Below are 141641 nucleotides of genomic sequence, written 5' to 3'. Positions count from 1 at the left end.
TGTTTCACGTTTGTAACATACCAGTAGACAATAGAAACCAGCTCGAAACGCAATTGTCTCTTATAGCTGTATTCGGGTCTCAGCTATGGGAGGCTGTCGTCATGATCGGCCCACATTTGTAGACCGCTACCATCGGGATCTGCCCACGAAAGAGGCTAGAAACACATCCGATGCGGAAAAGTGGCGGGATAACTCGCTAAGAAGAAAAAAAAAAACAATGTTTTTTCCAAATGAATTCTTGTCTTTAGTGTTGCTTTGTGAAATGCCTGTTCCGTATTGCGTCTGATGGCGCGCTGCTCCTTGAAGAAACAGCAGCACGGCGGCGTTGGTGACCAACGCCGCGCTCCTTTTTCGTTCGCGCAGGGCTGGTGAAGATCGCCGAGTCCCTAGGCCAGACGCTACTTCCGCCGCGCAAGAAGATCGTCGTTCTACTCATCGGCAACCACTCGGCTGGCAAGAGCACCTTCATCAACTGGTATGCGTTTTCACACAAGTTTGGCAAATTTTGCGTTGGCCAAGATTTTTTTTTCTTGCTGCCATAATCGCGCTTTTGATTAAGTGCATCGGTGGGGCCAAATGGAACGCGGCGGCCAAATAAGCAAATAAACACCGAACGTATACAGCTTGCATTCTTTTTTTCTTTTATTGCGGCGCCAAGTTTTTTAAAGATTGCCTGTAACAAGTAGCATAATTCTAACACTTGATCTAAATTACTCGATAAGGCAGCCATTACTTCCGACAAAAATCAGAATGCTTAATTAAATTATTAACGTAATTACGGTAATGAAGTATTAAATTAATTACTTGGCGGCACATATTTAAATTTACGAATATGTAGCTAGTAAGTATGCATAGCATATCGCTTAGAACGAATTCTCGGGACTATGCATACGGCAGTTTCGAGGTAGTATTAATTTTCAGGCTGTCCGACGAAATGCATCGGAATTCCAGTTTCGTTTGTGCTTCATCGCATACAACAGCGTTTCCTTACAAAAGTGGAGCAACAGTGCATTTTTACCGCAACTTTGACGGCACATATATATCTCGAAACCTATCCTATATATCCTCTGAATTCGTTGTAAGTCTACATGCCTTGCCGCCTCACTCGCTACAATTCGTATATTAAAGTATGCACCGTTAAGTATATAGTTAACATGTAATTAGCGTAATTATTTGTTATTTAATTTGATTTGTCATAGATGTAATGGCCTCCCATTCGCGTAATTTGGATGAAGGGTTAATACTGTACTATTTCCCGCAGGCAGTTTATAAAAATGTGGTGCAGCAAAAAAAAAAAGAAAAGAAAGTCGCCGTATCGCCCGATAGGCGAAGCATCCACTGCGACAGCAAATTAGTAGACAGCCGTACGAAGTAAAGATAGTAGTTATATCGACCGTATAAACTTGTAAACACTTGCTTACTAACTAAATTGATAAGCATGCATGGTGTCAGCGCGCGCACAGGCAGACATGCAGTTCACACATCGCATTCGATGACCGCGGACACTCGCTGTCAAAACAATGGCGCGAGAGGAACCTCGGCAGCAGCAGCAGCGAGCGAAGTAACCTTCCTGCTCTCTGTCGCTTCAACGTAAACTGAGACGCGACAAGACAGCACTCGAAAAAGTAACACGGCGAAGATAATTGTTCGAAGCGTCGAACAGAGAAGAGCAGAAGCGTCAGTTTTGTCGTCTGCGTTTTTTCGTCGCAGTAAATGAGTCTCGGGAATCGCTGAAGTCTGCCTGTTTTTTTAGCATTCCGCTTTCGTAGGAATGCAGCAGCCGTGACCGGAAGTCGAACCCTAGGCCTCACGTTCAGAGCCTCTCCTCCTGGACTGTTTACAACAACTCCGGCGCCATCAAATTTAGCTAACGAGGAGCGATTGAAGCTGCTGACGTATTATAACTACCGTGCGTTGGCGTTCGGGGTTTCCTCTTCGGAGCGCATACACGTACTTATGCGAGCTCGGAGAAAACGATGAGTTAGGGTGCTTTCGGCCTCACGTACTGACGACAACCGCGTCGGGAGCTCGCGCTTACGACCTCAGCGTCGTTGGCCTTGCGGGAGGTCTGTGTACGCAACCAGGAAAAAAAAAAAAGGAAAAAAGAGTAAATTAACAGAAGCCGCGCTGAAGCGTTGCGTCGCGGAACGCGTGTGTGTGTGTGCGAGTGTACGGAAGAGGCTCAGCACACTTGACTGTGACAGCTGCGAAGGTTGATGGATCGAGCGAATGCGAAAGCCGAGAGAGAGAGAGGAGGTGGTCGCTGGGGGTGAAGCGGGCATCTCGTGTGTCTGTGTGCGTGCGTGCGCAGTTCGCCTCCCTGGAAGCGTTTACCGTATACAGGAACGGCGACCGTTGCCCGTTGTGTTGTCGTGCGTGTGATGTTGCGTTTGGACGTGGCAAAAAAAGGTTAGTCGCCCGCACGCTTGCTTGCCTTCGCCGCGTGATGATGTGCCAGAGAGGACGATGGCTTTCAGCGGACACGAACCGCGTCGTGCACTTTGTTGCCAGTAGAATAGCAGCGGGGCTTGCCGACGGTTTCTGCGAACTTATAATCGCGCGGTTTGGTTTTGCTTTATTAATTAAACTTCATCGATTTGGTTTTGATTTCGCTATTGGCGTGGGTGATGCGTGCTTTCTTTTTTAACTGACAATAATAGTTATCTTTTGCGTCGGCCGTTATCACTGACCATCGATATAGATATGTGGTATTGACTGACACCGCTAGTTTCGACCATGTCTATTGGCCACGAGATAAACGATGTGCTATTGAACATTAGTGTTCAGTTAGGGCAGACTGGTATTGACGTTGGGCATGAGCTACGATCTTCGGTATTGACTGTACCCGTATCGACCCGAAGCATTGGAGCTTGGATTGGCATTGACAATTGGTACTGTCAGGGCCTTCATTGTTGATTGTGCGTTATTGTTCATTGGTGTCAGCTGCTGACCGTCGGTATCGATATTCGAGCGGGCTTTCCTTCTCATTCCGTGCCCTGCTTGGCAGGCAAATGAAAGCTTGTGTGCATTTGATGCTGTACAAGAACGCGTAGACACAGATGTACGCGCTAGTGGGGCTCTTGCTAATGGAATTAGGTTTTACGTAGATTTTTCTTAACATTGCTTCTAACATTGCATCTTGACACTGCATTGGTGAGTCATCCTGGCATTAACGTACTTATATTAATCCTGTGGCTTAATATAATGGACAGAAAACCGGTGCAGGGTTCCGACGTTCGGGCGTCCCAAGACTTGGAGCTGGGCTTCTGCCTATGCCAGAATCGAGCATCCGACAAATCTATGCCTGTCTTTTAGGATTTACGTGCTGGTTGCTCACCTATTTCGGTTGTCGCGTTATGTACATAATGTATCGTTTGCTGAGACCTGGTCGCCGCGCGTTCATACTTGAAAGTTGCATGCGTGTTCATTTAAGGCATACTTGTCCAGTACGGTGTTCAAATTTTATGAGTACCACCTACAGCCACACGTTGGCACAGATATGCATTGTTAATTGGCAATGTGCAGGAGGGTAGTGAGACAACGACAGACGAGACTAAGTGCACTGGATGTTTCATAAACATTGACCGTGCTTTGCTTCGCATTTCGCGCGCATTCAAGGAATATGCTTTGTGGCACCCTAACGCGGTGTGATTTATCCATAAGCGTGATTTTCGTCTTTTTTTTGTTTTTATATCTACTTTTATGGTGGTAGTTGTGCGAACACGGTAAAGGAATGGTTTTGCCGTTCGATCGGAGCAGTTCGGAAAGTGGGCGACCGATCCTAAAACTCGACGCAGGACACGATACCGCGTCGCGCAGCCTTGGATTTCCTAGAGGCACGCGAAGCACGTGGACTACAGCTTCTCGATTTTTCATTGCTCGCAAAGCGGGCTCTCGTTGTGACGTGGCTGATCGTGACCCTCCGCGTTTGCATCGACGGCCGACCTCCAAGGCATGCTGTAAAATAGCCGCTCATCGCAGAACGCAGCAGCTGTATGCGCAGGCAACGCTCCGATTGGTCGCGCCGTTCCAGGCAGCCTCCATCGCCTCGTCCGACCGGCCAGTGAACCGGAGTTCTCAAATGACACCAGTTGCGAAGCTGCGCAACGAAATGCGGTCATCGACAAGTGACCAGCTTTTTTAAGAGGCGCTCGCCGACTTAGGCGCCTCCTTTGCGAGATTCGTTATTCGTTATATGCACCTGCGTTGCCTGTTGTGCCTTGCCCTAAAGAACGACATCTTTCAGTTCAGCTGTTTGTCCACAGGTGGCGCGAAAGCTAGTGAGCTGCGAAGTTCGGGGTCTATTTCTACGTCGTCTTTCGAAACGCTAGGTCCACCTCCAGTTTCCGCGACTGGCGTCATTGAAAAAGGCGCTCGCTGTGAATCGGCGACCTCCGTTGCGAACGGCGTCCGTCGCCAGGATCTGCGTGACCTACATTCGCGATCACCGCCTGCCCCGCTGCCTTCCTGCCTGCCTGCCTGCCTGTACCGCGGAGAGGTTTTCTTTTTGTTGCGGGTCCGCAAGGCGAGTTTGTGTGTGTGTGTGCGTATGTCTATGTGCCCGGCAAGAGGGCAGGTGGAGGAGATGGCGCGCGCCGCGCGGCTTCTTACGTTTCTTATCACGCAGCTTGACATTTCCCTGTGTGAGCGAGAGCGAAATCGCAGCAGAGGCAGGGTTGCTAGCAGTCACCGCTGTGCGGCAACAACAACAACAACAACGCCTACCGAAGGAAAAACAGTACCACCCCGTGCTACGGTTCTCACATATATGCACGCGCGCGCACACGAGCCGTCGTGGTCGTCTGCTCGGCTAAACGGGTGTCTTCGCAGCTGTGCTAGGGAGAGTTTCGCTCTTCGTTCGACCTCGATCGTTCGGTGTGCCTCTTGGCCGAACTTTACTCAAGTGGGCATCCCCGTCTTCAGTATAACTGCCAGCAGTCCCGAATTTTGTGTAAAAGCTTGCGAATTTTGTGGCCAGTCCTAGGATTTTTACGAGTGCTACGTCACGTTCTACGAAAAATGTTGCTCGCGAAAAGAAGTTTTGCTCGTCAGTCTCCAAACCTGTTGGAAGCCTAGCTTCTGATGGCGAATGTAGTTGCTTCGAGCAAGTTTGTGCTGACCAGTTCCCGAAGCAGGCGAAATCGGTAAATGCAAAATAGCCGAACCGGGTCACTGTAATATAAACGCGTTGGCTTGCTTTTCGGTCTGTGCTGTTCCAAGTTTGTTGCTGCGAGTGGGCTGCGTCTAAAGTTAGGTAATCGTTAATAACGTGCCTATGTATCCTACAAAGGAAGTGTGCTCAGGACAGGCATTCAAAACAAGTGTGCTACCTCCCTTCCCCCCTCACTTTCTCCTCAGTGTTGCATTTACGGGATTTTCACAAAATTAAAAGTTTGCAGGTGGGCAAATACGCTTGAGAAACTCGACGCGATTTTCTTTCTTATTCTCTTCTTTTTTTTTTCTTCGCCTCGGTTCTGTTCATCGACCGGACATGTACAGTGCGCGTCACACTTCGCTGCAACGGCTAGTAAAGGTTTTCAACTCTAATTGCAGCTCAGACCAGTCTAGAGGGCCTTTAAAAGAGTCTCTTCAGTACGCAGCTGGGGCTTACGTAACGACATCCGCTGCTTCTTTATCCGTTAGAACAAGGCAGACGCATAATACGGAGGTCGCGTTCTCGATCGGCCAGTCACCGGACATACCTTCCACTTTGGCCAGCGTGGCGCCTCGTGGCGCCTCGTGGGGCTTTAGTGGCGACTTATAACCGTTTAAAGCACTGCGAAAACGGTATTGTCGCCAAATATGATCCATGGGGAGTGGCACTTCCTGTTAGTGCCCGAGGGCACTGTCGACTTCCGAACGCTGTCAACAGCTGCGAACGCGCGTTTTCCCCTTTTGCGGCTGGCCAACGTTCCGCGCACCAGTGGGCGTTAAACTTTGTCGGTTCCTTACGGCATGTACTTGTGACATTTAGAATGGATGAAAGCAAAAGAGCTCTCGCGTGAAGTCTGCGGACGACTTGAGTCAGTTTCCGCTTCACGAAACCTTTAAGGACGCTTTTTTTTTGCGTTACCATTGAGAGTGTCAAAGTGGGAAAAGGTGTGTGTGGGAAAGTCACTTGGTAGAGCTGCGCGCGCACGCACGCACGCACGCACGCACGCACGCACGCACGCACGCACGCACGCACGCACGCACGCACGCAACACACACACACACACACACACACACACACACACACACACACACACACACACACACACACACACACACACACACACACACACACACACACACACACACACACACACACACACACACACACACAAACAAACAAACAAACAAACACACACACACACACGCACACGCACACACACGCACACGCACAACTGGTTCTGAAAACAGCTGAGACACAGACGGCGCGTGAATCTAGAGAGAGCGCGCTGCTGTCCTAGGTGCGTCTGGGAAACGGGCGCATTTTATTTCTTTTTGCGGATCCCCGAGCGATTGACACTGAAGGCAGCACGCGGCGCGAGCGCTCGCTGAATCTTCGCGTGCGCTGCCAGTGGCGGCTCTTTTTTTTTTCCCTACCTGTCGAAACGGTCTCGTGTGCCGGCAAGCAAAAGCAGGAAGAAGAGAATCGGTGCTGCTCTTCCCTCGTGAGCTTGTCCATCTTCTCTCTCTCCTACTTTGCGGTCTCGTCGGCGTCTATGTTGTTGCGCTGTCCATCTTGCGAAGACAGCGGAGCGAAGAAGAGGCCAGCCGGACAGTTTTTCTTGCGCCGGTGTCCAGACGACTGCGGCCCCACGGACGATGTGCACTTGCGTCTGTTTGTTTGTTTCCGTCTGCTCGGGCACCCAGTCGCCTTGTGGTCGCCGCTCGTCTTCGCTGCAGTCCGCTTCCTCGCTTCGCAAGGAAGAGACCCAGTGGCGGCGGCCGCCTTTTCGCAAAAAGTGTGCTGCGCGCGCAGCGTATTGCCGACACGCGCCAGCTAACGGTGTAATTTCGTTTTTTCGTGCGGTTTCGTCGGACCGACAACGCGGCGTGTGAAATGTGAGCGCTGTCCTTCCTGTGTATGCGTACTGCCGTCTCTCCGCTCTTCCCCGTTCCGTTCCGCTCCGCCCCCCCACCCTCTCTCTCTCTCTCTCCGGCTGTTGCAAGCTAGCGTCTAGCGCTGGGTCTCCGGCGGGTGGTGTTACTACTGCAGCCGTCTTCGATCCGGTGAGAGTGACATTGTTCCATTCCACGAGAAGCATTATTCTCTTTCTATCACGGTTTGTGATTGCCGCGTTTTTTTTTCCTTCTCATATGCTAGTTCATCCACGGGCTAGAGTTACGTTGCAGTATTCGCGTAGCTCGAGGAGCTAGCGTATCAACTCGCATTTTGCGGAAGTTTAGGTTTGATTTTAGTTAGCTTAATATCTGCGTTCTGGCGTCCGGCAAGCGGTTATTTCCTCATGACGAACCCAAGGGCCGGAATATTATTATTGTGATGCATGCTGCAGGGAACAGTCGAGACGCCTTGGACAGCCGACGGATGTGACGATTTCAAGCCCTGATGAGCGCGTTAGCAGACGATGCATTCAGCAGACGTGCCGCGACGTCGCTTTGCTGAGCTGTCATCGAACTCTAGTAAAGTTGTTGCTAGATTTTTACTTTTGATGAGGCGCGTCAACGTTACTCGTCGGGTGCTAGACGAAGCATTGTGCGACGCACTCGATCCCGCGAGCCTGACGGGCGCTGACGTTTGTTGGTGGGAGGAGAGGAACTTCCGTGCGCAGCGCACTGAGGCCGCGCTGGCGGCGCGGATCCGTTACAACGTCCGCGCATGAAAGCCGCCTGCCCGACGAGCCTGCTCGCTCGCGCAAGTAGAGCGCTAAGACAGCGGCAGCAGCGCGAGCTCTCCCCGTGCATTGCATGCATGCGCCTAACCTAGAAACGGGAATGCCCTCTCTTTCTTTCCCCCCACCTTCTACCTTTCTTCATTTTTCTTGCCCAGCTGCGGGCAGGAGCTGCAGGAGCACAGCCCTTGTTTGCGCTGCTGCGCTCGGTTGTCGGCCGTCCGTTGTCGTCTGCTAGGCGCTCCTGCGCGCGCGTCCAGCGTCGTCCGCGTTCACGGCGTTTTGTGGCAGCAGACGTGAATCTCGTGATATTCCTGTCCTCGCGCTGGTAGCGAAGCAGCAGCCCAGGCAACTACGCGTCGTGCAGCCTGCCGTCGTTGCAACCTGTAATCGCATTGTGCCGTTCGAAGGACCTTGCGGGCGAACGGACGAGCGTGTTACGAAGCGAAGCCGCGCCGTAGCCCTGACTTTTCCCCCGCTCTCTTCTCTTCGCCTTTTCTTTTTTTTCTTTTTTTTTTTTTTGTCTTTCGTCAACCGACGACGACGAGTGCCGGGATTTTGTGCGCGAGCGGTAGTCGGCTGTTGCGCGGCGCCCCCCAGCTACCGCTGCTGTGATTGTGCGCGTTCGTTCCGTCGTAGTCGTCGCCGCGGTACCCCTTTGACGCTCGCGCTCTACTTTTCGGCGCGGCATTGCGCTCACCTAACGCGCTCTTGTGCAGGTACATCGAGGAACATGTGCAGAAGACCGGGGTCGCCATCGAAACCCAAGGCTTCGCGCTCGTCACGAGCGGGAAGAAGCGGGAGTCGCTCACGGTAAGTGCATGCGCATCGATTCATTTCTTCATTTCTTTCTTTATTTTTTGTTTCAGTGACGCGTGATGGAACTTTTTCGCCTAGAGGTGCTGTGTTCTTGTAGTGAAGCTTTGGGTGTAAGGTTGTGTCGGAAAGGTGGGGTTAAGTAGACGTGTGTTTGAGATTCGCTCTCAGAGAACTCGCAAGGAAGGCGTCAAGTCTGCCTGCTAGGCTGCGCAATTGGTCATTGGTGCATAACTCGGTTAACAGCGTGGCGCTCGCCGACACGTTATTGCGCACAAGCGCGCGCACATGCTTGGATCACGTGATCGCAAACTAATTGCGCGCGCTTTTTGTGCAACCATCTGTGCAACCGACATTTGGCTGCTCGTACGAGCTGTAAGGTAACCTTCGAAAGAGCCAACAGTGAGCGAAACCTGAGCCCCTCACCTCCCCCTTACTTCCTGCCTTTCTAGTGAATGTACTCTCTTTGTCAGCTGTGAGCGATTGCAGCTATATTGGTTTGATAGCTGCATGCCAGAATGCTGCACAGATTGCTGGCATGGCATTGTCAGCTAGACCTTATCTTGTTGTGTAATAAGTGATCGAATGGCTATTTATCATTGGCTGGATGGAATTTCAAGATAAGGCTGACTAATGAAATGATATTTAGCAGCAAAATAATAAAGGGCACTGCACAGCAGAGGTTATATCCAAAGATCTCCGGTCCCTTCGTCACATGAGCCCACACTGTAAACTGCGAGTCTGGTTATCTCATCAGTTCATGTGATTTCGTGTAATGAAGTATTGCAGCACAACTTGTGTGCATTTCTATCTACAGAGAAAACCTTTATGCATAGCTGCCTGTAATTTAATAATGTTCGTTACATTATGAACAATCCACTTCACCACCTGTTGGTCACTAATAAACAACGAAGCATGATAGGAGTGTTGCATTGAGGCACACATTGCTTTTATCCAGGCGCCGCGTGACTAAGTAACGCTGATAAGACTATGTACACCCGATCGCAAAAAGTCAAGGCCAGCCACCGATAGGCAGTGACAACTGACTGGCCTTTAGGTCTTTACAATGGGCTGTAGTTGTGTTACATATTGATAATAGCAGTAATTCCCATTAATTTCACTCTTGATACCTTGTCATTTTTCTGTTCATGCAGTCTTTGTGAAGTTGGGGAACCTCTGAAGTACTTGGCTTTAATGTTGTTAGCATGGTGTTATCCAGGTATCTATATTGACATCTAGTTACAAGAAAGTGCAAAAAAAAAATAGTTGCAATTATGTTCAGGCCACATAAATAATTATATTGATAAAAGTTGAAGACACCGATGAATATAATTATTTCATGAAAATGATTAAATTGATAAATGTTCAAGGTATATACATAAAAATATACTAATGTTAGCTTTTGTTTTCTTTCTTGGCAACATATTTGCAACATATTTAACGGCCCATGTCCTGTCCTATCTTGACATTGTCAACATGCAGCCATTGAGAGACGGATATCACTGCATTTATTTGTCAAAGCTTGGCTTGCTCTGCATCACATAGCAAATTGAGCAACATTCTTGTATGACAAGCAGCTATTAAGGTTTCATCACATGGTTTTAATGTCCACCGTGCAGCATCTATAAATGCTATTGTTGCCTTCGGGACGGGCCTGGTGGACTGCTTGCAGAAGTGTACAAGACTGGACAATACCAAATAACAGGCAGATGCTGTCTGGGAAATTGTTTCTAAAATGGTGTCGCTCCCTCAGCTACTTACAAGTATCGGAAACATGTTTTGACAAAGGAAGGCAAATATGCAGTTGTGCTTCCATATGTCGTATCATGGTGAAGTGCTATGCCCTTATTTTCTCATAACTGGCCGTGGTACCTTAGTGGCAATTGCATCGCACTGCTGAACTTGAAGTCATGGGTTCAATCCCGGCTTTAGCAGCGGCACTTATAGGGGAGTGGAATGCAGAATTGCACTTGTACATATGTATAGGTGCACATCAAAGAACTCCAGGTGCTAAAAATTAATGTGAAGTTCCCCAGTACAGTGTACGTCATTATCATATTGTGGTTCTGGCACATAAAACCCAGTAATTTAGTTTTTCTTTAATTTTCCCATACACCATTGTACAGGAACAGAAGGTAACACAGCTATTTGCTGTGTTTAGCTCTGTATACGATGACATGTTGAGATGTGTGGTGTGCTGATTGTTTAGCTTCATGATTGTATAAATGATTGGTGCCATTAATACTTTCTTGTGTCGTTATCGATTTCAGGGGAATGCCACCTTACACCTTTACCCACACTTCAAGCCACTACAGAAGATTAAAGGTGAGGTTATGTTTTTTTGGGAATCGGGGGCTTTTCTACTTCATTTTGTTGCTGTATGTTTGTTCCTGCGAAGCATAGTTAAACATCATAAAACTGTTAAGCCTGCTAATCATCATTGCCTGGCTTTCTTCCTTTATATTGTGTATAGTTCAGAAAAGGTTGTCATGATAAAAAAGAAAGCAACTCTTGAATGAAAAAAAAAGGCATAAATTGCTGGTTGGGAAGTCGTATGAAGTGCTAGTCCGGATACTTGTCAAAGCATTGCTTTGGTTACTCGGTGCTTATTCTGTAACTATGGTGTTATGCTCTCGTAGTGCCAACTTCAAGCTTTCTTACTTTTGTTTTATATTTCACACATTGTGTCACAAACTGTCATGAAGATCGCAGGAGAGTCCTACAATAAAGAATAATCGGCTCTGCTTGCAGTGTTGTAACATAATGTAGATGTAGGTGTTAATGTAAACATATACTGGAAGTTTATAAGTATATCAGTGCCAATGTATTCATGCTAGCCAATAAGTGAAACATAGTTTTTCGTTGCTGTAAGATTAGAAAACATTGTCAGAATGCGTCCTCAGAAGGTGTCAATCAGCGGCACTTATGTTCCCTCGTGCATTGCCTTTTTGGATACATCTGTGCTGGCATGTTTGTGTTGCACTCAAACTCTGTTGTGTGCGGACCCTTGATCCTGTGTGTGTGCTTGAAGCTGTTCCTATCCATTCCTGGATGCAAGTACGTTCGCATGGGGATTAGCCCATCTTTGGGCTGCTGGCTTGTTGTCTCAATGGGGCAAGCTGCCCAATGAAGGGCTGGTTTCCTGCTGAACTCCCATCGAGAGCACCCCCTCTCCAAGACCCGCCCACGTTTGGTTTTTCTTTGTTTTGTTTTGTTTCGAGTAGCTGCTTGCATGGACTATGTATTGCATTTGCAACGTTGACTTTTTTTTTTTTTCCCCGACATTGCATGCATTGTTGCAATTGTCTGTCATGTGCATGTGGACATTCTAGGTTCAGCAATAAGAAACAATCCTACTCTCGGCATCGTTTTAACAATCCTGCATTTCCTTGATGAGAAACCAAAATTTTTATGCTGCCTAGTTGTGCAGTCCAGTTGTCTGGGCATTGTGAACAAAAATTCAGTTAGTTGCCCGACTGAACAAAACAGTACCATGAGACGTTATTGTGCTTCCCCTCATTGTTTATTTTCCTGCTCTTCTGACTGTTGACGTGCTTGGGCGCAGCAGCTCACTACACAGGCTTCACATTTCATATGAGCGCTTAACACAAAGTGCTCGGCTAGCCTAAGTGGGAAATGACAAATGTTTCAAAGACACAGTGCTATGCTTTTTTTCTTTGCAGGTCATGAAAAGAAGAATTGTTTTGTTTGTCAAGTCTCATCACTGAACTTCTTGTACACTTGCTGCACTCATACATTTGCATTTTAGTAAAGTAGAACATTATATTCTCGGGTTTCACATGCCAGAGCCATGATCTGATTATGAGTCACACCATAGCAGGATGCTCCGGAATAATTTGGCCACTTGGCGTTCTTTAACGTGCGCCCAATGTGCTGTGCATGAATGGACTTGCATTCCGTCCCCATCAGAATGTGGCCACTGCGGCCGATATCGAACCAACAACCTCGAGCTAGCAGTGTAATGCGATCGCCACTGAACTGCCGTGGCAGGTTTGCATTTACTAGTGGACAGAGATAAAAGGGACATGCAGCTTATAGTTGAGTGAGTTTGTGAAGTGCTTGGCTAAACTGTTAAATCTGCATTTTTTTCCCCGTTGTTTTGTACAAAACATGCTAAAGCTCCTATAAGCACTAGCGTTAACAATCTTGCATTATACTGTACCTAATTGAGCACCTAAAGGTCTAGTGGCTTGGCTGGATTTCTGAACGATCACTTCAAGTTTCTTTCCGTTTTCTTCGTCTTCCATTTCTCCAACTTTGTGATACCTCATTTTAGGTGTGGTGGATTACCTGACCACGGAGATTTCCACCTCGAGGCAGAAGAGGTTTAGCCTGGTAACATTTATTGACACACCGGGATTGGTCGATGGTGACATGAAGTACCCGTACGACGTCAACCACACGATCCTCTGGCTAGGTGAGTGTGCGAGCATTCTTTCTATTGTAACTTTTGATGACAGTACTTTAAGTTCAGTGTGGGGAAAAAAAAATTCTTACTTTCTGGAGTGACTCTCAAGAGTATAACTTACTCATTTAGGCCCTCAGAGGTTTTGCAAGAATGCAAGAAATTAATAGATTGAAGAAAAATGAAAGTGTGAAGTTTCACAACTTCTTAACTCTGTACTGGGAACAGGCATTTCAGTTTTGTAGGGAACATCAATTGAACCGCTTAGATGAGGCAAAAATAATAATAGTGTGCAGTTTACATAAAATCAGCACTTGATTTATGTGAGTTTTACAAATGTTGTATTCGCAACAATTGGCACCACTTCAGGGCGATATATAAATACCGTATTTGCCTGCTTTAGATGGATGCCTGATATGTGCAGCCTAGTAAGTCGTAATGTCTCTTTTGTTGTGGAATGAGAGAGCTGTTGACCTGATGCTTCTATTTTTATGGAAGATTTACAATTGTTTGCAATTAAATGGGCCCTGAAACACTTTTCTAACTAATCGTAGAATGACATCACTGTTGAACTACGTCGCCTCGCAAATCCCTTGCTGCAAAAGATTTTCGGATCCTTCACATGCAAGTGAAGTGATGTAGTTATCAAACCAATCAGAGGCTTTCTTTCTCCTTTCATTTGCACTAGTGGGCTGGAAGCTACACAGGGGAGACAGCAAGGGAGCTATGTCCCACTGGCCCCGCCCAAAGGTCGAATGCGAGACAGCTCGTGGCAACCTCGTTACAACCTCATTGCAGCCGCAGTATCTACGCTATGCTTTTCACCTTGAAGGCCATGTGCAGTTGTCGAGTTTAGACCGGCAGTGCAAAGATTAAATGGTCTTTCTCTCTTTTTGAGATTGTGGGCGTATATATTTTTCATTTCAGGTGAGTGCTTCACACAAAAGCAGTGCTCAGGTAGCCAGGGTGGGAAATGAGAAATGTTTCAAAGATACAGTGCCAAGCATTTTTCATGGCAGGTTATGGAAAGAATTGCTTCGTTTGTCAAGTCTCATCCCTGAACTACCTGTGGGCTTGCCCTCGTACATTTGCATTTAGTAAAATAAAGAGCAATAAATGGACAATAATTGTATTACTGAGAATGTTCTCTCGATTACGAAATCAGCCAATAGCTGTTGTAGGTCCAGCGCCTTGCAATGACACTGGCGTTGACAACATTGCGGGAAGCTAGGGCAAGCAAGCGATATCTCGCTGCTTTTGACACGAGATTGTAAATTCCCTGCTGCATGAAATGCAATAATAATGGGCTCACATGTTCACAGGAGCCTCGTTAGTAGATCGGCAACGTTTTCTTACTATGTTCAAAAAGTGTCAGGACCCTTAAAAAAAAAAAGGCTTAAATGAAAAATCTCCTTGCAGTCAGTAGGATTTAACTTCCTCTTTCACATGCAACCAATTTTAATCAAAGCAGTTTAGCTGTTGCATAAAGAGGATATTTCTGCACTCCACGTGTTCCGAGATGGATGACGGAAAAGGTTTACTTTAAAAAAATGTACCCCATAAATTGAAGCACTTTTCTGCTCCAGTGATTGGATAAATGAATTTTTATAGATGGCGCTCTGAACTTTTACACATCGCAATGAAAGCTGGTTTGGTGCCAAAAGTTGTAAGAACTCCTGCAGGCCCCCTAAGCAGGCCCACTACTGCAGGCCCACTACTCTGGGAGTTTCTTGTTCTCTGAAACTCGATATCTGTTTCTTTCTGCAGGTCAGATGGCCGATCTCATCTTTGTGTTCTTTGACCCCATTGGTCAAGCCCTGTGCAAGCGCACCCTCAACATTGTCGAAGAGCTTAACGACAGATTCGTTGACAAGATGCGGTTCTACTTGAGCAAAGCAGACGAGGCGGGCCACGAAGCCGACAGGCAGGCGAGTACATTACCTTTCTGTCGGGGCCCTCTTCCTGACCCAGTTGTTGGCAAGACACTAAATTACAGTTGCACATATAATGTACATATAATGTGCATATAATGGCAGCTGTAGTGAGCACTCATACAGGAAAAAGTTTGTGACAGGTGGAGGAAATGTGGCCCAAAATCAATTGCGTAGCTTGTTACCACTATTGCTGAGTCGGCACTTGACATTGCGCTGTTACTGCACACTTCCTGAATTATATGGGGTGTTCCAGCCAACATGGATCAAATGTTTAAAAGACAAAGAAAAAAAAAGCAAAGTTTTCTATGTGAATGAAACAAGTCTGTGGTGTTTTTTGTGTTCTTTTTCACAATACAGTTTGTATAGATGAACCCTTTAAGTGCCATAGACAAGTCCTACTCGGTTACAATTTTTTTTTTTTTTTGCATAAAGCGCCAAGGATGAGTTTCTGTCCACATGGTTTGGCACTTTTTTCAAGGTTCGAATAACGAACGGGGCCTGTCCATTCCATTTTGGAAAGTTCCCTCTTTAGCCACTAAGGCACCTACGAAGTCCGTTCATCCAGCAGAGATATTAAAAGAGGTGGCTGCCAGTCGCATGTTGCTACCCCCTGAAGCAAACACGTTCCTTGGAAGCAGGCCTTACTTGTTTGACAGCGCGGCTCTTTGTGGACCTCATCCCATTCACAGCAGGCATACAGCATCCATCATGGTGTTGCATTGTCTGTTTCAAAAGTCGAAGCAATGCTGACAATAGTCTGTAAAAGTAACATGCGTCTCGTGTAAGGCATATGGTGTGGGACATTGCCTTGTAATATGTTATGAAATCTAGCATACGAAAGCAATGCTCTAATCGTTAACAGCCACTCTTCGAGAACTTTGACTTTTTGCATTTGCAACTCATGTTTCTTCCAAAATGTAATGCATCAAGCAGTTACGACAGAACTAAAGCCCTATCAACTCTGTCATTTATAATCAACGTACATGGTTCATGCTATTTTGTATTGTTAGACACAAGTTGTAAATTGACAGGCCCCTTGGTTTATTATTATTATTTTTTATTTTTGCTATGCAAAGAATTTGCTCTGCAGATGAGCAATTTAGAAAAATTTCATTTTCTGAATGCTTTTTTGGATTTCTTGCCGGCACCTAAAGGGTTCATTATATATATAGGCATATCAAGGGTAATTTGGCAGTGTCACAGAGAAGCTTGTTAGCTATAAGTTGGGCATTGTTATCTTGGTGTTTAGCCAGTCATTGGTCCTGCCACTGTCCATTGTGCATGAGCTTTAGATCTGATAAAGAACATTCTGTCTGTTTTTTTTTTCTAGAAAGTCATGATGCAGATTGTCCAGGAGCTGTGCAAGCGGCCAGGCCTAAACAGATGTGGGTTCGACATGCCAGCCATCTACATTCCAGATGCAAGCAAGGTAAGATGACAGATACAAATACTGACTTCGCTTTAATTTAATACAAACTGCAGCCACAGATTCTGTGTGTGCCAGGTTTGAATTATATGAAGATGTGAATAAGTTACCTCAGATCTGAGAGAAAATTATGATTTGAATTACATATACCAGTAGATGCATGCAAGGCCTGTTTCCATGCTTTCTCTTATTTGTGGAACCCTTAATAAAGTAAAGCATATATACCATTAAAAAAACATTGCAAAATGGGTTTGCTTGTAAATTGATTATAAGTCTTGGTTGTAAATTTTGTGCTCCCAGATAGTGATGTTTTGGTGAGCGGTTTATCTCGGCATGAGAGATTCGAAAATGGCTTTCTCTATGAGCCACATTTTGGTTAGTCACTGGATTATCTGACTCATTGTCTTAGCAGAACTATATTGGTTCTTAATTGGCTATTGTGATGTGTCCAGAAATCTGTGTTCACTAATTCGCCTTTCATAAATATCTGTGTTGTGGAGCTTTTTTAATATATAACCGGTCTTTGCGCAAATGCCTGTGCACGTGTGTGTTTGTAGGGCGGGAGCCTTCTAAAATAATGTTGAAATTGATGTTGCTGGCCCAGAGGAATTTGTTGGCATGTTACAAAAGATCCAAGGCAGGCCTTAAAAGCAACAAAATGTTGTTCTATCCTCACCTTATCACATTGTATGTGTTTTTGTTTGGGAAGTCCCAGATAGTTGTAGAAGTCATTATTGCCAGGGTGAGTTGTAAACATTGTGCATCGAAATTAAAGCAACCACTCAAATTTTTTTTGCAGTGTTCAGCCTAATTGGAAACTTCATAAGTAGAACTTAGGCTGTTGATGCACCAATGTATGTGACAGTTGATGCACCTTGTATATGTTGTTATCAGATTGCTGAACATGGATAGTTGAGTGCAGTTTTCTTTAACCAGTATGCTTATTGTCAATTTAGGAGCTTTCATTTGGATTGCCATGAAAATGTCACAGCTAGCCAGGTGGTGGGGGTAATGTGTTCCACCGACTTTTATGCCAGCCAGCATAGTTTTTACACTTATCAGTGCTACATCAGCGAAGTGTTAAATCGATATCATGATGGAATGCTGTATGGTTGATGTAGATAATAATACTGGTCAGTGAAAATAATAGTACATGACAGGCACACTGTCCTTTATGAATTAAATTTTACCTCCATTGCCAATGTGTTTATCTTGTACCACATATTTATAAAATTTGTTTAGAATTAGTGCTTTTACTAGTGCAAATTGTATAAATTATAGTGAATTCCTACCACCACGTTTGGAACTTTGAATGCTTCTTGGAACTGGTTATGTTGGCTGAACCTTTTGCTCAAAGCCAATTTATTGTCTGTGCAGCAGAAGTTAATGCTATGGTGTGCAAAATTGTTTTGTTGGTAGATTTGTATAGTAGTGAGAATCATCAAAATATTTTGGGCACATCATTGTCATGGCACTTAATGACATTAAATTTTGATATGTATAGATAGTACCAATCCAAAAATAATGCCATAAGCAGCTCAAGGCATAGACACCTATTGTCATTTATTGTGCCTGTGTGGCAAGGGTACTATTCGCTTAGCTGTTTCATACTGTGTGATCAAAAATATTTTGCTTCCTGCTGTTGATTGTTTTGTGGTGGAGGAGAAGATGCTGCCACATCGAGATGCAAAAACCAACCAACTATTTATTTTTACTGCTTACGTGCTTACACGCTTCTTCGTCATCAGCGCATCGCCGCCGCAATAGTTTTATTAACTGCTCATCCGCCTAACATGCTAATTTGGATTTCAGACTGAAAGAGGCCAAATGTATCGTAAATGGGTGTCAGCTCGTAGCTAATCATTCACAACTTCTTTTTTTAATTTTTGTTTTTTCTTCAACCAACCAGCAAGCAGTGCGCTGCGTCAACCAAATTGAAGCGGTGTGCAAGGACATTGAGAAGACCATCAACCAGACTGTGCAGAATGCACTCAACTCTCTCGAGCATGACTGCGAACGACTCTGCAATGAAGTGTCACTCAGAATTAACCAGGACAAGTAAGTTCAAGGTCGTATGAAGAAAGTGCTCTTGTGTAAATGCTTTGAAATTTAATGGCATTGGTGGATGTGGTGTCTGAATGAAGAATATAATTGCCCAAGACTGTATGAGTCATTCAAAATTTCTGAAGTGGTTTTATACATGCATAACTTGGTAGACGAGCCAGATGTAATGTTTCAAAGTGATGTAGAAAAGAAAAAAAATCTACTACAGCCATGAAGCCAGTAAAGTGCATAACTGTAGGCCCATTCCTGAACTCTCTATGTAGCTTTCTTGTAAAGCAGTCTTGTGAACATGAAATTATGCAACGAAAATCACAGCCTCAGTGACTTGGTGGTCATGGTGTTTTACTGCTGAGCACAATGTTGCGGGTCTGATTCCCTGCCATCGGGACTGGATTCTCATGAGGGTGAAATGCAAAAAGTGCTTTTATACTTGGACTTTGGTCACATTAAAAAATTTTTGGTGGTCAAAGTTAATCCAGTGCTCCCTGTACTGAATGTAAAATGAGCTGAAGAGTGGGGTTCGTTTCTTGCAAGCAGAGATGAAAGACAGTGGCCTAGACAAGTAGAACTTGACTTTGGCGACATAGGTGCAAGCTAATGAGTTAGTAGTGCAGTCTAGTGACGTTCGTGTGCTCCAAGTACGGAGAAAAAAATTACTCCAATTCCTCCACTAACTGACTAGCGCCAAGGTAGCCCTTGACCCTTCATCGTATGTTGTGCCACTTGTAACCAGGGTTTACTCATTAGCGTTGGTACCTTAGTGAGGAAGAAGATAAATTTGGCAAGTTTTCAGTACATTACCTATAAATTTGCCATTTCGGGGTCCTAGTGACTGTTTGAGTGATTATAAGGTTACTTAACGGACTTACGCTGAATTTAGTGCTTCACCCCCATTTTATAGCAAGAGCCATATATGTGCCTTTGCTTGTCACTGCTTCTAATGACATAATGAAAAGCTTATTAGGGGCCCATCTGAATACATCAAAGTTACTTTTGTAGGCAAAGCACAATCTTAAGATATGATGTCTTTCTTTATTGCGAATAAGACTTGCCTTCCCGTAATGTTGTGTATGTATTTGCATGTGCATGGGGCCTGTGCTGTGTATGAATTCAAGCAGTGTTTTGCAGGGTCTGTTGTCATGTACACGGTGATCACATTAAATAATTGGTAGTTGCTTTCTCCTCTGTCGGATTGCAAATGTTGACTTATCATTAGAGGAGGTAAATTAAAGCTACAGTTTAAAAATTATTATGGAAGACATCTATGTAAGAAGACGGAATTACGTGCAAGTTATCATCATCATCACTTGGTTACTTTTTGTTAACTGGGCCGTGACCTGCTGATCTTGTCGAAAAAGAAAAAAGAAAAACACCGCTGTTGGCATATCCAAACTCCATATTTTGACAGAATAGGCACATTCAAATACTATTTTTTTTTTTAACACAGAATGAACAATTGTAAGTGCTTAGATCACACGTTATCATGCACTGTGCTTTGTTTGTATGCATTTCTAGCATTTTCTTAATCACATCTCGTTAGTGCATTATGATATTTTATGCCCTTACTGCTTTGACACCAAACTCTGCAGTAATAAATAAATAAATAAATAAATAAATAAATAAATGAGCCGTAATGGTTGTGTTTGTTTGATTTCAGCACTTCTCATGACGCATCTATACTTAAAATGTGAAATTTTGCAGGGAAGATGCTGTATATATCTCTGTCTAAAACTAGGTTTACGGAGTCCAAATAATAGTTGCAGTTGGCCTTTAATGGTCTCGATCACTGCAATGCCAAGCCTAGCAGTTGGGGTTTGTTCTTGCCCGAGCATTCAACGTTTGGAGTGGCACGAAATCGCCAAAACGCTGGGCCGTTCACTTTGCTTGTCCTTCGCACTGTTGAAGCTGCTGCCAGCTCTCGAAATACCGCAAAAGCAAAAAAGAGTGCGCAGTATTTCACTATTAAGGTGGTTTGCCGAGTACACAATCACTTAGGTGCACGCCCCCACTCAGAGTTTGTCCTCTGCACTTTCTCTTTCTCAGTTTTTCTGGTTCGTGTTGAGGTTGCACTCTTTTATTTTTTGCTTTATTTTGACCCTCACAACGTGATACTTGTGCTTGATGTGGCACTTGTTGTACGGAACCTGGTAACATCTCACAGCCCCTGTTAACATCTCTGCTATTGCGATAGTCGTCTGCAAGATGCTGGGCTTGAACGCAGTTGCACTGTGCCGCGAGAGAGGACTGACTAGCTGACTTGCATTCCGATTGATGCGCGGCGAGGGATTACGGCGGCAGCGGCGGCAGAAATCGGTTTGGAACCGGCGTGTTTACGGGAGCTATTCAGAGACTGTGAAAAAGACTTTTTCGGCAGAATTTGCCGCCACCGAATCCTATTCCATGCCACGCTAGACACCGAATGGCTCGGCCTGAACAAGCCTTTCTTGTCCCTCTTTCTGAAGATTGCTCTGTCACATTATTTTTTCAAGTTCCGCTTCTCTCGAGAGTTCTGTACCCCATACGCGCTTTCCCCTTTGCTGCAGCAAGGCGAGGTCAGACAACTTCAGCACTGGGGGCAGGGGCCTGTGCCTCGGACTGTTTGGCCTTGCGCTGCCGTCCCTGCTTCTGCTCAACCTGGCCCTCCGCAGTGCACCCGAGGAGCAACTCTTCTCATACCTAGGGACAGGCACCGTCGAGTTCCTCTTCCTCTTTACTGTGAGTGATGACATCAGCTCGATTGATTTATTGATCTATAGACCAACCTTAGAGCGAGTTTCAATACACCGCCGTTGCCTCAAAGCGTGCCGCTAGCATTCGTCCTTAGTGGCCTCGGGGAAAAATGGTAAGAAAACGTGTTGCATCATTTTACACCGTGACAACCTCGCATAGGGCTCAAGATCAAAAGACAGGCAGTCGAGAATAAGACATTTCTACAATAGAAGTGGAATTGAGGAGATGCCCTCCCCCTCCCGGCTTCTGCCTAAGACTCGCAGGAAAAATCTACTACGGTTTTGTTCTCGGTAATCCCTTCAATGTTGCCTTGAGCCCAAGTTTCAGTTGGAAAGTAGTGCGGACAACTGCTTTATGTTGCTGGCAATGCCAATGCACATTCTCCAAGCATGGTCGTCGCTATGCTGCTGCATCAGCCCTCACAACGAAGTAGCAGCATACGAGGTGACTGAACGAGCCAGAGAGAGTGTCAAAACGTCATACTGTGTTGTTTCTACACAGTAGAAACAAAACTGAAACTCACTGCAGGAAAGCTATTAGCATATATTAAATTATTTATGGTGCTCTGAGGCTTGAGAGTGTCTTTTCTGGGGTTTAGAAGTCTAGGAATTTCATTCAAACAAATTAATAGCGGGAAGATATGTCAGTACCCCTTTAATGAAGGCAAGTGGAGCGAGTTGGTGCATTGAATTAGAATGCATAGTGGATTGAGCATTAAGACAAAACAAGTGCTGGCTAAATGCCAGTACCTGTTGTACCCTTTCTTCTTGTTCCTTATGGGCAATATAATTATCACTTATGCATAGATTTCCCATAGATGAGTCCTTTGTGAATCAAATTCTTGTGGATGAATGCATTGCTAAAGCGAACACTTGCTGGCTAAATTAAGCCAGCAGTCGTGTTCGCCTGTTTTGTCACTTGTGCCTTAGTGATGTATACATTCTTAAGCCATTGAGCCACTGCAATTCCACTCTACTAGCGTATACCTACATGACACAAGCTTGAGCAGATGTGATGACTCTCAATTTTTTATTACATTCCTTTTCTGGTGTGCAGCTTCCCCTGCAGATATTATCAGGCCTGCTACCAGACTCCATTCGGCTGGGCGTGATGGTTGCCCTTTTTGCTGTGTCCATCATCTTTTTAGTTCTCGCCAAGTGGCAGTCAAGGTGAGCCTCTAGCGCGTCCTTACTTGCAGAGTTTAGCTCTTGTTGCGCACAACTCTACAAGTGTTTGATTGCTGCTGTGTACACTGGTGCATTTGTAAAGTGCATGCAGCTTGTGCTCCTGTGAGGAAAAAAAGAAAAGGAAGACTCCTTTATTGTGTTTCAGACTGCGCACATCATATGGCAGTGGTGTTCTCCAGAGTTTCAGCTGCTGTAGGCTCTTTCAATGGTAGATCGGTCTGATGTGTAACCACAAAAACAGAAAACCGTAAAAGGAAGCTCTGCTTTTCGACAGCAGTGGGAATCGAACCCATGCCGCAGGTGCAACTGGGAGTCCAGCATGCTAACTGCTGCACTCCCATGCAATTGAGCCAAACGAAAAATTACCGTATTTACTCAGAAATAGGTCGACCTCTGTATGCTGAGCTCACCAAGAAATAAAAGATATAATTCGAATATAGGTCGACCTACCCCTTTTTAGAAAACCTAGCACTGTGAACATGACACACCTTTCTTTACCCTCAGGTAGGCTACTAAACCTCATTAGTCGATGCCACAGGCTGCATCATTGTCTGAACTGCCAGAGAAGTCGTCGCCGTCGGATGCTTTGCAGGATTCCTCGGCACCACAAACAACGTCATGCTCGGTGCTGCCTAGTGCGTTGGATGTGCAGCATCTCTTAAAGCCAGTCTGGATAACCTGCAGACTGGCTTTACAGTGGGCACAATTGAGAAATTCCGTTAGCTCGGTACTTTTGCTACCTTTGCTTCCGAATATAGGCTGAGGTTCTTTGCTCATGAATGCAGGTCGATGGCTCATATTTACTAACATATTGGCAAAAGAAAAGGTCAGTAGCATGACATGAGATGTGTGCCAAAGCAAATAAAGATGAAAAAAGAAAGAAAAGAGATGGAAAACAAAGAAAATTTATTGGCAGCAGCAATGTGAATCGAATCTGCGCCTAGAATGCTGGTGACACTGGAGGCTCTGCCCGTCAACCACTGCACTTCTGCAGCTGCACTTTTACTTCTATTTGCATCCTTAGTAAGCCTTATTCAGGAGTTCCCAGAAATAACCTTGAAAGGAAGGTGGTGGTGGCACATGAGATTTAAGTTCTCAAAAGGGGCTATGCATTAAACCACGCTCCGAATTAATTTTGGCCACCTGGGGTCCTTAAAGCTGACGTGCTGACGCCACTAAAAAAATATTGATTTTGCTGTTGCTGATGCCGATGTGTGGCTTTGCCCTTTAGGATGGGTGGGCAGTAATACACTGTTAGAAAAAGAAGAAATAATGACAAAAGTGTTGCCATTCCTCACCGCTGTGTTGGAACATGCTTTTCACCATAGTGGCAACAGATGGTGCCGTTGTTTCATTGCACCAAAATAAAGTGTTTTTGTGAATGGCAATGCCACAGACAATGTGCACTTTGGCTGTATGGGAACAAAACGGGCAAGTAATGCTCGCAAGTGTGGTGTTAAACGAAACCCACTGCGTCATGCTGTCACTGTGCGACAGCTGAACAATAATAAGCCAGTAGTTCTGCTGATAGAATAACGTACACCTGGTGCTCCTGTTGATGCAACGACCAGTACATAAATGAGTACCAAAGGGCTGTTCTCGCATTCAGCTCTTGTTAGGCCTGATTCACAGTGCACATTAGTACTGGCTACTGTTTTCCCTGAGGATTACCACGGCTGAGTCAAGATGAACAAGTTCTTGACCGTTTTCTTTGTGCTTTTGTTAGGTTTGTTGGACCAGCTCAGTTGCTGGTGTTTACACAGTGGTTGAAGAGCTGTAGCGCAACAAGGAGAGGGTATTGTGGGGGCCATTAGGTAGGCATTTTTGTTCCGAATGGATATGCAAGGTGCTTGACAAAACATTTTTTGTAACAGTAGCAGAAGTTTTAATGCTGCTCTGACTTTTACAGGCTCAAGCCTATACTCACGAGGCAGCAGAAGCGTATGCTGTCGGAAGCCCAAAGCTACCTCACAACTTATGTGAAGCCTAAGAAGGTGAGGGCATTAACTGATGCTAGAGGCCGTTACAGTAATGCAGAATATAAGTTCCACTCTTTCAAACCATCAAGTGGGGTAGGCTTCAGTTGTTTAAATTTATGTTCTCATTGGAACAGCACATTGTTCTGGATTTTCAAAGTTTGAAGACAAACAAAAGAATGAAAATTTTTGTGTCTGAAGCTTTGTTGCACAGTGAACATGGTTTGTTGTTGTGTGGTTACAAATTTATTTAAGGTTATTTGCTTAAATTTCTGTGGTTTATGACGAGAACCTCAGGGGGACATCTGTGAAACTAAAAAAAATGTTTAGGAGAGGTAGCGCTACAGCAGAACGTAAAAAAGTTATGGCATATGGCTATACTGTTTTCATGCTTGTTTTTTCTTGCAGTAGTCATGTGCCTTTATGGTTAGAAAATTGAAAGAAAAAAAAATTATCAACTGCTCTTGTTATCACAGTGTTGGAGTTGAAAAAAATGATTGTTTGGTCTCTTTTCAGCAACGACTGTATGAAGAGTACCTCAGGCAAAGCGTGGCAGACTATGACTTGTGATACAGCCACTGTGGCTGTTGTCCATCATCGTCAACATCATAGAATACAATTGTTTCCTTCATGCAAAATGTGTGACATGTCTGTCAGAACATATAGGCTTCATCATAATAAATTAACAGGGATGTTACTGTCACCGGTTGTTGGAATTGATATTGAAATTACATATATGTATTTTTCAAATAAAGGCATGGTTTAAGTTTAAGGAAGTGTGAAAAGTTCAAGGAAGTGTGAAAAAATTTGGAACATCTCCAGAGGACAGCAGCACTATAATTGTATTAAATATAGTACAGGCCTTGTCAAGTTAACTTGCAAGGAAAGTTACTGATACTTATCGGAGTGTGTTTTAAAACAACATATGATGCTAAAAACAAAATAAATGTTCAACTGTGTGGAAAAAGAGTAGCTTGCAGAAAAGGCCAGAGTGGGTAAAACAATTTTGTTAGGATGATTTTGTTTGTTTTACCTCCAATTATATACAAATAAAAAAAGTTCACCGGCAATATAATACCATCCAATGTGAAATTTGAGCACAGCTGTAGACGTTTTCATTTCGCGATGTATTGGCCAGCGTGGACAATCTGTCCGCGCTGGCCAACCTAACCTCGCCAACCATTCTTTCTTTTGGTGCCACCTCACTGGGATCCAGCCACAGGGATGCTTTTCTTGCAATTTACAATTTTATTATAGATACAAAAACAGTACCTTGCTGACATTCTAAAATTATCAATATTTTCTATTTCATTTATTTACGTTAACTTATTTTATCAAAATTCACAATATTTTCATCACACGTCTAAATTACAGTTCTAGTCTCACGCTCCACAATTCAAATCTAGTTTGGCTTTACTTCTAAGCATACGAAAAACCGCCTGCTTCTTGGCCAATCCCCCATAGTGGGTTGTGCCATTGTCTGGGACACAAGACAAGACAAGACTTCTCCAACTACCCTGGTCATGTACTAATTCTGGCCATGTTGTCCCTGCAAACTTCTTGATCTCATCCGCCCACCTAACTTTCTGCTGCCCCCTGCTACATTTCCCTTCCCTTGGAATCCAGTCCGTAATCCTTAATGACCATCGGTTATCTTCCCTCCTCATTACTTGTCCGGCCCATGCCCATTTCTTTTTCTTGATTTCAACTAAGATGTCATTTACTTGCGTTTGTTCCCTCACCCAATTTGCTCTTTTCTTATCCCTTAACGTTATACCCATCATTCTTCTTTCCATAGCTCGTTGCATCGTCCTCAATTTCAGCAGAACTCTTTTCGTAAGCCTCCAGGTTTCTGCCCCATACGTAAGTACTGGTAAGACACAGCTGTTATACACTTTTCTCTTGAGGGATAGTGGCAACCTGCTGTTCATGATTTGAGAATGCCTGCCAAATGTCCCCCAGCCCATTCTTATTCTTCTGGTTATTTCAGTCTCATGATCTGGATCCGTGGTCACTACCTGCCCTAAGTAGCTGTATTCCCTTACCACTTCCAGTGCCTCGCTACCTAACGTAAACTGCTGTTCTTTTCCGAGACTGTTAAACATTACTTTAGTTTTCTGCAGATTAATTTTTAGACCCAGCCTTCTGCTTTGCCTCTCCAGGTCAGTGAGCATGCATTGCAATTGGTCTGCTGAGTTACTAAGCAAGGCAATATCATCAGCGAATCTCAACTTGCTAAGGTATTCTCCATCAACTTTTGTCCCCAATTCTTCCCACTCCAGGTCTCTGAATACCTCCTGTAAACATGCTGTGAATAGCATTGCAGAGATCGTATCTCCCTGTCTGGCGCCTTTCTTTATTAGGATTTTGCTGCTTTCTTTATGGAGAACCACGGTGGCTGTGGAGCCGCTATAGATATCTTCCAGTATATTTACATATGGCTCATCTACACCCCGATTCCGTAATGCCTCCATGACTGCTGAGGTTTCGACTGAATCAAACGCTTTTTCGTAATCAATGAAGGCTATATGTAAGGGTTGGTTATATTCTGCACATTTCTCTGTCACCTGATTGATAGTGTGAATATGGTCTATTGTTGAGTAGCCTTTACGGAATCCTGCCTGGTCCTTTGGTTGACAGAAGTCTAAGGTGTTCCTGATTCTATTTGCGATTACCTTAGTAAATACTTTGTAGGCAACGGACAGTAAACTGATCGGTCTATAATTTTCCAAGTCTTTGGCGTCCCCTTTCTTATGGATTAGGATTATGTTAGCGTTCTTCCAAGATTCCGGTACGTTCGAGGTCATGAGGCATTGTATATATAGGGTGGCCAGTCTTTCTAGGACAATGTTTCCACCATCCTTCAACAAATCTGCTGTTACCTGATCCTCCCCAGCTGCCTTCCCCCTCTGCATAGCTCCCAAGGCGTTCTTTACTTCTTCCGGTGTTACTTGTGGGATTTCAAGTTCCTCTAGACTATTCTCTCTCACATTATCGCCATGGGTGTTACTGGTACTGTATAAATCTCTATAGAACTCCTCAGCCACTTGAACTATCTCATCCATATTAGTAACGATATTGCCGGCTTTGTCTCTTAACGCATACATCTGATTCTTGCCTATTCCTAGTTTCTTCTTCACTGCTTTTAGGCTTCCTCCGTTCCTGAGACCATGTTCAATTCTATCCATATTATAGTTCCTTATGTCAGGTGTCTTACGCTTGTTAACTTCGAAAGTTCTGCCAGTTCTATTCTAGCTGTAGGGTTAGAGGCTTTCATACATTGGCGTTTCTTGATCAGATCTTTCGTCTCCTGCAATAGCTTACTGGTCTCCTGTCTAACGGAGTTACCACCAACTTCTGTTAGGCACTCCTTAATGATGCCCATAAGATTGTCGTTCATTGCTTCAACACTAAGGTCCTCTTCCCGAGTTAAAGCCGAATACCTGTACTGTAGCTTGATCCGGAATTCCTCTAGTTTCCCTCTTACCGCTAACTCATTTATTGGCTTCTTATGTACCAGTTTCTTCCGTTCCCTCCTCAAGTCTAGGCTAATTCGAGTTCTTACCATCCTATGGTCACTGCAGCGCACCTTGCCGAGCACGTCTACATCTTGTATGATGCCAGGGTTCGCGCAGAGTATGAAGTCGATTTCATGTTTAGTCTCACCATTCGGGCTCCTCCACGTCCAGTTTCGCCTAACCCACTTGCGGAAAAAGGTATTCATTATCCGCATATTATTCTGTTCTGCAAACTCTACTAATAACTCTCCCCTGCTATTGCTAGAGCCTATGCCATATTCTCCCACTGACTTATCTCCAGCCTGCTTGCCTACCCTGGCATTGAAGTTGCCCATCAGTATAGTGTATTTTGTTTTGACTTTACCCATCGCCGATTCCACTTCTTCATAAAAGCTTTCGACTTCCTGGTCATCATGACTGGATGTAGGGGCGTAGACCTGTACTACCTTCAATTTGTACCTCTTATTAAGGTTCACGACAAGACCTGCCACCCTCTCCTTAATGCTATAGAATTCCTGTATGTTACCAGCTATATCCTTATTAATCAGGAATCTGACTCCTAGTTCTCGTCTCTCCGCTAAGCCCCGGTAGCACAGTACATGCCCGCTTTTTAGCACTGTGTATGCTTCTTTTGTCCTCCTAACCTCACTGAGCCCTATTATATCTCATTTACTACTCTCTAGTTCCTCCAATAACACTGCTAGACTCGCCTCACTAGATAACGTTCTAACGTTAAACGTTGCCAGGTTCAGATTCCAATGGCGGCCTGTCCGGAGCCAGGTATTCTTAGCACCTTCTGCTGCGTCACAGATCTGACCGCCGCCATGGTCAGTTGCTTCGCGGCTGCTGGGGACTGGGGGCCGGGGTTTGACTGTTGTATTCATATAGGAGGTTGTGGCCAAGTACTGCACCAGGGTGGCCAATCCTGCTCTGGTGAGAGAGTGCGTTACCGGATCTGGTCACCGGGATCAGGCCGCACTCCAGGCCTGTTTGTGCAATTTTCTCAACACACGTTTTTTTTTTTTCCGGTGGAGAATTCTCCACCGCACGCTTTTAGTAGGCGATAATCCAAACCTGCCGCCGTTCCCTGCTGCAGGCGGCGCGACGCGAGCGTCACGTTTCGCTTCGGCGGTGTGCAGCATCACCTACCACCTCGATTTCTGTTCGGTTTCCCGTCGCTGTCTTTAAACACTGCGCAATAGGAAAACAAGAAAATGTCTCTCGGGCCGCCAAAGCTCCACCAGCTGGACGCGCGTCGGTGTCTCGTGCGCAACGATTCGCGCACCGCATCGCATTACGTAATGTCAACTACTGTTGAGTGTGTCCAATTTTTAGTTACTTCGGATCGTACGTTTCGCTGGTTATTACATTTCCCTCGCATTTCCCCCCCCTTCAAAACGTATGAACAAGGTTCCTCTGCATTCGGTAGCCAATGACTGAAGTTACTTATATAAACTGTTGAAACTGAACTTGAAGTAATGGAATATGTTAAAGTAAATGTTTGCAAAAGAAAGCAAGTTGGGGGGGGGGGGGGAAAGAATGCATGGCCCATGGTAATTGTGTTAGGATCATTTTATTGTTTTCAACTCATTCGTATACAATTAACAAAAAAGAATGGCACATTTAGTAAACAATGTCAACAAACAGTATAAACAATTCAAAAGTATACATAATGTTCTGTAAAAGTGAAAATACATGAGACACTGCTAAAAAAGCTACTCAACATTTCGACTGTCTGCAGACATCACAAATAACTGTGCAGAGCAGCTTTACCACAGCACACAGACTTAGACATTCTCTTTAACAACACAGTCGCAGAAAACTTGCAGCACACCAATCACTAGTGGTAAACAGCCGATGAAGGTAGTAACACCAGTGCTTTTCGTGTTCGATCACGTGGTACATTTCTCCATCTACAAAAGTGATTGTTCTCAAAAGAGAGGACGCTCTTGTGTTTGAATTAGGTCCCCATGTAAGACTGCTTTGCAATACGACAATAAAGGACTTTCAATCAGTCACCATGGAATGTTTCGTTGATGTGGCGACATTCTTGTGGTGAACTTTAATGCCATGCTTAAATGCGGCACTTGCAACGATTTGTTCAATTGGAATGAACGGAGAACACGCGTCTGTAGTGTTGCCGAATAAAAAATTCAGATTTTTTTGTCAGTAAAAACGGCAGCACTGCCCTCTGCTGCCTGGAGCAATGAAACTGCTGCACATTTTCTCATCTTGAATGGAATTTATTTAATTTGAAAAAAAAAAAAAATTGAGTGTACGCACTTGCAGTGTTGCTGAGTAAATTTTTTTTTTTTTTCACAGAAAGAGGGATGGTGGTGCAATCTGCTGCCCAGAGTGTGAAACTGCTTCGCATCCTCTCACACACGCGGCAGCTCTTTTTTTCCCCTAGGAACAGATGGCGCAACTGTTCCTTTAACTGTGAATAAATGCATTTCTTTTGTCTGGAATCGCCGCAGGCGATGTGTGCTGTCAATTTACCCTGTTGAAACAGGCAATTGATGCATTTAAACATGGCAGTAAACTAAAATCATGAAATGGCCACCTTTCCAAATGTTGAATGTGCAAGGACCAGCAGATCCGCCAAAACAGTTCATTATACTGGACCCTTTTTCCCCAGCGACGTAACCTACAGTAGACTGCAACTGCACATAACAAGCTGCACCTCAGTACAAGCTGTGATACTAACACTAACTAGATAGTAATGTGAGCCTCATGTTTTCATGAACAACGAAACACTGCTTAAAAATTTGAATGAGCTTTGTCCAGCATACAACCTCTCAACTACATCACCTATGGAACTAGTTGCAACAGTCCATGTTACTCAACGGAAAGGAGAGAATAGCCTCGAGTTAGTGGATCCATGTAGTATGCATGCATGGCATTGATTAAAGGCAATGTGATCGAACCTGAAGGAAAAGGTGGTTCTATTTGCATAAGCGCAAGATTATTTCTATCTGCAAAATCACAATTACAGATATAACACATAGTAGAGACAGTTGCATACTCGGCTGGGAAGTAAAAGAAGAGTGCAAGTCTAATGTAGGTTTGTTAACAATCGCATGTTGCACAGAAACTGCATTTTCCCACCTGTGTTTCTGCTGTACTCTTCCCTAGTTTGTCCAGTAGTAACAGTGGTTACCAGAAAACACAGTCTTCAAACAGCAATTTGTTTTAGCTGATTGGTTTAGTGCTTTCATGTGCCTTTGGGGCATATTTCTGCCACTATCGCCCTTTCACATGCACCATCACGCAGGCGTTAGATGGGAGAGCATGACTTCCCTGCAACGATTCACATGGAAACCACTGCCAACAAACGTAGCTCAAGGTGTTCCTGGCTTGGCCCAAGCATTAACGTGTCTCCCTGGTGGGTGTTACGCATTGACTGAACAGTGTAGGAAGTACCACAAGGTACCGCAAAGTGTCGTGGTGTACCATTTTAGCTAAGTGCTAGTACTAGTGGCTACTTAGCAAAGTACTATTTTACTGGGAAGACTTAAAGTGGCCTGTAATGCGCATTGTTGCAATGCCAAAAGAAGTATTATCTATTTGACAATGGAGCTTAATGCAGGTATGTTGGCTACAACAAAGCGCAGTGCAAAAAAAAAAAAGACTTTGCTACTGAAGTGCATGCATGCGTGCACAGTGGTGGCCATTCTTGACAAGCGCACAATTAGCAGCGCGCTAAATGAGCATGTTGCATGATTAACAGCATTCGATAACACGCATTCATAGAGCACAATCGCTGCAGAGAAAAATATTTCTTAAGACAAAAAAAAGAAAAGAAGAAAGGAACGAGTATATTGTCAGCATCTCATTTAAAATTCACAATACAGTAGCTTTCCTTTTTTTTCTGAGTTCCCCATGTTAAAAGTAAAACCTAATGTATATGCCAAAAACACTGTACATAAAGAGTTTTGCATAATATATGCACAAACTATAATACAAACGTGCAGAAAAAAAAAGTAAGCAAGAAACACCAAAAGATAACATGTCCTATAAATGGCAGCTATCACACAATGCTTGATCTCTACCCAAGTGTGGCATGCACATTATGCCCTTCATATCATGCATGTATGCTGGCAGAGTGAAATTATTGCTTTGTAAACTATCTAGTCGACAGGCACTCTGCGACTCTGTATATTCAAGCTATGATTAACCACTATGACAATGTAATTTTATTAGCCTTTAGCTGGCTACGTCTGGCAACACTAATATGGGATCGAGGAAACGGCTTCTATTTTCTAGCACAGATGAAGGCGAAAAAAGCACAAGCTGAATGAACACTTCCCCGACATCGCAATACAGTACATTACCCATCGCAGACAAATGAAACAAGGCCACTGAATAGGGTTGGCTGACATTAATTGCTGAAAGTGTACCAGTACGGCTTACTGAAAGTTAAAGCTACTTTCATTTTTTTTTGTTGACTGCAATAGTTCGCTGCCATCTTATACTTTGCTGTTTAAGTTCAAATTCTTCTGTTCATGCTTCATAAGTCCGTAAGAGTAATATCGCTAAGCTATCCGTCGGTTAGCTCTGATGGTAGCTCTAATTGATAACACTGTTGCAGGGTGCCTAGACGACTAGAAATAATGTTGATTTGTCGCCTGCACAAAGATTTCTAGTCGAGAAATGCAAGACAGCTGCCCTTTTTCTTTCACATTTCCTGCTACAGTATGAAGCGAGACAACTCTCTGCACTTAAAACGACGAGCAAATGCGAAGCGCATCTTAAGGACAAAAATTTGTATCGCGCCATTGACAGGTATAAACTATATCAAGAGTGACTAAAAGCAAAAAATGATGCTGGTATTTGTTCTACGTTCTGCACATTATATAGAAAGCTTCAGAAAATGAAAAAAAGAAAAAGTTTCCACAGTGGCTTCCACAGATAGCAAGCTTGATAGACACAATAGTGCCTATTTACCATTTGCATTTAAATACTTGTTTTTGCTTGCTTATCCCTATACCTTCGGCCGGCCCATTAATTAGGCAAAAGTATATCGTAAGTTCATTCGTGGCAATAGCAAACTTATTAATTCCAACAGCTTGGAGAAGAAGTGTTTAACTTCGCAAATACTGATGAGACCTATGCAAGTAAACCATAGTCAGCCTAGAACAAAACTCATTATATAAATAAAACATAGAGGGACACACACACGAAAGTAGGTGCCCATAGTGTAGCAAGAGTTTTTCATGACCAGAGCTTGCCAGAGCAGACTTGAGCTGACCTGAGCTGACCTGATCAGAGCTGACCTGTGCTGACTTGGTCAGAGCTGACCAAAGCTGACCAGAGCTGACCTGGTCGTGACCTGCGTTGTTACCTTCTCGCCAGAATAGCATATAAACATAGTAAAATTTTCCTTTCACTAAACAGGTGCCCTGCGCATTGATACCCGTGACCTTTTTTGAGCACTGGGAAAGCAAGAAAAAAAAAAAACGTAAGTGCGTTTCTTTTGGGCGAGTTGAGTAATTTTAGCTGCCACAGCCGATAGTAGTGATGCCAACTGGACCATCCCATAGGAGCTGAAGCTTCACAGGTGTAGAACTTTGGTAGTGCGCCGACTCAGTTGTTGTTCTTCCTTAAGTATCCCTTTGAATACACCTCTCCTCTGTCCTTTCACAACACAGCTTGTGAACTTTTGTTTCCTCTTACGGGATGTGGAACTCCCTGTACTGGTAGAACACGGCGACCTGCGAGAAAGATGCGAAACGGGTGTGCATTCTGCGGTACATGCTCACGTTCATGTCAACTCCAACTGCTGAGAACTTGCAGTTATAATGCGGAGAGGCCGGAATCTTGGGCAAGCACCTCTAACTACAACTGAAACTGTGCAAGGTGCAGATTGGGCCTAGTTGGTTGAACATGATTAAACTGGCAGCACGAAGTTAGGACTGGGGAAAAAAAAAAAAAAAAAGTCAGCGCTATGTATTGGTTCTTCTTTCTTCTGTCCAAGTTCTACCTCCGTGCTGTTAACTTAATCACGTTTAACCTCTAAAAATAGTTGCACTTTCACATTGTCGCATCTTTTCCGTCACAATCTTGCATGTCGAGCTTCCAAAAAAAAAAAAGAAACAAACAAAGCTCATGAAGTAATTACTGAGTCTCATGCAAGTGAGGGCTGAGTGCCATACTCAGCTGATGTGCTACAGAAATTGCACAGGCACACTTAAATGCGCAGCCCAAATTTGTTGGGACTGTGCGATTCCGTAGAAAACATACAAAGTGGCCTTCTGAAAGATTCTTCACAGAGTGGAAAGAGCACAGAAGCTCGACAGTCAATGAAAGAAAGAGTACGAACTCTTCCTGGACAATGAAATGGAAAGACGGCGTATTCTGGTCTGTCCATGTGCTCTTGTTCACTAAAAATTACAGTTAAACCTCGATATAATGAAGGAGGTAAAATTGTCAATTTGCTTCATTATATTGAAATTTCTTTGTATTCAAATTCGACCTTTTATGCAATAAGTACAGTCGCTGATCGATTTTTCTTACACGGAAAAAGGCCGCAGAATTTTCTGAATCATTGGACAATCGAAAAAAAGCAAACTTGAATGAGAAAAAAATTCATTTTCATGAACCTGGGAGTCTGCGATGAATAATGCGGTTTCGTGCCACGTTGACGATATCTTCACACAGGACAGGTGGCACGAATTAAGCGAAGCAAGCCACGCTTTCGCGTGCATTCTGCTCCCACGACTGCTAGCGTCACTCGCACTGGGACAACGCTATCATCAAAAGCGCTGGCAGCGGGGAGCGAATGCTTAATCTGACTCTCGTTCCAATGGGTCACCGCAACTCGAGATTACGCGACCTTCAATACTAAACGCACAGGAAGACAGCTTACATGATTCCATGCCGTGTCGGCACGCCCACTATTTGCACACGCAGCAGATTACCTCTAACGCAGGGTGCGTGGCTGCGTGTGCACTCAGCCGTGCTTACAGCTATGTGCAGCCACGGCCGAGATCCGCGCCAACTTACCCCTTCAACCACCCCCATCCTGTTCTTTGCGCACGCTTGATCGCGTTACTGCGAGCTCGCTCCCCTCCACCTCTCTCCGTTTGCTCGCGTGGGGAGGTGGCACTTGCGCGTGCAGCCATCTTTCTTTCTCACCCTCACACACTTTAACTCGCACCTAAGGCACAAAGTGCGTGGGCACGTTAGGTCCTTATCGCACTTGGAGTTTACATCAGTTGCTGTTGCAGCACCACGCGCGATTTGAGAGGTGCGTTTGCAAGCAGCCACGTGTAATTCAATCATTTGACTATCTGCATCCCAGGAAGTTACCATTTATTGTCTTGGCATTCCTTTGCTGCGGAAGCAAAATTTCATTATATTGAAATCGCATAGAAACACACTTCGTTATATTGAGGTTCTAATTACATGGTGTTCTATGGACATGTGGTTATGAAAAGTTAAATACTTCGTTACATTGAGAATTTCGTTATATTGAAGCTCGTTATAATCAAGGTTTAACTGTACTATTTTTGTGTTCCGATTGCTCTGTGCTATTTTCTGTGAATTTCCCACAACCCTACAACATCATCAATTATGGCTAATACAGCAAAACAGCGCCAAATATGCAACTTAACGAGCAAAATTCTTCACTGTTGATGGGCATTTATTGGTGTTACCACATTTCTACTCTAAATCTCCGGTAGTCTAAATATACCCCAAGTGACCGCAGCGTGAGGTCAAGATGGTCAAGGACACCATCCTGGCTTTCGTCAACCAAGCAGGGTTTCAGGATGCTATCTAACATGTAGCCGTCCTTACCATTCTGAACCCAACACTCCGACCCCTGCATCACAGGTGACTCCAGTCAAGTGAGCACCACTCGAACAATTGACAAAACACAAAGGGGAATATATAGTGTTAGAATACAATTGTTACGTTATACTGTCTCTGTTCTTTCCTCCAGATTTTACTATTCGGCCATGGCGTGCCAACCTGAGATGCATCTCTCTGTGGTGCACTTACATGTTCCCTTTCGAAAAGCTTACAAAAATAAATGCACTCATGTCACAGATTCCTTGCAGTGAAACAAAACATACACACACAAAAAAGAAAGAAAGAAAACTGATTAGTATTTGAACTTGTCCCTCTGCTCACTTTTATGACAAAATGAAATACTTGATGATCGTGCACATTTTAGGACCATGAAGCTCGTGTGCATAGGCAGCATGACGGCTCACCTTGTCCTTAAGCTGCTGGCAGAGCTGCAGGGCTATGGTGAACAGTACAAGGACTTCACTCAGCCAGGGCACAGACGTCTCTGCCTGAAATGTACAGGTGTTGCAAGTTGTGTAAGGTCAGAAACTGGGGAGAGAGAGAGAGACAAACTTTCATCATGTAATTAGCAATTATTTAGTAATTAAGCTCGATTCAATAATACTTTGACAAGCTCTTCGGAGTGAAAGTGATTTAGGATATTTCGGAGCACTAATCTGTCAGCTTATATTGGCTAGATGTGTGCCCACAGTGTCCCCATTAAAGGACCAGTCCCGTTATAAATTTTACCGAAGCACTGGCAGTTGTAAAGTGTTGTCCAGAGAGCGTACCACCATGAGAACTTTTCAAACGGGTTTAGTAGTAGTGGAGACCGAAACAACTCAAATGTTGTGAACCAATGGTGTGAGGAGGCAAACTGCTCTCCCCAAAGCAGAGCGTCTCTCTCCTTGCCTCGGCCAACGAAATTCAGAATTTCAAAGTTTATTGTTGAAGCGACACTAAAGCAAAATAATAAGCCAAGTTAGATGGAAGGATTATTTGTCTGGAGGTCTAGCATTGATTTCTGGGCGATTTTATGTAATCCCCACATGATTGCCCTCTCTCCTGCTCACTGTAGATAATCAGCCAATGCTGATGTCACATGAGAGGTGCCACAGTCCAAAATAGGTGGCACTACGCCAATTTTCAATTTTCCTCCTTTTTTTTTGCTCACAGAAGCTCTACTCTCGCTATGAATGACAAATTGGTTATTAAACAAGCCTAACTTTTCAATCAAGCTTGACTTAATATTATCTGTTAGCATCTCTTTTAATTAGGATAGCTTCCAAGTGTTTTCCAACCTTCATACTTGATAAGTCTCATTCTTCTTGGCACAAGAAGCTGGTGGTATGGTTTGTGCAACCTTAAATATGTATAACAGTCAGTATTTTCTTTTACATTTCATCTGTTTACTTGACATTCATAGATATAATATTCTGCCGATAAAATTGTCAGGCTTTCATCAGTGCACCAATGCTTAAGTATGGTTAGGAGATTTTTAAATGGTTGCAGAAAGACACTAACTGCATACACAAAATAAGAATTACGCCACTAGGGCTCATAGAAAGGTACTGCAGAAGAATTGACATTTGGGCAAGTTGATACTGGATGAACCTCTTGATGGGGCAGTGCAAATGACGAATACATAAGGAAGGAAAAATAAAGGACAGTGCTGCCCTGTATTCATCGTCCTGTATACAGGACAGCGCTGTCCTTGCATCTTCGTCATTTGCACAGAACTATAAAAAGGGCTCGTAGCTCTTTTGTGTGCCTTTTGTGCCAACAGCCTGTGGTTTTAACAGCACAGGTGCAAGTCTTACCCGTCTGCAAGTGCCCGTCTTACCTGAAAGACATCAAACTTCGGCTGGCCGTGCGAGTCCTTATGGACGTAATACACAGCAAAGATGAGCTTGTGGGACTGCACATAGAAGCTGGCACCTAGATCTTGAGGCAGTGGTGGCTGCAAGGATTTCTGCACAAACATAGCAGAATCGAGCTGTCTAATTAAGCTCCTCCGGCCACTTGCGGCAAAACTTCAAAATGCCAACAGGCGAATTTTATGACAAGCTTTGCTACATCACGTCTACTACTAGAGCTGCCAGAGTATAGCAGTATTCTTTAAGGAACTGAATGACAACAATGGTTCCAATGTCGTTTTACAATTACTTTTTGACGTTCCCTTGCCATTACAAATCAGCTTAAACCATGCAATTGTACAATAAGATAGAAAACTAGATAGAGGGCACGTTGGTGCCGATGCATGTCTGTGAATGGCAGAATGGAATTAAAGGTGTCCTTTGTCTTTATCTCTGTGTCTGTCCTGTATTTTGTGCCATTCACGAATATAAACCATGCAGTTCAGGAGCTCGTGGTGTGGATCAAATTATGAGAGCACGAGATAATTCTACAATAGACGCAGAGTCAAGCGGATGCACCTCTACCAGAAGCAGCTGTCATGCATTACGCTTAACCAACTCCGCCTTTTCGATGTTGCAGACAGCTAAACTGACATCAGACCAAAGCATATGTCTGGAAGGTCCTCTGACGGAGAGCACAAAGTAAAAAAAAATGCTGCTGAGCACGCACCATGTTCCGGCTTCCAAGAATCTCGTCGATGGTGCGTTTCTTTGGAATGATGAGGCTCGCCCGACCCCTCTGCAGGCAACCCATTACGGTGGTCATGAGCTGCACAAGAAAGTTCCAAGAAGGTGAGCAGCTTACAACGACAGTCTTGAGGGCATTGGATGTGATCAAAGTAATGAAAAAAAGAGTGAATTGTAGCACATGGACATGTAAAAACGATAGCACAAACACTCACTCGCAAGCAATTTCTATTATGGAAACATCTTGCTGCCTGGCATATTGGGTGGCTCGCGTAAAAGGGCAGCTGAGACAGAAGAGGAAGAAGTGGACATGCTCCTGCTCAAGACTTGGAGCCAACCAACTTTTCTCCGCAAGCACTGAGCCAGCTGCTCCTAGAAAACGCCGCCAGTTCTTTGCAACGTACACGACAATATACATAAATTGATGTTGCAAAAAGCAATATTTAAAGAATCTTTCAGCGGAAACAGAGAAAGAAAGGGCAGGTGGAGTCATAAGTGATGACTTCAATGCAAATTGAGATATTGTGAGCAAAGGCTGCAGAGGCCTGGCTAATACAGGAAGCACTCGTTTTAGCAATTCTGTATGCTTCATCACTTTTGTGGCCTCTTGCTTATTGACAAGAAGTACATTCATGTCATCAATGCGGGCTTTACATTCACACGCATAAAAGTGCTTAACTCTAAAGAGTTTTTCAAGCATGAGGTTGATCATCTATATATATATATATTGTCATGCGTCCTGAGAGAGGACTGGCAATGTTTAATGAGGACAAATGGCTCCTGAAAAATGATGGCAGTGGCTGTTCTATGTGCTTGGTTCATCAAAAACTCTGCCAGCACCTTTAAAATATACTCGATCCAGGTTTGTCAAAAGCCAAAAACACGCATTTGTTCAGATACACTCTGATCTATTCTAAACGATAAAATGTTTTAGACCTGGCTAGCCAAAAAAGTGGCCCAAATATCTTTTCGCATTCCTTCGCTCCAGCTTGGTGTAGAGCATCTATTTTTGCTTGATTGCAGTCCTGCGACATCCTTGGATTGAATTAGCCTTTGATTAAGCCTTCGCCATAATCACCATGAATAAAGTAAAGGTACTGGAGCGCAAGAGCACGAAAGGAATACGGGAAAGACTGAGCGTCCTGTTTTTCCTGTAATCTTCTCACGTTCTTTCGCTATTCTGTCTTTCCCGTAAAATTCCTGTGCTCTTTCACTATTCTGTCTTTCCCGTAATCTTCTCGTGCTGTTGTGCTATTCAGAACCTTTACTATGGCATACCAACAGGTCCGAATCGCCACGATGGTGCACATCATGGACAACACAAGAAATGTTTTTTTTTTTATTAAACAGCATTTCTGATGGTGCCAGTCTTAAAGTGATGACACCTCTGGTTCTACTTATTCTAATGCAACAATTATTTTTGTCGAAAAAATAGACAAAGAGTGCAGCAGGCCTAAGACATGAACAAATATTGTTACAGAAATTTTCAAAAAGTAGTAATTTGTCATGGGTGTTATTATGTCTTCATAATTTAAAAAGCTTGGCAGGCTTTCACTTGATATAAAATTGGCTTAGAGCACTGTCCTTGTTGTTTTGCGCACTTTGTTGGTTCCATATTAATTTTGTATGTCAAGCTTTATTACACTATATATAACTCAGTAAATAGCTCACCTCCAAGCAAGTTGTGCAAAAAAACTGAACTTTTTGGATTTCTAAACAGTTATTTACCCTGCAAAAAAAGTATATCTTAATTAACACATTGAAATACATAAACTCAACAAGTTTCATCAATATTACCGAGAAATAATAGTAATACTAATAATAAAAAAAAAACATTTCTAAGTACGGGGTCCTGCACATTAAAATACATAAGCTCTGCAAGTTTTATCAAACTCTACCTCGAAATTAAAGAACATTTTAGAACGCAGGGTTCCCCTTAAAGTGTCATCTTACAGAGACCTGATTAGGAGTGGGGCTTGCAACTTTTGTTGGCTCTTTCGCATTCAAATAACTGGTGCTGCACGTAAGCCTTGCACTGGACAGAAAAGAATACAGACTGTTGCTAGTTTCTTGTGAAGAACGAAGATGTAAGCAAAAAATCTTTTTAGGGGCCGCATTGTGTAAGGATTTTTTTCCATCAATTCCATGTTTTTCGTATCGCCCCTCAGAGTAAGTGGCCGATACTGGCAATAACATAGGCCTGACATCCTGCCAATGAGCAACAAAGTGCAAAAAGAATAGGAAATGAGAGGAATCACTACATAATACGGCCTCAGATACCAATGGTTGGTTTCTTCATAGCCAAGGCAGGCAGTCTGTGTTTGGGCAAGTGAATTTGTTCAACAGTTGCACCTCGAGCGGCGAGCTCTCGCGAGAAAATGCAGCTTCACTTGCTTTAGAGTCCGTGTGGTCTGAAAACTTTTCCGCCTGCTTGGACGTACCCCTTCACTGCTGCAGTCTGATGCCAAACGATGCCACAGTTAAATGAAGGGGCCTTGTCACTGTACACTTGCCTGGGTTACTTCTTCTGCAGACTTGAATTCAAACTTGGTTTTCGGTGGCGGCGGCGTGAGTAGTTGCAAAGCAGTCATTAGGTTGTTGCCCGCGTCTTGCACCTTTGACAAAGAGCAGACAACCACAAACAAAGAAACTGATAAGCCTTATTCCATTGATAGTGCTTTTTTACTTTGTCAACACTGTTTTCAGCAGCAAGGCAGAGCAGGGTAACAGAAGACAGTCCGCCATACCTGCTGCAGCTTCCACTGGCAGTCATTCTGCACTATTGTCCTCAAGGTGGTGCCGGGATGCTTGGGAATGCGCAGTGCAATGTCCTGAAATATAATCAAGATGTGCATTGCAATACTACAGCTGTCCTTTCTTTTCTTTGTTTTATCATAGTCTCACTGTCATCAAGAAGTTTAGAAGGCTATCATTCACAAATCTCTCTCGTGAAATTCGGTGCTAATTTGCATAACACTCAAGAACTGTAAGTACATTCAGCTGAACAGCCTTCATCAAAGCTATCTAGAAGCACTGTAGTCTTATCCTATAAATCTGATCTCTCAGCGTTGCCTATATTCAAGGTGCAGTACTACGGATTCATGTTGCTTTCCTTGAGCCCTCGAACGACCTTTGAAACCTTGTATGTGCTTTCAAATATGAATTCATTTGTTCGGCAGCACAGCGTTCCATTTCTGTACATAGAAATGATGAAGCTGTATGTTATCTCAGTTTAATGGCCCGCTGTGTATGTATATGTGAGAGATGGTATGCAAGTGAACAATTGAACTACTACATTGAACTATCCATTGAACTGCATTACCCTACATTTCCTACTTTTGGTAATAAAGACTGAATGTGTCCACTCTACACACATCTTTCGTATGTACTAAAGGCTACAACACAATAATAAAGAGCTTTTGCCTGTGCATGAATTATTATCGTTTACTGGAATACCACAGATGCAGAGTGCTGGTGATGTCATCTTGTGATGCCGAGTTGAATGAAAGCACGAAAAAGTAAGATTGCAATGACCATGTCCTACATAGATGCTGATGTCAAGGTATCAGCAGTAACATACATTGACCTAGAGTGGCTTTTTTATATTTTGTTGTTATGATGAGGGCATCCACGCAACACAAATCAATTCCTAACACATATTCTACTTGAACAAAATGTGGCCAACAGTGCTACCACCATTCAATATTCTGGTATTTTGTAAACGAGAATAGTTCATGGACATGCTAAAGTTCTCTAATATCTACACTTGAGATAAACAAAGAAAATGCATCAGTGTAACATCACAGTTGGGGACTGTGGCCGTTTGGACTGTGGTAACGTTAACACAAGGAGATAAGACCGAATGGGTTTGCTCGTTTCAGGACAAATGCAAACTTTTCTGCTGTCTTTCCTGTACGAGGGCTTCATTTTTACGACAAACAACAGAAGAGTGGACTTGAAATATTAAATCTGGTGCACATGATTCTATAAAGCCTCAGTATGTCCCATTTGAACAGGTCTTTAGTGCAGACCTTTGTTAATTTCAACTATGAATGTATTCATGCACCATAATTTTTGTGCATCATCAACACATGAAGGCAAGAAAAATCTGAAAGTAATCAACGTGAAAATTTCCACTTACTGCGTGGCTGATGCTATCCCCTGACATTGTTGCCAGAACTTTAATTTGCTCAGGGGCAGCTGTGGAGCTTTACCAAAGCACAAGGAAAAAGAAAGGCAACGTCAGCATAAAATAAAATAGCAATGCTTTGCAGTTAACAGACACTGCAATTAACTACTGTGAGCTCATTCAGTGTAAGTGAAATCACACATTGCATGTGAGAGATGTTGTCTACAGGAAAACTATGTATTTATGTTGTGCAAGATGTTCCTGTAACTCTGAAGGTGGGCTATAAGATATAGGTTACATTATGTCAGTGCATATTACCGAGTTATGGCTAATGTGGTAAGGTTACTGATTCCTGAAACATGGTTACCATGGCTGGGCTAGAATGCTGAGTTATGATTAGGTTAAGTCAGTTTGGCTAGACTACTAGGCAGACAGTAAGTTAGTAGAAATTACTGAGTTCTTGTTATAATATTAAATATATTACTAAGTTAGGTTAGATTGCTAGGTTCAGAATCCTGTTATGGTTTGGTAAGTGAAGATTGCAGAGTTATGGTTAACATGTCATGGAGACAAGCACATCTGTGATCTACTGTGTCGGATAACATTGGCAGTACCATGCATGTATGCATATGTACTATCATGGGCGAATGAAACATGTATAAGTTTGAGTTAACTAGAGCACATTATTTCATTTTTGCCTTCACCACAACACATGTTGTTATGACTTTAGTTTACACACCGAGTTTGAAGTCTGCATTGTTTTCAGCAATAGGATAGTAGCTGGACAAACTCTCACTCACATGTTATATTACTTCTAAAATGTGTTCTACTTTGTAATTTTTTATTTGTGTGTTTAGTTTGTCCGTGGTCATAAAACAGCACACAGTGAATTTTCAAAACAATATTTCGTATAAAATCTCTTCAGCTTAGTACAAATCTTTATCTGTGCATTCTGTTCACTAAAAAAAAAAGCAGGAAGAACTAGGGAAAACATTTGTTAATACAAAATCAAGAGAGATATAAAGCACAATGTTACAAGGGCACCTTGTAATTACAAAAACTCCCTATAAAACAAACATCAAAGGACCTCGGAAATGTCCTTGTCCTACCACATCTTCATTAACAGGTCACTCAACCTATGGAAAACTAAACAAAGGGCTTCCCACATAGCTCAGCTTTAACTTATGCAGATTACCACATGCTGAATACTGTGAATAATGGTCAAAATGGCAATATATCAGCACTCAATAGGATGATTTTTGAAATGATACATATCATTGCGCACATGTCTAGCTCTGATAAGCACTCATACCTTGTGCTGTTCAGGATCAGCTTGTCAGTCTTGACTAGGTTTTCTTGGTCGGAGAATGAGTGCGGGAAACGCTTGGAGCATTCCTGAAAATTTTACGAGATATAGCCTAACATAATGTAATGTAGCACAAGGCTGAAATCGGGGCCACTTGGCTGTACGTTGTGTTGGAGGAGTGCGATGTTTTGCTCGAAACCAAGAACAACTTCGAAATGGGACGGAACACACACACACACACACACACACTGCACATGTGTTCCTTCCCTTTTTTGAAGTCGTTCGATTATGTGCAAGACAGCGCACTTATCTAATATATGGCGACATATGCCCACATTCTGACATACCATTACAGACCTTTCCAAGACTTTAATGGAATTCGCATTCTTTGAAAACTTTAGCTACAATTCCAGTTTGTACCTAGCTCTCTTCCATGCCAACTTGGTCTCTGGGTGTGTGCCCTAACAGAAAACCTTGGTAGTACGTATGCGATATTGGCATGTGCCCATTTTCAGCCATTTCTCCAGAATGTATGTGCCAGTGTAATGCAAGGCATTAAATATATTAAAGTGACAACGCCCCATCTGCAATTACAGACGCGGATCCGCGTTGAGTGTGGCTCCATGATGGAGGGCCACTGTAATAAAATTGCAGCAAGGATACTATAGGGACTCCACGGAGTTTCAACTGGGGTGCAACGATTACAACAAGATATACTGTGTTGAGGTATCGCTTGGTGTCATGGTTAGCAACGAGACTGCCACTTCGTGTGTCTGCGCAGGCAATACAGTGTGTCATACTGCATTGCTTTAATTTACGTCGCATTAATGTTGACATTCATCGCGAGATGGGCTCTGCCGGAATGTTTTATCTTTTGTTTGTATTTATTCGTTACAGCAAAACAGTGTAGTCATAACTTAGGCTAAAGTTTTCAATCAGCAAACCTGCAGTCAGTGGAACTGTGACAGAACGAGCACCAGAAAATGAATATCAGACATGCATATATGTATATTTTCACAAAATGCTCTACTGCAGCTACGTTAGCTCCAGTTAAGATTTCAAAGACTTGCACGACACACGTCCTTTAGCAATTACAGAAACAGCCAAAAAGAAGAAAATACAGCCATATATATAGTGTATGCTGCAGAGATTATATACAACATAAGGTATATGTGTTTGGCATACGTATGTACATAAACAAAAAGGCACCTCGTTTGTCAATCGCTGATAATCTGGTTTCCAGAAGGCCTCAACAGCTATAGCGGCGGTTAATTTAGTGTCGACAGAAAAAGAATAATAGCACCGTTCACTTATCTCATTCGGAGCAACATGCTTTTGCTGAAAACGTGCCAGCGTGTAACGTAATATATCAAGGGCGGCGTTTCAGCAGCAATATGCAGAATGAAATAAATGTGATAAAAACAGACATGCTGTAGATATACCAGCATGATGTCTTGCAGCTGCTGCAACACAATGTTTACTTCTTCTTGCAAAATCCATTCGAATTCTGATTTCTGAAATAAAAAGAGAAATCAACTGCGGCGGGTAATTTACAGTGTCCAAAACGTGCAACGATGGCCACGTTCTTGCATTCTGCGCAAACAAGCATCAACGTGACGAGGCGGAGCGGCGTAAGCTGGCGAAAAAAAAAAAAACATGACGATCTCCTAGTTCCTCTTCTTCATTCGTCATTTTTCATGCTCTGAGAGCGAAATTGATTTATTGCGATCCACGCAAATTTGCTCAATTTTACCACTAGAAAGCAAGAAAAAAGAAATTCATCTTTTGGCGACTGCCCATTTCTTGTTCGCATTCTGTAGCGAGCGCTTCGCGGTGATCACAACGAATGAAAATTAAGCAATGTGAAACTTGGTTAAGCATTGCACACGATAAAGGTAATCACGGCGCAAAAACTTGCAACACTCAGCAATAACAAACATCTAACAGCGATAGCTTAAAGGAGGCAGTAAATAGCACTTTTTTCACGCAAGCACGACTTCCGTGATTTGCAAAATCAGTGGCCAAAAGCATGCTTAAAAATTTACTCACTAGCGCTTCAATCTCCTCGACGTCTGCTTCCGCCATTGCAAGATGGTTTCTGAAAGCATCAGCTGTTTTTGGTTAGTTTCGTAGACGCCGAAGGCATAGCCATGTATAGCGCCTAGCGATAGCATGAATGGGTGCGCCAAAATTTACGTAAATATTTTTGCAAAAATGGCTTGAGTACTCTCCCGCTCCGTGCTGCGCCATGATTCGCTTATTAGCGCAGAAATTTGCTCAAAACGGTTTACAAGCCAGCAGCCCACCCTCCTTCACAGGGGTCCTCTCGGCGACCGCGGTCGCGGTTGTGTGTGCGCCAACTGGCCTGCGGTTTAAACGTGCATTGAAAGGTCGAGTTATGTCTTGAAAGTGCGGTGCGTTTGAGTGCGTCGGTTCCTGCGCGTCGCGGTGTGATGACCCTGCGATGACTGCGAATTAGCTCGTTTCAATGGCTGTCAACTCGCCGGCGACTTCGCAACGCCAGGACGAATCTGCCGACAATGTGTCTTTCGAGGATTACGTCGGTGTGCTGTGCTACCATAGTGATACGCGATGTGGCTTGGTGGACTACCCAAACAAGGGCCTGTGGTTGCCCCACAAGGAAATCGTGCCCGGCGAAAGCTGGGATTCTGCGATGGAGACCTTGCTGCGAGACGTGAGCTTCCTTTCGTAACACGCTCGCGCGCCGCGCGCTCGTTGAACACACCCTCATGAGATCGCCGCACCTTTTGACGTCGAAGTACGCTTACTTCCTTAGCGGCAGTGTACATGTTGCTTTCGCTTTAGAAGTTGTTAATAAACGCGCGACGCCTTCGTCGCGAGCTTGGTCGCTCAGGAACGTCGACGCGTGTCTCCTTTTTGTCGGCAGGAAGTTTAGTTACTTGTGCCAAGCTTCGCCCTGAAGGAAGCAGTCTTCGAAAATGAGGTGCAGCATTCATGAAAGTTTGTTTCATGTACGAAATGCGCGAGCAAAATAGTCACGCTGCCTGAATACAAGGTCGCACACACGAGTGCGGACCTAATAACGTACTGCTCGACTTAGGACGCGGTTTCCACGCCCTGACCACTTATATGTCAGTTGCTGCACTACATTGAGCGATTTCTCAAGCCCCAGAAGTAAGCACATGCGCCCGTTTGGTAGGTTCGTGACGAAACGTCTTGAGTGTAGAACGCACGCCTTCCAATGTGTACTAGAAGCCCCACGCGCGCGCGCGATTTAAAGCGACGTAGAGCGTCGCGTTTGAATGAGCGCGGAATGCCAAGTCGTTTCTCACTTATATGAACTTGGCTTTCGCAGTTGTCGATCAGGTCGTTCACCAATCAGGGCATCATTCAAGTGTTACGGATACAACCAGCTCTTCACCGGCCATTCTTCACGAGAGTCATCTTCGCAGTACGGGTCAACGAGCAGACAGAACAGCCCTCCGACGAAGCGGTACGGTTGGTCAAGGCGTTACTTTTTATTTGTGATGCATTTTTTGTTGGGCTGCGAAGTTCTGACGCGCTAAACATTAATCTGGGACTCGTCTTGATGCACATGAGAAACCTTGGTTTGTTTTTGTGCCATACAACTTTGTAATATATATGTTGCCAATTTATGCAGCATCTTGTAGGTGAAACAAAGGGGTCGTAGGAAGATGGATACTTGTAGTGATCAATGGCGGGCGAAGGAGCGACGCAGCATGGGACAAATGTTTTGACAAAGACTTTTTGAAACTCCCTGACAAAGACAATGCCCGTTGTCTTGTCGAAGCGCTCGCTCCAATCTAAGGCTTCGCAATTGTTTGTCTATACCGTGCACTTTGCAGATGAGCCACTTGTATGACACTTCTGTGAGCTGTGATAGTTACGACTTGTGTAGTACTTCCACTGTTTTAACTGAACACACGACTGGGTGAGAGAAGAAAAGAAAATGTGCATACCACTTTCGGTGTACTTTTTATTTGCTCTTGTCTAACTGCAGTGTTATGAATGAAATTGATGGATTGTCACATGCTGTTCTGCTGCAGTTATGTACTTGAAGCTTTTGTGTTTAACCATATATGTTATCATCTTTGTTTTAAAGTACACGAACTCAGTTGACCAAACTTTGGTTTTAACCGAACAAGAAAGTTGCCATCCAATGTCAGCAAGACACAGAAAATGCGCAGTTCACTTCTTCTCGTGGATCATAACTCAGAACAATGTTTATTTAGCAGTAATCTGTACATGGGGGGGGGGGTTCTCACTCGACTTCAGTAGCACTGCATGCTTTGAATACAACAATCACGACTTAATAGAAACAAAACAAGGTATTGTACACCAAGGCTTTCTTAATCAATGTTCATGATTTAGCTCGATCGTCTTTTTCTATAACATATACTATAACGAACTGGCTCGTACAGTGTTTATCGCACAGACATATTGACTGTTTCATTAATTAGGAATAAATGACAAAAACAATTATGACTGTGATTGTTGACATAAAGAAAAAGTGTGAACTTAGGCTCCTTTCTTCTTATATCTTGTGCTAAAATTGAGCATTCAGCAGAATTTATGTCCGTCTGTGGAGTCATCCCTCCTAAAACTCATGGCATGCTCACTTTAGAATAAACATAGTATTGGCATTTCCAGATTCATAAGGTAGGTGCACCCTGCTTATTAAGGCCATGTTAGGTTGTTATTACCTTAATTTTTTTCAGAAATTTGTTGCCTATAGGCTGATCATTTCTGAATTCTCCAGAATTTTAAAAAATACCCTGTGGCAGATCGTGTAATTCTTGTCATTGAGCTGGATTATTCGAAGAGGTGAACATTACAGGCGTCAGAGATCGAAACAGATAGTCAACTAATTAACTTCTTGATTGATTACTTTATGGCACATATTGCAATTTACTATTTGTAGCCGGTGACATTGCAAACATGTCCATTCGAAGTGAATCTCCAGGATGACACCAGTTTCGCGATATTATTTCCCACAATGTGGGATGAAATACATGGGTGTTCCAGTTATTTTCGTGCTTCAGTGCATAGCAATTCTTTTGTTCCAGAATAAGTGGAACAACAGTGCATTTCTACGCTCAGTTTGATGGCAGATAACTCCAAACTCGTGTCATTCTGGAAAATAATTCCATGTGAAAACTGACCAGCTACAATTTGTAAATTGCAATATGTGCTGCAAAGTAATTAACTAAAGTTAATTAGTGAATTTTCAACATTAGTTTAATGTGTGTTTTGATTTCTTGGGGAAGTAATGTCCACCTCTCTGAATAACTCAACTCAAGGACTAGAACTATGTTATCTCCAACAGGCGATATTTAAGAATTCCAGAAAACTTAAAAAGGATCACCCTATATATGATTGCATACCTGCCGACTTTTATGGTATTATCATCAAATTCCTTATTTCTGGAGCTTTGCTTACGATTATCGTATTGATTCCAATATTTTATACAATATTACAAATATTACAAATACAATGTAAGATTTTTCATTTGTGTACTATTTAGAGTTGAACTGATGTCAACATAATGCAAACAATGGTGTTTTTTACTTTATTGTTAACAGAATTTTTAAATGTTGCTTGTGACATGTAGCGGAATCCTACTTGAGTTAGATTGCTCTCAGATTCAGTCAATATTTGCACAAGAAATGAAAGCGAGTATTTTACTAATTAACAAAATTAGGATAATCATATATTAAACTAATTACTTAATGCTGCATATTGCAGGTTGACTAATTGCAGCCAGTCACTTTAATGTCATATTAAAATGAATTACGAGGATGACATCAGTTTCAATACGTGCATTCCCAAAGTCTGGGATGAAATTATTGTGTTCCAGTAACTCTTAAGCTTCGATTCATGAAAAGGCATTTTGTTAAAAGGGAAGTTGAAAGTGCATTTTCACAGCAACTTCAACTGCACTTATCTCAAAACTGGTGCTAGTTTCAAAATTTGTTCTAAGTGGAATCATTGGCTTCAATTCATGTGCACTACAGTAATTAGTTGAAATGCTAATTATTGAAAATTTGTTAATTTGTCAATTAATTATGCATAGTGATCTCCAGTATATGTAATGTATACCTCTTTAAGTATTCTAGCTCAATAAGTAGATTTCTGTCAAATGCCACGAGTACTTTTTAAAAATTATGTTAACCTTAAACAAGCACCTGCTATAGTTGTCGAGTGATTTCTTGGAGGCTTACTTTTTGGACCCGCATGATTATTCTGACCTATCGGCAGCAGCGCCACCACTAAAATACCAAGTGAAATTTTGACTGACATTACATGGATATTTCACAAATAAACATCATGAACGTTTCCCTTTTTCTGCACTGCATTTTTTTTTTTTTGCCATGAATGTAGAGAAACATCCCTACAGAACAAAGGCAGGTAATTAAAAATAAATAAAATAAACCGTGTGTGTTTTCACTAATGAAAGAACATTTAATATTTTTAACAAAATTCTGGCATTTATTGACTCTGGTGGTAGTAATCTTTAGATTTTCAGTTTGCCAGGTCTGTAATTGCTTCTCAGTAAAGTTCCATACTGTGAATGGTACGAAAATGTGCTTTCAAGCTGATTCATACCTTTTGGTGTGTTGTAATGTGGATTATCTTATAGTCTAGAAAACCATCGCAGTATTGAATATCCTCCCAGAATATGTTATTTTGCAGAACAAAATTCCTTGAATTATTCTAAGATGACCACACATGTTCTTTATTGTTATATAATTGTTTTTATAGACAAAATGCTATAGTACTGGCTTGATTTCTTTCTGTAGATTGGGGCAACACCACAATTGTATGCCATACCTCCTTTCAGGTGAACACAATGTCATACATAAAACTACAGCACACATGTCTTACCTTTGTAAATAAACATAGTTTTTGACATTCTAAAATATGCTGTGCTGAAATCATTGAACTTGGCATTTTATGGGGCCCTAAATATAACATATTTCTGCCCTTGATGACACCTTTGACATCTAGGATGCATTGACCTTGCATCAAAGTCGTCTGTGCGATTTTTTTTTAATGCAGTTGTTGCTGTAATCCTATAGTGCACACTATTATCCTCTTCTCTAACAGGATTTCGTATCAAAACTAACCCAAGCTTTTAATTAATCTTAGTTCATCTTGAAGATCTAGGATATTTGGGATAGGGGTTCTTGAGGTAAAGCTTCCTTGTAAGATGGCCTTGTACCACTTTTTGAACATGGTAAGTAACCTATATTAGATGCATGGCTGTGCTGTCATTAACACCTGAGACTACTTGCACGCATCTGAGAATGTACAATAGAACAAGATAAAGCAAAAGAAACACTACATCACTGTGACGTGTAGTGTGTTAAGTGTTTGCGGCAGCCTTCACTGTGTGTGGCGTACAAGAAGTGGAAGCATCACAGAGGGTTTGAAAGGCAATCTTTGATTGCCAGTCACTCCGCTTATATGCAATGCATTCAAATCGCCTTGCTGGTGAGTATTCTTAAACTGGTGCCATTTAATGCCAGATTCATTCCACAATTTTGTTAAAGGAGTGCTGTAGGGGGCCCCCTTTGAAGGGGTGAAAATAAATGCCTACGTGCCCTTCTGTTTCCTTCTGGCGTGAAGCTGGCAAAACAGGTGCACATGCAATGGGTGTCAGCCGAGGAGATCCAACGCATGGTGAAGCTGCGGCCGTTGCCATTCCTAGGGGTGGAGCCCGCCGAGCTTTGCAAGCTGCTACTGCAGAACCGGCAGCCACCTGTGCCATGCGAGTTTCTCGAGATGAACGCCAGCACGCCGCTGACGGCACAGGGCACGCCTACACGCCCCAATGTGCCCGCCCGAGAGTCCCAAATCGAGCAGATGCTGGAGTCAGCAAAGTTTGGTCAACAAGGTTAGTTCAATCAAAACAGCTCCCAGCTGCTGGGAAGTTGTGCATTGCATTGTTCTTGAGAGTGCTACATTGTGAGTGGTACACCTGCCTTAAAATGTGTTGTAAATAAATGTACAAGAGATATAAAAAGTGAAGCGTAACACGAAATGGTGCTGTGGTCTAGCTGTCATTTATGAGTTAGGAAGTTGAAGTCTACTTTAATAGAGCATCTATATCCAGCGGTTTGCATCTGTAAATTTAACAAGTTGATATGTAAATGTATTTAGACCGCAACACACCGCTTTCTGTACCAGTAGAATTTTTTTTGTTGTGCTGGTGGTGGTGGTGTCAGCAATTGTGTAAGTAAAGCTTCATTGGTATTCTGTGGTATGATTAGCATACTCCAGAAGGCACATAAACTGTTGTCGAGTTCTTTTGCTTGCCCGCACAGTGTCTTCTCTTTCTGATTCTTCTCACAGAGCAAGATGCCGTGCGCTTCGACTTCTTCAAGTTTACAAAGCCCGGCACATACATGAATGAAGCAATATTCCACAAGTACGTCACTGGCCTAGGTTGGGAAACGTCAACACAGCTGTCTGACCTGTTCAGGTGAGTTTTGTCCCAGACGGGTCAAGCTTTTGTCAAATTAACTGAAGGCATTAAAAAACGTGAATATTGCGAAAAACAGATGTAGATGCCAGTGACTGTGTCGAAGTAAAACTGTGTTACAGAACCCTTACGTTCTGCTTGATCATACCTGTACCATTTGGAATCAGAGAACCCAAAATGGTTCAAAAACTTTGTTTTATTTTGACGTGATCGTAAGTCACAGTTTCATCTGAGTAACATGTCTGAATTCTCTTGAACACTTGGCTTAGAACGTAAGTGTTTCTTGGTCCTGACGGTGTTTTTCCACTCCCATAGAAAAGGTGCTGCAAACCTACGGAAGGTGTGGACAAGGGTGTTGTCGGTATATTCACAGGTTTCGAGTAATATAGACGCAACAGGAGACAGGACGGGACAGTGTCATTTGACATTGATGACAGTGTCAGTGGGCAAATCAGTCGGCTCATTATTTACAGAATACGTGCATCGCCATAAAGGCATTACGTAGGAGGGAACAAAACATAATCAGTAAAAACAAAAAACAAAAATGTTTTGCACAAATATACTCCTAAACAAAGCACTGCGATATCATTTAGAGAAAGACATACAAGTAAGATGAAAACAAACGGGTTTTCAGGAAATAGAGCATGTATAATTGTTTTACAGGAGCGACATCACAGCCTAGAATACAAGAATTCGTTGTGACACATTTACTATATCAGTTTGATAAACTGTTTCATTGTCTTATTTATTTAGGGAAAAAAAACAGTGAGAAGTTTTAGGCAGTATTTGCAAATTACCATTAAATTAACATCTTATGTATGCCATCAGCTGTACACACACCTTTGCCAGGGTTATTACATAAGGGGTGGGTACAGTTGATAACGTACATAAGATGTTACCCTACATACATAAGAGCACACCCTTATGTAATACCCCTAACCAAGGAGTCTTTAAGGAAATAAAAAACTGACCATGATTGACTGTAATGATCTAAGACAAGACGCCATTGCTTCCCTTACCTGAGCAACAATGTGTGCATTTGAAAGTGAAGAGAGGGGCTTTTGCTGGCATGGTTTCCATGGCAATGGGAACGGGGAAGTCTATAATATTTGAACTAACAGAAAAGTTATTTTGGAATTAGTGCTGACCCTGCACTGAGTATTATTTGTTTTTTGAAGCACTGCTGTCGAGGCCGCACAGTTTGATGCAGTAAAGTGAATTCGCTGGACACATTTGCTGGCAAGTGCGTTCTGCAGTGAGTCTCCCTAAACCTTTCCAAGCGAAATCCTGTGAATTACGCTAATGGCGAAGTCCATTCCCTGAAAGTGACACCAGATTTGCCCGTACAACAGGAGTGTAGTACCTTGTGGCCTGAGACGGCAAAAAGGTTTTCATCTTGAGGATTTGGTTGGGTGTGAGAGCAGAGCAGTCCAATTGTTCGTTTTGTGTGCTCAGAGCGATGGATGTGCACAACCGTGGTGCGCTGACCTTCAAGGAGCTGGTACTTGGGCTGGCGGCCATGGAACCGGGAACACAGCATGGCGGCAACCCTGGCGAGCAGCGCTGTCGTCACATCTTTCGCCTCTACGACACCAACTGTGATGGCATCATGGAGTATTCAGAGTTCAGGCAAGCTTCCCCTTCTGACAGCGTACTACGAAAAGTAGGCTGCTTATGCCTTTGCTAAATCTGGCCTTCAGCAAGTGTACAGTCAATATCTTCTCTCAAATTTTATATAGATTTGCGAGTAGTACATGGCCACTGATGACTTGCTGTGGTGGGCCAACCTTTCCTACGAGTGTCTTGTTGTTAACACCTTTGCCTTTGTAAATACCTTAAAATGTGAAAGCGCCCTTGGGTATACTGCTTCTATATCATTCAGGCCGCCTGAATGTTTGAACCTACTTGTTGGTCAGATTCAAAAAGTATGGTTATCCAGAATTGCGTGTGGTTGACCAAGTACTAATTTACAAGGATCCAAGTACTAAACGACCGAGTACTCAGTATGAGGTAGAATAAGCACCAAACGAATTTGTGTTGGTATTTAATGATGCTAAAAGAAGTGCTGTCTGTCCCTCTGTCTTTGGTTAGTAAGTTTTCTTTACTCATGTGAAGAGCAGTGGAATAAACTTGCGGTTACATTTCTCTTGTGCTGCTGTTTAGTTTTTAAAATGCAACATTATGTGGAAGGAAGATCCTCTAAAATATTAGTTTTGGGGCAGTACAATTCTTTTTGCACTCACTCATTAAAATTTCCTTCTCACCTGTTTTCCTTGGTGGTCTGCAGGAAGATGGTCAAGGACATCCAAATCATGAGAGGGATCACCATGGATGAGGCTGCCCTGGACAAGTTCACCGCTACAAGTGCAGTGTGAGTGCTTTCTCAAAATTGTTTGATGGCATTTAAAAGATTTTACATTTATCAGGACCTTGCAGCTGCATTCGTGGCAACACTGCAGATAGTAATTTCTTTGTAATGACTATCATCATGCTATCATATGGCAAGTCTAGCTTAAAACATAAGCAAGAGCTTAATCTGCAGAAAGAACCTTTACCAAAACGTGATGCCTTCTCTTCTAAAAGTGATGTTGATGAAGTGCGCACTCTGAAATCAATACTGCGTTGCGTTGTTGGTTGCAGCTTTGAATGTCTAGCAGGGATTGACTTTGGGCCTTGTTGGTTTCTCGTGACATCATTGGTATAGTGTTTTAGCATGAAAACTTTTTCACAGAGACAGGTGTATGTGTGTCCCTTCTTGTGTATTCAGAATCTCGTATTCTACAATACCGGGCAAATGCCTACCCCAAATTTGTAGATACAGTAGAACCATGTTCCTACTTTTGTGAAAAAAAAAAGAACATACAAACCGTACTAACTGAAAAAAAAAATGTAACCGGAAGTAATTAAAAAAAATTTACAGACTCAACTGTAGTTGACATCTACATAAGGCGAAGCGTTACTGCACGGGACGCCGATGCGAGCCGAGCTGGTAGGGCTTGAACGGCTTGAGCAGCTGTTGTTATTTTTAGGGCTCCGGCAAGATTCTGCCAGGTTCTGCCTGGGCCAAATTCTGCCTGGGTCGGCAGCTTCTTCAAGCAGGGCATTTTGGCGGGAAGTTGGTAGGGTCCAAGCCACTAGAGAAGCGCTTTGTCTTTTCATATTGCATAGCGTTTTAAGACTGCGACGGGAAATATAAACGAAATTGGGCTGGTAAGCAACAGCTCCAAACGATGCCTATGATGCTGCCAGAGCGATACATGACAGTCCCTTTAAGCCACTTACAGCAGGGAATGGCCGTGCTTTTAGGTTATCGCCTATTAAAAGCGTGCAGTATGCTTCTGATGGAACTGCACTCCACGTGCTGTGAAACAGACAAGTGGAGGTGCTTATCGCAATAGGGCTGCCGGCGATAGCTGCGAATGGGGTGTGCGACGACCCTGGAGGACGTTTCCTGGTATCGAAGTAAGCAACATGGTGCACACCAACATTTTCACATGAGACAGGCGGGTGAGTATTGCGGGGAAGCTGCTGCAGTGGGCGGCTGCTGTTCTCGATCGCGCATGCCTCACGCCTTTTCTTGTTTACACGGGATCTAGCGGCCAGGAAATGTATCATACAATTGCAGTTTGGCGACCTACTGAACACTGGTGCCGAAAGATTGTGTTTTCTGGGAACCTATGAACCAATAAAAAATAAGCGTAACTCCATTGGGTCATTTTTTTGCATTCTCGATCGCTAATGTTGGCACCGGGAAATCGTATGTAATTGGATCGTATCGAAGAGGTTCTACTGTAGTTGCGAAAGGAAGCTACACGAACTCATGCATTGTTTAAGAAAATTGGTGTATTTTTCTTGCAGAAACCCATGTCATTTATGTCGGGAGTGGGCAGTGCCTACAAACATGTTTTGTTGTACATGTCGTGGGCAGGAGCTTTAACTTGCCGAACGGTGGACAGCTGCCGTTGAATGAGTTCCTTCTGGCCGTTGGGCAGCTCAAGTTCAGGGGGACCTCGCTGCTGTTCCGGTCATCGTCTTCGGTGTTGCCCACGCTCAAGAAGAAGTAGTGAGTGCTCAGCTTCTTTCCCTAAAAGGCCCCTCACCAGGTCCCAGAGCAAATTTTGGTTGGACCCTGGAAGTTGTAGAACGTTCTGGGGAGCAGTCTGCTGCAAGAATTTCTAAAATTGATTCATTAATAGCAGAGACAGAAACATTTCAAAATGTTGTGAACCCGTGATTTCAGGAGGCAAGCTTTACTGCCAACATAGGCACCCTCTTCCCTCGCCCTGGCTAGCCTCCACAAGCGAAATTCCTTCCCTGTGTTCTCCCAAACCAGAGCCGGAGGATTGTATCACATATGTGTCACGGGTCGCTCCGTTTTCCCTTTTGTTTCTCTTGTGTTTTTGCTTCGCGGTGCACTTCTGGTGACGATCTCACGCCCGAGCTGTTGTGTTTGTCCCGTTTTGCGCTGTGCATGATTTTGTGTGATGTGCATGTGAACACCTGCATTGTTGTCTGGCTGCTGCGCTACATTGAAATGGATCCCTCAGTGCACGTATGCTTGGAGATAGTATAGTTTTCTGCAATAACGACTGCACGATGTGGGAATGCGGCATACGATTGAGAGGGCTTTTGAGACTCTTGAGAGTGCTTACGGCAGCTCAGGATATTGTATAATATCTGTCACAACCAAGTAGAGTTTCTGAGTCATTCCGAAACAGATTGCATTGCACTGACTTGATACCTTTAGGCCAGGACTTCTCCAAAATTCATATCAAATTGAAATGCAGATAAGCCTCAACTGTATTAATAAAGGCTGGACCGTAATGCCAGGCATGACTTAGACTACTGGGTGTGGGAGAGGCAAATAACTTTGGAGGTTCTCTAATATAGATAATGGTGCTTAAAAAATATGGGTGGGCAATATTTCAGATGTGGGCAAGCATTCGAAGCTTTAAGGCAATTAATAGCCTCTTTCCTCCCTTCAAAAAGAATGCTTATATTCTTTTTCTCTCTCTCTCTCTTTTCCTTCTTCTATCAATGAAGTTTTCTTTGTCATCATTACAGTGTGAAAAATTGCTCAACATGTGTATTTGCTGCACTTGGTTGCCTGTCATCAATTAGGCATGAAATTGCGTTGCCTTCCTGCACGTTGAGTTCCCTCGCATTTGTTTTCCTTGTTGCTTTGTTGCAGCACGCAGGAATCGCTCATCGAGCCCACCACTAAGAGGTCCAAAATGTTCCATCCAACCATCGGCAACGACAACATGGATCAAAGTGCTGTGTGTGAGTGCGGTTTGTGCACTTCTTTGTGACAAGTAATTGTGTTGTACAGTTGCCAAAATAATGGGCCTCTTTTATTTATGGCACTTGGGTAACTTGTTGGCTCCTAGATGCCAGCCAGTACTGAGTCGATAATCATCACAGTCATGCAGGCTGGGAATCCTATGCAACTGGATCTGTTTTGATGGGGTAAGAGAGGGGGCTGTATGGCTCGAACCAGGGTTGTTTGCCGAGATGCACATTCCTCCCAGCTGACCACATGTGCTGACCACATGTGCTGACGTCGTGTCATTCTTTTCCTTACTTCCTGAGCACTGTTCATTTGATGCCATTGACGACTGCATCAGTGAAAAGAGCCACTTGAGCACCTCCGGCAGAGGTACTGTGACTCCACGGTTACGGCAACCATCGTTATAGCAGTGCGAAAAACGGACACAGACAAGAAGGAAAAGGATGGCACAGGCTCTCTTCCAACTGAATATTTGGAAACACCTGAAGGAATAATGTAAAAAGTGGGATGTGCCAAAACGAAAACATGAGAAAAATACTAAACTTGTTACGAAAGCACATATAGTACGCTCGGTCCTGTGTGTTAAAGTATGATTCCAATGCGAGCACTCCTGTTTTGATAGTCAAAGTAAGTGAAATGTGAAAGAAATTCGAAACTTGTTCAGTTCTTTGTATTCTTGGGCAGCTATGGCATTCCACCACTGAGAACAAGGCTGCAGGTTTAGTACCCTGTCGTCACATCCACATTCTGATGGGATGTGGAATGCAGAAATTGTTGAATTCTTGTAGATTCAGGTGCATGTTAAGGAATCCCAAGTGGTTGGAAGTTAGTTTAAAACTGTTTAGTGTAACACCTCTGGTAGTCTGCTGTTTATATATGCATGAAAAGTGAAGAGGCATCAACTGACTAACATCTTCCCGTACCTTGCGTGTCCCCCTTGCAGCAGCCGTAGAAGACTCGGCATCAGCCGAAGCTACCAGCCGGTTCCCTTCCCAGGTCGGTCACTACGAGTTGGCGACTCACTCGGTCAAGGTGCGTCGTACCGGCACCCTTGTGGACGTTCTCTCACTTTGGCAACTTGAGGGTGAGTACTGGCAGCATTGTTTGGAAGCTTATAATAAGTGTACCAATTACGAGTAGACAGTAGGATGGATAGAAAGAGATGTTTACAAATACAAGGCACGAAAGAGCCTGTCTGTGAAAGAAAGGACCTTAAAAGTGACATGCATCCCCGTAAGCAATAGGGGATGGGACACCCAATTTTGCACTCAAGTATGTGCAGCTGCTAGAAATTTGTGCCAAGCATGAAAGTTGTCGAAAAGGCGAAATGATCAGCAGAAAAAGCTACTCTGTACATAGGTATTCTCTTGTTGGCTTTAAATCTACCCTTTGTGACTAACTGTTCGTAGTGAATAAACTTTCATATTGCCCACTGGTGTATATATGCAAGTTAGTGCATGGCATCTTGGTAAAGAAAGCACTGATGACGGATGACAGCAAAAGAGATTGGATAAATTGGCAAATAGAAGACCTTTAGAAAAGGGGCCCTGAGCCAGAGTAAGAAACTTAATGTAAATAGCACTTTATCGTCCCTGCTCTTTCTTTTCTTAGTGCTCTAATGGTTTCATAATTTTAAGCAGATTAAGGATTTCAGAACTGTCAAAGAGACAGATGATGGAAGACGTGGCTGACACATGTAGCTAGCAGGGCTGGTAGCTATAATCATTGAAAAAAAAAGTGCTTGGGAAATGATGCGTAGGACAAACATTAGGACAAGAACTAGGCTGCTTTGTGCATTAATGTTTTTCTTTTGTTTTGCTACCATACTGTACACTAGCAACTACTTTTAAAAAGGGCACCTGTAAACTTTTTTTATAACATCTAGTCACCTGGCCTGACATAGCTAGTTGACAATGCGTGATATCTCTCAGAGCAGACGTAAAACAGCTCTAATTCTGCTGCTTCAGTGGCGAAGGTTGAACAGATAGTGCACCTAACTGATTCTATTTCATGGAGCAACGGGCTCATTTCACATTATTTGTTCTGCCATGAGCAGTGCAGACTGTGAACTTTGTGTTAGTATTTATGTATGCTCTTTGTGCTGAAGTTTAGATCTATTGCTGGAAGCTAGACGAGTTGCTCCAGGTTACTAGCTGGAGGTTATGGGTGGCTGTGAAACATGTTTACAACACTAAGGAAGACAACACATAAGCAATAAGGTTCATAGGACCAGCACTCATGCCACAGTGCACTGTGGACCTATCCTGTATTGCGCACTATAGGTTGTGTACCCATTCTTTTCTGTACACTGTGTACTGGGAACCCATTTTGTACACTTGCAGTCCTGTGTTTTTGTTTCATCTTGCTCAGCAGCATAAACATTTTTCAAAGCGTACATCTTCCTGATGGTTTAACTATCACTCGTAACATGTGTGACTGTAACTGTGTAACATGGTTTGATTGTAACTGTAGCTTGCTTTGCGTGTGGCTAGTACGGAAAGTGAGCCTCCATTTTACGCATTCTTGTTGCGGTCATATGTCCTTGGCTTCTGGCACATGAATCATTACAGCAGCAGGTTTAGGAAATGAGGCAAGCAACACTGTTTGTCTGTGATAGTGTCCATTTGTCTCAACAGCAGTGTCGCTGCAACTGCTAGTGTTGAAATATATTCTGTTTGTAAAGAAAAAAGAAATGTAGGTCTCTTCCATATTTGCAAAAATGTGGAAGCACGAAATGCATTTTTAATTGAGGTTGACTATCATTAGCGCACATGTTCTATTCCACATCTCGAAAAATATATTGCTAATTGCACACCTCTGTGCCTCATAGGGGGGTTTCAACGCAGTGGTTACGACCCACCAAAACGGCTTTATGGCTGTGTTTTCTGCTGCCAAGCCTAAGGTCATGGGTTCGATTCCCGGCCAGTTGAGGGCAAAAGGCAAAAAATGCTTGTGTACTTAGATTTAGATGCATGTTAAAGAATTATAGGTCGTCAAAATTGATGTGAAGTGACTGCAGTGTATCTCACTGCCAGTGCGTTGCTTCTGAAGGGGAAAACCAACAATCAAATTCCCTTTTCCTTAACTGTAGTTACACGGTAACCAGCGAGAACCACAGTTCAAGCACCCTGCATACTGTGGCAGGCTACAAGGCTTTGACAGCAAATACTATTTCAGTAGCAGCAACAAATAGAACACTCAAGCAGGCACCGCTTGCACTGTCGAAAGCACTTAACCTTTGACCCTGTGTTCAGTGGCTGAACAATGTCATTGTGCCTTGGAAGTGGCAGCTTTCATATCAACACCCCTTTTCAAGCTTTGTTTGATCAGAAATTGCTGTTTGGCGACTACTCAACCTCTCATAATTGATTACTTTTCCTGTATCAAACTGATGCGAAATTTCTGGATTTGCCTTCATTGACTGAACGCGTTTGCCGGTGGAGTAGTGGCATTGCTTACTGTGTGAAAGCAAATGTGCTTCGCCGCCCGATGGCAGCAATCCTTTACTTACTTTTGCAGGCACGGCTGCCCTCACAAAAAGTTCTCGACTGGGTGAGAAGACGCGCTTTGAGAGGCTGCCCTCAATGGATTCGTTCAACCAAGTAAGATGTTGCACCTCCCATCTCTGCCAAGAGATGACATAAACGTGTGAAATATTGGCCTGCATTGAAGAAAAATATTTTTTTATACTCTAGTCTTGATGTAATGAACTCTAATATAATAAACTGTTTGGACACATTGAAGCAATACTAAAATTCAGTTGTTCACACATGTACTATACAAAGGGGCCCAGAACCACCCCTCGGGCTTGGTGAAATAACATAGTCCGCAGCAGATAACATAGTCCACAGCAGATGTTCACAGCAGCGTATCATCTCAGCCAAGTTTTGCTGTTGTACGTGGTGCGTGGAGCTTGCAAGTGGATCGCGAAGTCACCTTTCTCCCAAAGGCTCTCTTTTCAACAGAAGGCCCTGTCCTCACTCCCTTCTGGATGCACTATTTCGTCATCAGACGCACTATTTTGTGATTCCCTTAGACAGCTGCTATTGGCCGATAGCTGACATCAAGCTGTGGTTGGCTACATGGCGTAGATACTATGGCTGCCGCGGGGTGCTGCCATGAGTCCACTGGTTAAGCGCACTGAGGATTGCCAAGGACAGCCATGTTTGGCTTATTTTTAGCACGTCGTAGGCAACGAAAGTGGAAGTCGTGGCATCTACGTTAACATCCAAAATGAAATTTGAACTGCGTGCCACAGTGAAATCTAGAAGGTGAAGCATTGTGGGCATGCCCCACTGTGCAGTAGCATTTGCAGTGCAAAGCGTTGAAGAAGTAACGGGAGCACAGTGGAGGTTGTGTTTGATTGCCAATAATTCCGCTTCTACTGAACGCACTGAAGTACATTTTGCGGCAAAGTATTTCTGAAATAGGCTATTTTCACTTCAAATACCTTTCTCCCCTTAGATAAAAAGTGGTTCAGGGCCCCTTTAGATGCTGCTATTGCTTTAATGGAATTGAGAGAGCAGGCTTTGATGCTGTTTTGGATGTAGCAAAGCAAGCTTTGTTTGCATGCTGCTCAGTGTTTGTAAGCCATCTGCAGAAAATCTAAATACTGAGTAAATCACAGATGCACTCTTTCGTACATTTGAGTAGTCTTATGTACACACGCAGAACTTTGTTATTTCATTTTATGACAAGTTTTACACAGAAGGATTAGTATTGGTTCAATTTGTCTCTAACAATTGCTCACTGCTCAGTGGGTATGGGGTGGACTTGGTAGGGTGGAGGCATTCCACCTCTGCTTCATCTGGTCAGCTTCACCCTTTCTAGTTCTGTTGATTTCCCTACATAGCATTGGTGATATGCCGCCTCTTCATTCCATATTTGACATTGTGGCATGTTTAGCCCCATACATATTAAAAGGAGACACTCCTGCAGAGCGTTCGCTGGCATGCCCCGTAGCTAACAGCCTGTATGTAGCTTTCAGCCTGTACCTAACGCTGTCCTCACCTTCCTTCACTATAGAAGTGGGTAATGTTTTACTAAAGTGGCTTATCACTATGTGGGGCAGAGGTAGAAAAGGTGTGCACTGTGTAACAAGCATACGATGTTCAATCTCGTCTTTGCCAGAGCCTGATGAAGACAAGATCACTTTTTGAAACGTTGGCTCCAAGCAGGGGCGTTGATCACTTCAAGTTGCCATCTTCCTACGAACCTTGACCGCGTTCCTTGACCTTGGCAGTTGTTTAAACTAGGGACCCTGGAGCTAAATCTGTGTCGTTGGTTGGGGGGCTGACCTGTCAGCGCAGAAGTCCCATGCCAATGAGATGCTGGCGGGGCTGCGCTACTTTGAGCGGGCCATCCGCAAGGACAACTCGGAGGGACGTCCTGGAGGGGGTCGCATGTCCAAGGACGCCTTCAGCTGGGGTGAGGTGGACCGGCAGGCCCTTGCACGCTGTCTGCTTGCCATGTGCCGGCAGACGCGCGACATCATGTTCACTGAGCCGCGGCTGCTGAAGCTTAGTGTGCCGACCTACATTCTGGGTGAGCCTTGAACGAGAGTTCCAAGATGGGCTGTTTTGTTTATTTTCAAGAAGGCGAACAGTGAAGACAATGAGACAAGTAATGTGAACAGGACAGATGCGTTGGCTTTGAACAGCGCATTTGTCCTATTCACATCACTTATCTCATTGTCTTCACTGTTTGCCATGTTAGTTATATGTAGTCTTGCTTTCTTGTTGTAGGATGTAACCCTACACAAGCGAAAAAAAGTAGCTAAAACACCGACCTGTTTTGAAAAATAGATGTGCTTGCTACCATGTGCAACAACCATTGGAAAAGCCTTTGTTTCAGCTTCAGTTGCTTTCTCATTTGTCATCGCTGTCACGAACTCTTGAAACTCCTGCTGTGTGCAGTGAAAAATCCATTGACCCAACTCTTGCATAACCAGGTTTTTTCACTTCTGCCCTTGTCAGGTGACATCCATGGCAATTACCGGGACCTGGTGTGCTTTGAGAAGGCGCTCTGGCGAATGGGGCCTGTGCTGACGCCAGCCAACTTCCTCTTCCTCGGTGATTACGTTGACCGAGGAGAGCACGGCGTAGAGGTGTGTCCTCGTGTGGTTTTATTTGTTTATTTTTCCTACCTTTCACACATCATTTAGGGCCTGTAGCCTCATAAGTAAGGAGGAGTAGAGTACAAAAAGCCAACAAAGGCCAGCTTGAAATTGAGATCATTTGCTGCATGGTTTGATCATTGCTACATCGAAGTTTCTTCACTGGCTCTTCATTTAATAAAAATAGGTAAGTGTTCATGCTGACATCAAACGCCATGTTAAAGTTGTTATTGCTCAGGTCACTGTAAGTTTAATTATGACTCCGCAGAATTGCAATAGTTGTGCGCATTTAAAGACAAAAAGTTTTCAGCCACGTTTTCTTTCGCATGTCAATAGAAAAACTGCAGCAAAGTTTGAATGTGATAATTTCTTCATGAATGAAAGATGTGTGTTCACATGAACTTTTCTATATTGCAGGGTGACAACAGGCATTCTATGGTTTGTTTCAAACATATAAAGAGAGATTTTTGGAGGTGTGAACATGAATTTCATGCTCTGATACCAGCCATCTTGTGTTCAAGACTACGTCACACCATAATTTCTATTTTAGTACGAACAGAAGGACAAATAATGGATTGGAACATGAAACTTCTTGCTAGGGGTGCATGAATGAGTGCTCTTATATTGCTGTATGGAATTGAATAGTGAATGGTCAAACAATTTGATTTGCGAATCAAATATCTACTATTCGATTTTTTGAATATTCGGTATATTCAATCAGTGAAAAGACCCACACTGTGCTACATGTCATATGCTCCGCGAAGCCTCCCATTCCCGATGTCACACAAGTGAGCACTTGCTTTTGCTGAGTGCTCTGCGTACGGGCCGCCTTGGCTGACGCAGTTGCATACTTTGTCTTTATGAGTGCTTTTGCCCTACCCAATGTCAGTCTGATGTGGGGATTGCATGGCGCCACATTAGCCAGGGCCGCCTATGCCGGCACAGTGTTCGTCCAGGTCAATAGGACCAATCGTAACTATAATGCAACGTGTACAAAGGTAATGGCAACAAAAGCAGCATGTATTTTGGAAAGTGTGAAAGCACATGCGAAGTCATGTAGATCGTACTGTATTAGATATGCGGTGACAAACTTTTTTATTTATTTTTATTTTATTTACAGCATACTGCAGGCCGTGTGGCCCAAGCAGGAGGGGCATGGTAACAAATAAAAGTACATGTATAAAAGGCAGAATTGCAAAAGTATGAAATTCAAGAAATGAAACAATATAACACGAAACAGCAATGTTAGTTAGGAAATACTAATAATATGAGTTTGAATTGATTCAGGTGAGTTCAGATGATGGAAAGGGATGAGGTTCCATTCTTCTATGGTTCGAGGAAAGAATGAAAATTTAAAGAGGTTTGTCCTGGCAACGTAAGGGGAGAGAGCGAGGGGGTGGGAATGACGAATATACCTGGATGCGGAAAGTGTTATGTATGGACTAGGATCTAAAGAAAATTTACGGTTTATCAAGGAGTAGAGGAACTGCAGGCGTATTATTTTTCTCCTCGTTTGAAGGGTGTGAAAGCCATTTGTCCGCAGTAATTCAGAAACAGACTCTTCTCGGCCGTATTTGGAAAAAATAAAACGTATGGCTCTTCTCTGTATCCTTTCAAGGGCGTAAATGTTGATATTGGTAAACGGGTCCCAAATAACGCACGAGTATTCCAATTTGGGTCGAATAAATGTGGTATAGGCTAAGGATTTTACTTCATGGGATGCATGTTTAAGCTTATGGCGAAGTAGACATAGCTTTCGGAAAGCAGCGGAGGCGGTAGCAGCAATATGGCTTTTCCAATTTAGGTTGTTAGTAATTGTAATTCCAAGATACTTGTACTAGCTCACTTCGGCCAAGGGATCTTGGCCAATAGAATAAGAAAATTTTAGGGGTCGTTTTTTGTTTGTTATACGTAGAAGCACAGATTTATCTGAGTTAAGTTTCATTCCCCACTTGTTGCTCCACTCTAGAATGTTGTTTAAGGCTAAATGAAGAGATAGTTGATCATGAACTGTATTAATATCGTTAAAAATGATACGGTCGTCTGTGCACAGATGAATATTGACAGGAGCCTCTATTACATCAACTATGTCGTTACAATAAATAAGAAATAGTAGCGGGCCAAGGACGCTGCCTTGAGGCACGCCAGAGGTTACCGAAAGAGAATCAGACTGCTGCCCATCAATCACTACGTACTGTTTGCGATGCGTCAAGTAAGCTTCAATGCCACTTCAACAGCTGTCAATATAACTCATGCATATGATCTCGGGACCCATCACTGATGAGCCACCCGTACGAGCATACTATAGTGGCAAGCAGCCCGTTATCAGCCAGAGCAAATTTTTGTAATGGCCACACTCCCTAGGCCTTTAGGCTTAATCGGCGCTGCTAGCTTCGTTGGGTGTTGATGACTAAAGTTATGATTTGGTGCCAAATTGACACAGATCTATTTGTAGCAGCTGCGCTATGCTCTGAAAGCCGACAAACCATCTTGCAAACAAAAGAGAGTGTAAGGATGGCAACAAAGTTGCTCTCGGCCGCCATCTCTGTGATACACCGTATACGGTAGCCTCGTTCCTGACATTGTTTGTGGACACACATTGATCTCTTTTTGTAGCTTCGAGCAGCTTGTCACAACACTAGCTTGGGATTTACATGGTGAGTGCGAAAGTCTCATGTGACTATAGTGCGCTGACCGCGTGGCTGCATACACTTGCGCGGACGAAGGATACACAACGAGGGGGAGGGGGGCGGTGTTGCACATTACTTGCTGTGACCCACCCGATTTCAGAATCTTTGACAGGTGGCAAATCATGCTGCACCTGACAATGAAAAAAATGCCTCTTTATCACTGGCGCCAACCACAGTGGACCCGCACAATGGCAACGATGGCTACGCGCGGAGATCGTGTCACCAGATCCGTGGCCCGCGTGTTCGTTTGTCGCACAGATTGACCTTCCGATAACCCACCTGCTGCAAAGATGTGAAAGCCCTTCTGCATTTTGGAGCAAAACTTGAAAGGAACACTCTCAGTGCAATATGATAGTATCGCAGGGGTAATTGGAGATCTCGGGGAGAGGCCTCTGTACTGCAGTGGACATAAAATATGATGCTGCTGCTGCTGCTGCTCCTGATGATGATGAAAACACAGGCCTACTATTGAATTGAGAACCTCATCAGTATTCAGTACGACATAACGTCACTATCTCTTTAGCTTCAGAGGGAAAAAAAGCATCTGATTCTATTCAACACAAGTTCTATTGATAAAAAATATTTCCCAGACTATCATATACTAGAACTGAGCTGTAATAACATCTGGCATACTAATTTGCAGTTCCCTTTAATGAAAGTAAACCACATGGTATATCTTGATTTCTGTGCACCGAAGTGATTAATAGCTTGCTTATACTTGTTATGCATGTGCAGCTCTGTGTTTTATTATTGGACAAAATTTGTAAGCATTAAATTTTGTGATAAATTTTGTGATAATTGATATTTGATTTGGTATTCCGTTTCTTTTTCTTGATTCGATTTCATATTCAATTCTACATATACTATTCGGTATTTGCACACACCCATACTTCTTGCACTGCTTACTGATCTGCCCTGTGCTTGCTGTTTTGCTCACAGTAGTCAAGTGTACCCTCAACTGAAAATGTTCTTGAACCGTGGCACCCAAAAATTTGTCACTGATAAAGTATCCTCTCAGAAAGTGTAATGTTTAACGTACACTTCCTGATGTGACCATCATACTGTACTTTAGATACCTAGCTATGAGAGGAATTTACTCCTATATTCTTGTGTTAAGTTGTTAACAATAGATCACATTGTGCTTCACGTGTCCTAGTTGCACTTAAAAGTAGTACTTGCATTTACTTTTCTCAATTCTTTTATGATGCTTTCTCCTGTTTCTACAACAGGTCATTGCACACCTGTTTGCCCAGAAGATACTGGCGCCCGACAAATTTTTTCTCCTCAGAGGCAACCATGAGGTGCGAAGCGTGCAGAAGATGTTCACCTTCTACACGTAAGCTCGACTGAAATGTGCACACTCTTCTGTCAGGTTATTTGATGTCTAGTTCACAAATCTGGAAGCACCTGCATAGGCTTTTGGAAAATGGATGCTTTAAAAAAAAAAGAGAGGAACAAGAAGAAGAAGATATAGTTGCGTCGTAGCTGGTGCATGACGTATTCTTCTGCTTCACTCTCTGGCATACATTATCTCGTTGATACCTGCTGCACAAGTGCTGGGTGGGTATTCTATAAGTGTCCCCCTAGTGGACATGTCCATTTTGTCTGCTGCTGAAGTGCTGATTGGCTGGGGGTGCCTGTCTGTTTCTCACGCATGCCCCAGCCCAGCCAATCAGAACTTCAGCAGCAAACAAAATGGACATGTCCACTAGGGGGACACTTACAGAATACCCCCCTGGACCATTATTCTTAGATGGCTTGCTGTGGTAACTCGGTGGTTGTGACATTCCGCTGCTGAGCGCAAGGTGTTGTGGGTTCGATTCGTGGCTGGTGAGTGCCCGTGTGTGCGCTGCGGAGGGGGGGGGGGAGGAGGGAGGAAGGAGACCCCTTCCTGCTCCTTCTAAGCCAGACGGTAAATGTCTTGGCTCCCCATGTGTCTTTCCTTGTCATTCTTTATGGCACGTAACATTACGGTAGCTAGCCACGCATTGAACTTTCACCTTTGGCTCGGGCTTGCTTGAAAAACGGTGCTTGGGAGTGAGAGATTTTATTTAAAGATAGCTGTTGCGTGGTTTTTGGAGTTTGAATTCGTAGGAGTTTTTCTCTATTCAAATGCGATAGGACTTTTCCAGGACCAACCGAGCAGTTCGAATTATCCATCACCTTGAATTGTAAGAGATTTCAAATTATTGGGATTTCACATTGCCGGCACCAAGGATCTCTGGTTGTTCAAGGCAGCCGTCGCCTAACGTGTCCTGAATTTTCACTTTAGGAACATATTGTCATGTTGTGGTTTGCAATGTGACATAGAGCATTGCTGAGTTTTGTGCCCAGTGGCTGAATTAGCATGTGATGTCTTGTGGTTGGCTCTGAAGTCTTTGTCAGCTTTGCCAACGACTGGTATTGAACACGTATCCTGATTGAAGCTGTACCACTGGGACACAACGGCAACATACTAGCACACACCAGGATAGTGCTTCAGCTGGCAGGAGTTAGCGTGACTGATTTCTGCCAATATGCCAATACACCGCCAGTATGCAAGAACTTTGCTAGGCAAAGAAGCCGGCAAAGTTATGCTGGCATCTGTCTTGTGCTCAAACTTGTATCAGTCTGACTGCAGTCTTATACTGCTACACATTCTCCCAGTAAACACACTCATATACACTTCAAGTTCATTATAACGAAACAGGATATGATGAAATACAGTCGAAACCTGCTATAATGAAATCCTGGGACTACGAAATTCTCGCGACAAGGGAATATTTTTGCATCCCCAGGTAACGCCCACAGGATTCAGTACCTTTGGTACCTCGCAACAATGAAATGTCGCTGTACTGCAATCCCGCATCAATGAAATTCGCCAGAACGTAACCCTGCATATTACCTACTTGCGCAAGACCAGCAGGCTTCAAAATGTGTTCGAACGCAGTTGCTTTGCTCTAAAATTGCATAAAATACCACCACGTTACACTTGCATGGGTGCTGCCATTTCTGCTTACAAAAACCGAGTGCCAAAAGCGATCGTGCCAGAAACACTTCGTGGCCGCCATCTTGTTTGTTGATTGCCCGTTTGAAGTGGCAAACATGCGGCTACTGACATGTGATGACAGTTTTTACATGCCTAGTGCAGTGCAAAGCGAGAAAAATGCAGCAGAAACAGGAAATCCACATCCAACCAACGTGGAATTGTTTAAGGTGCTTGAGACGGTGGTTGCAGCATGGAGTGCCACGCATTGGGCCGTGATTGAGCGTTCGTTCAGGAATACGCATTCCTTGCTTCAAGAACGCTAAATTTGGTGCCACCTGACAGGCATCACTTGCGGATTCGGCGCTGGATGTAGATTTGCACAAAGGAGCCGTAATTTTGGTCGACTTCCTTCGGCTATACGAGATATGATCACTTTCACGCTAGGCACCGGACACGTCAGCACCTACAGGTGACAGCGTGCTGTTGCACGCATGAAGCGCTGTTGCTCTGCGTCTAGTGCCGAGTTATGCAAAATCTCAAAAAAGTGATTGCATCTCTGAAAGCAATTGACCGAGACTACTGCTCCACGGCCGTGCTGCCACTGCTGATTGATGCATTCAGCACACTTTCTACTGTTGGCAGTGTGGTTTTATATCCCTGAGCAAGCTTGCTAAAGTAAGCTAATGAAATTTTGACAGTGAAGTTTCATTCTGCGATGCGTTACCTATCTGTGCCGTCTCATTTCACAACAGCGAAATCTCGCGAAAGCTAATTTGTTCGCGTTCCCTGTCGATTTCGTTATGGCGAGGTTCAACTGTAATGGATATAACAAAGTACTAAATGTAATTCCCCTTGAAATCCCCATAGAGGTCCATGTACATTAGACCTGCATTTTAAAGAAGTGAAATTCTGAGTAAATAACACAAAATAAATTCTGTAAATATCTGAGTAAATAAACAGACTAACGTATGGAGGTGAAATTGTACTACATAGATTACTTGCTAACACGGCAAGGAAGTTCAGATTTCCTGAAGCTTCTATTTTTCAAGAAAATGTTATTTTTTTGCTAAACATTCTGCAGGAATGGTGGAAATATTGTGTGGAAGTTCTCCAAGAACTTATGCAAATGATGCGTGCCACAGAATATCGGTGTTTACTTCCTTTTCTCTCTTTCGTTTTGTGCAGTGAGTGTGTGAACAAGTTTGGAGACCGTGTCGGCGTGGAAGTCTGGGAGCAGATAAATGCCTGCTTTGACGTCATGCCGATAGCTGCTGTGGTGGACACAAAGGTAGACCTGTAGACGTTATGAGTATCTGCCACACCTGTCCTGGTTAAGACAAACGTGTTTAAGGAGTTGCAAGAAAGAGGAAAATAGGGCTATTTGGTTTTTAAATCAAATTGCATCACCGCAGAAACTGAGGGCAGTGAGTGTTGTAGGAACAATGAAAGTAATAACTAATAACCAAGGCGTGCGCAAGTTGCACTTGGTTGACAGACACTCCAACTTCGTTGCGTATTTCAAAAGCTGTAGCAAAACATTGCAGCAAAACATGGCTGCTTGTGACCTTAATGTTATTTGCCCCTTTTGGATTGGTTTTTCTTCCATCTAGAAAATTGTGGTCTCGTTTCAGAAAATGGCAGATGCACAAATTCATGAAAACACTCTGCCTAGGCAACAACTAGTCCAATATAATGCAACTAAACCTTGATGTAATGAACTTCTATATAACGGAATTCTTAATGTAACGAGGTATTTAACTTTTCATAACCTCTTGTCCATAGCACACCATGTATTTAGAATCTGAATATAACGAAGGCTGATTGCATGCGATTTCGTTATAATGAAATTAAGAGACAATAAATGGAAACCACTGTGGATGCAGATGGTTGAATGATTGAACTACAAGCAGCTGCTTGCAAACGCACGTCTCAAATCGCGCGCCGTGTGACAATAGCGACCGCCGAAGTGGAACTTCATCATGTCCCGTGTAAAGTCCAAGTGCGACAAGATCCTATCACATCCCGCGCACTGTGGGCTTTAGGTGCAAGTGAAAGTGTGTGAGGGCGAAGCAAGAAAGATGGTGACTTCCACGTGAACAAAGGGAAAGAGGGTGAGGTGAGCTCGCTCGCGGTAACGCTATCAAGTGAGAGCGAGGGGGCGGGGGTAAGTTTGTGCGCTCGCCTTCTGCTCTCCAGGGTTGCCTTCGTGTTGCAATGTGCCAACATGCTGCACCCATGTATAGTGAGAACACCATCCGAGATGTTCCACTGCAATGCTAAGCCTAACTATTAGCGCTTTGCCCTTCAAATGAAGCTGCCAAGCTTCTTTTTTCAAAAATTTTACAAGCTGCAGGCAAGGTATCCACACTTATGTGAGTGGTGCTTACTGGATGGAACATTTGTTTTCGAACTTCCACTCTTTGAAGGGATGTGCGGTCTTTAGACAAACATAAATACACTACTATAGCATGCATGGAGATTATCTTGACAGGTAGCGGCTGGCCTAGTAGCCTGTCACGAACTTACAAGCAGACAAACGGACGATTTATAATTCCACACAAAGTTCAAGCGTGACAAATTCCTATCGTGCCCTATGCAACGGGTGCAAGGGAAAGCTATTTTGTTGCACTTTATACGAAACGTGATGGCGAGAGGATCTTGCGTTTAGTACTCTCACAGGTGCCAAGAAGGATGATAGCTTGATGCATATGTCTTCCCACATGCAAAATGGTGGGGGGGCAGGGAAGCAACTGCGAGGTAACGTGATCAGTAACATGATCAAGCACACGCTGGAGGGGGCGCTGGGCGCACCGAGAGAAGCGCATCTCTTCTCCTTTAGACCGACTGGTCATCACTGCGCGTGGCCGCCACAGCGCAGCTGGGCAAATATGCGGCCTGTGCACCCCATCTTGGAAGTAATACAGTCGACTCTCGTTGCAGTGGACCCTGATAACCTGACAAAAAATGTCCATTTTATCTTAAGTCTGTAATATCTGAAACGCCTCACTTTCGGAACTTTGGTCGCGATGTCTAACAACGATAGTGCAAAGAGTGAGTGACGAACTTCGGAAGTAAAAGTAATAAAAATTAAAAATAAATTAAAGAAAGAAGTTGCAGTTCTTGCGGCTTTTAAACTGCAACTAATACTAGAGACAATGTATAATGGTTACTGAAACTTCAGACGCCATATCAGATCTTGCTTGATTTCTTGGGCATGACACATCTGCCCAATGTCGCAAATTTAAGTAAGTAAGGGTTGTCACCTGCTGCCTCAATTTCATGCGATTTTGAAACAAAACTTTCTTTGGAGGGTTCGACGAGTTTTGATCCTGCATTGTTGTGGAGATCAGTCCACTGATAGTGTTGTTTTACTGCAGGCAGCACTATCAATCGGACATGAAAGCTTCGTAGACTTCGCTTCCTGCCGCCGATATGAATCTATTGTCGACAGCATGAAACCACATCTTTGCTCCCCGACTCTGAAATTCAACAAAATGAATTCTTTTTGTCATTAAAGGGACCCTAAAGGCAAATGCTAACTTAAGCTAAAGTGATAGGTTAGTGCTCGAGGATCTCTAAGGCGTCAATGTTATCGCGAACAGAGCCTTAATAATCGAGAAATCAAGGTAAATGCAAGACATGATTGAAGACTCCCCCGGGACTTGCCCGATGACGAAAGCACTCCTCAGTTAAATTCTGTCACTAGTATTCAACTACTCGTTGCAAAAGACATCCTCGTATTCTACTATAAGATCAAATAAAATGCTACTTGTCCAGTTCCATTTCATGTTTAGAAAAAAGAACTCATTGAAATTACCGTTGACAATGACGCGGGAAGTCGAAAGGTTTCGTTTTCACTCAACTCTGCGCCGCTCACGCTTTCGCGTTTCAGCACTTTCCTGATCGCGTAGTGCTGCAGTGTTTATGCTGGCTTGCAAAACTTGCACAAACTGCAAGTAGCAGAGAATCCAACTTCCACGTCATGTCGCGGGATGCCTGATTGGTCTACGTCACTTGACTGAAAAGCAGCTGCAGCGGCAAATGCGCTGCTCTCTCTTGGCTCGGTGCCGCCGTCTGTCAGGCGCCGTTTTACTCACCGACGGCAGCAAAGGGTGGTGATGGCATATGCAACGTCACTCACCACTCCTCTGGTTGGGTGGCGGGAGATTTGAATGACGAAAAAGGTATTCACACCCTTCAGATGCAATTTTCTTGTAAACTAAGTCTTTTCTTGGCACGAAACAAGCGTTGCGAGGTTTCTGGAAAGGTATTTAAACAGTCCACGTCGACTTAGTATTTGCCTTTAGTGTCCCTTTAAACTCCAATAATCCGCAAGCTTTTACGCCCCCTTCCATCCAAGAAAAATCGGTTGGTGACTGTACTTATTTGTATAAAAGGTTGAATCTTATTATAACGAAATTTCGACATAACGACATAATGTTCCAATGTTGCCAACTTCGTTATATCAATGTTTAGCTTTGTATTGTCTAAGTATCTAGGAAGGTAATTTTTGTTATGCTAGCTTCAAAATTAGTCTGGGATGTTACTTTATATTTGGTTTATCTTTTCATGCCTGAGGTTGCAACGAGTCAATTTAATACTGTTGTGAACCTGTCCTTGTGAAATGTCTCTTTGGTGAGTGGTGGAAATGGAATGCATCAACATTATAGCATCAGATTTAACACAAGTGCTACAGCGCTACAGCAGCAATGGCTAGGTTGTTGGATAGTGAATTTTCCTGTCAACTTCGTTGCTTTGTTATTGCCTTAAAAAGATGGGAATAAATGTCCTGCTTTCAAGACAAAGTAGAGTGCAGTTTTCCAAAGCAGGAAGTCTTGCCTCAATGTGTTCCAGAAAACTGCTTACGGTTGACAGCAGGTTTGTTACTGGCAATCAGAGATCGAAATCTTTTATGTGCTTCTGTGTAGGTATTCTGCGTGCATGGAGGCATCCCTCCTCCATGGCTTGGCGGTGGCTACCTAGCTGCGATAAACCAGATACCAAAGCCACTGAACGATCCCGAAAGCCAGTCTTCACTTGCCTGGGAACTCATGTGGAGTGACCCCATTTCGTAAGGACACTTCATTTGCTTTCCGTGCGACATCTACTAGTGTAGTTATACAGTGATCACGTAGACCACGTAGTTATGCGTGTATGCCACATTAAGTTATACAGAAGACTTCCATTAATTTGACTCTTCGATTAGTTTGATCCCGACCGAAGGTCCCAGCCGGCGCCCTTGCATTCCTATTGGCCGAAACTTTCATTATTCTGATCCTAAAATTGGCCTTCGCCGGATAATTAGAACTTAACCCATCAACATGCACGTGCCTGACCCCTATGGTGACCGCATAGCAATGCCTTTTCTGGCAGCGTCTGTCTCGGCAGAGCTTAAGGGACAGGGAATGCATTGAACACGTCATCCCACGTCGAAAGTAGCTGTGCTTGCCAAAAGAACATTTCAAGCAGTAACGGTAGCTCGCAACGTTTGATTGTTGTATTTACCCTAATGTAATGCACACCTTTTTTTGCCCATAAAAATCAAGCCGAAAAACCATCTTTGTATGCTTTGCCGCATAACACGACTGTATTGCTGCAAAGCTGACTTGAAGATACCTCGAGTCAAGCTGATTTTAAGAAATCAGCCACCACTGTGCAACACATATTAGAGCTTTGCCCATTTTTCTGGCGAAAATTGTGTGCGCGTTAGATTTATGCTTTGTTTAGGAGCTTTAATGTTATCAGTACGTTAGTTTTCTACTTTGGACACATAGGAAGCAGGCGCACATTTGATACAGGGGTGTGTTAGAATAAGGCAAATACTGCCAAATGAATCAACTCTTTGTCTTGACGTTTCTTCTGCATCTTGTTGAATTCGAGACAGAATATAATTCGATCAAGTTTGTCGGTCCTGTCAGGGTCGAATTAACAGTTGTCTGTATATGTGGTGAGTCAAACAGACAGTCAGCCGTCCGTCAGAGCACCTGCTATACTCTAACTTTCTCTTCCTCCTCCTCGGATTTTCTGCTTCAGCTTTCTTACATGCAAGCACACTGTGCTCGCTCAGAAGGGATAACCCGTGGCTTTTTTTGCAGTGGAGCTGTCTTAAGCTAGTTTCCAGTGTTTTGTGACGTGCGTAGGAAAGAACTATCATCATGTGGGCCAATCATTATGATAGTGCAGAAAGGGTCCCAGCTCAATGGCACATACCCCTGTGGGCTCGGGGTCTTGTAAAGGGCCCTTGAACTACCCTTGTCACACCTAGGACCCAAAGAGGTCCCAGGCAGAAGGGGATAAGGACAGATGTGTTTGAAAAAGTATTTTGCACAACTTTTTCAAAATGGACTGTTAAAAAATTCTCGGCGCCAACCACGCAAACATACTCGCGCCGCTGATCGCACATTTGTCGTCGTCATCTTCTACAGCTGGCTCTGTTATGCAAAAAACTATTATCATGAACAACGGCTCGAGCATCGTTGTATTCCACAGCTGGCTCATTGGCGCCCCTCGGCGTAACCGCACTCGTACCACTGCTCACGTATTTGTCGTCTTCGTCAACTTCCAGAGCCGGCTCCCTTGCTGCTCCACATTGCATTGTAAAATTTCACTTCTCTTCTGTTGTAATGGGGAGGCCGTATTTATGGGGGTATGAGTCATTGCTTAAGGGGGTATGAGCCATTCATTGTCTTAAGTGACGGACACATTTAATAACAGAGGTGATACGTAAATGTGTGTGCATACCTACCGTATTTACTCGCATAACGATCGCACTTTTTTGTCAAAAAAATTGGCGCAAATTATTCAGGGGTGCGATTATTACGCCGGTTAAACTTCCCATGAAAAGAAACATTTTCTTTTTTCATCCCGCATTTGCTGCGAAATGACAAGCAGGCGGCTGCCGCTGTCAGTGCGGGACACCAAAACAAAAATGGCAGTCGGGGGAGCAAGCTGAACGCGCCGAACGCGATTATTTTTCTTCTCGTGAGTACATTATGCTCATTGAAACAGTTCCTTCCGTATCAGTAATGAATACTATCATTAATATCGTCAAGTTTGCAACAATAACATAGCCATGTCCTCTTTGAGGGGACAGAAACAGAGCAGCCAGTGACAGAAACACATGGCGGGCATGCTGTGGAAACTGCGGCATTCGTCTTCACTGATACCCTAATACGGCATGTTTCCGCTAAGGGTGGGCGAATATCTTAGCTGCGTTACAAGCGTCGGCGTATGAATAGGGTACACATTTAACGTATCAGTGGTAACGTGGCCACTATCGTTTCCGCTCGCGATTTTTTGCATGCCCACGAGTGCTGACGAGAAGAATTGAAACGCGCCCTTTATGTTGTTGTTGTTGACCAAAACCATTGTGAAGCCTACAAATAATCAAGCCGAGGCAAGTTTGGTTGTAGCTTTCTTTTCTTGGAAGTGCGGAAAGTGATGAAAGGAATGAAATGGGGCATCTGGTTAAGAATGTTGGGTGCATGCAGACTGCTTGGTATGTCCTCCAAGAGTCGTTCGCGTAGCATTCAACAGATGGTAAGTGCAATCATCATTAGCTAGACTTGGCACACGACATGTCGCTGTGACAAGTTCAGGGTGCGATCATTACAAGGGAAAGAAAAAAAATCATTACGCGATCATTATGCGAGTAAATTATATCGTCACCCCACTCCACCAAATCGCAGGGCACTGAATAAAGTTATTTGAATGAATGAATGACCATAGACCAGCGCAATAAATGTGTTCGTACCTTTGTTCAAAATTCAATGTCACCTCTGTGTTGTGCGCTAAACAGCTTCGCTGGTCATCTCTCTTCACAAAATAGAATGGCTCGTGCTTTTTTTTTTCACTGCCTGCATTCACGAACAAATGATAGTGCATTATATGCAAAAGATAGAAATAGGTGTGCATTATGTAATTCACTGTAACATTAACTTCATATAGTCGCGTTGTAGTGACAATAAACACTCCAAAAACCGTGAATCGGGAAACTAACTCTCTATTGGGCAAACCTGTGCCGAGAAGAAAACATGTTACACTCAAAGCACAACGGTAGCGGTGAGCACAGTTGGCAGTCGGTGAAAATCTGATCTGCCGTTCAGATGCGCAGGATATTTATACATGACTCATTGAACCTTCCAGCTCAATCTCTGGTGCTCACGTAAGTTTTAGAATGTACAACGCTAACCGCATTGCACATGCAATCTGATTACAAAAGGCTTGGCAAAAACATAGACAACAGCTAAAACCAGCGATGACTTTTGAGAAACTTCCTATGCAGAGAGGTGCGTCTTGCACCTAGCAATAGCTTTCAACATTTGTTAGCTGGTGAAATGCGGTCACAAGATAGAGCTGAACTAGTACGCATATCAATATGCTAGTGACAATACATGAACAAGTTATTACGTGGAAGAAGTTGCAAATCCGAACATAATCGGCACAAAACGAACGCAGTGACACATTTGTATGAGCACACCATTTTCGCACTCACAATCAAAACATAATGGAACCCTAAAGATACATTAGCTCCACAGGTTATAACTTTAGCATTAACATATGAAGAAATTGCTCTGTAAGAGATATTGTAGACCAAGAACTTCACCATGAAGCAGGTGAAGTGGCAAATTTATATGACCACATTAGCTTCCGCAGAACTTACGCTAAGTGTTGTAGAGCCCTACTCACAGCACGGCTGGCGCTGTCACACCTGTCATGAAGACGTTGTTGGCCTCATAGAAAGTGCACAAAGCAGAAAGCGCCGGTGCAGTCAGGCAGCCCGAAGGCAGTGTTTGGCTGGAATCGCCTTGGGACCATGGCTTCCGGACGCTGGAAATAGGAAATGGGTACTTAATTTCTTTTACTAAAGAGGCATAGGTTTGTTCTGACGCTATGCTATGTATATATTTGTTCTGCAACTACTTTCCTTACTGTTTCTTTTCCACTTTATATTTTGAATTGCCAGTGCAATATTATTGCAGCCTTTTGCCTAGCTGTGTGCAGCCCCGCGTTATTGTAAAATGTACTGTTGACTGCTATAAAATGAAGGCGCTCTTTTTTTAATGCAGCTTCCATGCCCATCAATTGGGTTAGAAGCTCTTGGACCTTCTTTCTTGATACAGTGTCCTCAGCGTGAAATTAATGAAATAAACATCTGCTTCACGCAGGCATCCAGCCTGCCCAAACTGTTTATATATTGGCAGCATGGTATGAGGATGACACAGAGCGAGGATTGTGCACCCAGTGAAACTGTCCCGCTGTGTGTCACTGTCCACATTTCAGCACTGAAGCAGACCAGCAGAGAGACTTTGTGCCCAACATGAAGCGAGGCACAGCACACATGTTCAGCGCAGAGGCCCTCGAGGAGTTCCTCACCCGCAACGAGCTCTCACACGTCGTCCGGGCACACGAGGTCCAGCAGGCTGGATTTCAGGTGGGGGAACTTCTCCTTTGTGCTGCAGATGTGTGCTAGAAAATAAATTGATCAAGTGAATGTGGAGCTCATTACCTCAGTCTTGCATGGCAGCAAGTTTTAATTGCTGTCCTTTTGATTAGAAGTTCAGACCATTTCTCTTCCTGTGTCAAACGAGCAAATAGGATGAACTGATCGAGTTTTGGATGTGACACTATAGTTTTTGTAGTATGAAACTGCCATTAATGCTGGTGGCCATTCTTGTGGTATAGAACATGAGGCTGGAAGGAACCTTTCCACTATATAGCATCGCCTGTTATTGTCGTTATGTTGGTCTATAAGAAAGACTTAAGCGGAACTTGTGTCGTGTTTCTGCTTACAACATTGAACTGCAGTAGCAGCACATAGTGTTGTATGTAGATTGGCTTTGGCAGACTTTAACCATGAATGGTCACACACATTGTGGGATATATTTAAAATGGGCCACTTAGAAAGTGTTGAGCAACGTTTTTGTCCACCGCACTTGTTTTCAGCTACCAACAGTAGCACTGTGATGAATATTTGGCCATGGTAGTGTGCCCAGATGCCATGTGTTATGTCTCCTCTTTTCAGATTTTATGTTTGAGAGATGTGTTTCTTTTACATTAGGTGCTTAAATGTAATGAGCACCGCAGAAAAACGTCTCCAGCTTATGTACGCTCTGTACATATTTTGTGTAATTAGCAGCCAACTCAGTTACATGTAATCAATGATTTGCTTGAAAGTATTTGACTGCTACCGCGCTGTGCCTTGCTTGGTCAAATGTCCAGCAGTCTGCACACCTAGCTTTTGGCACAGACTCCTTTTCACTGCACCTGCCTGTGGTGACAGATGCAGCTCCCGCAATTTCTCCTGAGTTCACACCTAAATCAGCACTAGTACAACAACGCAGATGTGGTAGATACACTCTAGGCCAAACTCTGCTGTGCCGAGCACCTTAAGGAGTGTTTACAAAGGCACAGGGATGCCTGTTAGTGGGCAACCCCGTGCATATGTAGCCCATTTATCACCCACCCCGCACAAAGGGAGGAAATGAAATGTAAAAAGGTGCATTGAAGTTGACCGAAGCTACATGCCTTCAGTGCTTACTACCAGACGCACTACATCTGTAATAGAAAGGTAGTTGGGGAAGCTAGTGTTTCCATTGAAAAAAAAAAGAACTTTCCAGGGCGGCCTACTTTACGAATTTTGCATGTGGTCTTCTTGTGTGCCCCTCCCTGCCCCGTTGTGCGCTTATGCCTAAGAGCGTTTCTGCAATAAAGCTAATACTGTGACATAACCGACCAGTGAAACTTTTTGTCGTGCCCTTCTGCTGCAGGTGCAGCAGAAAGGCAAGTTGCTGACCGTCTTCTCGTCGTCGCACTACTGCGGCGGGTCCAACGAGGCGGCCTGCATCTTAGCAGACCGGCAGAAATTGAGGACGATTCGACTGGACACTACCTGAGCGCCACCCGTGCACCTCTGCTCTCATAATTTGCCTCCATTCCCTTCTCTGACTGCTCGTTGTGTACGGAAGTGCAATGGACAAGTTCAGTGTACAGGGCTTGAGCCGTTATTTTCATACTACATGCACTGCGTTGCTGGCATATGCGTGTGATATTCAAACTGTATAAATGAGATAAAGCTGCTTTGCTTGTTTTTTTATATATACATCTTTTCTTGCTCAAAGCCTCTCATTTTGCATCACTTGCTAGGTTTCTTTATTTCTAATGCTCCTGGCAGAACATGTCTATGTAAGGGCACTAAAGGTGTGTGCACTTCACTACACCTCGTTTTATTTGTCTCATTTCTCTGATTTTCTGATTAGCAATACATATATAAATATATGTAGGGCATTAAGCATTGATTTACCGAACTGCTGTTAGACATGTGAATTTTCTGTCACTGGCATGTCTGCTAGCATGATACAATCAGCTGTAGGTGTGTTTTGCTTACAGGGATTCGAGGTTTGTGTAAACGTGGGTGCTTATAAACCAAATTCTTTGTTCGCGACGTGCTTAAGTTGACTTGAAGCACTTCACTACATCTTGTTTTAAGTGGCTTGTGGGTTTTGAAGCAGTAGTCGCTGGTTTGCTGACTAGTGATATAGGGTGTTAGTAAGTGCTTTAAACGCCTTGTTTTAATCAGCTTGTGGCTTTTGCAGTGTGTGGTTACTTCTTTGCTGATTAGTGATATATAGGGCATTAGGAGTTGATTGACATAACAGCTGTTGGGCATGTGAAATGTTTTTCACTATCACATCAAGCAGTGTGTTAGTTGAGTGGGAGTGTTTTGTTTACCATAGTTGGAAGTTACTGCATATGCTTATGAGCACGTAGATAATTCTTTTTCTACTGCACGCATAAGTTGGTATGAATCTGAAAAGTTCACTACAATATGGCCTTGTATTCTGACTATTGATTTATCTATGTGTAACGGGAAGCACTTCACAAATGGAGCTGGATCTTTATTGATCTGATAGTTGATGTCATCTCCCGCACAGTGCATTCAATGAAAAGAGCTGAATCTTTACTCTGTACAGATGCTTGCGGGTGAATGAGTACTTTCAAAGAAAGTCTGTCAGCCAGTGCTAAGTAGAAAGGTAGAAAGGAACTTGTGATTTATTAAAGGTCTTCACAAGCATGTGCACCTTCCGACATACATATTCAGTGACGCATCTTCATTTTTATTGGCAGAGAACTATCTGCCATTTCAGCACTCGTTTGTAAGCATCGACTTGTTGGTTTCATGTGATATCTCTTCAAACCTTTACGATTCAAAGCGTACAGATTATGAGGAGGGAACTTTATAGTATTTTAGCTGTAATTAAACGTTTGTGTAGTTCATCTGGAGAGTATGATGTTAAAATCAACGACAATGTCACGCATAGTGCACTTGCAACCACGCTTTATTCCCTACTGCCTGCCAGGATGGCTTCCCTCTCTAATGTGCCACTGTGATCTTACCTAACGCCAGCCTGTTTGGTGTGAAAACTACAGCACTATCTATAGACTGTCCACATAACTGCTGTTCACTGGCGCTGCTTCACTCTCATAACATTTCACAAAATTAACATAGAACACTAATAAATGGTCTATACCATCAAGCTAACTTCTGTATTTTACACAGCTTTGGCAAGATACTACCTTTCTAAAAAAAGTTAAAAAAAATCTCAGTCTGTCTGGAATCTACCGGCACTAAAAGGGCTAACTTAAAACTCTTATCCTTGCAATCAGTTTTCAATGAATGGCGAGCTCATTTTCTGATACTGTTTAAGCCCAAATTCATTCCACCATTTATCTCCTCTCCATTTTCACCACCAGAAAAGTTACCCTTTGCGGTGTGGTAAAACATATGCTAGCTGCAGTTTTGCAGTGAAACTATATGGTGTTTCATGGCATGTTACAGTGATGGCTAAGTACATTTTTTACACTTATGATAGCACAGATATTTGTTGGTTTGGTGTCGTTACACTTATGATAGCACAGAAATTTGCAAGTTTAATGTTCTTATAAAAGTTACTCTTATAAAAAAAAGCAGCACTTGTTACTGGTTCTTGTTACTCTGTGTATTGCATATAATGCGACTGCTTACATGTTGTGTCATACAGAACATAATGCCGATAATCCCAGCCCAGGGAGCCTCATCTGATATGTGGAAATTAATCATGAAACAGGCTTAGCCGGGTGCCAGCTCAGATTGGCCTGTTCAAGTACATGTAAAGTGGAGATATAGCTTATGTTATCCCATATATGAACTGATTTGAATGACATTTGTTTCGTTTGGAAAAGAAACCTACTCTAATTGCTGTCGAGAGCAGATTTTTAATTTAGACCTGACATTTAATTTAGGGTGTTAAAAAAAGAGAGAGAACTACAGTACCAGGCTACTACTTTAAATCACTGCTACAAAAACACACTACTGCATACCTGTGAACTGCATCATGTTAAGAGCAAATCGAATATGTTTCTAGTTTGCATGCAAATATGAAATGTGCTTCAGAGAAAAGAAAGAAGAGTTTTCATTAGTGTTCCTATGCTTTACAGAATACATGTTTTAACAAGTAAGTGAATCATCCACATTTGGTCGCTGCATACTCCAGTAGAATTATTACTGTGCACTTGCCAAACTTAACAATTACATGCCAAAGTAGCCTACACGGTATATTAGGTGCCAGCTGACATACTTGGCGCGGGAACTACCAGTGAGCTCTCCTTATATGAATGGAGAGCTTCACACATTGTGCTCATTTGTTTGTGACCATTACTTAAGAATCATAATTGGTGCTTTCATTGCAGCTTTGCATCAACTGATCAAGCCAAGTGAAATGTGGTCAGCTTAGTAGTTAAACTTGTCTATAAAAGCAGTTCATAAAAGTACATTGCTGTTACGATTTGTCAAATTTACATGGCAAAGCTGTTAAGGAGTCTTCGACAACAGTTTCTGTGTGGTGATAGCGTGCGATGGCTTGCTCAGTATCAAATGTCAAATCAAATAGCCAACAACGAAACCTGCATTAGAGTATCGAATTTACGCTTTGAAACATTATCAATCATGAAATAAAAGTTACCTCGTCTATACCTCATTCGAATACACAAAAAGATTTTCACATGCTTCTTTAGCTAATAATTTGCTACTTTTGTTTCTTATGTCACATTTCAATGGCTCCGTATTGGAGGTCAGCTTGAAGTTACAGATGCAGCCGTGAAAGCCGACGGTGTGTAGCAATGCATGGACAGCCTGTAGCGGCCGTATGACCTGGTATTTTTGGTGATGAATCATCACCAAGAACAGCCAGCAAACAGACTTCTAGTGCTACCGACAGTGTGCGAGAACTTGCTTACACACCTTTACTGTCTTTGATGTAATTGTTGCTCAGATTGGCATAGATCTGCAGAACCGTTTTTTTAGATATACCAATATGGAAAGGAACACTTAAAAGGCCAACTGCAACAAAATTTTGGACAGCATAAAAAGCCTAGTCTAATATCATGTTGTAGAGGTGCCTCTGTGCAAAACATGAAGTTTGAAATACGAGCAGAAGTGTCATGAAACTGAACAACAGAAACAAGAAAAGATCGCCATTACTGCTCACCAGAAGCGGCGCATGACCTAGCACGCGTTTCCTCAGCATGACCTCCAACATTGCGACGGCTCAGCCCTGTAATCCAGAGACCACGCTGCCATGTAGCGTCGAAACTGTGGCTGCCGCAGGTTGTGGCGATGAGCCCTCTTGCTGTTGAGGTTCTTGGAACTACCGCGTGCTCCCATTGGTCTCTCTGGTTCTTCATGCATGGCAAAACAACTCCCTCCAAGCGCCCGCGGTGCGCACTAAATAATTTTGGATGCAGCATGCTGTGACTGGCACCATAGCGACACCAACAGGTGCCCACACTGTCTGCTTAGGTGCAATTGAAAGGCTAGTGATAAGAAAGCTGTACGATGAAATGCGCTGCGGCTTTGCAAAAATTGGTTTAGCGGTACATATTACTCATTTTCTAACAAATTTAGCCAATGTGAAATTTATTTTGCAGTCAGCCTTTAATCAGTGTTCGAAATAGCATTTCGTATAAAGGTGTGAATCGGAACATATTTGCACTACTATTTCGTGCACCATTTTCGTGTTGGATGCGACCTGCCAAATGGAACATTTTTTTATCTGAGCATAGGGACAAGAAAATTATCTGGCTGTAAATGAAAGTCTGGTGTTACCTTTCGTATTGGTGGTTCTTTTGCATAAAATGACAAAATGGGGGGTGGGGGGGGGGATATGTCTGTGTAGTACTGTCGAGCAGATATACTGCTGCTTTTGAGTTCATGTGCCCAATTTTAATGTTAAGCAAACTTATTCAATGAACAGCCTTTCCTGCTGAGTAATACTCGGCGTGCCTGTCCCGGTGTACAGTTTGAACTGAATTTTCTAATATGTTGCCTTAACAAGAGAAAATAAAGGATTTGAAATGTGGCCCACCGTAGTGCATTTCTACGCGATGTGAATGGCAGGCTTTCAAGAAGCAGTTCTCCTACATCTAAAGATCATTTTCTTTGAGCAGCCTAGATGCAAGAATGATGTTGCCATATCAAAGTGCAAGGTGCAGGACCTAGCAGATTAGAAAATACAAATGTGGGAGTGCTTAACAGACCTTGAAGATAATCGAAACTGCCTTGCGATTGATTTCTGTGAATTAGGCATGAAAACTTTTGCTTTTTAAATTTGTTGCATATAGATGCTGGCGGGAATAAGTTTCAGCAACAAAATACCCTGTGAATATAGTGGCCATTGCCCGATAGTTCTGAAATGTTTTACTGTGTATATTGTCAAAAAAGTTTGTGGGGCGTGGACAGCAATGGCACCATTTCTTGGATCCCTTCACCCCATTAACTTTCTATGCCGGTAGGACAATTTAAGCAGAATTTTTCCCATTTGACATATTCACTTTATACAGGTGGCTTTCACTGTTTAGTGCCATGAAAGAATCTGCCAGTCGCCAGGGTACCCCAGTGGCAGTAGTATTCTGCTGCCGAGTGGAATGTAGGTTGCAGGTTTGATTCCCACCCAGAGTGGATGCATTTCAGCGAGCGTGGAGTGCGAAAACACTGATTTAAATTTCGGGGGTTTAACATCCAGAACCTGCACAGTGGATTACGAGGGATGCCATAGTAGACCACCTGGGGTTCTTTAATGTGTGAAGAAAGTATAAGTACTCGGGATTTTTTTTGCATCTCACACCCCATTGAAATGCAACCATCCGTGTACCATGCTTTGGGTGGACAAGAACCACAGGCAGTTAAATTAATCTGAAGCCCCACTCCCCCTCAATGCTCTCATAGCCCTTGAGTTGCTTTTGGGTGGCTAAGCCCAATTTAATTGATGCTTCTGCCATGCTCATGCAATCAAAATGCTTGTAACGTGTAATAGGCAAGTTGGCATCTTTTCCCATTGACTCATGGTCCTGTATTTCAGCTGTCAAGTGATGCCTCCATCTATATGGCGAGAGCATTGAAATGCATAAATCCATGCACTTGATCTAATTTGCACTCATCTAGCTGTGCTCACACTTTATGATTAGTCTTTTTTTTAGAGTGGGTGCTCTCAATGCCTTATGCAACACACAATAAAAAGATTATGCAGATACAATGCACATTTTGGAATTTGCGTGAAGTGATTACTGAAATGCTGTAAATTTGCTGCCTATTTCATTCCTGCATCTTTGGCGTAATGGAAACTGCCGCATGCGCATGTGTTCTCGTGCACCAGTACTATGCAATTTTACACCTCCTATAATGTTTGTATTTCTTCATTTTTTTTATTATTTTAAATGATCTTTGCCGATCCCCTGTTGTGGGTACGTGTCACAGTATGGAGATCATCATCATCAACACGCAGTGATCATCTCAAAGAGGCTAGTTGGAGTATGCACGATAGAAGTATTCATGTAATTGTGGCCTAATGGTTAGAGCATAGGGCTGCTGTACTTCCCGGGAGAACCAAGGCTTGATCCCAACATCAAGCGCATGATTAAACTTTTTTTGTAGCAGCGGCACCCAGCCAGCAGGCAGCAACAGTCGGAAAGTCCGGGAGGGTTTGGAAAGAAAGCTTCACTTTAAAGCCTGTGTTGTTATGAACCCTTTTATTGTGAACAGGTTCATTTTTTTTCAGCACCATGGAAAGAACATTACAAGATAACTTAAATAAGTATGCAAGTGTGTTTGCACGTTCTAAGTCATATTAGCAGATCGCTTAGGTTACCACAAGCTGCTCAAGATTCCACAAGCACTGCAGTGATTTAAAACTGATTTAAGCTATCCCATTGAGGACAGACACAATACCCTAACACAATACCCTAACAAAGAGCTAACAAAATTTACAAATGAACTGAATTGCACATTTCTTAACTGTTTTGAGACAACTATGTGTAGTTCTATCTGCAAAATAAGTTGCTGTTTTTAATTAAATTTCTCAGTTCGCTGCAGTGCATTTCAAGCGCACTGTCTCCAGTGCTGCTTCTGCATAATAGCTGACATAAGTCTTGCGCACTGACTGGCCACGTAACCACGGCATCCTTTCCCCCGACTGTAGCTTGCTATTGCAGAGCAACACGGAATGAAAGAAAAAGAAAATCCATGTAGTGTAGAGGTATGTTTAGAACAACACATTGCAATGTGACAAGAAATAAAAGTATACAAACAATGCGATCCAGCGAATGCTCACACTTATATGCGCGTACTTTGTACGCCTCACACTGTTGCAATGGCAAAAGGTGCCATGATCTTATTTTTTTAAATTTACGTTCACTCACCAGCCCAAGCACCGTTCACATATCAGACCCCTTTGGAGCCACTGTAGCTCAACTATCAAACTACTACCAGTAAATTGTAGAAAAAAAAAAAAACATTCACACACAAAGGAGCACGGTGTAAAAACAATAGCATTTTGTGCAACCATTTCAAAATAAACCTCAAATATCAACCCAAAACATCATCAAAGTCATATTTACGCATAATGCACACAAAAAGCCCAATTTAGAAACATATCTGTACGTCTTTTAAATTGGCCTACTTGCGTAACAAGCAAATTTCTTGCAGTCCTTGCAACCGAAACCTCGCACATGGCCCAATACGTACCAAGTAAACAGCCACACAGAAAACCAGCAGCAGCGTCATTCTGTCCTGTCCCATTAAACAACACCTCAAGCATCGGAAATGAACACACCAGCTGAAAGGAACATTCACATAAAAAACAAAACAAAAAAATACAAAAGTATTGCAATCACATTCTGTCCAGTCCGTTCAGCAAAGAAACATTCACACACCAAAGTAGCCCTACATAAGCGAATAAACAGTCACATTCTGTCCAGCCCTTTCAAGCCGAACCTGTTCAGTACACCAAGCACCGTCTTCTGAACAGCCTTGATAAGCCAGATTCGTGCAAACACAGTGGCGTTCAAGTGTGGCTCTGGATGAACGAGAACACGGATCTTGCTGTAGTAGGCACTGAACTCTGTGCAGAGTGCCTCCAGGGCTCTGAGGAGACCGTGCGTGTTGACTTCGACTTTGATGCTGCCGGATAGCACCCGGGGCATGGGTTCTTCGAGCACCTGGCAGCACAGCAACAGTCTGTGCCAGAGCAGCCATTCTGACTCTTCGGAGAGCAGGTCAAAGTCGACGTCTTCCAGACTGCACAGTGCTGGGTAAGTGCCTGGAAGTCCAAGGAAAAAAAAAAAAAAAAGCAGTGGCATTTTGATCAAAGTGCACGGTTTTTGCGGTCTTTGGCCGAGTGGACAATGTGCAAAAAAGCGTTGGCAGCCTGCGAATTTTGCAAGAGAAAGCTATCATTCACAGACTACGTATCTACCGCGAAGTGGATTAACCTAACCTGACCTAAGCTCCCTTGGAGAATGGAAATGTGTGAAAGATTGTCACATGCTTAGAATATGTACCACTCTTTTGCATCTTCCACTTCTAGGCACTATAATATGCTGATTTGGTTTTGCGACTTTCTGATTCTTGTGCACCAGTTCTCTACAATGAGCTGGAGAGTATTATTCGTGTTCAGGAGTCCATGCTCTGATAAGCAGAGAACCTTCCGAGCTCTAACAAGTGAAAAGATGAAACGAGCTTATAGGTGCTAGATGGCATTCATTTTTTTTTAGATTTTAGGGAACTTGGCAGATTTTTTTATTAGACTGACCGTGTTTAACCCTCAACAGCTGCGCTGTGGGCGACAAAGGATGCTGTTGTGGAGTTCTGCCAATTTGACTGCCTAGCATTCTTTAAGTATGCACCTAAGCTTACATAAACCAGTATAAAATTTCAAGAAACTGTCATAGTATTAATGGAATGATAGGAGGTCGTCAGCATAGACTTCCAATAAACCTTCTGACTATACGGAAAAATATAGTTGTACACAGGTAACGATCAACATAGGTTGAGTGTTGTTCGAGTAAAATATTCAACTGTAGAGGATATCTTGGCCGGGGCTCTGTATATCTTTTTCTGCTACACTGAGTTCAGCAACGCGGTGAAATTAGTTTCAGGAAGTCACATCTAAATTTGGGATAGAACGATATGCAAGATGAAGTATTACCTGCTTTCACATACGACTCGTACTTGTTTAGTATAGCAGCAATCCTAGCCAATGTGTACTGGGAAACGTAACGGCCCTTCTCTGCCTGGCTTAAGCGCTCACGCAGCTTCAACTTGACATTCTGCTTGCTTGAAAGGAACTCATAAGCGACTTCAGTTTCCACAAGCACATCAATTGCTGCCTGTAAGTTGTTGCCAGTCAGTGATGACTCATCTTCAAAACCGCATCCTCCTGCAGAGGCCAGCAGGTCTATTTGAGGACGGTGAAAGGCTCCAGTCACAAAAGTCCTCCTCTGTTGCAAGTAGTCATCAAAGGTGTGGTCGCTTAGTTCGAAAGTTCCTTCATGAATCAGATAAAGCACTGTTGGCTGGGGCCTGTTTCGCTGTTCCTGGGCAAGCATTATTGAGCACAAGAGCCCAGCTTGTTGTACCACAAAACTTTTATAGGCTGGGGCAACAACAAGGACGGTGCTAGGCTTAGCGTCACAGTGAATTTTGAGGATGCGTGCAAGTTGACGTGCAATAAAAAATGCAGGGCTTTCAATGCTCACTTTGCCAAGGTGCACGTCATAACCAGACACATCGACACCTTCACTCACAACGTAGCTCTTAAGATCAAATGTCATGTCACCCTCATCAAAAAATTTCGTGCACTTCATCAGGCAAGCCATGTCATTTCCATGTGTCCCGTATGGAGAGCCTTCATTACATGCTATTACGTTAAGGAAAGCATGATGCGCTAGTGCATGTAGTGGCTTGCTGGCATAGATAGTAACATCTACATTCTTGTCAGCATAACACCTTGAAGCATAGGCAGCTAACATTTCAGTTCGTATTCCTGTGAATGAGTCATCTGGGTGAGGGACAAATACCAGCACATTTTCGCTGCCGCCCCGCTGCTGCTGACAGTTTTCTCCTCGTGTGCCAAGCATAAAATTAAACAATGAACTGTAGGCTGCAGCGCGGTTCAGGGAAATCTCGACATACAAGGGTGACAGGAGCTGGCAACTGCAAAGAGGCACACTCCACGACGCGCTCGCAGATAAGAGTTCACGAACCAGACGCTGCAAGTGCGGCTGCAGATTTGAGTGGCCGGGTTTTCCAACGAAAATTCGATAGTCCGCCGGGCGCTTACGCTTCTTGTTGGAGGGGCAGCCGACGGCTTCAATCAGAGGAATGTCTGTCACGCGCACTCGATCACAGAAGTCCTTGAGGAACACAGCAATCGAGTGAGATATTTCCATGGCTAGGAGCGACACCAGATTATCACTCGCGGTTTCGTGGCTTTGGCGCATAATTTTTTCTTACGTCGTCGTTGCAGCCTTCCCTGTTCCGCGCTATCTCTATCGCGTAGAACTGCACCCTCGGAACGAGCGTCGTGTTTTCTTCAGCGTAATCTTTCTCGCTGTTTAGTCGAAGTAGAGTGGCGAAGTTGAAGTCTTCGACGACTTTCTCGAACTTGAGACAGAATTCCCTCCATTCCTTTTTTGACTCTTCGGTCTTGATTTCGGACTCCACGAGATGCTTGACATCCAAGTCGGGGAACCGTTCCCTGAATTCCTTGTATATTGCTTCGTCGTGAGGTGTCAGCTTGAGGATCTTTGGATCGACGGCGCTGATCAGGTTGAAGTAGACTTCCATGTGCTCGACAGCTTTTATGGCCCACAGGGATTCGACGGTGGGATCGTTGCCGAACTCGGACGCAGGCCTCGTAAGCAACTGTGCGGCTCCGAGCGCCGCTACAGGGTCCACACCATCCGCGATTTTCGCCATCGCTCACCTTGGATCTCACGGCCGAAGCGGTTCTCTTACGCGGCTCAAGTGGCTATTCATTAGGCGGTGATTCCGCAAGTAAAAAGGTTCTATACCGGCAGTAAACAATCCACATGAACAGCACGTGTGCCTGACTGCCAGTTCATGTGACCTCGCATGAAGACGAAGACAACTGAAGGCTTCTTGAACCGGCTACAAACAAGACACACGGAATCGTAAAAGTTTTACTTTCTCGTTACATTTGGCTGCATTGTTACCAAAAATGTTACAACACAAATTAAAAACGCTATTTGGATAAATTATTGTGGTATCAACTCATATTGCTCTTCAGTACTCGACAAATCAATTGACAAATCTATCGTCATCGTTTACCTGGGGGGGGGGGGGGGAAGCGGGCGTGCCAAGTCAAGCCGAGTTTGCGGCTGCAAGCCAAAACGACAAGTAAGCGTTTCGCGCGGAGTCTTTCGCTCGTTTTTGTGAGCAGTTCTGTTAAACTGTGTTGTAGTTCCAGTCGTGTAAATCGAAAAGATGACGATGTCAGCCGTAAACCCATCCAGTCTGCTGCCCTTGGGTACAGTTGTTTCTTTTGCAAGAGTCCTTTTGCGGCGCAACTTTCGCGAGCGCGTGTCGACCGTTTTCTATTTTAACTCTGTTTACTGTCATCTGTTGCAGAGCTGATCGACAAGTGCATCGGATCCAAGATTCACATTATCATGAAAAGTGACAAAGAGATAGTGGGAACGCTACTTGGCTTTGACGACTTCGTCAGTATCCTTTAAGAGTAGTTGTAACCCCTCATGTTTAACCGTGTTCATTGTGTCCAACTTCATGCCGGTTTGTCGAAATTCTCCTTCACGACGGTAACCTGCGATAGATATGGTGCTCGAAGACGTTACGGAATAGTAAGTGTAGATTCTACTACTTCGGCAAATTTGTAGTTATTTTTTTTTCGTGGGCAGCGTGTTAACGAAGTTATAATGTGTTTCTTTACAGCGAGAGTACCCCTGAAGGCAGGAGGATTACGAAACTCGACCAAATTCTTCTTAACGGTAACAACATTACGATGGTTAGTAGTGCAGCTTACTTTTTCCCATGTTGCATTTACAGATAAGTTGAAATACTTTGTTGTGATTATTACAGTGTTTATCTTTTTGCCTCCTAGATGGTTCCTGGAGGTGACATGCCAGACTCTTGAACGAAAATTCATCTGGGCCTTCTTTTCACAATATGCCTAAAGAAATCAACTTTGCACTCATTCGAAGAATGTACATATGAGAATATTAAACACGTCATCCCCTTGTTTTCAGTGTAACAATGCTGAAACTAATCTCTGTTGTGTGCGGCTTGCATTCACTGAAATAGTCTAAAACGGTACTAGTGTGCTATTAGTATATAGTGCTGTTCATGGAAGCAAGCTACACGATTTAAGCTGCTCCAGTGAAATTTTGCTACATATGTGATCCGGTAGGCTCGGTGTGCATTTGTCATAAGGCAGGTTGCGCCGTCCTCCCTCGTGGAGCATATCACTGCTTGCTTATGACTGGCACACAGCACTTTAACACAGACTGCAGCTTCGTGCCAGCTTTATGTGCAGGAGTGCACATAAAGTGGTGTAATGAAACATTCAGGGGCCATATTTCTTGGCATTCCATTTATTTTACAATAATTTCACCCTTCATCATTGGCTTGGAGATGACTCTCTTTCCAGCATAATTTTTGGGATCAGCCACTTGGTTCCTCCAGCTGGCCCCCAAAAAGACAAGTAACCTTTTTACAGGTCATCTTGCATGAGACACACAACTGTGCTTCAAGCACAGTCATTTTTGAAAGACCCCTGTTTTGAGCGCACAGTGAGAGCGGACTTGAAGCTGGACAGTGGAATGCTTATTATGACTCCAGCATTTAAAAGCTCCGAAAGACAAAACTGGCAGTACTGCAAGTAGCTGTGAAGACTTGTAGGCCTGGGGATGTGATCTGAAACATCGTCATTCAAGGCCCAACCGTTATAATTGATGTATGGGGTTAAACATTGCAAAGCGCAGTGGGGGGCTATGAGGTGCTGTTGTAGAGGACTATGGATTAATTTTGAATGCTGGGGCTCTTTAATGTACGCCTAAGTGCTAGACACGCATATTTGCATTCTATTCCCAGCAACATGCGATGGGAAATCAAATATGAAATCGTTCAGTACTGAAACACTACAGCTGGTTATGTTGCAGCTCTAATTTGAAGACTCCAACTGAGCAATAGCAGCCCGCACATAATGCAACTGTACTGTGACCTTTCCCTTGGCTTTGAGCAGACAGGAAGTTTAAACAAAAGCATGCTTGACATGCCTTTTGTGAATGCCACCTCCCAGAGAGAGCGTCTCTGCAGATAAATACCGAAGCCACAGAAATTGTCACGAAAGTGAAAAGGGCATGAAAACAGTGCAGACGTTGAATAAGCAACTTTCACCTGTGTGGACAGGAGTCTCCACTTTCTGAATCTTTATTCACGGAACAAATAGAAGCAAAACAGCTGTCTTGCTTGCAAGACAGAGGTTCACAAAAGAACAGATTTGAAATAGTCAACAGTAGCTGCACAAACTGAAGCTTCAGCCTGAAGTTGTTTTACAAGGGTACCTGTCTTTGTTGGGGTAAAGACTAAAAAAAGTTATCTTGCTGAAATGTTGGCTTGAAACTAAGGCTTCTCTTGTTCAACTACTGTTGATCACTATTCTACTGCCACACATAATGTTGGCCTCTCTAAGCAGAAATAAGAAGCCAGTTGATTGTCCCATTAGAAGTAGCTTGTGCTTGCAGCTGCTTCAAGGTACTAGTTGGGCAGACATGATTTTTATGAAGGATGACAGTGACTGTATTAAAGCAACAAGCTTTTCACAGCACACAAAGTGCAAAGTACCAAAGACTTGTTGTAATTGGTGCTGGCTGTCGCTACCAGATTGAAATGAACAGAGCAAATTGAAAGGTTTTCAACAAAGCTTTCTTGGCAGCTTCACAGACAATAAATACATTTGTCCAAGAATTTTACATTGTGGCATATGTTAGTGGCAGATGCACATATACTGTGAAAATGCTTCACATGAACCTTGTTAGTAGATGTACTGGTAGCAGTTTTAAAAATGATCATGCAGGAGTCAAGCAAAAAATCAATTAGCCAAAGTGTTTAATATTGAAACATACAACTAGAATTTAGTAGCCCATGTGTAGCTACATAAGTAAAGCTGGCAGAAAGGAATCACTTTTGTGCGATGGCTGCTGGTGTTGGCTCCTTCTGTTTTGCCTGGAAAAATATAGAAAGCATGACTGAGAACTGTGCCTCCAATTCACTGTTAGCATCTCACAGACACACCTAGATACAGTGTCTAAAAATTTTGAACAACTTTTTCAAAAATTCATCTGTTTCGTAGGTAGTGTTTGGTGGCATTATTTGAGTATAGGATTAACCTAATTTCGAGGAAACATTTAATTTGCATTCTAGCACCAATCATTTTTCATGATGACCTGCAGTGCAGTCTTACATACATATATGTCAAGTGCATAATATTGTCCACTTTAGTCCAAGAAAGCGAATTTCACTTAATGTTTTCACTTCAACGTTCCCTCTATGACAGACCTCACTTGTAAATTCACCAAAGCAGCAGCAGCCTTTCATTATGACTTGATTGTATTTACTTGAACTTTATACATTGGAGTTTGGCCACTGGGAGATGTCGGGAGCACATGTCTTGTCAACGAATAAAGGAGGTAGTGTAAGCGAGGCCTTGCACAAAAAGCTGGAGAAATGTGTTGACAGTGTCTATATTTTTTTTCTTGGTTTATGTGTTTTGCATTCAACACACTGGAGGCTGCCATATCATCTCAGGGGTGCAACTGTTTTTTTCAGCCAGCAACTGATACTAGTTATGTTCGTAATGCTGTGCATCATCTCAACACAAGAAAGTGCCTATAATAGCTACCACTGCAAAACATTACCGTCAATAATCTTTAACCAAAGTGATATGAAGAAAGAGACAATGAATCGGGAGAACGCATAGCGGAAATTATTTATCATGTTTACTTGAAATGTAAAAATAATAAGGTAAATGTGAACGAAAAGACGGCCACATCTTTCACATTAAGTTTGCGGTACTGTGGCAGGTGTCCTCTTATTCATTTTCTCGTGTATTTGTGAATGTGATTAGCCATAGGAGTGTGTTCAGCTCCACCTAAAATAAATAATCTTTTATTTAGTTTCCTTGTATTGGGACAAACATCAGCCTCTTGGATCTGTTTATTCTATTTGCTCATCAACCAAGGTAGTGGTACTGAAACATGCTGCTATAGCTTGTGAGCACTGTTTCGGTTCTTTTATGAAGAGGTATTTCAATGTAGTCGCTGCTTCAGCTGTCTCCCTTGGAAGCCAGCTACTTGTCAAAAGAAAATGCCTAGCAAGCAATGGAACTCTACTCAAGCACCGCTAAGAGGTCACCTCCCTTGAGGTAGGGAGGTAATACACTTAATGCAAAGCACACCATCCAGAGAGAGAGAGATAGAAAATAAAAGCCAACACACACCTCTCATTAGCCAGAGGGGCTGATTATTGGACCAGTGCAGAAAGCAACCCAGCGTCAAAAACAAGCATTTTATCACAGCTTTGCAGAGGCATTGTTATTTACTGCCAAGTTCTAGCAGAAGTGACACAATATTGACATGAGGTGCTTGGCACACATACCATTAGCAAGTGAAATACAAACAAGGAAAAAGACACAGAATGTCAATTAATGAATGTGAACCTAGAAACAAAACAGCAAATTCTAATGCTTTAGAAATGTTTGCATTTGAATCTACACTGATAGAGCACTGCACTATAACGACGACGATAAGCAGACATATCGGCACTTGTAAAAAACACATGGAAAGCAAGAAGAAGCAGTATCTAGCATGTGCGATTAAAGCAGCCCGTATTTGTTACTGTTCCTGCTTACAAATTGGTCCCTCAAGTTTCGTGACACCACAACACCGGTGTATGTGCGGGGTACCTGATGCTCGGGACTCCTATTAGGACCCATACATGCAGTCCACAGAATCAACCTCTCGTCATTACTCCAGTGCACCAATTCAGTCGCCACCTGTTAGGCCTGAGCCCCGAATTCACCACCGTTCCAGCTCAGACTAGCATGGAAATTCCTACATCGGCGAATCTTCCTCTTTCACAGATGACAACAAGCCTTTCCCAGGTGACTTTTCAGCATCCTCCCGTTCTGGACATGTTTCGTGGCGATGCATTTGAAGACGTTGAGGAGTGGCTTGATCATCAGTATGGGAGTTAAGGTCAATGACTGGAGCTCAGAACAAAAACTTGTGCACGCTTATTTTGCTCTAGAAGACTGCGCTCACATGTGGTACCAGAACGAGGAAGCGCGCTTTCACAAACCCAACGAAAGCGTCGCCATGTACGCTGAAGATATGGCCCATTTATTTCTCTGAGCTGACTCCGACATGCCCGAGACTAAGAAAGTGCGCCATCTCATGCAAGTAATGAAAGAACAATTGTTTGCAGACCTTGTACGACACCAACGAACCACAGTGGACAAATTCATAAAGGAGGCTGCTATAATCGAGCGGGCACTTGAGAAACGATGCCGGCACATTCACCGCCTGTCCAGTAACATACCCATGAGTGCCGTCGCTGAGGATGCCTCCACTAGTGAAGAGAGCCGATTCACAGAATACTGCACGAGGAACTATAAACCCTGGTTGCTCCTTCTACCGAGCCAGCACTCACTTCAGTTGGCAAAGTCGTCTGCCCCAAAACCCGCCCGTGGAGCTATGCCGATGTAGTTTCTAATTCTTGCTGTACAGCAGACGCAGCAATATGCCTACACATGGTATTACCACAGCAAATAACTGCTACCATGACATGATTTGGCTCAAGTTTTACTAACTTGAATGAAAGGGGAACTTTTAAAAGTCAGCAATGAGAAGCCTTTGGCATCCATTAACAAGGTACAAGTGCCATTGAATCAACAGTGAACATGTGGCACCATGTACGATATTCAGGTATTCGAAGGACAACGCGAAAAGCCTCCGTGTTGGAGTGGCTAGGCAAAATGACTGGTTTAACACTGGGATCATGCAGCACAGCAATTAAAGCTGCAATTGCTCATTTGTGTAGGCAACCCCTTTGCTGCTTCCGGTGTGACTATGCAGATTGTTAACATTCTGTCCTGGGACAAGGTTACCTGCCAGTGAAGGGAAAAAACTCGGGAGATATCAGGGACAGCCCAGATGGAGCGTTCGTTTTCAGTAGCATTGGAGGGTTACCATTCCCAACCTAGCAGAATTTTTTTTTAATGCTGTACAGATAGTGCAGCTTACAAGTCTTCTGGAAATGTAGTGACGGGCGAGTGAATTTGTCCAAACCTAATCATACCTGCTATATGGCTGAGCACGAGCATCTTGCGTGGAATATTGTCGTTCCAGTCAAACCAGCCAGTTGTTGTGAAGCTGTTGTATCTTTTTCTTTTTGTCAGGGCGAACAAGCCCACAGCAATGCTTGACACAAAATACGCCTTGAAAATGCTTTGAACAGCGAATGTATCGCGATTTTCTTGCCCTCAGCCAAATTAGCAAACACTATTACCTGATAAATGGGAGCGGCAGCCTTTTGCTTTTGCTTCGATTTCTGTTGATGTACAGAAAGAAATCAATAAATAAACCTCAAACCTCAAGTACTTCCACGTAAGTTGTTACGCTGTACCTGTTTAAAGTGTCCAGACAGTGTATCATGTAACGACTCTCATTTCAGTCTATTGACGGGTGGCTAAAAAAATAACCTAGTGCTTTGTATCACACTCCCACAAGGGCGGCGGTAAGAGCAGTTGTGGTACATTAAAAATGCTCCAACAGGGGCTGACTGGATCGACCACACGAACCTTTAGCGTATAGGCGCGCAGCAACGTAGGCTCGTTGAATGTGTGCTGGCAGTTGTTGTAGCCCATCCCAAATCCACTACCGATGCCGAATATGACAGGCCAGGCACGCCCTACAAAAACGAAAGTGCGGCGTTAATATCGTGTCATTCATGTCTTGTGCAGTTCGATAAGTAAGCCTTAGGACTTCTTGTAAGTTTACGTACTGCTCTAATACCATGCAGCGAAACCACTGCTTTCACTTACTTTTGAACAGCACTAGAGAAAACAGGGCCCCAACACCAAAGCCGGTACCTGGAAAAATGAAGGTTATATGAACTTCAGCCGGCCATCACCGCATTTGTCAACGTAGAAACGCGACAAACAAAATATACAGAATCGACTAGGTGGTTTGGGTCTGTAAGAATGAAAAAAAAAAAAGAAAAAAAAAAAAGCTTTTCTAGCGGGCTTCCTCGTAACCAACCCTACCCTCGGCACGTATTGATGTAATGCCAGCTTATGATATTGCCGGCGCTGAAAGGATCTGCGCTTGCAAATAACACGAACACTGAGCAGCGTGCCACCTTTAGGCAGACGAACGCTACAGTGAATGAGTGCTGCTTCCATATGATACTGAACGACTCACCAACTTTAATTAACGTGTCCGCGACACATTTATCCCACTTTTCTCCGAGAACGTCCTCCGACCTTGTCGCCATGTTTTTGCGGGAGGCAGGGTGATGTCCCCGACAATCGCGTTGCCTGAGAAATCCAATCCTAAACCAAACCTTGAATTCGTATATAAGTGAATTTCAATCATTAATACTTCTTCAGCACGAGCAACATAAGTTTTGGTCTTTAAGTATAAAAAATAATTGTTAATTTGTGGTAATATAACATAATACTTTCGCCTTGAAGAGGCTTTTTAAAGCCAAGCCGCAATCAAAATATAGCCCAGTCTGCTAGCTGGTCTGTTGGTGGTGCGGTTTCGGTATGTCCTGAAATGTTGCTGTCGCGTAGGTCATTTTGCGCCTTACCGTCAGTGTCCACACACGGATGTGTCAGCCGCGTTTTCGGACTCTGGCCATGTTTAAGACGAAGCAGTAGCTATAAGAACATAAAGGTATGTACTACCATACGTCGCTTTCGCTCATTCTTGTGGAGGTGACTGACGCGCAGTAACAACTATGGTGCCGGCTGCAGGCATTTGAATGTTTCTTTACCGTTGTCTCGCAGGAATGCTACCAAGTTCTTGGAATCGGCGAAGATTCGAGCATGAAGGAGGTGAAAGAGGCCTTCGTACAGCTGGCTCGCAAATACCACCCGGACAGCGGCAGCGATACGGCGAACGCCGCTAAGTTCGACGAAATCAAGAGCGCTTACGAGAGCGTTCGCGATCACCTGTCCCGAGATGCCGCTCCGGCGTGCGACGATGTCAACGAAGTCTTGCAAAAAGACTTCGGCATAAAGGTATCAGAAGTATCGTATACTGCAACAAAGCAGCGGCGTGTTACCGGTTTTACTGAATGCGATGTGGTTACCACACGACCGTGCAATCTTAAGGAGGCCCTGAACCACCCCTTGGGTTTGGTGAAAAAAAAAAAAAAAAAGTTCGCGGATAGCATTCGCTGCTGTGAACATCTGAGCCAAATTTTGCAGTTGTGCGCGGCGAATGGATCTCAGAAGCGGAGCGTGAAGTTACCCTTTTCTTGAACGCTCCCTTTTCAAGACAACCCTTTTTCTGAACGTTTTATTTCGTACTATAGCAGGTTACCGTACGCGGCTGCTATTGGCCAATAGCTGACATCAACCAGAAAGGCTGTTTGGATCAGTGCGCACCTTCCTACTATTGCTGCGTATATTTATTGACGCAGTTTAATAAACAAGCTTATTGCGGCTAAGTATTTCTGAAATAGTCTAATTTATATTCAAGTGCATTTTTCGACTTCGATAAAAAGTGGTTTGATTTAAAGGGACACTGACGTGATATTTTCGACTATTCATTTCTTGCGTAAGATGAGAGTCCTAGACCTCAAATCCTAGAAAATATAGTGACAAGCCTCAGAGCGCTGTTACTAAGTTAATATAGATACAGCGTTTCGGTTTCATTCACGTCACATCACGACACATGCTGTGTCGTGACGTGTCTATACAATATGTGGGTGTAGGGCATTGCAGTCTTTTAACACTCGTTCCGGCTCGCTCGGTCGCCTCGTAAGTGACTGTCAAGGAGGTTAAGTGTATAACCCCTTTGGTGACCACATACCACGTTGTGGCGTCAAAAAACAGTATCCTCTTGAGAAACTAAACCGAAACTGGCTGAAGAGAATCTCTTATAATAAATTATTTACAGCGTTCTGAGGCTTGTAATTAATTTTACTAGGGTTTAGAGCTCCGTGACCTTCATTTAACGCAAAGAAAAAAAAAAACGATAATAGTCGAAAATATCATGTGGGTCTTGCAGACTTACCTACAAGCGCTACCATCGAATAGAAGACAGTTTTTTGCCCTCTACACGTGGTCACAAAATACGCAGTCATCCATACATAGATCAGGTGTCATGTTAAAATAAGGGGTTTTACGTGCCAAAACGACTTTCTGATTATGAGGCACGCCGTAGTGGAGGACTCTGGAAATTTGTACCCCGTGGGGTTCTTTAACGTTCACCTAAATCTAAGTACACGGGTGTTTTCGCCCCAATCGAAATGCGGCCGCCGTGGCCGGGATTCGATCCCGTGACCTCGTGCTCAGCAGCCCAACACCATATCCACTGAACAACCACGGCGGGTACATAGATCAGGTGCCATCTTTAAAGCAGTAGGCGCGGTGGGTGCTGGATATATGTTTTATTCTGGGCCTTATACATCTCAGCACGAGGCATTTAGTCCTCCCCCCCCCCCCCCTTCGGAGCATACATTTGAGAAAAATCTTAATGACAGCGTTGATGACCCTCTTCGATAACAGACGTGACAAAACAACTCTGTGTCGACAGGTATCCGCGGCGTTGACAGGCTACGCTTCATAGTAGGCCATAAATACGTCGCGACGTAGCCCTTGAACCGTTCCCCGTCTGCGCCGTGCAGCACACGGTGCCGCAGCATCGGCAGTACCTGAGCTTCGACGGCGTCGGCCACGGGACGCCGACGCAGCGGTGGCAGCAGTACCAGCAGCACCGGCTACAGCAGGCCGTGGACAGAGTGCACGACCACCGGGTGGGCAAAGACGTCGCGCGCAACGAGCGCACGCTGGTCCTCAAGGACGCCACGCTGGCGCGGCAGTACAAGACCACGTGAGTGCCGCAGTGCTGCTCATATAATGGAGAGCGAGAGAGAGAGAGATGAAAGAAGAAGATTCCGGTTTGCTACCTTACACTAGGTAAGAGGTCGGAGGCGTACGTAGAAAGACAAAAAAGGAATTAGAGATAGAAAGAGAGCACGTGCCCGCAATCACTGCTTGTTGACAGCGCAGCTAATATGCTGGAGCATCCGGTCACACTTGGCATGGTTATTGTCATATAGGCTTTGTGGTTATCGCAAATATGCTGTGCGCGGAAGAACCGAAAACACGCGTCCGTCATTCACGCGATAGCCGTGGTAACGTCTCCGCCGTCGGGATCGGAGATGTGCTTGATACGGAAAGCTGGGATGATTGGAATGTAGGCATCTGAGACATTCCCAGCGTTACTAAAAAAAAAAAAAATTGGCCGCGGCTTAGTTCAGCTAACCCTGGATATGCAAAACGAAAGCTTGGTTTAGCCTGGTTAAGTCTTGGTTTCACTTGGTTAACCTTTGTTTTAGATGTAATTATTATGCTTAGGTATACATGCAATCATCGTTAAGCCAGGTATGACGGCTGTGGCTAGGTCGGTAGCTAGACATGACGGTGATTAGGCTTGGGTAGATACGCATCGTTCGACGGTGCGACGCCTGTTGTGCCACAGTGAAAACGCAAGTGCTAGACCGGCAAAGAGACGCAGCGAACATGCGCATCATCGAAGCACAAACGGAGAGGGCGCGAACGCGGTCGCTACATTGATCTCGACGGTTCTACGCTTTTCACATTCCGGACCTTCCCCAGTGAAAGCAGTTCGCCGGGCGATATCGGTGGGAAGGACAGAAGCCGCTTTGCTACGACGGCTGAAAGCCTTCCGCTCCCGTGCAACGCTCAGAGAAGACGGCCCGGACTCGCTGTCATCCATGTCCAAGCTTGCACTGACTAGGCGAGCGCGGCGCTCCTCTTAGTCAGCCGCGCGGCGAGTCACGTGGTCAGGCGGCGAGCCAGCTGCGGAGAGCGCATGCGCCAAGCCGGCGGCGGAGCTCGGCGCGGCGCGTTGCCAAGTGCTACCGCGCAGCTGCGGTCAAATGAAGGTCAAATTGCTGGCGACGGCTAAACTCTTCTCGACGCGGTTAGTAAAGCTTTCGCTTTAACAAAAAGAAACGCGTTAGAAGAACACAGGAAGGTCATTTCGTATCTTGTTCTAAAGCGTTTTCTTTTTTTCCTCCTAAGGCACTGGAAATATCTCGGATATTGTACGTGTACATTTCGATTCTGTAATAGCAATAAAGGCCCCTCTTACCGTGAGAAGAGGCTTGGTAAGCCAGAAAAGTACGGTAAAATCAAAATGCAGGTGGCGCCGCCGCCGTGAACTTCCCGCACGTGCTTGACGTGACGTCACGAATTCGGAAAGCGGCTGCTCGGGTCTTGTTGAACGTTTATCGGTGGAGACGGATTGCGTCGCTTTCTGTAGACACCGAAGGCTCGACTTGGAATGTTTTCGGAGCTTTTCCATTGCCAAAACGGCCCGAGTACGACAATGTACTACGGAATTCGAGACGTCACACTGACGTGCCGGGGCAGAAGCTTCAGCACAAATTCAGAAAAACGTAACTTTGGACTGTATGTTGTCTAGGTCAATGGTAAAATCAATCTTATTCCACCATGAACGAAAATAGAATTTTTGAAAGAATGTTTTTCAAGGCTATAGCTAGTGGTTTAATGTTGTTTTTTGTAGTGTCCCCTTTAAGAGTGAGCTTTAGCTCGGAGATTCCTATTAAATACGTGGGAAAGGGGAAATTGTTTTTCTCGGCAATCACAGCTCTACATATGATAAAGCTTGTTGCATTTAAAAGAAAAAAAAACTAAAATCTAGTAACCTGTAACGAATTATTAATTTAGGCCTTAAATTTCTTTATAAAAGTTGTTGAATATCGAAAATTTTCAGAAAACGATACCATGAAGTTTAGAACCCTGTAACTCGGCAATGGAAAGCGATATCACAATTCTGTAAGTTGCATCTAATAGTAGATTTAAAGTGGACAAATTTGATGTATTATACATGGCTGTCAAGTAAACCACTAATATGTGAGTAGGCCTTTTGCAAAACTCTTGTAAACAATATATCAAATTCACGCAAGATATAAATTGATCTGTCAAATTTTTCCGTTTTGGATGCTCTAACAGATGCAGTTTACAGAACTGCTATGTCTGGTTTTGATGTAGAGCTATGAACTTGTAAACCGTACTGTTTTTCCAAACTTATCAATTTTTGAAATATTCCGCTTTCGACAGTCATTATAATTTAACTTTTTCCTTCAAATCCATAAATTTAATTAGAATCGGCCCAATGGTTATCTAAAAATAAACGTTTCTGCGTTTTACATGTACTCGAATAGGCGGCGCCGGTTTTGGGCCCGAGCTAAAGCTTCCGCCGATAAGTATCGAATACGCTTATAAGAAGAATTAAACCCCCATATTCTGCGCTACCCCACTTTTTTCTTTTGGTGATTTCCTAGCTGTTACATTTTCGAGGCCCTTACGTAAAATTTCCGCGGCTCTGGTTACAACTTATCAGCGGGAATCTACTGTACAGTTAGGGGGAGCTACAAAAGTGGGCTTCTCCTCACAAAGATCCTTATAATGGAAAAGCCAGCTTTCAAGGGGGGTCTGCTGCATGCAATTTTGGTTAAAGCAAAGGTAGTCACTGCGCGCACGACGGACTGCAACTGTCTTTTGGACGTCTAGTCTGACTGCTGTTGGACACGCTTTACTAAAGAGCTCCGGAAGCGTGGGCTAACTCTTGTTTTCAGCCGGCGGAGCTTTTTAGGGTCAGAAATTTTCCAGGAATTCCACGTGTGCAGCACGAAGCATCCGGGACTTCGTGCCATGCAGCGAAGGCTAGGGCTCGCGTCAGCCAATCAGCAACGAGAGCTGGCTGCAGTGTTCCACGGAATGGATGAGGTGGAGGACTGGCCCGTTGTGCAATGATAATACTTCCGTGAAGCTTCCATTCAACAGGCGTCGCTCGGAGATTTAATCGCAGGAGGGCAATGGCCCAGCCATTTTCGTTGGCTGGCGCGAGCCATAGCTTTAGCTGGACTGGCGCGAAGTTGGCGAGTTTCTCCTTTTATACTGTGTCGAGGCTCGCATATACAGACGATCGCCTGCAAACTGGCGTATCTCGTCAACCCTTGTCTGATGCCAAATCACGCTGCCGATTCGTTGTAGCCCTTTCTGCTTGCCTATAGTGATATCTCTAGTGATATCTATATAGTGATCTTTCTGCTTACCTATAGTGATAAGGCAAGTTCGTTTCGTCATGCGAAGCTCTCGATGCTACGTTTTCTGTAAAAAAAAAAGAAAAAGGAGAAAAGAAAAGGAATCAAGCTAGTAGAACGCAATATAAAGCCAAGGCACAGAGGCGGACACTACGAACGCCAACATTTATGAACTGTCACAGTTGACTACATATGTGGCGTTCCGCTGCCTAGCGCAAGGTCGATGGTTCGACTCGCGTCCGTATTTCAGAGGGGGGCTAAATGCTTCTTCCCCCCGTGTTTTGATATGTGTGTTGCGCATTTCTCTATGCAATCTTTGGTAGCTAGCGCATAATGCCGCTTTGGAATGTCAGAAAAGATAACAGCATTCTCCTCACTGCATTTTATTTCTCTTACCGGCGAGTCTTGTGCATTGTAGAGAGGCGTGCCCTCTTCTTGTTGGACTTTGTTATGCGCTACTGGGTCATGCAGTAGTGCCCATGCTGTTTCGTACGCGCGTATAGCATGTGCTTGTTGCATTGTATATATACTTCCTACTTACGCAGCCAAGCCATCGAGCGGCTGGTGGAAGACCTGATCCAGGAGTCGATGGCGCGCGGCGAGTTCAACAACCTGCCGGGTTCGGGAAAGCCTCTCAAGTTCGCGCCCGAGAACCCCTACGTGGACAGCACCACGCGCAAGCTGAACGAGGTTTGGAGCTAACGCCGCCATTATAGCGGAGCCTGTCTTTGCCTACCTTCCTTGGGTTTGGCGTGCGTCGGTCGGTCGCTGGGCTTCTCGCCTCGTTTACTTATAGTGCGGGATCTCGGCGCTCGCACTGTAGAATACCAGCGAAAACAGCTACGGGTTAGTACAACCTGTCGCTCGCTAAATATAGTTCACAGGCTCCGACCGGAGCCTGTGATGTACCTTTAAATAAATAAAATAAAATAAATAGTTGCGTCCGACTCTGGAGATTTGAAACGGGAGCTCCCATCGCAGTAGCCCAGCGTGCGCGTCTCGTCGCAGCGCAACAATTAATTTGCTTATAAAACGTTAGAGCGCGTCAGCTTGAAGTCGCTTTATGTGGTATTATAGAGCCTGATAATGATAATGAGGCACGCCGTAGTGGGGGACTCCGTAATAATTTGGACCACCTGGGGTTCTTTAACGTGCAGCTAAGTCTAAGTACACGTGTGTTTTCGCATTTCGCCCCCATCGAAATGCAGCCGCCGTGGCCGGGATTCGATCCCGCTACCTCGTGATTAGCAGCCCAACACCACAGCTAATATAAAGCAACCACGGCGAGTGTCGGCGGCAGAACGGGCGCGCGTAGCGTTGCGTGTTGTGTAATGCGCAGCCTCCTCGTACGCTTGCCCATTTTTGTAAGAAGAGAGAGAGGGAGGGAAGGAAAGGCAGAGAGGTTAACCAGACTGAGTCCAGTTTGCTACCCTACACGTGGGGAGGAGAATGGGGAGTGAAAGAGAGAGAATAAACGTGAGTCTATGCCCCACTTTCACATGCACTAAGTTAGGTATAGGATGTCTATAGCCGGGCACGCAAGTCTGTTGCCTTCAGCTAGTGAAGAAGCGCTCGAACTGCTTTCTGGGCAAATGAACTGTGAGGCCACTCTCTCAATAGGCTGCCCATTTTAGTAAGGAGCTCCATGCGCTTGCCGGCGCGTGCCAGCCCTCGTCTGCGCGCCTGTGCGCGTTGCAAGTCGTGGTCTCGCGAGTCTGGCATCACACTGAGGGTCGCGCTCTCGCCTGCGCCACCGGTGCGGTGCCTCGAAAAGTGTAGCCATGACCCACGCTACCGGGGCGTCGCGCAGGGAGACTAAGCGGGCCCCTCGCCGTCGTCCGAACGTTCACAATAAACGAGAGTTGCTTCCTCGCTGATGAGTATACGAGGTCGGGAGGTTGAAGGAAAAAGAACATGTGCTTACTTGCAATTGGTAGGGCCAACTTATTTACCGGAAAAGTCATGCTCGTACTTGCAGGAACACAGAGAACAGTACGTATTAAGTCGTAGCTGTATGCATCGTGCTGCACGATTCTGGAGGCGCACGCTAAACTATTCTGGGAGAGCACACACCTTACACGTAGAATGTCTCTTAAAAAAAAAAAAACCCTCCCTCTTCCCTATAGATCTGAAGTTCAAAAGAACAAACTGGTGGGCAAGTTGGTATGGATTATTTACACAGTAGCGCAAGAGCACACGGGCGGCGAAAGAAGCAGACGGGACGTAGCTCTGTAACTCGTCTGCTTCTTTCGTCGTCCGTGTGCATTTGCGCTATAACTGCTTAATTCCCTAGATAACTCGATTGGGAAACCGGTCGTGTCATCATCGGCCAACCGGAATGGCCGAACTGTTCGCAGTATATGCCGCCCACGATGTCGAACCTCCCAGCCGGACATGTGCCTCTGACGTTGCACCTTCACTGTCGCATATGACGCTATGACGAGATAGTCGGGAGGCAGCACTCGACGCCGGTCTCGCGTTCGGACGTTGGCTCCAGGCACAGTTGGTCGTTAGCCCTTTCACAGAATGGGGCAGTTGCAGACATTTCGAACGGACGTTGACCTCGCTGGTTGACCCTTCAGCATGACCCATGACCCTTGCGTTTTGTCTGGGGCTAATACGCCAAACGTATAACGGCGTTCGCGAGCGGCGGAAGACAACTGATGCGAGTAGGAGAGCGTGCGGGCGCGGACATCTGCACCGGTCCGATTTAAGAGGAAGCTTTAGCTCGGGCCTAACTCCGACGCGGCCTATTCAAATACATGTAAAACGCAAGAACGTTTTTTTTCTGGAATAACCCCTGGACCGATTTTAATGAAATTTGCTGCATTTGAGAGAGAACGCTAAATTCTAGTGACTGTTGGAAGCGGAATTTCAATTAATGACCTAAACTTTCCTACAAGAATTTTCAAAAATTCGAAAGCTTGAAAAAACTGGACACACGAAGTTTACAAATTAATAGCTCTGCATCAAAAAAAAAAAAAAAGATATCGTTGTTCTGTAAACGGCATCCGTTAGATCACTGAAAGTGAATGAATTCTATATGTCAATTTATATCTTACGTGAATTTGTTACGTTGTGTACAAGGGTTCTGAAAAAAGCTGTATTTCCATATTACTATTTTTTTTAGATTCATGTGTAACGTGCCAGTTTTGTCCGCTTTAGATGTACTATTAGATACAATTAACACAATTGTGGTTTAATTTTTCATTGCGGTGTTACAGAGTTGTAAACTTGATAGTTTTGTTCTGTGAAAATTTTTGACTTTTTCCAACTTTTAATAACAAATTTACGGCCTAAATAAAAAAAGTTCGAAACCAACAGTCACTGGATTTTAAGTTTCTCTTTTAACTGCAACAAACATCGCGAAATTTGGTGCAGTGGTCAATCGGAAGCGGCGTCTGCCAAGGCGTCTAACCAGGAACGAGCGTGCGCTGGAGCGCGTCCTTCGATGATGCTAAACGCTATAGACTCTTTTCATGCTTACAAACAGAGTTCCCAGAATACTTCCGGTTAAGCCCTCAGCAGCAACAGAAGTTACAATAGATTATAAACTTACAGGACCATCCAGCTGGCACCAGTTTTGTTGGGGAGTTGGAGTGTTTGACAATGAATTGTATTGTAAAGTGCAAAAAAAAAAAAAGAAAAGCCCGTACATGAGTTCGACGCATGGGGCATGTTCTTTATATCTGAAAACGTCAAGAATATGGGCCTACAGTATACTATGCGGCAAAATACTTCTTTTTTTTCTTGGAAAACTGGACTCTCTAATATGGCTGACCGGAAGTTGTCTGGGGTCATGAACGCACTGCTGCCACATCGCGGATGAAAAACGCGACAGCGTTCCCGTCGACCCGCCAAGGGGTGTAAGACAATGGGCTACGGCGCAGCGACTACGCGCCCCGCATCGGACGCGGTGAGCGTCGAGCAACGCAGCGTTCGGCGCGACAACGAAATGTGCGCCTGAGCAAGCGACGCACGCCTGAGCCTTAGAAACAGCTCGTTTCTAAGGCAACACCGCGTTCACTAGAGGCGCTTTTGTACCGCTTTGAAGCATGGAACCGGCAATAAAGAAAAAAAAAACCCGTGACTCAGTGGTAACGTCTCCGTCTCACACTCCGGAGACCCTGGTTCGATTCCCACCCAACCCATCTTGCAAGTTGTTTTTTAAAAATGAAGTGCTTGCTGGGATTTATCGCTCACGGCCAACGCCGACGACACCGGCTTTTCTGCGACACGAGCTCCTTAACGCTGTCGCGTTAAAAGGGCAATTCGGCGCAACTCAGGCATAGGCGCGTAGAGCCGAGTAGACACGCGCCTGCACTCGTACCGAGTGTCTGATACACATAGGCGAAACGCACGTTTGCGACAAACTTGACGGACGCGTCGTCTAGCTTTCGTGACAGATCTGGACTGTGAGTTGCAGCAATGCAACAGCCGCAGAAAATGACGATGCTTCAACTAGGCAAAAAAAAAAAAGAAACAGAGAGACGCACACAGTGTGTTCCCAAACGGTACAAGCTTCGCTTACTTTGACAGTCATCTTCTGTAACTTCTGCAAGCCTATTTATTTTTTTTTTCGAACTTGACCGCCCCCCGTCCGCTCCCTCGAGCGCCTTCAAAAACATGTACCGATGCTTTCATCGGCGGCTTTCTTTGCTATCCTTGCCATGTTGAAATAGAAATTTGAAATTGAAATTTATTTTCTTGAAGCTTGAAGAGGAGACGGAGACTAATGGCATTCGCCTGACAGAGTTCCCTGTCCCCGAATTTGCAATAACTCAGCCAATTGTTCGAACAAATGTCTTGCAATAGAAGAAAGTAAAAAAAGTACATGATACAGTGTACAAAATTAGGCGATAACAGTATACATAAATCACTGGTCAGAACACACAACAATGCATTTCCCAAAGCAAACATAACAAACCATAAGCACAACGCCAGCGTCTTGGAGAAAAAGTACACAGCACACGACTCGTTATGCACACACGTGTTTCATGGCTGAATAAACGTACACTCGCCAACACTCATGCATTCGTTCATCGTGAACAAGGCACCCGTATTGGGCGCCGAAACGTCAATCTGTGGTACAGATTTCTTTTCAGTTGGCGAGTGTACGCCTATTCAGCCATGTTCTTTCCTCGCCAGACGAATTTTCGTCAAACCCTACACTTCACACGTGTTTCACATATTCGCCCGCGTGTTTGGTATAGCGTGCGGGATCGAGGGACGGATGTCGCTGAGCTTTTAAACACACGCGGCGCAGCGACCTTCTCTCGCGCGACGTTGTTCAGTTGACACCGGCGGCCGTCCGCTGGTCGCGCAGGTGCTGATCACCAACGGCTACGTGCCCGAGTGGGTGATGCTGGCGCGCGAGATCGCCGAGGAGAAGCGGCGGCTGCGCAGTGCGCTGGCCGAGCGCCGGTCCCAGCTGGGCGCGTCGCCGCTGTCGGCCGACGAGCAGCGCCTCTGGCAGGAGGCCGTGCGCAGCCTGGGCTCGGCAGCGGCGGAGATCAACCGCAAGATCGACAAGTTCAACATGGTCGTTCCTCTGCTTAGCAAACAGCAGGTGAGCTTCGGTGCGCCGTGTATTATACAGGACTTACTGGCGGGATGTACGAGAACGAGACAGATGGGTCGTGGCCCATTTGTACGTCACGTACGTGCGCGTGCGTGACGATGGGAAACCTGTAATGACGAACAATGGGCAGTGTCCCTAGGATTCAGAGCCAACCTTTCTCGTCAAGAGGACTTCTTTTCGTCAGCGCGTTTTTACGACGTTTCGCGACCTGGGGGGGGGGGGGGGGGTGTTGGTCGAATTCGATTTTCTGACTACGAGCTCGTGCCTGGTACACACTGGCAAAAATGCTTTTTTGCGGCTATAGAATTGTTCGTTAGAGCAGACGTCAGCCAATCCTGATTCTGGGCGCGTTATATTTGCGAAAGCAGCCCGGCCAACGGAAAATAGCACTTATACGCGAAAAAATAAGTTTTGCGATTTGGGGCCTAGATTCTTTCAAAGTTCCTCGTTTGCCAGCACCCGTCGCTGCCGTGTGGCAATACCGGTCCCGCACTTCGTTTCGAAGCGCCGTCTTACGCGCGCTTTTTTCTTTCTCTATTTCAGCTGCACTTCTCCCTGGCGTCGGAGAGTGAGAAGATTCTAACAACCGCCGTTCCACGGCAAACATCTGGAAAAGCGGCACAGGCCCCCAAAATGAAGAGAAGTAGCGACGATGAAGGTTTCCTTTCTCTTATTTTTGGTGCAATAACAAAATGGTAGCGCGTATTGTTTTCAACCAAGACAACAAGTGCTGCCTGTCTCTTCTCCTTTCTTTTTCACGCCTTCTCGTGCAGACCCTTTGCAGGTGGCTCGATGGCTATGCAGCCTTCCGAGGCTTAGCACGACGTCGCGGGTTCGAATCCCGGCCACGACCACCGTATTTGTAGATTTAGGTTACGGATGGCCTAGTGGTCGAGATAAGTTCGGAACGTCGTAACTACGGCGTCTTCCACACCTCGGGCGTTGACGTCTGGTGATCAAGGGGCTGCTGAGCACGAGGTCGAGGGATCGAATCCCGGCCACGGCGGCCGCATTTCGATGTGGGCGAAATGCAAAAAACACCCGTGTACTTACATTTAGGTGCACGTTAAAGGAACCCCAGGTGGTCGAGATTTCCGGAGTCCTTCAGTGGAACGGCGTGCCTCATAATCAGAAAGTGGTTTTGGCGCGTAAAACCTCATAATTTAATTTTTTTTGTGTGTGATCAAGCTTATCAGTCTCTTAAGAGTAAAGAGCGGCGCTTGCACTCGGTAAAATCGTGCTAGCAGCCAATCAACCAACATTGATTTAGCAGCGCATGCAGCGCCATCTCATCAGCGAAAAAAAATTCAGATCGGAGCAACAAAATTGAGCTGAAGCTAACAAATAGGCAACGAGGGTAGGGGGGTATGGTGGGGTGGGGGGGGGGGGGGTTAGGGGTTGCTCACTGCACGTTTAATTTCGTCAGCGCATGAACTTTCTGCGGCACGTATTTACCGCATAACAGAAAAAAAAAAAGAAATCAATTGTGGGGTTATTTGTGCCCATTAAGATCACGATCTGATTACGAGACGCGTCGTAGTGGGGGAAACTCCGGATCAATTTTTTTTGACCATCCGAGGTTCTTTAACGTTCACCAAAAATGCACGGTGCACGAGCGTTTTCTTTCTTTCTTTTTTTTTTACGATTCGACCCCCTCGGCCGGCCGCGACGTTGGCAGTCGCACCGAATAACATGATTAAGCTGCGCATGCGCATGTCTCCACACGACATGTCAGTGCCGACTAGACACGCGTGCTCCACACCCTCTCTCCGTTGGCTCGCGATTAGACAGTCCTGTGAACAGCGATGTGCGGGCCGTCGCCGATGGGCGCCATTTGGTTTCGAAACGTGACGGGGAGTCCCACAGAACCCAAAGCGGAATGCAAATTACTCAGGCTTCCCTGAGTTGAGGAGGAGGAGGACAAGAAAAGAGAGGGAGACGGTACGGGATGTTTCAGAGAAAGCTTTTAGCTCGGGGGCTCCCATGTCTAAGTGCGTACATGCGAAAGGAGAAATCGTTTCACTCGGCAACCGCTCCACCAAATTTCGTGGGGTTTGTTGCATTTGAAAAAAAGAATACGTATGTAGGCAGCGAATTTTTGGCCTAGGCCGTCAACACTTTTTATAAAAGTTGCCGAAAATCGCGAATTTTTGGAAAACGAAACTATGAAGACATGATCTTGGATTGTAGCGCGAAGGGACACGGACGCAGACTACTAGAAACAGACAGGTCGAGCGCTATAGTCTGTGTCCACTATAGTCTATAGTCTGTGTCCGTGTCACTTCGCGCTACAATAGATCATGTTACCGTACCAACTCGCCCAACTTTCCATCCTTTTGCGAAACTATGAAGTTTACGACTCTGTAACTCGGTAATGAAAAATGACATCACAGCTCTGTAAACTATATCCAAATAGTGCATCTAAAGCCGACAAAATTGATGCATTATATATGGCTCTAAATTGGACCACTAATGCGCGAGTAGGACTTTTGCAAAAGTCTTGTAAACAATGTATCAAATTCACGCGACATAGAAATTGGTGCATCAAATTTGGCCGCTTCTGATGCTCTAACAGATGCAGTTTACAGAACTGCGGTATCTGTTCTATAGGTGCAGAGCTACGAACTTGTAAACTTCGCGCTTCCATATCTTTTTAAGGCTTACCAATTTTTTAAAGCTCGTTTTAAAGAAGTCGGACCGCAAACGAAAATTACGTTTCCAACAGTCGCTAGAATTTAACATATTCTCTCTCAAATGAAAAAAAAAATCACGAAAATCAACCCAGTGATTATCTCAGAAAAAGCGTTTCTGCGTTTTACAACGTGTTTGAATAAGCGGCATCCTCTTAAGCAGAAAAAAAGCGTCCGGTTGGCTACCCTACGGCTATGGGGGAGGGAGAGGAGAAATAGAAAGTTGCGCTGCTGATCACGTGGTCGTGGGTTCGATCACGGCCGCGGTGGCCGCATTCCGATGAGGACGGAACGCAAAAAACAAAAGAAAAACAAAAGAAAAATTGCGTTTCGCGCATCGGGTGCATGTAAATCCTTGCGCCACCCCCCTACTCCCTCCTCCTCCCCCTCCTCTTCCTCCTCCTATGGCGTCCCTCGCAGTCATATCGTGGTTTTGGCAGGCAAAAAAAGCCCAGAATTCAATGAATGCTTATAAAAAAATGAGAGTGAGGAAAACAAGCACAAGTGGTCGACGTTAGTCGATGCTTGCGTGCAGCATCAGTTTTAATTCCACATAGCGCGTTACGTAGCTTGCGATAAAAAAAAAGTGAAGAAAAAAAATAAAGACAGCTACACGAAGAAAATAAAAAAAAAGAAAGATACTGTGGAAAGAGTTCAACATTATGAGCTGTCGGCCCTGATGCATCGGGAGCGCTTCTGTGATGTGGCTATATGACATTCTTCGTCAACCGCGCTGCACGCCGATTGTCCAGGTAAGTCGTTGCGGCACCTGGCGGTGAACCGGCTCGCTGTCGTGGCAAGGCGCCTAGCCATAGCCTCAGAGCTCCGCGTTGTCTCAGTCAGAGTCGGGAGCGTCTATGGACACCCGTTCTGAAAAGAGCCGCACTGGATGAAATATGGCTTCCAGCTCATTTTAGGCGCTTGCCCTTACGAAAATGAAGTTAGAAACATAACAAAAAAGAATTTTTTTTCTGTACATTAGAGGATCGCCTATGCTGGACCAGCGTTGTTTCACAATAATGCGGCTTTGAATTGGAAAATGCGGTTGGCGTCCCGTCCATACCGAAAGCGTAATCATGAGAATGCGCGTGTCCATGCGTATCGCTAACGTTTGCTCAGCGTCAGTGAGTGTCAAGCGCTACATCATTCATGCTATTCCGATGCTATGTTATCTTAAAGCTATCAACCGCGTCCGGAACAGTGCGTACTAGAAGACATATGGTACGTAAGAAAAGAAGGAAGCGAAGTGAGGGGAAAAGAGACGCACACGTACGCACATACTGTACTTTAGCTGCACGTTCTTTGTCTCGGAAAGTTTTAGCAACAGGGACACGCGCTGACGTTGACAAATACCAAAATACTGGACGACCATGCCTAAATCGTTCTTACTAGAAAAACAAAGAAGAAAGAAAAATACATTAAACCTCCCAGAAGAGATTAAATCGCAGAAGTCGCATCAACTTTAGGTAACAAGTCGACAAGAAGCCGCTATTCCAATAACGTAACCGCGCTCACGTTCGTCACGAGATGTCGCCACTAACTTCCGCATCTGCGGTGACACTCGCACCATAGGCTCCCCGTTACCCATTGTGCCAGGCATCACCATTTCGTTCGTCTATTCAGTTTACCGCGCAACAACAACAACAACACATTCACGTCGCGAACGAAAGGCGCACCGCGATGCTCACTTTTGCGCCGCTCGACCTGTTCGAGCAGGGCGATGGAGATGAAGCCCGCCACCATGCAGACAACCAGGATGGCCGTGGCCACGACGAAGAGCAGCAGCGACTGGCGCGAAGAAGGGCCGCCGTCTTCGTCTTCGTGGACCTCGTCCCCGCCGCTGCGAGCTGCTGCTGCGTCGCGCTCGTCCTCTTCGTAGGCGTCGCCGGCACGACACCGCCGCTGCTGCTGCTGCAGGCGGCGTTCGCTCCTCCTGCGAGCGCTTCTCTGTCAAGCACGACGCGTAGATCCTCGCAATATATACGTGCGTTGAGAAGCGCGCCGGAGGCAACGATCGTCTGCGCGTTCTTTTTTTTTTTTTTTTGGAAACGTGCAAATCGATGTGGATGATGACGACGAAGAGGAAATATAAACGTTAGGTCTTTGGCCTGTTGATACACTCACTGCGTGCGAGTTTGGATTTGTCTCGTCGAGGGCAGGAGTTGGGAGCGCTGTGATGTGGAGTTAGTCGTAAAACGGCTGAGTAGAGCACTGGCTTCGGCTAGTCGAGGTTCTGCCGCTAAATAGTCGCAACTTCGTTCGAAAGGCGAATCATTGATTGCGAAGATCAAATCATTAGACAGCTAGGTATACGAAGTAAGGTAATCGGCCGTATATGAACTGCTGCAAACTTTCGCTTACTAAGCTAAACTAACAAGCACGATGTCGCGTGCACAGGCAAACGAGAACACATCTCACTCGATGACGACGCATACTCGCCGTCAGAACGTAGTCGTGAAGAAGAATGGAAGCGGCGGCGAGCCCCCCGAATGCCCCTTCGTGCTGCCTCTCGCTTCAGTGCGAACTAGGAGCTCGAGAACGCAGCGCACACGATGCAATCTCGGATAGGCTATCCTTCGAACCCACTGCAAACTACTTCCGAGGTACAGACGCGCTCAGCCGCTCCTTGCGCAGCCACGGCCGGAATGGAAGCAGAGACGCACGCTACTCTGCCCCCCTTCTCGACCCCTCCCCCCTTCCGTGTCCTTGAGTGCGTCCTCTACTCTAAAGCCCCTTAAACTTCGTAAAGTAGCGGCAGGCTTTGAAGAATGCCGCCTCCTCCTCGCGCGCTCTGGCCGAGTCCAATGCCGCGTCGCTATTGGCCTTATAGCATCAAGTGCGCCCTCGCGCCGTACATCAGCGCCATTTTTGCTCGAGAAGCGTTTACGGAGTGGCGAGGAGCGCATGTTGACGCCGTTGCTACGCTCGAGCAGTGTAGGCGGCGCCACGGTCGAGGAGGGAGTGTGAAAGAGAGGAGAAACCAGGAGAACTGAAGGCGGAGGAGGAGAATGTCGCTACTTTACGAAGTTTAAGGGGTTTTACTCTCCCCGCCTTCCTCCCTCGCGTGCGCCAGAAGATGCGTCCGTACGAAGCTACCGTCCCTCTCGGCTCACCCTCGCATGCATGTGCTTCCCATCGCACGTACAGCATACGGCACACGGGCGCGATCTTATCGGACTTGGACTTTATACTGAACCTCACGGCAACGACGACGGTCGGAATTCGCCCGGATTGTTTGTATAATTGCTATCGCAATACAAGACGCTGAAATTTGAGAGGATGACACAAATTTCTGATTTGGAAACATCTGTTGCGCTGTTCTCATCGTAAGGGCCGGTGTTGCCCCAGCTTAAGTTTATACCGTGCATGCCGGCTTGCGTCCGCCAAAAAGCCAGGTAATGGTCGTCTGCTGACCAGTGGCCGAATATATATATATATATATATATATATATATATATATATATATATATATATATATATATATATATAACGTCGGGGTTTGACATGCCCAAACACCGATCTGATAATGCGGCACAAGATAGTGGGGGATCCGAAATAATGTGGACTTTCAACGTGTGAACCTAAATCTAAGTGCACAAGCGTTCTTGCATTTCATTCCAGTCGAAATGCGGCCACAGCGGCCGGGATCGAACCCGTGACCTCAAGCTCCAACAGCGCAGCGCAATAGGTACTAAGCTACCGCGGCGAGTCATCCAGGCTGTATAGGAGGTATCGGACAAAGACGGGTCACCTTCTTGAAACGCTGTCTGACGCTTGCCTTGTTCGCCCGCCCTTGATCACTGTTGCAGGTATTGTAGGCTGTTCAGTAGTGTGACGTTTCTGGTGCAATCTATTAGACCCTAGCATACTAGCAGAGCTATAGGTCACTGGTATAGGCTGCCGTCCTTGAAAACTAAAGACTGCCGCACCCACTTCCTTGCCGCCGCTCCCACGAACAAAAACTACAAGACGCGATGATCGTGCATCGTGAAACTGTATACTGCAGAAAGCTCGTCAACTGGGCGAGTCGATGTAATGTGTCATAGCGAGAAAGAGCACGAACGGGAACAGGGACATAAGTTTCCCTATGTCACCGTCCTGTTCGCGTTCTTTTTCTTTTTTCGCTGTCAGCTGCACGCGATGAACAAAGAATGCAGCAAGGAGGTACGTACTTACTCTTGTCGCCTGGTGCTTCGAAGTTCCCTCTGCTCGTACTCCGCGCCGTGCACCCGCGTCAGCGTGCTCACGGTGACCGTCCGCACTTGCTCCACGGTCGTTGGTGCGAACATGACCACGCCGTCGTCGTCGACGACGACATCGCCCTGCAGCGCTTCGCTGGCCCATGCCGGCGGCGGCTGGGCGGCTGCCTCCTCTGGTGCGGCCGCGCTCTCTTGCTCGGGAGGCGCATCGGGGCTAGCACAGGGGCTGCTTTTGCTGCAGTGGCGGGTGAAGACCTTGCTGTGTATAGACCAGCTAAGCAGGCAGCGGACCAGATGTAGAGGCAAGCCACACAGACCGACATCTTCACTTTTCCCCCATTAAAGTATCTCTCTCTCTCTGTGGCTTATGGCCCACTTTTCGCCGTCAGCTGTGCTCTGACTGTTTAGGAAGAGCCATTTGGAGGTATATAAACCAAGGATAGACCTGTAGAGAAGTAAAGTTGTTAATAACTGCTGCCGTTAGAATATATTTATTTTTACTTATATACTGATACTGTATACTGTAGAACTGCTGGGCATATCTTGCGCGTATACAACATGAAAGGCTTACGGGAAAGCAGAGGAGCCTACAAGAGGTCTGTCGAATATCAATAGTCATTTTACATAGAGGCTACGAAGCACCCTTATCTGGACTGATGTGTGTGGGTACGTAAAGTACAGGTGTACGTTACGTACGACAGTTGACAATTGTTCCAGAAATGCCAAGGTTTATTACACGTGTTCGTGGAGCGTTTAAAACATTTCGTTTCTCGGTTTCAATTGTGTAACATCGCCACGAGGTTCAGCACCGCTGGAAGGGCGGGGCCTGCGTGACCGACGTTCCGGCCCCGGAACGCTCTGTTTCGTGTCCCCTCGTTAATGCGATTCATGTTTACATCTCGCAAAGAAACAAGAAGAAAACCACGCAGTTATTCCTAAGCTTCAACTCTGTCGCGACTGCACGATAGGCAACGGAAGCAGCGCTTGTCGCCTGCGATGTACAGGAGCAGCGGCCTGGGCGCGAACAGTCGCAGCGAGCGGGAGCGTCGTACCTCATGTCGTCGCGACATGTTGCCGTCCGGCCGGCTGGCCTCAGCGACCGTCGCCGAGACAACGGCGGGGCTCAGGAACATGGGCCACAGCCAAGGCCCTCGCTACTGCGGCGGCGAAAGCAACGGCTCTTCGTCGTTCTCCTCTTTGCGAAGAAATGAAATTTGGGATAGATTCATCGTGGTGGTGATGATGATGATGACGTCATTGATTAGTTTGGCGCATACCCACTCACGGGGATTGGCCAAGGGGCGGGGAAGACTTTGCTTATGTGTTCAGGAAATCAATTAAAAAAATCAATAATTTTGTTGCATAAATTTAAGCGAGGAAAATTCAATACGGTTCATTAGACTGTCATTCAATCAAGAGAAAAAAATTATATATAATATAATGGAGGCAATAAAGGAGGAATGAAAAGAATAATACGGTCACCAATGAAATCAGTTTGATTCAATAACACATTTTTCTAAGGCGGTGCACACATTCTTGTGTACACCGCACACAGGAATGGTGCCCAAGCACAGACGCTCCGAAAGACAGCAGTACCGGAATGTTCAATGGCAGGTCGAGCTGTGGCGCTGTAATTTCTAACGTCATTTATCTCTTGGAGGAGAAACGCCGGCATTCCAGTAATTGGTGCTCGATCGTCTCTAATGAGTTGCAAAAATGGCCCAATGGGGATATTGCCAGACCAGATCGGTGCATGTAAATATTTAGAGATGGGACTCGACAACGTAGTCTCGTTAATGTTGTGCATATGTCTTATCCCGAAAGAGTAAGATGATTTACGCGCGAATTCTTATGGAAGCACGTCACATCTGCTCGAAGAAAAGAAAAAAAAGAAAGAACTGCAGATGTATGCGTCTGTTACCATTCAGTCGCATTATCCGCCGTGGAGACAGCTCCCTATCCGATAATGATAGCTCCTTGGAAAGCACGTGATTAGCGTCGCGGTGGTATCGGTGGTGGCGCTGTTGTGATAGGCGGTTCTAAAAGCCTGGCAAACGAGGCCGGGAATCGCTCCACCCGTATACCGCTTCTTTCAGGATGTACAGGGTGCCCCACGTAACTTGAGCCACGAGGTCGCGGGATCGAATCCCGGCCACGGCGGCCGCATTTCCATAGGGGCGAAATGCGAAAACACCCGTGTACTTAGATTTAGGTGCACGTTAAAGAACCCCAGGTGGTCGAAATTTTCGGAGTCCTCCACTACGGCGTGCATCATAATCAGAAAGTGGTTTTGGAACGTAAAACCCTACAATTAAATTTTTTTCAACGTAACTTGAGCCAAACTTTAAGAATACGCAAATGCCACGTAGCTAGATGGACCTAAAGTAATGTTGTTTGCTGTCGCTTGGAGATACTCAGATTATTTTTTTTTGCATTCCCCCTAATTACATAATCGGTATTAATTAACTTCTCAATTATTGTAATTAGATGAAAAATGACAATGAGCGAATTGTAGAGCAACATGAAAAATTCTCGATGCAGCTTTCTGTGGCTCAATACGTGCTGCATAAAATAGTTTTTTCCGAGCGTGAAGGAAGGCCGAAATTTAGAAGTTGCCAATTACAGATAGACATTCTAAAGAGTGCTGAAATAAGAGTGGAAATAAAGAAAAGCTACGTAAGACGCTGAATTAGCGAAAATATAGATAAGAATAAATCTAGCAGGGTATTTCAGATTTATTTCAGTAGATAGCATTTAATATTTACGAAGTTCACATACAGTAGGAGGTGAAATGTTTCAAGCCTTAACTGTATTTAGATATATGTGTCGTACATCCCTGTGCATACGCCTCTCACCAGCATTTTTCTCTCGACAAGCATCATGCATCACCTTCGTCCTCGTGATGCGGACAGCTAACAGCTACAGCCGACCAGGCGGCGCTCGTGTCACTGCAGCTACCTTGCTAACTCAAACGAGCTTCGCGCGTCATTTGAATGTCAGCACTGCGTCGGACCTGGTTCATTCTGTGTGTGCGTGTGTTTTTACAGCAAAGCTGCATTCATCGTAATGCATTAACATAGCGTAGCAATCACGAGGGACAAATCGAGACAGGAGACGCACTAACTTTCAACAAAGATTTTATTGCGGACCCTGAGCGTATATATACACCATCCGAATCCTCAGATAAGACGAAGGAATACTGCCACGTGCAAACTATGTCAAGAATTCAAAGCTCTTTCTTCGATAAATCCACTGACGGCTAACTGACCCGATCATCTCCTGCCCGGGGAATCTTCGGTGGCTTCTGCGATTTCCCTGTTAAAGCTATTGCGATGGCGATACACGACAACAGCCTGATCAAAAAGAGGACGGCAAGGTGACTGCGCGTCACATTCTTTTTTTTTTTACAATGGGCTGCCAGTTCGCCATGCGTCGTAATATTGCTGACTTTTTACGGCGAAGCTGTTTATGCGGACCCTGTGCCGTTGTCGGACTTCGCTATAAAGAGGCCACGTGACCTAGCGAGAGAGGAAAAGAAGAGCTCAACAGGAGGAAAGGGGTTGGAGTGACCCTTTCCCCCTGCGAGAATGCTATATTATACGCTATTCTTATACGGTTGTCACACGGTGCGTTTTCGGCGATCGAGCCTGATCGGCATCGAATTTGTCGACGATCGATTCCCCCCTGCCGCGTAAGAAACAAATGCTATGCTGGTGGTTTGCGGCCAACGAACAGTGCCCAGCGATTGAAACGTCATACTAGGAGCGCGTGCCTGCCGGCACATCTTCCGGCAGCGAGAAGTGCCGTCAGTAACGTCATTCGTCAAAACGATTGCAGAGCCCGCATCTCCAGTGGTAGGCCCAGTTGCGCATACGGAGCTTTGGGTAAGGGGTTCCGCTCATTCCATTCCAGTTACAACTGCGTGAAGACCACGAGTAGTGCGCACTCCGGAGGAAGAAGCTGCCTACCGCCAGCGTCAGCGAGAGTTGGCTCGTGAACGGGCTCGTCGTCGTCGTCAGGCCGACCCCGAGCTGTGCGCCAGAGATGCAGAGTTTAAGCGGCAGCGCCGGGAGGCCGAACCCGAAGTGCTTAATGTAAGTCACCGCCCAGACAGAAACCTCACGCGCAAAGGAAAAAGCAAAACTACTAAAGCACGCTCACCACGCGAAGCACGCAAAAGCGAAAACGAGGTGAAAGAATGGTGAAACAAATGATTTACGATATAGACTGCTTGCGTAGTTTGATCTGCATGGCGTAACACTCGGTGTAACTATAACACAGCTTCGCTGTTCGACAATCTTCACGTACTGGAAGGGGCGGTGACGTATTTTGTTGTTCTCTTGCAGACGCACATTCAAGCACTTGCCGGTCTGATCAATATGTAGCGTCTTCCACAAGTGAGTGGAATTCTGTAAACAACTCCCGTTTCGTAGGTGACGTAGGCATGCCTGATGGTACAGTCTGGTTTGCGCATTCTCGTAGGGCAGCTCAGCTTGCACGAACTCAAAGGCTTATTTGGCGCCGTGAACAACACTTCGACGCCGGAACGTTGTCCTACCTTTTAGAGATACTGAGAAACCTTATGCACGTAAGGAATCACTGCTACCTTCCTCTGCACTGCTACCTTATCATCATTCATCATCATCATTTATTGTCCCTTAAAGGCCCCTGTCGGGGTATTACATAAGGGGGGAGCGTGTGCAAAGGTAGAAAACAACAAAGGTCAAAAACATAACAATCAACACAGGGACATAAAAAGAAGCAAGGAACGCAATAGTTAACACGGTGCTTGCCAATATTGCCTTGAAGCCACAAGCGCCACACATGTCGGCGAAAGGTTAGGGATCTTTGTATCTTTCTTCTTTTTTCTCTCTCCTGTCTTCCGCTCTCTGTTCGACACTCTTGCGCTATTAAGCCTTACTTGTGCGATGCAGCGATGGAATCGTCGCACCATTCCATGGTCGAAAGCCTTCAAAGGCAGGCGGCATGCTTGGAGGCGGCTGGGTATCCGAGCCACGTTATAGCCTTCGTTGTTGAGGGAAGTGTTTAAGAAATTCCACTTAGCTGGACAGAACAAAGGTAATGTTGTTTGCCATCGCTTGGAGGCGAGAAAATTGTAGAGCCACGTGAAAAACTCTCGATACAGCTTTTTGTTCCTCAACACTTGCAATATAAGTGTTTTTCTGAGCGCGAAAGAAGCCCGTGAATAGAGGCAAAGTGTCTCGAGAGGCCAGTCGCGCGGAAATTTTGCGTGATCTTGCGTGCTTTTGCTGGATTAGTTCGCGCTCGGAAAACCACTTTTATGTAGCACGTGTTGAGCAACGGAAAGCTATCGGGAGATTTTCATGTCGCTCTACAATTTTCTCACTGACACTTTTCATCTCATTATATTGTTGAAGTTGATTAATCAATTAAAACTGATTGTCGAATTAGGCGGAATGAAAAAAAAAAACAGTTTGAGTTTCTGCAAGCGACGGCAAATAATATAACCTTTGTTCTATCCAGCTACGTGGCAGTTGCACATATTTAAACTCTGGCTAAAGTTAGCAGGGACACCCTGCATACGGTCAGGATCCGCAATAAAACCTTTCTTGAAAGATAGCGCGTCTCCTGTCTAGACTTATTGCGCTATGTTACATGCGTCACGATGAATAAGCAACGTGCCTGAACTTATTCCGTTCTGAAGCTGTATGCCTCTGCCCCCCAATGCATTTGTCGCGTCGGTGGACAAAAATGTGGGACGATATCGGAGGTAGCGAAATACCGAGCCGACCAGCCGCGGGTTGAAGCATGCTTGAAGCATTCAAGCCCAAATAATATGTATATTAACTAATCAAATGAATTAATCAATCAAGATTTCCATGTATGTTTCGTGTTTGTGCGTCAGGAACAATAAGTTCGGCAGCATGGTGCACTGCTGTAATACGTAAAGGCGAAAGCTCGCTGCACACTTGGTAATGCATCAAGTTATTCGACGGTAGGGGGTCAGACTTCTTGCAAGGCATAACGAGCCGCATTGTGGAAGTACACACGTGGGAAGCCGTCGTCTGCGGGCTTCGGCCTCCTCTCGGCGTTGCCGTCTCGCATTGTCGCGTTGCTGCTTTCGCAGTTCGGCTTCTTCGGCTCGTTTTCGTCTCTTAGCTGCGGATTCGCGCGCTCGTATAGCGGGGACCACGCTCGCGCCAACGACGTTTCTCTTCGACTTTGCGTCGCATCCTCCCAGCAGGGGAAAGCAGCATTTGCGGTCGAACGCCTCGCTCCCGCCGCTTCTTCGCGCCTCGTTTTTATATTGGCGAGTATCCTCGGTCGTAGCGTACTACTGTGGGGCTGTATGAAATGCTTTATTAATGGTTCGGATGTTTGTTTCGAGCTAGTCCTTTTTTGAAACGTATGCTGTTCTGTGTGTTGTATGGGTGATTTCAATAAAGCGGGGGTATGAGCCATTGCTGACTATGGCATTTCCTGTACCGCATGACTAGAAACCGCGTTTATTCAGGCATAAGTCATTGCAACTTGCCACTTAAGGATTTAGCCTTAAGAAAAGTGAGCATGGACCGATCCCGGAGATAGTGCAAAACCGTGCCGAGCCGCGATGCAGGTGAAGCAGGCTTCAAGCGCTCCGCCCCTAATAATAATAATAATAATAATAATAATGATAATAATAATAATAATAATAATAATAATAATAATAATAATAAATTATTCAAGATGCATTCTAACAAGTCGAAGGGTATACTGGAATCGTTTTTCAACAGCATATGGACTCACGAGCAGGACGCATTGCCATATGCGCAAATGAAACACATAATTGTCACATCCACTGTGTATATATCTCCAGACGCACCGTATGAAATATGGAGAAGTTCATGACAATGCACTATGCATGGGTTAGACGTAATTACACTTCTCTTGTCATCATCGTTCGAGACTTCAATGACAACATTTCAAAACAAGACAAGAAACGGTTCAGTCAGTATTCGTTAGAAGAATTTGGTTCCTAGGGCCACACCCGTACAACGCAGCCAGCTATATGTGCAACAACGGTCGTATTAGATTTAGCTTTGGCTGAGATTCTGTCTAGCGTTGTAGCCGAACCAATCAGTGTATATCACAGTAATCACAAATCTATCGTCACTACCATTACCAAATGATCGAAATGAATGCATCCACCCAGGTCTACCCTTGTCTAAACACGGGTGATGTGCTACAGCTTCGCTGGTCTTCGTCATTCAGAGAGTGAAATGGCCCCTAAAATTTTGGAGAAAGCGGGGCAGAAACAAAGTAGTTGCTCGGTTATTTCGGCTTAGCCGCACGTCGAGCAGGCCGAGGATGGAGCCAGGCCTTTGCTGCACCTCCGGGATGCCATCCAGGAGCATCTGATCCGGAGCCGCAGCAGGACTGCTTCTGCCTTGTGAGGCCGGCATCAGCAAGGGGACATGGGGGTCGACCTTTGGTGATGCACCGATCCGGTGCCGGTATTTGGTAGCATATACACTAACTAGATCTATGCCTTGCATATATACTCAAATGCCGTTACAGCGGTTTTGACTCGTACAGTGGCGTTGTCTGCTGCCTTTGCAGGACCGTCAGTCTCCTCGTTGCCCTGGACGCCGACGGGAGGGGGAGCCACTGCAGCGACACCTTCAAGCATTGCCACGTTACTGCTAAGAGAGTGTCATAAAGCTGGCAAGCGGGTTGATTTTCTTGTATCGAGCACGCCACCGGTTTGGAAGGACAATCAGTACTGAAAAGAAACCGTGGGGAATAAAAAAATGTGGGTGTCTATGCTTTTCGGAAACAAAACGCTGTTTACAATATTCTCCTATTATTTCACATATGTTCTCTAGAACAAGAAAGTAGTCATGATTAAGTAAAAAGAAGCATGGTTAACAATAAACTTGTTAGGAATACTACTTAAGCTTAACAATTATCTCAAATGCTAAAGAAAAAATTTGCCGATATTGAGCGTATAACTTAGAGCACGTGAGGAGGCTCGTTGTTATAGCTTCCAAGCAGTGGTGCAATTACTAATCGGCTCCGAAGCAGCATGTGTTGACCGAAGCTACAGTACTCAGTTCATATCTTTACGCAGTGTTTGCTTCCTGCAGCTCTTCTCCAAAGAGTTGCTAGTCTATTTAGTCTCCCAGGCGTTCCTTATGAGACAGTCCGATTTTTGCACCCTTTGCCCAATCAGGCGATCAACCAGTTCGTGCTTCTCCTCGCCGAGTGCTCATAGCAAGTTTGGCTGGCACGCTGCGATGCAATTTTCGGGGGTCGGGCACCGGGCCTTCACGAAGTGCTTGCGAAAGCACGGAAGGAGGTCTGGTTCCACCTCACCCGGGAGCGGCACCGCTTGGGCGAGAGGAAGTTTCTCGAAGTGTGGGCTCGTCCTGCCGTGATTTTTGACAAGTCAGGTGGAAAGCTATCCATTAAGTTATGATGCATGCTCCAAAGGTCGCACGACTCGGCCGTGTGCGCCAGTCGATCTACGGGGTTTTGTTTGGCTCAGTGGAACCCAGAGCTGGAACCGGTGGTGGTGCGCCCTCAAGTGGTCGCGCTGCTCCGCGGACGGCTTTGGTGGTCTCCATGATTGTATGCCTTGACCTCTTGTGCGTCAGGGCAGTCCGAGGGTCAGTCAGGCTTGTGCCAGGCCTGCAAGACCGACATGGCTGTTTGTGTGTTGAGTGCAGTCCCTCAGTTGGGCTGCACTACAACAGCCCCCTTGTCCGGGAAGGACCGTTGGCCCGAACCAAGTCCCCCCACCCAGTCAACCCGGGTTGTGGGGGAGCACCGGGGTCAATGTATCGAATGATGCTGGGTTGATGAGTACATGAAAGCTCTGGGACGCGGCGCCTCTGGTTGCCAAGTCCTCTTCCCATCTGACAACGGTGCTGTTGCATCATAACTATGCGTAACTTTTGTGCACACTGTAAATATTGAACATTTTGTACATGTGGCAATTCGTTTATGCATAGAGAAAGAAATAAAGTTAAGAGTGGACACTCCCATACACCCCCAGCGGCCCAATCGACCCTAGCGCGCCTGGCGGTTGATGAGAGCAACTGGCCTGCACTTCCTGTTTCGGTTTCGCTGGCGCGAAATTTGGATTACCCCTCGTAACCGACGTTGGGCTGTAGCGGAAGCTTGTCATTTCAGACCACTTTTCGTCACCCAAATGGCAACGCTTTTATTTGTCGCTTTGATTTAGCGATTCACTCTTTTGTCTAGTTCAATATTTGGTGTGAATTGAGGTAGTGACGCAATTTTTATTTCGGTTAAGTTGTAACAGATGGAGATAGAGGTAATCATAATTCACTACAGGTTTATTCATTGCGCTTGTCTTCTGTGTTTTGGTACAAGCGCTCATATGTATCAAAAAGACAGAGTTTCCGCAATGTTTTTATTCCAAGTCAAGATAGGCTTCTTCTGGGTTCTGCCGTTGTCAAAGCATCACGACACACAGCAGTAGCTGCCGTAGCGTGGACCACCGGACGGCATGACATCAGCACGGTCTGAAAATATCAATAAGTGCACGCTTTGTTAATTACCAAAAACATATGTACACGTCATAACTGTACCAGGAAACTGCTTTGAATGAATAGCGAACCGATGCACAATATAAAACCACCGACACATCCTGACCTCTGACCCATATAACCCGGACTTACAAGGATAAATGTTAATACCCCGTACAGGGGTGTTCAAAAGTTCCCAGGCCGCCATCCAATTTAATCCCATGGAGGGCATCGCGGCCTGTGAAGTTTTGGACACCCCTGTATGTACTCAGTATAAGGAGTACATTGGTAGGCAAAATAGCAGTTCACATAAGCGTGATAAAGATACATTCGAAACGTCCAAATACGAGGCCTTTGTTCAAATGCGCGCCACGCCACGCCTACGCGACAATACGTTGTGCAATGTCTTCGCCACGACAAAATGATAAGGAACCGAAAATTACTAGAATGCGCAGTACTTCCCAACACGGCCGCCGCAATATGTACATGCAGTAGTCATTAGTGACTTTTCCCCACCGTTACTTTTCTGTATAAACAATCCGCACGGACGCACACACCAGCGTCCGTCCGTGCGCCGTAGATACACACCTCACTAAAGTACCAAACGCAATAAGCTATGCTCGCTGTTATGTCACACGCCATTGTTTGCAAGCAATATCGTTAAAATATTCAGGAGCCCTTACTCAATAAGGGAAACGAGCAAGCAAAACTTGGCTACAGCGTGCCTAACGTCCTGCTTTCTTTATTTAGGTAGCGCCCGTCCCCGGAACGCCGTTTTCGGTCTGAATCAGCGTGGCGTCTTTTATGTTCTTTCCAGCGTTCGTCAGCCTCTAGAACAGGCCAACGAAAAGACCGTCAACCGTGACACGATCATTTAAACGCGGTTTAGGAATTCAATTTTCTCGAAACCGGAATTTTCCTGAAATGTGCAATTCATGATATTGACCTTAAGCGTTGTCCAGCAGATCGTTTTTAATCCGCCAACACGAACTATTTCAATGGAACGCCGATACCGCGGTTATCGCAAACAGCGCTGGGCAAGAACGGTTTACCCTCGCAAACCGAGGCGCAGCGTCTAGATGGCGTCTGACAAGCTGCGAGTCGCAGTGCAGTGCACAGCCGTGAACCGGTGCAAGTTAATGGCAGCTTCGCGTCGTTTGATTATTTTCACGGAACGCAACCAACAAAGATTATGCCGTTCTCGGTGGGGATAGCAAGAAAGTACAGCTAGTACAGCCCTCTTGCTACGCGTTTCTTGAGGGGGCATGCTTTTCGCATTGTTCGCGTCTAGCCGCCTCATATAGAGCCGCAAACAGCTTTCTTTAGCGAACCTCGTCGCGCTCAGAAGTCAATTACTCCAAGCTTCGCTTAAAAACGTGACTCACCTTTCTCACACACAAGAACACCGCCGCAGCCGACGTTCACGAGACGTTCCCGCTGGCACGCCGCTGGTGTCGTTGATTTCCTCTCGATTGACGAATGCTGATTGGTGTTGATGGTAGTACGAATGAAGAACAAAAAGCACGGAAGGTGTCTTCGATAAATTCTGTTCTTATGTATCAGAAACACGCCAAATTTGGGTGTATAATTATTATTTTGTAAAGCGATTGAGCAGAATTCATTACAACATTTTCTTTTTTTGCGCCTGCGTCCCCTGGCGTTTGATGAGAGCATTAGTTCGTTACGTAGCCGTGACGTAGTTCCTGAGGCCAGATTTCTCGGAGTGTGCGCTCTTAGTCTTTTTCTTTCTCTATGGTTTATGTGTGACTGTGAGTTTCTGTGGATCTATGTGGTTATAGGTTAGCGAGTGAGGACTCGGATACTACTTTGTAAACGTGCTGTGTGTGCAATGATTCGTTTTTTGCATATGTTATCCTCCTGGTGAAATTGTGCTGTTACTGTGACTCGGCGTTCGAAATCGTCTCTTGTCGAAATAAAATCTGTCGCAACAGACGGCTAAGAGTATTAGTTCAGGTACTGCGCTAAAATTTTCAAAGTGTCGCTATTTCTTTATTGGTTCTCAAAAGGCGCGCGTAAGTCCTATTTTCCGTCGTCTAAAGAGCTATTCTGTCCTTATTTCAGGCCTTCATTACACCTAAGATGGCATATCAGACTCCTTGTGGCTCTCATTTCTTCAACACGTAAGGCAAGATATTCAGGATGTTCAAGAGTACGATTTACCCTTATTAGTAAGGAGGTACTCAGCACAGTGTGCATTTTGCGACTGTGTGTCGTACGTTTGTCAGGTTGTGCAGCCATCATTACGGGTTACTAGGTTAGCGCTGTCCCTTCTTCGTTCCTTCTTCTGGTCGGGCAGTACAGAACTGGTCTGTCGCGCGGCGCTTGGGCAACCATGCTCTCGCGGTGGGCTCGCGTTCCCCTCCGTGTCTTTTCGCTGCCGGCAGCTTGCTGTGGGATTTCTGCTACGCCTGTTGCAGCGTGAACTCGCCTGCGATTTCCGTGGCAAAAAAAAAAAAAGAAGTCGTTACACGCTACCAGGCTACCAAGCGTACGGCCGCGGAATGTTATCGCCACATACAGCACGTATGTCCAGATGTAGACGTTCTCGAAAACAATCCTGTAGATACAATGTCAGCGTTACTGCTTCCTGTAGTTCCGCCAGCGCGCCGCGCATGCATGTGTCGTGGGGTGCGCTAACGGCGTGCTTTCTGCCTGGCCACCCACGCGACCTTATGTGGCATCCGGGGTGACAAGTGCTCCCAACGCAGGACAGGCTATAGGGCGGTGGGGCGTAGTCCCATCTTCGCTGTGTCACAATGGCCCCTTCAAGAATCAAATAAACATGTGCTGCGGAAGTGCGTCCTTGCTAGGGTATCTTTAAAAGCCGTGCATGCTGGTTTCCGTTGCCTTGGAGTTAACCGCTTTATCACATCTGGTCAGTGCTCACGTGACCGCTTTGAGCGAATTTTCATTGCGGCGGGGGCTTTTTATCTGTGCGTAACCGGTGCGATGCAGTTGCCGCGGGGCATCGTCATCGAGCTCTGTTTCCACTTCAGGAGAGGATCTACTTTGAGTTACTGTCGCTTCTCTCAGAGGAGTTCTTTCAACAGTGGTCAGGCCGTTTCCAGTCAGTGGCTGACGGACGCGTATGTCTTAATTTTCTACAAGCCTAGTTCGATCTTGTAGCCAGGCCATCAAAAGTACTCACTGAATATACATGTGTGTAGGTGCCCCTGATTTCTGTGTGCTGTCGTATGCATGATCATCTTTGTATATGCACATCTCATGACATCGCTACAAAACTACGTAAAGTCACAGCATCATTGTACATAACAGTAGTGTACACTGTACATATTCAACATCATTTTGTGTAATGTGACAACTATTTTATGTGTAACTGTGCGTCTCCGTGGATTTCTGTGCTTATATGTTAGTGAGTGTGGACTCGGACACTTGTTTGAAAACGTGCCATGTATACAATGTATCGTTCTTTGTATATGCTATCGTCCTGGTTGAGTTGTGCCGCCATTATGACTCGGTGTTCGTATCGTCTTTTGTCCAAATAGACTTTTTCTGAAAATCGTATAGCGTGCATGTAATTCCGACGAATACGGCCAAGTAGAAAGCTTCGAAAGCAAAACAAAACAAAACAAAATGCATCGCCCCTTCCACTTCGTGAAGGTGGTCGTACAGCGAAGATGTGTTTGTTACACCGTGTTACACCATGCAAGTCAAATTTCGCAAGTAATCTGTATTGTAAATCTTTCGTTTCTCTATTCGTTCTCCTAATTTTCTATTTACGTGATTCGCGTGGTAAGTATGCTCTAGGAGTGATTTGTTACGGTTTTCCCAGTGTTATTTCTTTTCTTTTTTGGCGCGTGAGCTTTCTGCCTGTGTTTTGCCGTACTTTTTTTTCGCGTGGAAGTTGCTCAAATCCATTTTTGTGCGCGAGGTTTTGAGAGGACGGTTTTGGCGTGAAAAGAAAACCATCTGTATTTTATTTTATTCATTTTCTGTGTATGGTTGTATTGGCTTGGTCTTGTGTCGTCTCTTCCACCGCTTGATCTTGAGTTGGCGTCTCTTGTGTCTGCACTGCTCGGTGTGCCTCCTCCGCCTGCACGGCATTGTCTGGAGACGTTGAATCCTGTGTTGCTTGCTCTTGAGTTGACGGCAGATGACGGGGTTTACATTCCACGATCACAGCCTTGCGCTTCAAAATTAAATATCTCCGTCACGTAAAACAATGAATGGCGCATACGCCTTTAAGAAATGCCTCATGAACCCGTAAACGCGACCTCCCGATTAGGAGTAAAGAAGAGGAGGGAAATTCTACGCCGGAATGACTAGCGGGAACGGAGCCAGCTGTGGAAGAAAACGACGACAACGAACGGGGGAGGAGTGGCACCATAGGCGTATCTTGCTGGCGGGGGGGGGGGGAGGGGGCTAGAGGTCGCTGGCCCCCCCCCTCCACTTCTATAAGTCGGGGGATAAAGTATCTCATTTGCCACCACACTTTTGAAAGCGGGCACTTTCGCATGCTCGCTCGAAAGGTGAACAAAACTACAGCTGAAGCTAAAAATAACCACGTGAGTAATGTTTTCCTTCACTGCACATCCCCTGCTTGGACAGCGAGGATTGTCTCTTGTGCCTTCTCGGTATGCCCTGTAGCGGACGACGCGCGGGATTGGCCGTACACAGTCGCGTGGCGGAGAACGCTTGACGCTGGGCAGTTCCCGTCCCAAGAAATGTCAGCTTGCGCAATCTGCATCGTGTCCAGCTTTTCGGGCCCGCTGTTTCCGTACTCGCTGTTTCCGTACATTCAACCTGCGGGTGAGGGGGAAGTCCCGATAAAGCATTACAATCAGCCGAGCCCAACGACTGGCTCGCCTTATAAGGCGTGGAAATGTTGGTTTATCAAATACCGGAACTATTTAATCTCTGTCTAGAGATAGCCTGCGTTGCGTTGCAGTCTCAGCATATTAGCACTGTTAAGGTGTTTATTTGACGGGACTAGGAGCAGCACAGCGGCGACAGTCTAGATAGAGCACGGACTCCGAGCGCGAGCGGCTTTCACGAGCAAAGGCGCTGGAGAGGGCGACCCACTGTACCGTTGCACTGCTTCTCTACAATTACCCCCGGTAACGAAAAGGGGGCCACCTGGCGGCCTAACAGCTTGTCGCTATGAGTGGGCCATAGTAGGTGTTGAGGCCGTCGACGCTGACAATGTCTCGTCCGCGACGGCGCATAGAATGTACGCAACGACAACACGAGCCGTACACACTGCTATGGGGTGAATACGCTGGGCGCTGGCTTTACATCAACAGTCTAATCAAACCTCTTACATGCATGACTGTCCAATTTCATCGCGTAATCACGAGTTATCGTAGATGCGCTGTTGAAAATGACCTTGGTCGAACGTGCAGAGCCATTTCAATACCAATAGAACATTGACTTGAAATTTTTCTAAAGGAATCTGTCACTTCTAATTTTGACGATTTCATTGCTGAGGCTGCTTGTTTAATAACAGCTACAGAATTACTTCTTTCCCGGTGGGAGAAAAAAAACAGCAGATATTCTGTATTTTGAAAGACGAGGGCCGCCTTTTGGTGGCGTGTACTTAGAATTCGCACTGTGTAGGTTGCTTATGTGCTCTGAAAACAATTACTGGCGCTCGCTTTCTCCCAATTGTTATGCGTTATATACGGGATTTAGTTGTTTTCTCCCGGTACCTTCGCTAAAATATGTGGGGCACGGTGTTTATATTTATTCGAAGGACGAATCAATGTTTTGAATGACCAGCGATATATGTTTATTCTGTGTAGGTTCATTACGGCCTTTGTAGAAAGATACTCATTGAAGCGTCCCAGGGTGTCTTACTGCCGCTAATCTAAATGTTTACAAGACGCCTAAAACAACAGCACAGGAGACGGTTGACATCGAATTTTCAACGCAATGCGTTCCGGAAATTTCACTTTCCTGCTTTCAACGGAACTGTTGCACATAATTATTAAATCCCCATTTTTCCATGTGTTATCGTGCATCATACGAGATTCGTAGTTTGTCACTTCGGTGTCCACGGTGAGCTAAAAAAAGGCATTTTGTTTATCCCGGGCGAAAATTATGGGCACGGTGTGACCAATGTGTAGGCATTTCTCAGTATAATACATATACAAGTGCTCCGTAGCGTTATTAGTCCGTCTTACGAGTGGTGTAAAACTTGGACGGCTGCGCTGACATAATTACAACTACAACTGAGGCAATATTTTTACGAACATGAGGGGAACAATCGGCCGAGTTCCTGTGCGACCGTTTATGCGTGTTGATCATATGCAGCCTTAAAAAAGATTGTAAGCAAACGTTCGAAAATATTATGCTGCTGCTATTAGCTAGAAGTTTCCCAAGAGAACTCCGCGTTTCACATACTTTATATTTTGAAGAAATAGGCAGCATTTTAAGCGTTAACGTTTCTGGCTTATTTATAACCGTTAACATTAACTATTGGACCCTTTTCTTTTTATTTTACTTTTTGATGCGTGATATATTAGTTTAGCCTGGTACCCTTACTAAAATAAAAGATCCAGATTCGTTTTGTTTTGTGACTGCAAGGACAAGTTAATGAGTACAGGTCAATGGGTACAGTTATTGGGGACAGGTTAATAAATGGGCTTTCGCAATAAATTACGCGTTAAAGCTCTCTACAGTGTTATGGGCTTGCCTAACGAGCAGGAGCCGCTAAGGCAAAATTTAGCGAGAAATGGTGGTACGTTTTGGAAACAATCCGCACGATGTATGGCTGGATCAAACACAGCCTTTGTAAAAAAAATTCTTATTCAAGAGTTAGAGTGTGTGATATGGCTGCTATCACCTTTGCTATCAGCTATCAGCTAAGAAACTGCCTCTGCATATAGCTGAAATCAAAATGTTTCAATCATCTCTGAACACGAAGTTTGAGACTTTGGATGCTCGTGTATTTTCTCTGTTGTCACCCTCGAAGTCTATTAGTGGTGCACAGGCTGCTAATGACAACCTACACACTCAAATCCAGCAAATAAAAACGCTATCTGAACTTCCTGGTGCAGAAACGATAATTTAGGAAACAGGTCGAGTAGAGACAACTTTATTTTACATAGCCTCAGCGAGGGCCCTAACGAGAATTATGAGGAACTTTCTCACAACATAGCTGAGTGGTTCCAAGACGCTCTTAAGATGCTAGGGCCATTTGCTAGGGCCATTTGGGGGAGAAGCATTTGGGGGAGAAGCAGAACGTAGGGTAAAATGTAGGAACAAGAAGGGCGCGTAAGACAGCTTTTTTTTTTTCAGCCATAGTGAGGGTTTTTTCAAAAAAAAGAAATCAAGTGGGACAACTTGTTCGTAAAAATTGCAGTGGTAGTTTACACTGTCGTGGCGAATGTAAACCAGGTTATCTTGGGAAAGGCTTGTACAGGGCTCCTCGAAAACCCTGTGGCTGGCCCGACGACAGCGACGACGTGTTGATTCCTGTGTAAGCATGAGCTCCGAAATCGAACGGTCACAATCTTGGAGGCCATGGTGACAGATATCGGAGGAAACATATCAGGACCATATTGGAGTGCCCTTTTACGTTCGTCTCCTCGATCATCGGACACATTTGTAGACATTAGAGTGTTTTACATTTGGGGACGCAAGCGGCTTGCGTACGCAGGAACTAGGGCCAACGGTACTGCGCATGCGCAGATCCCTACGTCTGGCTCCACGCATACGCAGTACCGGCGACCCTAGTTCTTGCGCACGCAAGCCGCTTCCGTAACCTAATCTAATACCATATATTTTTGCCATGAAAAAGTAAGAAGAAAAAAGAAAAAAAGAAACGTAGAGGGCGAAACGACTAGCGGCCTCTGCGTGTTCGTGACGTGGTAGCGCATGTCCGCGTGGCCTAATGGATAAGGCGTCTGACTTCGGATCAGAAGATTGCAGGTTCGAGTCCTGTCGCGGACGCGTGTCTTCAGACTTTTTTTTTTCTGCGCGGAATGAGTGGCCGTCGAAGCCACGGTAGCCACGACTCATTGCCATCGCACGCTCAGTGATCGACAAATGACCTTCCACTTTATCTGCATCAGTTTTGAACTTCTGCTCATCCGTCCGTCAGTGCATTTCTTTTTTACTCTGAAAAGGAGCGAGTGCTGATTGAAATGTGCTGCTGAGGAAAAAGGAAGCTTGAAAATGGCGCAGCTGTAATACAGCCAACTAGTTCCAAATTTAGCTACATGTCCGTGCGCGTGCTTATAGTGGATGCGTGTGAGCACATACTGCGAACATGCGGCCACACGTGATCGGTGCGTAAACATCCGTAAAGTGAAACGCGCAGTTCTAAAAGACGCTCATTGAAGAGCGCACGCAAGTACAGATAAAGAGAGCGAGACGGGAAGTATAAAGACTCATAAAATCGCACTTCTGCCGCGCGACCGGACACAGGACGTATATGCAGAGAGCGTAAACGAGAACGAAATAGTTTTAGTGCAGCGATTCAGTGGCGTACATAGATGCATGAAAAACGTAAAATGTTCCGCATAGCGAATGAATGGCAAATGCCAAATTCTGTTCAGCTATGCTATCAGCTATCAGCTAAGAAACTGCCTCTGGATATAGCTGAACTCAAAATGTTTCAATCATCATTGAACACGAAGTTTGAGACTTTGGATGCTCGTGTATCTTCTCTGGAGTCGCCCTCGAAGTCTATTAGTGGTGCGCAGGCTGCTAATGACAACCTACACACTCAAATCCAGCAATTAAAAACGCTATCTCAACTTCCTCGTGCAGAAACGATAATTTAGGAAACAGGTCGAGTAGAGACAACTTTATTTTACATAGTCTCAGCGAGGGCCCTAACGAGAATTATGAGGAACTTTCTCACAACATAGCTAAGTGGTTCCAGGACGCTCTTAAGATTGCATGTCCCCGTATGGAAAGGTGTCATAGACTCGGCAATATCTTCAGGGGCCGGTCACGTGCCGTTATTGTGAAGCTCCTTGATTTTCAGGATAAGGTGCTGCTGCTGAGGTTCGCAATATTCGCAAGAAGCTCTTGGAAGCGTCCTCCTAGCATAGGTATAGTGGCTCATCTGTGGAACGTTGATTTGGTAATGTCCTTATTGACAGCGTACGATACGATTGGGATACCACATCCAATGCTCTCGCCTGATCACCTGCTAGCTCAACTAAACCAGCCGAAACACATGCTAGGGCCAAATCTCCTTGACCTGACGATACTGGCAATAAACTTTCCATTTTAAACATTAGTGCAAGAAGCCTTGTCAGCAATTTCCTTAAATTTCTTTCCTTTGTCTCGTCTTACTCGCCACATTTTATCGGTTTTACTTAGACGTGGTTACATGATGGTGTGCATGATCCTGAAGTAACCCTCCCTGGCTTCAAAGTAGTCCGGGGAAACATGAAATTCTGGAGAGGAGGCGGTGTTGCTCTAACTCTTCAATCTCACCTCCACTTTTCTACACTCCCTGCCCGGCCTGATGCTGAGCCTTTGTGGTGTAAAGTCCAACTTGAAGATACGTCTTTGGTTACAAGGGTCGTTGACCGTCCGCCTGGTTCTAATGTTGAGTATTTACACAACCCAAGTGAATTCTTGCATAGTTATGATACTTCATGCAACGCTATCTGCATGGGCGAGTTTAACGCTCCTGGTGCTGATTGGTCTTCTATGAAAGTGAGCGGACGCGAAGTAGCTATCGGGCGGGAGTTGGTCGAGATTTCATTGTCCTGTGGCCTGCACCAGAAGATTAAGGATTTCACTCGGCAAACTTTAGTCCTTGATCTTGTTTTTCTTACTGCTTTTTAATGACGGTTATGAATGCGATGTTATTGATCGAACATTTGAGCACAATACTGTGGTAATTCCATTTTCAGGCATCGTCCTTAAATGTCACCATATCTCCTGCACATTTCCTGGCTTTAAGCGCTCTGATAATTTGCCAGTAAGAGACGCTTCATGCGAATCTTTTGATGTGTTTGAAATAATAAGTGCGGCTAGTGATACTAATACCTTGACAAGTTTCTTCGAAAATCTTGTCAGTAAGTTTATCGACCTTTGCATTTCCTTAAAAACAAAGAAAATAAACACTGAAATTCCTTGGATGACTAAGGTCCTTTTCTATTTATCCCGTTGTGTGGCCAGATTACGTCGATCAAAACGCTGTGGCGACTCAACAAACCTCATGCAGTTCCATAGCGCTAAAAAGGACTTTGTTCTAATATAGTTGGTGCAAAAGAATTTTACAACAAGGTAACCTTGCCGAAATGAATGAAGGCTAACCCCCCAAGTTTTGGAAAGCTATCCTACCGCCTGGGTCATCCTCGGACACGTTGATAATTATCAATGTTCTGATACACAGACAATAGCTTCTTCTTTTAACACCTACTCCCACTCTTTCTCTACGACTGATAATTCGGTGACCCCTGCTTTTGATTCCCTACACTCGACGATGTATCACTGTATCCTGAGGGTATACTTAACTTAATCCTAAAGTTAGACACCAAGAAGTCGTATGGTCCTGACCGTCCCCCGACGTGTTTTCTCGTTCGATACTCTTTTTGGTGCAGCACTTAGATAATCATTATCTTTAGAATTCTCTTTCTAAAGACCTTTCTTTAGCCACCTTTCTTCCCTCATGGAAACTTGCCTCAATTGTCCCCTTATTTAAGTAGCTAACGTTCAATTGTTATCTAACTATAGGCCCATCTCCTTAACAGCACATGCAAGTTATTTACTCAAACACAATATTTGTAAATATAGTATGGAAGTTTTTGAAACTAACAGAATTTTCATGCGCTTTCCAGCACGACTTTAGAAGTCATCTCAGCACTATAACGCAACTGACGGAATTCGTTCACGACATCAGCAGCTCTTACGACATAGGTGACCAGATTAATGCTATATATTTATAGACTTTGCAAAGGCTCTAAACTTATGCATAATCTGTTCCTTATACTAAAAAAAATGCACCCTTGGTTGGCTGGATATCGGATTTTCTTTCCCAGCGCTAACAACATGTACGTTTGAACTCTACTAACTCACCCTTGATGCCTGTGTCATCGGGGGTTTCCCAAGGCTCAGTACTGGGTCCTCTTTTATTCCTGCTTTATATTAATGATCTCCCCCTACATACCTCAGTTAAAATACGCCTTTTTACAGACGATTGCGTGTTATATCATACAAATAAATCTCCAACTGATAATGTTGTCCTTAACATTTATATCACTGGCTTCTGTAACTGGTCCAAAGCATGGCAAATGAATGTCAACTTTTGCATAACCATCTCCACGTCCTTTACACGATGTTCATGCCCTTCCTTTTCTACCTATGCCTTTGATAATATTACTTTAATCACAGTGCTCGAATTTAAATATTTAGGTATCCCACTAAAACACAATTTGTTATGGTCGAAAGGCATTGATGTCAGCTGTAACAAGGCCCTTAAAAAACTAGGTTACTTACTTGGTACGCTGCGTTTTGCTCCTCAAGAAACTAATCTTCTAACACATAAAACCCTAATTCGCCCCATCCCGAATATGGCTGCGTGGTATGGAAGTCATACATGCACTGGGACGTCAGAAAACTAGAATCAGTGCAAAAAAAGGCAGTGTGTTTTGTTTGTAGAAGTTATGACAAGGACTTAATTTTCGCCGTGTAACTCGCTTCCCCTACTTGGTCTCACTCGTCTTGAAGAGCGTCGCAAACTTGAATGCCTAAAATTTCTTCACATGTTAATTAATGATCCTCGTCTCTCGTCTCTAGATAACTATTTGACCTTCTCCATACCCTCATCTACGAGGAGTCACTACACTCTAAGTATCTCAACCTTTTTTGCCCACACTGATTACTTTAAATACAGCTTTTTTCCGTCAACAATTACCACTGAAAGAATTCACCCAAGCTGGTTTATAAATGTTCGTATGTTTGTTATTCCTCCCACTCCTGCAATATCCTCATTGAGGCTGCAATAAGTATAGGTAAATAAATAAATGAATGAATGAATGAATGAATGAATGAATGAATGAATGAATGAATGAATGAATGAATGAATAAATAAATAAATAAATAAATAAATAAATAAATAAATAAATGTAGTTAAGCATTTGGGGGAGAAGCAGAACGTAGGGTAAAATGTAGGAACAAGAAGGGCGCGTAAGACAGCTTTCTTTTTTCAGCCATAGTGAAGGTTTTTTCAAAAAAAGAAATTAAGTGGGACAACTTGTTCGTAAGGATTTCAGTGGTAGTTTACACTGTCGTGGCGAATGTAAACTAGGTTATCTTGGGAAAGGCTTGTACAGGGCTCCTCGAAAACCCTGTGGCTGGCCCGACGACAGCGACGTGTTGATTCCTGTGTAAGCATGAGCTCCGAAATCGAACGGTCACAATCTTGGAGGCCATGGTGACAGATATCGGAGGAAACATATCAGGACCATATTGGAGTGCCCTTTTACGTATCGTCTCCTCGATCATCGGACACATTTGTAGACATTAGAGTGTTTTACATTTGGGGACGCAAGCGGCTTGCGTACACAGGAACTACGGCCTACGGTACTGCGCATGCGCAGATCCCTACGTCTGGCTCCACGCATGCGCAATACCGGCGTCCCTAGTTCTTGCGTACGCAAGCCGCTTCCGTAACCTAATCTAATACCATATGTTTTTGCCATGAAAAAGTAAGAAGAAAAAAGAAAAAAAGAAACGGAGAGGGCGAAATGACGAGCGGCCTCTGCGTGTTCGTGACGTAGTAGCGCATGTGCGCGTGGCCTAATGGATAAGGCGTCTGACTTCGGATCAGAAGATTGCAGGTTCGCGTCCTGTCGCGGACGCGTGTGTTCAGACTTTTTTTATTTTTTTGCACGGAATGAGTGGCCGTCGTAGCCACAGTAGCCACGACTCATTGCCATCGCAGGGTCAGTGATCGACAATGACCTTCCACTTTATCTGCACCAGTTTTGAACTTTTGCTCATCCGTCCGTCAGTGCATTTTTTTTTTACCCGGAAAAGGAGCGAGTGCTGATTGAAATGTGCTGCTGAGGAAAAAGGAGGCTTGAAAATGGCGCAGCTGTAATACAGCCAACTAGTTCCAAATTTAGCTACATGTCCGTGCGCGTGTTTATAGTGGATGCGTGTGAGCACATACTGCGAACATGCGGCCACACGTGATCGGTGCGTAAACATCCGTAAAGTGAAACGCGCACTTCTAAAAGACGCTAATTAGAGAGTTTTAGAATAGGGGCCCCAATAGTTTGGGGCCCTAAAGAGCTTTGCGGGTGTTACCGTTGGGGCACGTAGGAGTGAAGAGTTTTAGAATAGGGTTTTACGTTTGCGGATAGCGTCTTGCGCTGACAGCGCCACTATGGTGCCAAAGGAAAGCTATTAGAAATAATTAAATAAAATATATCATTTTATGATAGGAATAATAATTTTGACTTTCGTGTATTCGCGTTTAATTACAATTGAGAGCTTATTCTGCAAGCAGTAAGCAATTAGTTGAACTTAGTTTTGAGCACAGCAACTTTACTAGCCTTCACCAGACAAGCGTAGCCGTGTTAGGCCTACGAGCCATAATATCCACAATCGAATTCAACATCAGCGGCGTCTAATGAGTCAATCTTCATAGCACACGCTAGTTGAGAGAAAGCGATAACCGCAGTCACTTCTTCTCTATAGCTTGCGAACTTTACGCTTTACAGCGAATCGAACCCAGTTTGGTGTTAGGTTAGAGCCGTCGCTTCTATGGGTGCCGCCATGTTTGCCGACGCAAAGCTTTTGGGGCCGCTATTTGGGCTCCCGTTAAATCGGTGAAATAGCGTTCCCAACGCAAAACCCAAACGCAGTTGGCGTCTTGTGCATGCGCAGTGGCTTCGACGCTATTTCTTTGGGGCCCCAAAACGTTTGGGGCCCCTATTCTAAACCTGTCTATTGAAGAGCGCACGCAAGTACAGATTAAGTGAGCGAGACGGGAAGTATAAAGATTCATAAAACCGCACTTCTGCCACGCGACCGGAAACAGGACGTATATGCAGAAAGCGTGAACGAGAACGAAATAGCTTTAGTGCAGCGATTCAGTGGCGTACATAGACGCATGAAAAACGCAGAATGTTCCGCATAGCGAATGACTGGCAAATGCCAAATCCTGTAACTCCATCTGATACTATATAGGAATCAAAGCACTTTCGATAGCAACGGCGACGCGTGATTTGCTAGGCCCAACAGTGTCAGAATAGAATTATGACGGCATATCAATACTTTGTCCTCAAAGAGAGATGAGACGAAGCTAAAAGGGATTCCGACGTTTATGTTTTGCTATCGCGACGAAGAACAAGTAACAAAGCCTAACTGCAATCAAAGCAGGCTTCCTCACCGCCGCCAAGTTGTTACTCTAGCCATTCAAAGCCGGCCACGCTAAACCGAAAAGTTAGCGCACGTACATAGCCCAAAAAAGCTCGTCGCAGCATTCTACGCCCGAGTATTTTGGCACCGCCATGTAATAGCGTACGAAAGGGCTTTGAATGCGAGGCGACCGCGAGGAACGTAAAGTCTCATTGGACGCATCGGTGTTCGTCATCCCAGCCATCTTGACATTTTCGCAACATCGAGGGTTGCACGCACTTTTTTTTCGCTGTCTCGCTTGGCAGCGTCTATTTAGCAGAAAAGCTTTCTTTGCAGAACTGGAAACAAAGACAAATGTTTTGTGACCGTCACTGTCACATACTGTCTAATTGTATAACCGTTCTTAGGAGTAGCAGCAATCGTTCATTCAAAGCTTGTTTGAGGACGCTAGCATCAACAGCGCAGGCACCTACATAGTCACTTGATACTTTCTTAAGTTTTCGGGCAATTTCTCTGGAGCGATTGAAAAAAGGGATTCCCACTACTACTATCGGAAACTGATCGACGGAATGTTTTTTTTTAAATGCGCTCTACAAACTTTGCGCTGAAGGTTATGTCCTATCTTATCGAACCACTGTTTACACCGGTAAGGTGTAGTGTTAGTTTGCGGGATGTGGTTTCCCCTTCAAATGTCAAGTCCTGCACTATTAGGGCATGACACTTCGTATTTGATGAATAACTGTGTAGGTGGTGAAGGCTACTATATGCTGGAACATTTACTTCGAGGCTGTGTGACCACGCTTCCTGAGAATTAAGCTTCTTGGCAGATCCTATGTCCCGTATACTTTTGCGGTTGACTGTACATCTGTCGTGGATGGACGAAGCAACGTCTCATCATGAGTGTACTTGAAGAAGCTTGACAAGAATAAAATATGACTTGTTGCTGTCCCCGGCGGCGGTAGCCAACTGTCGTGCACTCACAGCATGGCCCATAATTGCGAAGGCTACAAAGAAGGAGATAAAATTCTCCCGTTTCTACAGTTGTGTGGAAATCGGTATTATATAATTTATTTTTTGAATGTTTGAGCAGATGTTCGCGCAATTGTTTTGCAAACGTAATGCTAACCACGAGAATGTTCAGGCAAAACGACGCTAATGGATTTAAATTCATGCAAATGTAACGCTAATTGCGCATGTGCAATGTGTTTTTTATTCAAAGGTAACGCAGTCACACAAAAGAGCTCCTCGCCATCCTCTCTGCAATGTATGCGTTGCTTCAATTTTGTTCGTTTGTTTGCTTG

The 141641-nt window shown here is 44.6% G+C and overlaps 9 protein-coding genes and 3 non-coding genes across 13 annotated transcripts in view; 6 read left to right on the top strand and 6 right to left on the bottom strand.

Annotated features, from left to right (window-relative positions):
* LOC142575462 (uncharacterized) overlaps positions 1–25169 on the top strand; it is a 53109-nt gene extending 27940 nt beyond the window's left edge. Inside the window, exons 3-13 of the mRNA XM_075684844.1 lie at positions 364–475; positions 8558–8651; positions 10925–10979; positions 12952–13092; positions 14848–15008; positions 16345–16443; positions 18350–18498; positions 21048–21219; positions 22291–22403; positions 24331–24415; positions 24914–25169. Of these exons, the coding sequence (XP_075540959.1) occupies positions 364–475; positions 8558–8651; positions 10925–10979; positions 12952–13092; positions 14848–15008; positions 16345–16443; positions 18350–18498; positions 21048–21219; positions 22291–22403; positions 24331–24415; positions 24914–24967 (1235 nt within the window). The 3' untranslated portion in view covers positions 24968–25169. The remainder of the gene's footprint in view (positions 1–363; positions 476–8557; positions 8652–10924; positions 10980–12951; positions 13093–14847; positions 15009–16344; positions 16444–18349; positions 18499–21047; positions 21220–22290; positions 22404–24330; positions 24416–24913) is intronic.
* A 4300-nt stretch (positions 25170–29469) lies between these two features.
* On the bottom strand, positions 29470–45931 carry rogdi (rogdi atypical leucine zipper). Of its 2 annotated transcripts, XR_012826651.1 has the most exons (11): positions 45797–45931; positions 45190–45261; positions 43754–43836; positions 42454–42520; positions 41060–41143; positions 40826–40927; positions 38296–38394; positions 37553–37681; positions 36135–36218; positions 33237–33629; positions 29470–33191 (listed from the first exon to the last, which is right to left on the bottom strand). XR_012826651.1 is itself a non-coding variant. In XM_075684845.1 (10 exons), the coding sequence occupies exons 1-10, from the start codon at positions 45830–45832 to the stop codon at positions 33588–33590; spliced, it is 798 nt and encodes a 265-aa protein (XP_075540960.1). In that variant the 5' UTR covers positions 45833–45931; the 3' UTR covers positions 29470–33587. The 2 variants fall into 2 exon arrangements, 1 of the variants encoding a protein (XP_075540960.1); XM_075684845.1 differs by having other exon boundaries at positions 29470–33629.
* A 114-nt stretch (positions 45932–46045) lies between these two features.
* LOC142575460 (uncharacterized) lies at positions 46046–84693 on the top strand. Its single transcript, XM_075684842.1, has 17 exons — positions 46046–46442; positions 47085–47222; positions 51380–51647; positions 52106–52235; positions 53691–53864; positions 54523–54606; positions 56164–56298; positions 57427–57518; positions 58469–58609; positions 61045–61127; positions 62835–63069; positions 63501–63631; positions 67560–67666; positions 70484–70586; positions 74227–74369; positions 78581–78731; positions 80068–84693. The coding sequence occupies exons 1-17, from the start codon at positions 46236–46238 to the stop codon at positions 80191–80193; spliced, it is 2448 nt and encodes an 815-aa protein (XP_075540957.1). The 5' UTR covers positions 46046–46235; the 3' UTR covers positions 80194–84693.
* Positions 84694–86344: 1651 nt separating this feature from the next.
* Positions 86345–90058, bottom strand: LOC142575461 (DALR anticodon-binding domain-containing protein 3). Its single transcript, XM_075684843.1, has 2 exons — positions 88816–90058; positions 86345–87927 (listed from the first exon to the last, which is right to left on the bottom strand). Exons 1-2 carry the CDS (start codon positions 90056–90058, stop codon positions 87572–87574), a joined length of 1599 nt encoding a protein of 532 aa, XP_075540958.1. The 3' UTR covers positions 86345–87571.
* Positions 90059–90080: 22 nt separating this feature from the next.
* On the bottom strand, positions 90081–90759 carry LOC142575464 (protein PBDC1). Its single transcript, XM_075684847.1, has one exon. It carries the CDS (start codon positions 90585–90587, stop codon positions 90081–90083), a length of 507 nt encoding a protein of 168 aa, XP_075540962.1. The 5' UTR covers positions 90588–90759.
* A 234-nt stretch (positions 90760–90993) lies between these two features.
* LOC142575459 (U6 snRNA-associated Sm-like protein LSm5) lies at positions 90994–91888 on the top strand. Its single transcript, XM_075684841.1, has 5 exons — positions 90994–91158; positions 91260–91355; positions 91462–91489; positions 91581–91653; positions 91750–91888. Exons 1-5 carry the CDS (start codon positions 91116–91118, stop codon positions 91780–91782), a joined length of 273 nt encoding a protein of 90 aa, XP_075540956.1. The 5' UTR covers positions 90994–91115; the 3' UTR covers positions 91783–91888.
* A 1850-nt stretch (positions 91889–93738) lies between these two features.
* Positions 93739–98234, bottom strand: LOC142575458 (MICOS complex subunit Mic10-like). Its single transcript, XM_075684840.1, has 4 exons — positions 98129–98234; positions 97750–97797; positions 97507–97616; positions 93739–93872 (listed from the first exon to the last, which is right to left on the bottom strand). The coding sequence occupies exons 1-4, from the start codon at positions 98199–98201 to the stop codon at positions 93828–93830; spliced, it is 276 nt and encodes a 91-aa protein (XP_075540955.1). The 5' UTR covers positions 98202–98234; the 3' UTR covers positions 93739–93827.
* A 208-nt stretch (positions 98235–98442) lies between these two features.
* Positions 98443–110364, top strand: LOC142575457 (dnaJ homolog subfamily C member 28). Its single transcript, XM_075684838.1, has 6 exons — positions 98443–98605; positions 98719–98952; positions 100566–100771; positions 104582–104726; positions 109363–109605; positions 110161–110364. The coding sequence occupies exons 1-6, from the start codon at positions 98486–98488 to the stop codon at positions 110314–110316; spliced, it is 1104 nt and encodes a 367-aa protein (XP_075540953.1). The 5' UTR covers positions 98443–98485; the 3' UTR covers positions 110317–110364.
* A 2453-nt stretch (positions 110365–112817) lies between these two features.
* LOC142574489 (uncharacterized) lies at positions 112818–117639 on the bottom strand. Its single transcript, XM_075683552.1, has 4 exons — positions 117470–117639; positions 116484–116780; positions 113996–114240; positions 112818–113177 (listed from the first exon to the last, which is right to left on the bottom strand). The coding sequence occupies exons 1-4, from the start codon at positions 117637–117639 to the stop codon at positions 113143–113145; spliced, it is 747 nt and encodes a 248-aa protein (XP_075539667.1). The 3' UTR covers positions 112818–113142.
* Positions 117640–123050: 5411 nt separating this feature from the next.
* On the bottom strand, positions 123051–123240 carry LOC142576848 (U2 spliceosomal RNA). The gene has a single exon (XR_012826980.1). It is a non-coding gene; the product is annotated as a U2 spliceosomal RNA (small nuclear RNA).
* Positions 123241–133883: 10643 nt separating this feature from the next.
* On the top strand, positions 133884–133956 carry TRNAR-UCG (transfer RNA arginine (anticodon UCG)). Its single transcript has one exon. It is a non-coding gene; the product is annotated as a tRNA-Arg (tRNA).
* A 4804-nt stretch (positions 133957–138760) lies between these two features.
* On the top strand, positions 138761–138833 carry TRNAR-UCG (transfer RNA arginine (anticodon UCG)). Its single transcript has one exon. It is a non-coding gene; the product is annotated as a tRNA-Arg (tRNA).
* The last annotated feature ends 2808 nt before the right edge of the window (positions 138834–141641 follow it).

This window comes from Dermacentor variabilis, chromosome 3 (assembly GCF_050947875.1).
Source record: "Dermacentor variabilis isolate Ectoservices chromosome 3, ASM5094787v1, whole genome shotgun sequence".
Taxonomy (NCBI): domain Eukaryota; kingdom Metazoa; phylum Arthropoda; class Arachnida; order Ixodida; family Ixodidae; genus Dermacentor; species Dermacentor variabilis.
The sequence above is the reverse complement of the archived record's forward strand: the minus strand, read 5'-3'. Positions and strand labels throughout refer to the sequence as shown.

Coding starts and splice junctions, on each gene's coding strand:
- rogdi (XM_075684845.1), bottom strand. CDS start 45,832: ATGGCGGAAGCAGACGTCGAGGAGATTGAAGCGCTA. Junction 41,144..42,453: donor GGGATAGCATCAGCCACGCA/GTAAGTGGAAAT, acceptor ATTATATTTCAG/GACATTGCACTGCGCATTCC. Junction 36,219..37,552: donor CGAAGTTTGATGTCTTTCAG/GTAAGACGGGCA, acceptor TGTACATTTCAG/GCAGAGACGTCTGTGCCCTG.
- LOC142575460 (XM_075684842.1), top strand. CDS start 46,236: ATGGCTGTCAACTCGCCGGCGACTTCGCAACGCCAGGACGAATCTGCC. Junction 58,610..61,044: donor CTCACTTTGGCAACTTGAGG/GTGAGTACTGGC, acceptor TTACTTTTGCAG/GCACGGCTGCCCTCACAAAA. Junction 63,632..67,559: donor GAGGAGAGCACGGCGTAGAG/GTGTGTCCTCGT, acceptor TTTCTACAACAG/GTCATTGCACACCTGTTTGC.
- LOC142575461 (XM_075684843.1), bottom strand. CDS start 90,058: ATGGAAATATCTCACTCGATTGCTGTGTTCCTCAAGGACTTCTGTGAT. Junction 87,928..88,815: donor CGAGTCGTATGTGAAAGCAG/GTAATACTTCAT, acceptor TTGGACTTCCAG/GCACTTACCCAGCACTGTGC.
- LOC142575464 (XM_075684847.1), bottom strand. CDS start 90,587: ATGGCGAAAATCGCGGATGGTGTGGACCCTGTAGCGGCGCTCGGAGCC.
- LOC142575459 (XM_075684841.1), top strand. CDS start 91,116: ATGACGATGTCAGCCGTAAACCCATCCAGTCTGCTGCCCTTGG. Junction 91,159..91,259: donor ATCCAGTCTGCTGCCCTTGG/GTACAGTTGTTT, acceptor CATCTGTTGCAG/AGCTGATCGACAAGTGCATC. Junction 91,490..91,580: donor CTCGAAGACGTTACGGAATA/GTAAGTGTAGAT, acceptor GTTTCTTTACAG/CGAGAGTACCCCTGAAGGCA.
- LOC142575458 (XM_075684840.1), bottom strand. CDS start 98,201: ATGGCGACAAGGTCGGAGGACGTTCTCGGAGAAAAGTGGGATAAATGT. Junction 97,798..98,128: donor GGACACGTTAATTAAAGTTG/GTGAGTCGTTCA, acceptor TCATTTTTCCAG/GTACCGGCTTTGGTGTTGGG. Junction 97,617..97,749: donor TTCTCTAGTGCTGTTCAAAA/GTAAGTGAAAGC, acceptor TCGTTTTTGTAG/GGCGTGCCTGGCCTGTCATA.
- LOC142575457 (XM_075684838.1), top strand. CDS start 98,486: ATGTTGCTGTCGCGTAGGTCATTTTGCGCCTTACCGTCAGTGTCCACA. Junction 98,606..98,718: donor GTAGCTATAAGAACATAAAG/GTATGTACTACC, acceptor GTTGTCTCGCAG/GAATGCTACCAAGTTCTTGG. Junction 109,606..110,160: donor CTCTGCTTAGCAAACAGCAG/GTGAGCTTCGGT, acceptor TCTCTATTTCAG/CTGCACTTCTCCCTGGCGTC.
- LOC142574489 (XM_075683552.1), bottom strand. CDS start 117,639: ATGTTCCTGAGCCCCGCCGTTGTCTCGGCGACGGTCGCTGAGGCCAGC. Junction 116,781..117,469: donor CGCTGCTTCCGTTGCCTATC/GTGCAGTCGCGA, acceptor CTGCCTGCTTAG/CTGGTCTATACACAGCAAGG. Junction 113,178..113,995: donor ACAGGTCGAGCGGCGCAAAA/GTGAGCATCGCG, acceptor GGCTCTTTTCAG/AACGGGTGTCCATAGACGCT.